This window comes from Pezoporus wallicus, unplaced genomic scaffold (assembly GCF_028554395.1).
Source record: "Pezoporus wallicus isolate ANWC-B61680 ecotype Strahan unplaced genomic scaffold, APGP_CSIRO_Pwel_v1 contig_2776, whole genome shotgun sequence".
NCBI classification, from domain to species: Eukaryota; Metazoa; Chordata; class Aves; order Psittaciformes; family Psittacidae; genus Pezoporus; species Pezoporus wallicus.
The window spans coordinates 40,103-182,856 of NW_026642992.1; the positions used below are offsets into that span (position 1 = coordinate 40,103).

At 40.5% G+C, this 142,754-nt stretch overlaps 1 protein-coding gene across 5 annotated transcripts; it reads left to right on the forward strand.

Annotated features, from left to right (window-relative positions):
* The first annotated feature begins 28,128 nt into the window (after nt 1-28,128).
* Nucleotides 28,129-93,617, forward strand: SLC28A3 (solute carrier family 28 member 3). Of its 5 annotated transcripts, XR_008970504.1 has the most exons (19): nt 28,129-28,280; nt 35,610-35,711; nt 38,755-38,837; nt 42,906-42,997; nt 44,399-44,588; nt 46,492-46,636; nt 48,285-48,398; nt 49,903-49,980; nt 55,970-56,050; nt 57,100-57,180; nt 58,026-58,151; nt 59,238-59,365; nt 60,194-60,362; nt 61,980-62,177; nt 64,769-64,850; nt 65,800-65,898; nt 67,504-67,627; nt 69,560-69,726; nt 69,887-70,194. XR_008970504.1 is itself a non-coding variant. In XM_057396491.1 (18 exons), exons 1-18 carry the CDS (start codon nt 28,224-28,226, stop codon nt 92,972-92,974), a joined length of 2,040 nt encoding a protein of 679 aa, XP_057252474.1. In that variant the 5' UTR covers nt 28,129-28,223; the 3' UTR covers nt 92,975-93,617. The 5 variants fall into 5 exon arrangements, 2 of the variants coding, with proteins under 2 accessions (XP_057252474.1, XP_057252473.1); XR_008970505.1 differs by lacking the exon at nt 35,610-35,711; XR_008970506.1 differs by lacking the exons at nt 69,560-69,726; nt 69,887-70,194 and adding an exon at nt 66,103-66,178 and having other exon boundaries at nt 67,504-67,614.
* Nucleotides 93,618-142,754: the final 49,137 nt, after the last annotated feature.

Below are 142,754 nucleotides of genomic sequence, written 5' to 3' on the forward strand. Positions count from 1 at the left end.
AAAAGTATTCATGAATACTCTGAAAGAGTGTAACAGGCAGACTGTGCAAAAAGCCACATAAATAGCAGTACACCAAATAAAAATTAATTTCCAGCTGTAAAATCCTGGCAAGTGTTTTCAGCTGGTAAAGACAGCATCTTGATGCTTCATGATATGAATAATTATATCAGGCGCAGCTAGCTCTGTAGAAAAAAATAAAAGCTTTTGTGCTTTAAAAGAGTGATACTTGAGCATCATGATAACTATTGAAACTGGTTCATTGACCCTTTCGTTATTCTCTGTGGAAGACAGAGTTGTGTGCAGTCTTAGTTTGCATAATCCTTTGTTAATGCAGTGGCTTCAATGTCTTTTTACCTAATACTGAATCAAAGACATGCGCTGTATTCTTCCAGTGATGTTGTGTGAATCTGTCCTCAGGTTTCTGAGTGGAGGGAGAGAAAATTCTCTCCCTGCTCAGGTCAGCTTCACCAGCTTCACATCGTTTTTTGGTATATACATGTGAGTTTATGCATAGTATTTATGGTTACAGTAGCACAGACTCTACTCCTGAAGTGACAGAATGAAGTCTGGCCAAGGTCTTTTTTACTTCTCTGTCATAGAAGTACCAATCAGGCCTCTTACAGGGTTCAGTTAAAAGTCCGCCCATTTATTTCTACTCTGATCATATTACCTTTCTGGGGCTCTGTCTATCAAGATGTTTTCATTATTTTGATTAACCAGCATATACATTCCTTTTGTTATCCTGCTGCATGCGACTGTGCTGTGCAGCTGCTGAAAAGGCAGAGGAATATTATTACTGTAAAACACACATATTAGGACTTATTTTTAATTATGCTGCTGGTTGTAGAACATGTTTGTAGGTACTGCTTATAGAATCTGCTTATGTAACTTTGAAGGGTTTGGTCTCCCCCAAGAAAAATACTTTTGAAGCTTTTGAAAAGGCAGCCTGAGGATAATTGTCTGGTTTTTCATTTGTAAATGAAAAATTTCTAAAACTCAAAATCTGAGGATATTTTGCACACTCAGGCTAGGCTGTGCATGCTTCTGCAAACAAGAAGCAAAGGAATAATAGTAATCAAAACAATAGAGTCAGATAATAACAAAGGAAGAGGGTTTCGGTCTTCAGTGTATTCTGTAAAGAACAAGAATGAAATTGGCTTGCTTCAGCTGTTTGGGCATACCTATTTCCATATGGTTAAAAAATGCATTGCAGAAATCTCATGATTTCTTCAAATGACTCATTTCTGCATTTACCCAAAAAAGCAATTTCCTATTCAAGTGGAAGAACTGTTGTACCACTGCTTTTGCTGGTTAGGAATAGTAACGAGCCTTGTCCCTTGGTTTCCATATGAGCGGAAAAAAAAATAAAATGAAAAAAAAAAAGTAGATTTTAATTTTTTTAAGAGCTTTATCTACTCAGTGTGAGGAAATCATAGCTCTGTAATTTTCACACTAGTGCAGCAGAAGCCCCCATCCCCTTTCTGCCTAGCTGAGTTTTAGAGGCTACTGTTACAGATTTTAAGAAAAACACAGAGAAGCTCTTCACTGAGAGCAGTCATTTAATGTACACTCATGCCACTTATAAAAAACAATATTTACTCTACGTAAGTATTAATTCTTCCTTGAGTTATACAAAAAAAGCTTTTATTTTCCAATTTCCAGATCTCAAGACCTAGAAGATGAGAATTGGAAGACACCAGGCACAAATAGTTCACTCCCTTCTCATTCACACTGGGATAATGCAGCTTTATTGACAGGCTCTCCTCACTTGCAATCTAATTCTCCTTCTTCTTACGTAAGCGTATAGCTTAGACTCCCAACTGGTACAAACCACAGTGATGTGATGGCTTAATTAAACTGCACAGACCTGCACTCTTTAAGAGATGAACTATTCTATTTTCTATTTTCTAAATGGTAAAATTGCAAGTCAGTAAAATCCATATTTGTTTTGCCATTGGCTGCACTGGAGCTATGCTTCTCCACACTTGAGAAAATGAGAGTTGGAGCTAAATCCCATCCAATTCATGAATAATTTTCTACCATGTGATATTAGATGCAAAAACAACCTCCATGTATCAGATCTTATTCTGATTTTTACAGCAAATTAATGACTCTGCAAGGGAAATTAATGTCTGTTTTCAGTACTGTTCAGTGCTTTTTTTTCACTGGTAGTTAATTTCCTCTTGGTGCTGATGTGCTGAATATATGCAGATTGCTTTATGAATTAAGGCTGTGCCAAAATGATTCTTCACTTAAAATATTAACTTTCCCTATTCTTTTTAAAATGTTTCACCACCCTACCATTTTTCTTATTGATTCAAAGGTAGTAAAAATTAAACAGAGTGTTTCTTTTATTGGTGTATGAGGTTTGGTTTCTAGTGCGGTTATTAAGGAAATGTTTTGCTAAAGACCTTGCATTATTTATCTGGAAGAATAATGAAATCATAATTAATGCACACTTGCGGTACCAGATGAACTTCAATCTGAAAAATCTTCTTACTCCTCCCTGAGATACATGGGTATTTTCAGGAGCAGGGATCTAAGTGACCAGCCCTGTTGTATTAGCAAGTTACCCTCAAGTTAGTGAAACTGGGCACCATATTGCACAAAATATATCTGCAAAGCTTATTGCCTTTCACTGACCCCCATATTTTCAGCCATTCCAGTTTGAGCCTAAGTGAGTTCACATGCTCACATGTTCACATGTTCCCACCAGATGCAATTCCAGAAGATCCTAACCTTTGAACTCCACCTTTGTCAAGCCAATCAGAGGCAATACAACATTAAGATTTACGCTTAAAAGATTCTGAAATCCAGGTATGAAACTTTTGTCAGAGCAGGAATTAAATTATTTAAGCTGAGAGCTGTCCTTGCAGAATATTAGGGAGACTGGTGAGCTTCATTTCTCGTTTGATCAACATTTAGCACCCCACCTGATCTGAAGCTTAGTTCTGTTTGAAATTAATCTTGCTGATGATGATTGCTGCTAAATCTCTTCTGAATGGAAACAGCAAGGATGCCATAGATTAAAGTTGTCTTTTGAAGAGATATTCTGATGCTGGCAAAGGGTGAAGACATCAGAATCACTTTTTATTTAATTACTTTTCAGATTAGATCTCCCCTTTTCCACTCGTTCCCTGTGATTTACAGTGCTATAGGACGGAAAGAGAGCTACAAGTCCAAGAAAGCATATGATGCTGAAATCTAAAAAGCTTTAACATCTCAGTTTCATGGGCTGGAAACGCCCATGCTGTGATATCCGCTGTCTCGTGAAGGTATAACAGGGATGTTCCTTTCTAAAAATAAAACATTTAGGACATTTTAGCCCTGATTCGCTAAAGTCCTCATTAAAGATACATCTATTTCGATGGCATAATAGTTAAGATATTGAAAGTACTTCACAAAATTAAGGCTTGATTGAGATCCACATGCCAAATGTAGAAACTTGTTCTTTCTAAAAAACAGAAAGAGATTTTTACACAGATGTTCAATACAAAACCTGTTTATAATGAAGGGAAATGATAACTGCTGGAACATCTTCTGTAAACACAGGCCCTTCTCATGTTTTTTTAAAAATTTCTAGCTTTGTAGCCCTTCTCATCTTTTTTTGTTTAATTCAATTGTCATGATACATAGTGCAAAATGTAACCAAATTTCCAACACTTTTGATATATATGAAATTATACAGTTTGACGCATTTGCTCCAGGAATTCTAAGAAGACAGCTACACCTATCCATATTTCATATTAACCTCCTAAAGAGAGAGTGTTTTGTCATGCATGATTTTGAAAGCATTCTGTTAAGCTCTTGCTTCACAGATTATAGGCTATTCATATCCTGTTAACTTTCTTAGATCAGATTAGATTGATATTATTAAATGTAATGCGGTATCTGCAAAAATACAAGTATAATTTATGTCCACCTTGTGAAGGCAGGCTTCAGATTTTTATGCAAACAGAGGCTTGGTACTCTTCTCACACAAATTCTGCATTCTGGGGGAAAGGGTCTTTGTTTTGGCACTTAGCCAAGTCCTACTAACCATTACTAATGTAAACAAGCTCAGAATTGTATTTGCTTCTGCAAGACTTCAATAAATACCAATACTCCTATTAACTTCCATGGTATCACTATCACATTTATTAAATGAATGTTAGAATGAGAATTGTAAGTTTTATTAAGATTATTTTGGATAAATATTTTAGCCTCATGTAGGCAACATATTTGTGATCACAGTTCAGAGGTGATGGTGTATAGATCAATAAGCAGTGTGACCTTAAAAAGAAATCAGAACAGAAGTAGTTCTACATGGCATTAATAAATTTCATGGAAAAATTAAATTTCATTTAATTTTATTTTCATAAATAAAAGTTATGGGGGCAGACAAAAAACATGCAGATGTCTGAAGGAATGCAACATCATCAAACTTTTATCATAGCTGAGATATGATCCAGAGGTTGAATGGTCAATTATGTACCTGCAGCTATCCACTGGGCAATTTTCCAGTCAGATACATCTATGGTCACCATTGTTGAAGCTCAGTGGTATCCAAAATTTACACTGTGATCACAGAACATAAAATGTCTACAAGAAATTTCGTAGCTCAAGGAAATGAAAACACTATCTGCCCAGGATTGTCTATGGCTTTTTCTACAGTCATATGTCATTTAAATTATCCAAGCTTGCAGATTAATAATATCATTTTCTTAATATAAAATTTATATAAACAGTTGTTTAAGGAATATTAGCGAATGGGATGGGAACCCCTAGGAAACTGCTTTCATTTCCCTCATGTAAGAACAAGAAGGGCAGGAGACAGGCCTGGGTCAGTAAGTACCAAACTAAAATGTAAGAACGAAATGCACAGGCAGTGGAACCACGATCATGTGTCTTGGGAACAATGTAGAGAGGGTGCATAGATATGTAGAGATAGGACCAGAAATATACATTTGGTGATGAATTTGGCAGTGGATGTGAAGAATATTAAGAAAGACTTCTACAGGTACATTGACCAGAAAACAAAGACTAGAGAAAAGGTACCCTCCCTGACAAGTAACACAGGAAAGCTGGTGACAACTGACATGGAGAAGGTGTGCAGAGGGTGTTCTCACCTCCCTCAGATGCTGGGGGTTTGAAGGCTACCCTCGAATGCTCTTCCCAGCATCCCTGTGAAAACCAATAACAAATGGTGTCCATCAAGGGTCCATACTGGCAGCAGTACTCTTTAATATCTTAATCGAGAGCATGGACTGTGGGATTTAGTGTACCCTTGGCAAGTTTGCAGTTGACACCAATCTGAGTGGTGCAGTTGGTTTGCTAGAGGGAAGGGATGCCATCCAGAGGAACCTTGAAAAGCTTGAAAAATGGGTTCATATGACCCTCATGGAGTTCAACAAGGCCACATACAAGGTCCTGCAGATGGGTCAGAGCAACCTCCAGTATCAGGACAGGCCAGGCAATGGAATGGATTGGAAGCAGTCATGCAGAAATAGACCTGAGGATACTGGAGGATAAAGAATCTGACACTAGCTGGCAATGTGCACTTGCAGCCCAGAAAGCAAAGCGCATTCTGGCCTGCATCAAAAGAAGCGTGGCCAGCATGGTGACAGAGTAACTTCTCTCCCTTAGTCTGCTCTTGTGAATTCTACGTAGCATACTGCATCCATTTCTGGGGTTCCCAGTACAAGACATAGACTTGTTACTGCAGGTCCAGAGAAGGGCCATGAAAATGGTCAAAGGGCTGAAATAGCACTTTCCATTCCTCTGAAGAAAGGCTGAATTGGGATTGTTCATCCTGGAGAAGAAATGTTGTAACCTCAGCGTAGGATCTGGCACTTTGCCTTGTTGAACCTCATACTATTGGCTGTGACCCATCCATCCAACCTGTCCAGATCCCTCTGTAGAGATTTCCTACCTTCATAGCAGATCAGCACTCCCACCCAACTTGGTGTCAGCTGCAAACTGACTGGGGGTGCTCTCGATCCTCTCATCCAGATCATTGAGAAGGACATTAGAGAGAACTGGCCCCAGTACTGAGCCCTGGGGAGCACCACTCGTGAGCAGCTGCCAACTGGATTTACCTCCATTCACCTCCACCCTGAGCCTGACCCTCCACGCAGGTTTTTTACCCAGCGAACCATACATCGATCCATGCCACGAGCAGCCAGTCTCTCCAGGAGAGTGCTGTGGGAAATGGTGTCAAAGGCTTTACTGAAGCCTTTCCCTTTTCCGGTAAGCGGGTCACCTTGTTGCAGGAGATCAGGTTTGTTAAGCAGGACCTAAACCCACACTGACCAGGCCTCGTTCTCTGGCTGTCCTGTACATGCCATGTGATGGCACTCAGGGCGATCCACTCCATGACCTTCTCCAGCACAGAGGTCAGACTGACAGACTTGTTGTTCTCTGGATTCTCCTTCCGGCCCTTCTTGTAGATGTACATTTGCTAACCTCTGGTCAGCTGGAATGTCCCTGTTTAGCCAGGACAGCTGAGAAATGACGGAAACTGGCTTGGTGAGCACTTCTGCCTGCTCCCTCAGTACCCTTGGGTGGATCTCATCCAGCTCCATTGATCTGTGTGTGTCTAAGTGGTACAGCAGGTGGCTGACCGTTTCCCCTTGGATTATGGGGGCTTCAATCTGCTCCCCACCCCTGTCATCCAGCTCAGAGGGCTGGATAGCCAGAGAACAATTAGTCTTACTACTAAAGAAGCAAAAAAGACAATAAGTACCTCAGCTTTTTCCTCATCCTTAGTCCTAGTCTCTCTGCATCCAATAAAGTATGGAGATTCTCTTTAACCCTCCTTTTGTTGCTAATGTATCTATAGAGACATATTTTATTGTCTTCTATGGCAGTAGCCAGATTGAGTTCTAGTTGCTCTCTGGTTCTGTTAATTTTCTCCCTGCATAATCTCATGACATCCTTGTAGGCCTCCTGAGTTGCCCACCCCTTCCTCCAAGGGTCATAAACTCCTCTTTTTCCTGAGTTCCAGCCAAAGCTCTATGTTCAGCCAGGCCAGTCTTCTTCCTCACCATCTTGTCCTTCAGCATATTGGGATGGCCTGTTCCTCTGCCTTTAAGATTTCTTTCTTGAAGAATGTCCAGCCTTCCAGGACTCCTTTGCCCTTCAGGACTGCTTCCCAAGAGACTCTGTCAATCAGGCTCCTAAACAGGACAAAATCTGCCCTCTGGAAGTCTAAGTTCTGCTGACCTTACTTATCCAAGATTTGAAAACTCTGTGATTTTGTGATCATTGTGCCCAAGACGGCCTCCTGCCATCATATCACCCACAAGTCTTTCTTTGTTCATAAACAATAGGTCCAGCAGACACCTTCCCTAGTTGGCTTCCTCACCAGCTGTGTCAGGAAGTTATCTTCCAAACAATTCAGGAACCTCCTAGACTGTTTCCTCTTCATTGTATTGTACTTCCAGCAGACATCTGGCAAGTTGAAGTCTCCCACAAGAACAAGGTCCAGTGATCGGGAGACTCGTCCCAGATACTTATATCTATTTCACGTGCTTCTTCATCCTGGTTGGGTGATCGATCATAGAATCCCATTACGATATCTGCCTTGTTGGCCTTCCCCCAGTTTCCTGCCCATAACCACACAACCCTATTGTCACCATCATTAAGCTCTAGACATTCAAAACATTCCCCAGTATACAGTGCTACCCCACCATCACTCCTTCCTTGGTTATCCCTTCTGAAGTGTTACAGCTATCCATTGAAGCACTCCAGCTCTGCAAGTCATCCCACCGGTTTCTGTGATGACAAGGAACTACATCACAGTTTTCCTGCTGCACTATGGCTTCCAGCTCCTCCTATTTCCTCTCCGTGTTGCATGCATATTGATTTCACCAGCTCTTTGTGGGGAGAAGTCCTAATTCCTATATGATCATAGGTGAAATCTGTCACATTGATTGACCTTTCTATTCAGCTATCAGTATACAGTAAAATAAAACCACTGGAAAGGGGAAAGTTAATTTAAGGTGATTTAGGATTTATTTTTCTCAAAGTCACGCTTCTATGGGTTGTTTTTGGTTTTTTTTGGGGGGGTAATGCTGCTGAGATAGTCAGCATTCCCTCAGAGACCAGAGAGCCATATGAATCCATAAACTCAGTCAGTTTCTCAGTTTGGTTAAAAGAATAGTGCTGTGGTCTCTGAGACTGCAAATGTTTTTACTTTGATATTTTATGTTTTGCTCTTCTGAGCCTTCATAAATAAGACTCTAGAAGTCCATTTGCTTCATTTGAGACATTTGAACAGAATATTGAACAAAGCATTAGCTCCTTAAAGAGAACTACTACATAATATATTTATGGATTTTAAAACTGGTATAAGCTCAGATTGTATGGATTTATGTGCTTGAAGAAAGAAAGACTTAATGGATGTAAATTATAGTAAGCATGTGAGATTCATGCCCTTGTTTATTGATGGCAATAATCTATTAATAATTGAAGTACAGTTCCATCCCTATTATTTATACATACTCTACAACATTATCCATATTTATTCTGTGATGGTTTATCAGCATCATCTGCACATTTCTGCTAACTATAATTTTACAATGTCATATTTTTAGGGTTATATTGGATTTGTCTCCAACTTTGAAATCCATGGGCAATCATAAATTCAGGAATTTATGCAGTTTGTTAGTTTTTCTTAAGAAAACAGAGCTGGTGTAGATATGAAAAGCCTAATATACACAGGAGACAAGAGCCTGTTGAAGACAAGCACAAAGTTGAGGAGCATATTTTGAGGACCTGTACAATCCAAACTGTCTTATGTTGAAGAGGCCATTAACAGCACTAAGGAAACTAACATATTAAGGCTGCTGCTATCAGCTCCTCAGCCCCTCCATAATGGGATAAGATTTCATCACACCCTCTCTTTCAGGTATTTTCTATTGACTTACTCAGGATACACACTTTCTGAAGCACTGCTATGAAACACACACCGTCCTTACAGTCTATAAAAGGACAAAAAGGCCTTCAGCTCTAGGCTTTATATTCCAGTTCACCACCACACCTCTGACTTCCATGTGTCCATGTTTATTAGTGTGAATTCTCAATCTTAAGTGACATCAAGTCAGCTCTTCAAAACAGTCCTATAGAATATGACAGAGAAGCACTAAAAAGCCTAATCTTTAAGAACAATCTGGTGTGAACATCCGTAATTACTACGTCATTTCATACTGATTCAGTTTTCAGCTATCTTACAACTTTCCTTTAGTGAGCTGCTAAATCAATTGAACATAAAAGCTGCAGAGAGAACTTTGCTCTTCACAGATGTACTATTTCCTCCCTCTCCACTTCCCAGCTGTTACCGACTGCTTGTCGGCTGGAGGTTGCCACCCTTACAGAAACAGTGTTTGTGAGTGATACTTAATTCACAAATGGTAAACCAGCTGCACTAATTTAAACAGTTCATATAATGTTTTGAATTAACTTGGTTTATTTTGCCTGATCTGGATTGGGGGTGCTCCAGAACCACTTTAACCAGCCACAACTGTGGAAGATAGACATTTCAAACCAGACAAGAAAGATACCCAGAGGGAGCAGGCAGTAGTGTCTTCAGCTGATTCTGGTGCACTCGAAAGAGAACATCTGTCCATAAAATAAAAAGCTATTTCAGAGGGAGTAATAATGGAGCTTTTCACTACTGAATTGCCAGATACTACGAATTTGATCTGAATCAGGTGTGAACACATAATCACATTTTAATCAAATTAGCTGTAGTAAGCAATCTCTGATCCATTAGAAAATTAGAGAATTATGACAAATTATGTTTGATTCAAAATAAAAATGGCCTGGAAAACCACAGACAAAATACATTAAAACCACTTTGGGCAAGGAAAGTGAATTTGTAGTCCTTTGGCGACTTTTACCATAGTAATGCAGGAGTTTTATGGTCCATATACAAGTACCCTAAATCAAATTTGTCATCTGATGGAACCACTGCTTGACAGAAACACATTATGGGATGTTTGGGGTGATTTTTTGTTTGGTTTTAATTATTTAGTATAAAAGAATCCATGCTTTATATTATTTTGAAGGGTTCAGAGATCCCTTTCTATTAGGAACAAGGGCAACTTAATAGAACAAACAGGGGAGAGGCAGTCCCTGTTTGTTGATGAAGCCATGGACAGATTACGGTCCTAATTGCAGGAAAATCTTTAACAGTCTTGCTTGTATGAAATGTTATCTTACTTCATAAGTAAACCCATTATAATTAAACACATTGAGATCACTGGAACCACAGCTGGAGTAAGAAGCATCTAGTAACAGGTTAAAAGGGCTACATTTGTACCTCAATGCAGCTATTGATTTACACAGTGTGGATATGTTTGCACATTGCTCTGATTTTTATATTCTTTTGAAATATTCTGACACACTGCCATCAAAGTCCCCCCCACCAAAGTCCAAGCCAAGAACAACTATTTCCATTGTTGATTTCTCTGTGAACTTCATTACTGATCATACATGTAAGTGTGCCAATGGATTGAACACTGATTCAAGAACCTGTTTTTGAAATTACATCTTGAAGACTAAATGTTTCAAAATTTTTATTACCAAAACCAGTAAAGTTTCTTGAAGCAGATGATTACAGGAAATACTTTGATTTCTTTTAGTATTTCTTGTCTGAACTATTTTGTTTTAACCATTATCATTAGACTAGAATATCCAGCTGAAGAATGAGCCAAAACCAAAGTGACCAAGCTGACAATTCCTGAAGTAGAATGGAATCCAAATCCAGGAACTAAAAACCTGGTCCAGTTTCAGATCAGAATTTTATCTTAACATTTGGACCAGACTCTCAACCACACTGTAGCTGTTTTAAATACCTAAGAGTAAAGAAAGTTTATAAAACTCAATTAACCAGACTAATAAGGATGCCTTTAGAAAAGAGAAGAATGTGTATAGAGAAAAGCCCTTCCTTCTAAGTTGTATGGTTGTGCTGAGTAATAGCAGAGAGGTTTTGGAGAACACAACTCTTCTCTGATGATCCAAAACAGTTTTTAATTGACAGGTGAGATAAAAGTTTCTGCTTCCTGGCTGCTGGTTTATGGTCCTCTCACTCTTTGCAAATCCTAAAGGGAAAAAAAATAAAATCACTATTATAAATTCCACAGTTGTTTTTGTGAAAAGCAGGAAAACAAAGAACCATTTCAGGACAGATATTTGCACTGCAAATATTCTAGCCTCCACTCTTCTCAGCTGTTTGGTTTTGAACAAAACAAATTATCCAAATACACAAGAAAACACTAACCCATCCCAGAAACTGAATTTTATGACTGAGTTTTGCACCTTTAGATTAAATTACTGTATCATGAGTATCTTTGAAAATCAACTCATGATCATCTTTGCACCCAATGAGATAATAAGACACTCCCTCCAAGAATTCTTTCCCACTCTAAAAAAGCAAAAGATCTTTCTGCTCCAGTAGATAACGTTACAAACTCTGGAGCACCACCTGCTGGTACCTGACTAATTCTTGAGCTACTATATTACTTGATTATTTCTCTTCTCAATTAAATTGAGCGTCTTAAATTTTCTGTGATGTAGAATTGGGGGTGAAGAGTTGGGGGAGGAGTCGATGTTTCAATAGAAAATGGAGAAGCTAACTAAGTCGAGAAAATGTGCTGCATTTCACAAAAAGATTCATAGAATTTCCAGCCACCCTCAACATATGCATTATGCAGCCATCTTTTTTTCCATACAGCTCACTCTTATAATGCACCTTTATCTCAGGATGCCTAAGATGGCTCAGAAGCTGTAACAACCCAGCTTTAAAGGCAGCCCAGGGCAACAAGGGCATGGTTACATAGACTCACTTGGGAGGACAGCAAGAAAAGATTAAAGGAGATACCAGAGAATAAATGTGGAATGGTGTTTTAATAAACTTTGCAGGTTTGTCTCACAATGGCCATTGTTATTATAGCTCCAGTATGAAGCAATAATCCACTCCCCAGAAGTGGTGCCTGGGGAGACAACAGGGGCCACTGTTACTATATTGCCCTTCCCATGTCTCCAATATTTGACCTGCCTATTGAAAACAGTTTGCTGGGAGTTTCTGTTTGAAATGACATTTCATAAAACATTTTAAAATGCAGCCTGTGAAAACTGATTAGTGCATGACCACAGTCCGACAAAACAGGCAGGTTTGTGTTCTCCCTGGGCTCTTCCAGCTAGCTCAGGGGACTGCCTAAGGTGCTGGAGCCACCATGAGATGCAGTTCATTATCCTTATAGGTAGCCGGGGCTAGAGGGATCTTCAGCTTTAAGTTTCAGGACAGGTAACCTTCACCCTGGGAGTTCAATAGCCAAGCTCAAAACTTGGATTCCCAAAGGAAATAATTTAAAAACCCACAACTGCACCCTAAATAAATTACTTTGCTCACTACTAAACAAAGGTCCTCAAATTCTTTATCCCACTGTAAATGCTGGAAAATCAATTTGCCTTTTCCAAGCACAGAGAAATTTCCATGGAAGGGAATTTCTGTTTCCAAAGTGTTCTGGTGCTGAGCAAGATTGCTTAGAGTATTGTTGTTTCCCTAAATCCTGCCATTGCTAGTCATTCCTTTGGGAAAGTAAAAGGGGCCAAAGCTCTTCTCTCTCCCTCCCCAAACACACACACACACACACACATTTTAATATCTCCTGGAGCCATAGTGATTTCAGCAAATGTTTTCAGTGGGCCCTGCAACTTCTGAATTTTTATTAGTTCAACTCCCAGCTCCCAGCAGTATTGCTCCACTTAGCATAAATTATTAATTTATTACAGAGCATTTCAGGGGGACAGAGGAATAATTCAGCTGGATAAAGACATCAGCTGCAACAAGGAGAGTGAACTGCCTGTGTAGTGAGAAGGAAAAACTGCATCTTCACAGCTTTTCAAATGAAAAGAGGTGGAAAAGTGGCTCAACTGGACATGAAAACTTCCCAACTTCATTCCTGTATAAATTACTTGGTGGTTCAGATCCACAGTTGGTAAAAACAAGTAATATTAAATCTACACTGCTTAACACCATCTGAGGACCATTCTTAGCATTTGAAGGGGACCAAGTTTTCTTAAGTGATTTTCTTTTACTTCCTAACATCATTTTTAAACAAAAATTCAGAGTTGTGAGCATCATGAGAAAAGCAATACTATAACATGATTTTATTGCACACCCAAATCTGTGAAAACCACTTCATGAGACCAAGAGATGCCCTTCTCTGAAACAAGCAGTAAAAGGAGAACCAAAATCTAAGGGGGGAGAAGGGGAGAGAGAACGTATGACCCTTAAATATTTTTCTTGTTCTAATCCTCTGCAAAAAGTTGATTGCATTAAGGAAACAAAATATCTACACAAAATAAATGTCTGGCATTTCATAGTCTTACCAGAGCATTAGAAGTATAGAATGTAGCTTTTACTATTTACACCAAGTATTTCCACAATTCATATTTCATAATAGGGTAGGATTGAAATATGTACAGCCTACAAGTTTCAGAACATAAAAGGGGTTAATTTAGATATTGGTATACATATGCCAAAGTGCTTCATGTATTCTTCTTGGCCACAATCTTTTTCTCGAGCCAGGGTGCACTTGCCAACCCCCCAAAATGGCTTCTTGCCATCTTCATACCTCTGCCATTTGTTTGCAGCATTAACAGAGGATTGCTTCAGTTATCTGTACAGGCCAGGCAGCCTCAGATATCCATTTCCAAAGGCAGCATCAGGGCCAGGTCAGCCATAAGCTGTGCAGAAGGATTTCCCTTGCACTCATCAACTTGCTGGTGCTGCAAAATACTGCTAAACAGGTGATTAGGTGAGAGCGGGTCCCTAAGTGCTTCATCCACTATTGAGACATCTGAAGCGTTGTAGGTCCTTGGAGACAATAACTATTGGAAGCTAACGCTGTCCTAACAATCCTACCTTCACTCTTAATCAATATAACCTATATCAATGTTTCCAGCTGCACTGTGATAGATTTCAAATAAATGTTCACTTAACTTTTGTCCTGAGATTGAGCAGATAGGGTCAGTGAGAGCTCCTGAGGCAGAAAGTCAGCAATAACCAGGAAAATCATAGAATCGTTTAGGCTGGAAAAGACCTTTAAGATCATTGAATCCAGCCATAAAGCAAAATTGGGCCTGACAACTGGAGCAGTAAGGCTGAAAAGCGTAAATTGTATCTGCTGTCCTTTCACTCCTCTTCCTCTTTGATTCTCTCTTTCCCTTTCCTCCCTGCCCTGCCTCCCCAGGTAGCCAAAAGTGCCCATAGCTCTCCGGAGGCTGCACTGGAAACGGCAGAGCTGATGAAGTTAAGTGGTGCAAACACCTAAGGCAGATACTGCCATCAAGTGCCCAACAGGCCCGTTTACAGTGCAGACTCTCCCATTTACAGCTGCGCACAAAGATGTGGATGTTAACACACAGTATACAACAGTCATGAATGCTCCTAAACAAGTCTTTCTGGTACAGTGTCAAACAGTTAAGAAATCTGAACGTACAGGCAAATGCAAACGTCCTCCTGGAGACAGAAGAGCTGCGTGAAGTTTCAAAAGTGTGGCCAGCATGGGAAATCATTCTCCCTACGGCCATGCTTATGTGACTGACTTGTAAGGCTTATTCCATTTTCTGGCACGCCGCAAAATTAAACATTCTCTCTTGATTCAGAACCATCTCTCCTGATTCAGCACTAAGGTATGCTGGCAAGGGCTTCAGGAGAAAGCACACTAAAATGGCCAGAATTGTTGCCCGCACCCACCAGGGCTGGCATAAACATGGGTATCTCAGTCGACCACAATGCAACATGGCCCCACACATCTGGGAAGAGCTCCCAGCCCACAGGAGACCCCCAGGGCACAGCCCACCCAAAAGCAGAGACCAGCTCCTGGGGCACATTGCTTCTTCCTGCCTGCTTACATGGGAGTTGGGACTGCTAGCTTGGCTCACTGGCATCAAACGCCTTTGCCCCCCCCCCCCCCCTTAACTTTTGAGTTTACAGGTCAATTTCAACTAAATCTAACTGAATATTGAACTAACTAAAAGTATCTGATATTTTTCAGAAATTGGAGATTTTCAGAAAAAAAAAGAGAAACCCTATGCTGTGCTTTTTTCTCATTATTATTCTTGCGAGCAAGCTGATCCATAAGAAGGATCAGAATCAGATGTCTTTTTATTATCAATAGTTATGCTTGCATTTTTCCCAATGTGTAAGTTTAAGCAGCTAATGTACAAGGTGTGCTTTGCGGTCATCAAAAACATGTCCTCTGGCCATGTTAATTGTAGCACTGTAAATGACTGTATCAGCAGTGTAAATCAAAGTTTTGAGGGAACTGAGTGCAAACCACAACCATCAGTAAGAAAAGCAGGAGCAGGAAAGCTTTCTGGACAAACAGCATTCAGAAAGACTTGAAGATACCTGGTTTTAAGCTTAGGAAGCACCAGGATATAGAAAGCTGAGAGTCAGAGAAAGAGATGAGAGCAAGGGTGAAATTAAAATATTAGGAAAACCAAAGGAATGCAGGAGGAAATTACCACAAATAAGGCTGGATATTAAAGCAGAAACATGACTGTATGGGGCATTCAAGATAAAAACATAGAATCATAGAATAGTTAGGGTTGGAAAGGACCTTAAGATCATCTAGTTCCAACCCCCCTGCCATGGGCAGGGACACCTTATGCTAAATCATATCACCATAATACTAATATTTTACATACAGAGAATAATCTAATCCACTCCTGCCTATAAAATCATCTTCTTGTTCATTGTCAGGTTTGCAAGGTAATTTGCTTCCAGTCGAATTTTTGAGCATGCTTTAAAGTACTTAAGTGTAAAGCTTTGTAAAATGAATATCACAAATCAGAGCTACCCCCGTTGGAGCTGGATAGTCAGAAACAGGTGTGTTGTGCTTAACTTACTGGTTATGCATGGCCCGGAGAGTCAGTTTCTCTCATAGAAGCTTCTACTTGAATAGTAGTTAGTAGCTCCAGAGGGTGTCAACAGTTTGTTCATGTGAGAAAAGGCCACAAAGAATGCCAAGAATGGAAAAGGAATTATCACATTCTTTCACAGTGGTGATAGGGAGATGTGACATTTTAAGTACTTTTGTTTGGTTTTTTTTTTTATTGTTTGTTTTTTTTAATATGGCTTCTCTGTTGCATTCGCATTTGCTAGTTTTCAGGCACACAAGATCTTTTAACTCATGTTCTGTTCCATAATTAACTAGAACAACTTGCTCTGCTGCGTGGTTACAATTCCTTTCTTCTTTTAAACTGTTTTTTCACTTTTTAGTCCAATCATAAATAATTCCTGTTTTCCTCCACTGCTTCTTTTAAGCAAGGTGTTAGTGATGCGTGGATTGACTCCACAAGTCGTTAAAGTTGCAAAGTAGGTATGCTTTTTATTCAGCACTGAGACCCAAGGGGATAATTCCTCAAAGTCATGCATGCCTCAGTGTTGTTTCCCTCTACATTTCTTCTCTAAAGTTATAGATATCCATAAGGTTGCACAATACTCCTATACATATTCATGTCCTATCCCTGCTTCGTATTATAATGAGTTAGAAGGTCCTTTGCGCCTGCGCAGTGCCCCCTCTGGTCACGGGCAGGGGTCTCAAGATGAAGTAACTGAGTCTTCCTCCTGTGGGTAGGGGTCTTCAAGATGAAGTAAATGAGTCTTCCTCTTCTTGAACTTTTCACCTTTTAGTCTTCACATATGGCCTTAGGGTTTGGTCGGTGTCCCAGCCATAAACCATCTGCATCTCCCCCTTCAGACGTCTTCTTTTCCTTATCAATAGCTGCTTATCAGTAGAATCAGGCCTCTGCTTTTCCTTGCCAATAGAACCAGGTGTCTGCTTTTCCTTATCAATGGTTAGTGCCTTTGTTCTGCTTAGTAGGCATGATAGGTACAGACACCACTTTTGTTTAAGCAAGCAAATTCCTCTAACCCCCTTGTACAACCCCCCTGTACAACCCCCCTGTACAACCCCCCTGTACATTGGTTAACCCTGTATCATTATTCCTCATACTAAATACCCATAATGAAATACTGATTTCTAAATATGCCCCTGTCCCTGTGATGTGTTTGGGTACTTCGTTCAGGTTTGGGAATGGAGCTGGAAGGGTTTCAGTTTGACTTTTTTTACAGTACTCTCCTTTCTCTCCTAATGCTTCAGAAGCTCTTATTTATTCCCTGGCAACCCTTATGGATCCCACAGACCTATGGAGGCCAAAATATATGGAATTTAAAGACATGGAGCCTGTAATGAGATATGCCAAAATTGGAAGGAACTATATGAGTATGGGGGATCAGAAGAGTAAGATGAACAGGAGACTTCTTTATCTAGAAGTTCTGTGCTGTATCTATCGGGAAATTACAAAAGTGTTAGATCAGTGTTAGATCAACACAGAGCAGCTAATTCTGTGACAACATTGCTGAGTGTTATCAGTCCTTGGATCTAGGTGACATAAATCAGCGAGCAGGAGCTCTGTTGTTGAAAAATCTGGGAAAAAAAACATTTGCAATATAGTGAAGTGGGATAGATGATGGCTTTATCTGTTAGAAACATAACGAAAAACTATCTTCAGGTTAGCTGTGTCAGGTTTATGATTAGGTTGTTTTGTCTAGCAATATTGTTAAGAAATCCAGAAAGTTCACTAAGCCAGCAAATATTTAGCTGAAAGGGCACTAATGAACCATCAGTACATACACCCTGCAGTACAGACAATAATAAATATGCAAGGTAGGAGCTTGGGATTTTTTGAAGAATAGTGAAATAAGATCCATCAATAGCAGACTGCAAATATAACTTTTCCACCAATAGATTAACTATGTGAACATGGCATCTGCTGGTCGAAAGAAGAATCCTTTGTGTGATTATGATACTGGTTGTCCAAATCCCCTTACATTCTGTTAAATCCTTTGCGTTGACAAACAAGCTGTAGTTTTGTGTCTCTTGGACCTTAAAGATGTGCATCTTGAATTCCTGGGGGAATGGTGAAAAGTGTTGCAGCTGTTTATACTAAACTGTGCTTCGAACACAAACTTTTTAATCATAGCCATAACTCCAGGTTTGGGTGTCTTGCAAGATGAGTTTAACCCTTTCCCAGACAAAGAAAACTTAGTGCGGGGGATAGGTGAAACTCTCCTGCTGGGGTGACACAGGGCACAAATATCTTCAGATTCCAACACAGAGCTCATTTCAAGTAGGAGAACTGGTCTGAACAACACTGCTGTGATGCTGGGACAACCTAGAAATGCCCCAGACTGTGCTGTAGGCGGAACCCTCCCTGAAAGCTATTAGGGTTATAACAGCTTTAGGTGTGTTAACAGCAGGACGTTAAGAGCGGTGTTTAGGCACTGTTGACTTCTTCATCTTCTCAGCTGTGACAAAGGCCTGAACTTCTAAATATCCATTAAAAATTCGAAAGAGCATTTTAAATGATGCCTCTCCCTCCCTAGGCAGCAGCAATTTTAAAAAAAAAAAAATGCCCTGGAGTTCAAACTGAGTGCACATGCTGCCTTTGGTTGTAGTGTAATATTTCAGAACCCAGGGAGTTATTTTCTCCTCTGAAGCATATTTTACTTCAACTTCTGCATCTGCCCAATAAACGTAAAATATGCAGATATGGAAAACATGAAAGGGTGCTTGAACATGTTTAAGTATTTCAAGGAATTGACTTCCCAGTAGTCAAAGGGGAGGGTTCTTCTTTATTTTAAAAGGGTTTGATATTCCTGTTTCTTTAATTTGCATTTGGCACTCGAGAGGGAGACGACCTTTAATAGAATCACGCTGGGTGATCCCATTGCATCAAGCAGACAGATGCTGTATCATCTCTAGGACACCTAGGGAAACAGCATGGGGGAGAGATTTATCCCAGCCACTTCAAGTTAATCGCTTATATTCAACCTCTTTTGTCATGGAATCAAAGAATCCCAAGGGTTGGAAGGGACCTCAAAAGATCATCTAGTCCAACCTCCCTGCAAGAGCAGGGTAACCTAGAGTACATCACACAGGAACTTGTCCAGGCGGGCCTTGAATATCTCCAACGTAGGAGACTCCACAACAACCCCCTGGGCACCCTGTTCCAGTGATCTGTCACTCTCACAGTAAAGAAATTTTTCCTGATGTTCACATGGAACCTCCTATGCTCCAGTTTACACCCATTGCCCCTTGTCCTATCACTGGACATCAATGAAAAAAACCTAGCTCCATCATCCTGACACTCACCCTTTACATATTTGTAAACATTGATGAGGTCACCCCTCAGTCTCCTCCAAGCTAAAGAGATCCAGCTCCCTCAGCCTCTCCTCATACGGGAGATGTTCCACTCCCTTAATCATCTTTGTAGCTCTGTGCTGGACTCTTTCAAGCAATTCCCTGTCCTTCTTGAACTGAGGGGCCCAGAACTGGACACAATAATCCAGATGCGGCCTCACCAAAGCAGAGTAGAGGGGGAGGAGAACCTCTCTTGACCTGCTAACCACACTCTTTCTAATTCACCCTAGGATGCCATTGGCCTTCTTGGCCACAAGGGCACATTGCTGGCTCATGGTCATCCTCCTATCCACCAGGCCCCCCAGGTCCCTTTCCCCTTCGCTACTGTCCAGCAGGTCAGCCCCCAACCTGTACTGGTACATGGGGTTGTTCTTCCCCAGATGCAAGACTCTACACTTGCCCTTGTTGAATTTCATCAAGTTCCTCTCCGCCCAACTCTCCAGCCTGTCCAGGTCTCGCTGAATGGCAACACAGCCCTCTGGTGTGTCAGCCACTCCTCCAGTTTAGTATCATCAGCAAACTCGCTGAGGGTACACTCAGTTCCCTCATCCAGGTCGTTGATGAAAATATTAAACAGCACTGGTCCCAGCACCGACCCCTGAGGGACTCCACTAGTCACAGACCTCCAGCTAGATTCTGCCCCATTAACCACAACTCTCTGCCTTCTTCCTTTCAACCAGTTCTTGATCCACCTCACTACCTGATCACTTCCTTAGCCCACACTTCCTTAGCTTATCTATGAGGATGCTGTGGGAGACAGTATCAAATGCCTTACTGAAATCAAGAAAAACTACATCTACCGCTCTACCATCATCCAGCCACCTAGTTACTTCCTCACAGAAGGCTATAAGGTTGGTCAAACATGACTTCCCCTTGGTAAAACCGTGTTGGCTGCTCTTAATGACCCCCTCATCCTTGATATGTCTAGAGATGGTGTCAAGAATAAGTTGTTCCATCACCTTTCCAAGGATGGAGGTAAGGCTGACCGGTCTATAATTACCCGGGTCCTCCTTCTTGCCCTTCTTATAGACTGGTGTGACATTTGCCATCCTCCAACCCTCAGGCACCTCACCTGTTTCCCACGACTTACCAAAGATGATGGAGAGTGGCTCAGCAATGACCTCCGCCAGCTCCCTCAGCACCCGCGGGTGTATTCCATCCGGACCCATCGATTTATAGATGTCCAGATTACTTAACTGATCCCTAACCCAATCCTCATCCAGCAAAGCAAACTCCTCCTTTATCCTGACTCCTTCTGGGACTATAGGAATCTGGGTCCCCCGGGGAGAGTCTGCAGGAGTAAAGACAGAGGCAAAGAAGGCATTCAGCACCTCTGCCTTCTTTGTCTTCCATATTGGGCTAATTTTGAAGTTTTGTTCTTGCTGTAATTTTATGGAATATTTATTCAAAACCACTGTACATGCTTCCTCTGTTTCAAAGTTATTAATTTCACTGAACTTGAGATATGTAATTAAAGCAGGATTGTTTAATGAAGCAAAGGGGGAATAAAAAGAAAAAAAGAAAAACAAAACCAAAGAAAAACATAAAACCAAGACAAAAATAATGGGTAAGAAATTTTACCATAAAAAGCTTATATTAGCATGGCCATTTAGCCTGATTAAGTCCAAATTCTTTCTCTGCTTCCTCTTTAAAGCACACACACACAGTTCAAGTGCTTGTATAGGCCTTGTTATCTGTACCAGACAAAAAATCTAGTTATAGTACAGATGAAAGGTACTTAGGATAACAGTCCTCTTCCTCCTATCACATTTCTTGTGTTAGTGAGGATGCTGTGAGGCTGAAGAAGTGGAAGCTTGGTGTCCTGGTCGTAGCAGTAAATTAGGGCACAATCTTTAGCTTTGCTATTTTGAAAATATAAGCCTGCTGAACTGACACTGTGTACCAGGTGATGAATAAAAAAGGAAAGATAGGGCCTTTTATTGGCAGTTCAGACAGTCTTACAGAAATTATAAGGTTAAATTTCTCACCAGTGGTCTAATTTTTTAAATACAGATAATTTGGACTTTAATTAAATTTACACTTCTATGTACGAATATTTAAGTTCACAGTGATGGTGCCAGCCAAGGGACTACAGTCAGCAGAGCTTTGTAAGTAGCAGGTTGTGGTTTTTACAGCAATGAAGCTTTGTTGCCTGTGTAATGACTTCCTCCACAGGGAACTATACAAAGCATTGATATTCACATTGTTTCTAAATTACCTTGGATCCCAATAATATCAATGAGTGATTTACCATGAAATGTAAGAAGTGCAAGCCCAGAGCTGTTTGTGATATCCTCTTCACTCCCAGGAAGTGAGGATTCCCACTGGCTGTTTTAAGTTCCTGCTTGTCAACATCCTGATGCAATTCCAAGGTCCAGAAGCACTGTTAAATGCTTCAAGGAACCAAAAACCACACAGAAGAATAAGTATATTTTTTATATGTATAGCTTTTCGCTGTAGACAGGCATCTAAATACTTTCAGGACTTTCGGTCAGATTCTTCAGATTTCTGATCCATGACTGCCCTCTTTCCAGTCCTTCTGAAATATTTTATCATAAGAAAAACATTTATTTGTGCTGCAACAGCTTAAAGATCAGTACCATACTTGAGCTTACATTGCATTGGCAGCTCAGAGCAGGACACCTCTGTTTACTTACGTAGAAGCACATCAGGAAGTAGGCAATGTTTGGATCATAACAGGAACTAACAATGATATAATAAACAGTGAAATGTTCAAAACTTGTCAGACTCTGACCTCACTTTTAAACAAGTAGAATGAATTTACTTTTACAGCAGAAGATTTTGTTTCAGAAGAAAGACTCCCTGAGCTGTACAGACATTCACGGAGTACTAGTTACAAAAATAATTCATTGTGATCTCTTGCATAGATGAGTAACGCTTACGTTGCCAATTGAATGTCTCAAACAGGGCTGTCAGTCACTGTGCAGATGCTGCAGGACTCCCATTGCAAGTGTTGTAATGGCATCTTCACTGAATCAGATGAGACTCTTCAAACTGTAGGTCCCTCTTAGTCCTATCAGCAGGACAGCTACTCCAGCAGCTGCATGATCCATTGTTATAGGCTAGTTCTAAGTACCTACAAAATATATTCTATCTATCTTAGCTGGGCACAAAGGACTATCCTACCTTACCACTACTATTCCATATGCAGGAACAGTTTCTATTTACTTTTCAAATTCTCTTATCTATGCACATTTCGGTCAACTCCTTTCTCTTCAGTAGCAACTGCCCAGAGGATCCCCTGGAATTACTCAGGGTGTTAGTTGACACATCTCAACATGCTCATAGTGCCTACCTACTGTTCTTAGGCCCGGAGGGTAAGCCCTGGAGCAACTGAGAATCCAGGACATGGAAAGATCCAGTACAATTTAGGTATCTGCTTTGAGACAAAACAAGTTAGGAATTTAATCAAGAAATGAGTCACAAATTAGCCCAATCACTCATCTGTACAGAGACAAGCTGCGGAGTTCGACGAAGCACTCCAGGTATGTGCATAACTATAACTACAGGAAGACTTGAATTTCCTTTTTATATCACAATTATAGGCTAATTTCCATGGTTCTTGCCACACCTGCCTTCACAGAAAGTACAAGTATACATTACTTACCTTTAATTCACTTTCTGCCTCAGAGGTCTAATTTTCTCTAGTGCAGTGATTGGCTACCTTGTTGACTATCTTTTCATCCCATTGAACAGAAAGGCAAAATTATTATACATTAAAAGTCAATTAATGAGCCTTCACACATACCTAGAGACGAACTGCATCCTGTGTGAAGCATATTGCAACAGTTGTCCCACCAAAATCAGTTGTGTTTACACTGTAGGCTCTATTCATGTGTCTGAGCTATGACTAGAAGTTATGTTGGAAAGATTTCTAGCATACAAAAAGTATAATTTTTCAAGCAGAATAAAAAGGGAACGGAAGGGAAGGGAAGGGAAGGGAAGGGAAGGGAAGGGAAGGGAAGGGAAGGGAAGGGAAGGGAAGGGAAGAAAAAAGAAAAGAAGGAAAGGGAAAGGGAAAGGAAAAGGGAAAGGGAAAGGGAAAGGGAAAGGGAAAGGGAAAGGGAAAGGGAAAGGGAAAGGGAAAGGGAAAAGAAAAGAGACCTCCCAAAGAAAATAAGTGATGCTAACATTTCAGCTTATTTTCACGTGACAGATTGATGCCAGTAATATTTCTATGCATAAAAGGTTAGAAAAAACAGTCTAAGTGACAGACAGCCAGTAGACGTATTTTCCTCAGTTAGATTAAGAGACTTATATCGAAATACCATCTATTGATGAAGATCTTATAGATTAATAAGAAAATTTTAGATTAATAAAATGTTAAAAGCCTCAAAAGCCTTGTAAGCTTAATTGCATTTTGTCTTTGAGCTTAGATTCACACAGAAGTTCCCACCAGCAAGTGGCAAAACCCTTTCTGAAATGTAGTCATTGAACCTAGGGAAGTTTTTTGCCCTAATTAAGTAACTTCCTTATTCAAATTCTTTGAAATAATACCTCATATTACCTTTAAGTGTATACCTTTCTTCTTTTGTTTGGGCTTTGCTTATTTGTTTTCATTCTGTATTCACATAAATGTGGAACGGAAGTACCTGTGTAGTCTTATTTTCCTTTACTTAGGCTGTATTGCATGATTAAGGTATCACATAAAATCGTTTTTCTGCTTCTTAGAAAGCCTTTTCCCTTTGGGGTGGTCTTCTTTAAACTTTCCTGAAGTGGTCTGAGAATCCACAGCTGTAGGATTCCTGCTGTTTAGCCTTACATGAGTATTTGTCTCCAGGTAAACACAATAGCCCTTATCTTTCTTCCAGAAAGTCTTTCCTTCCCTAATTTATGACATTTGTTAAACATGATGTTCTTTTACATTAACATTTCCCTCCTGTCAAGGGGCAACTTTAGGATAACTGGAAAAAATTAGAAAGTTTCATTTCTGCCACAAAAAAAACACAAGAAAGTGAATAACTTTCTCAGCAGTTACTTTGCTCAAATACTCGAACAGATTTCAGAAGTATCTCAGAGGGAGAGCTGGGAGCCAGAGTAGGAACCAGAGATTTACTGGACAAGAGACTGTGACTGGTGTGGAGCAAAGACTGAACTCATAGCAGCACCTGGGGGAGAAGGTGACAACAGCCACTTCATGACTAGGAGCAGTATATTTTTATAAGATCCATCTGGCAAGAAGTCAAAATTATTCTTAAAATGATGACATTTTTCCACCCATCATTTTTCTACGTAGCAAAAAATTTCTCCACCACACGTTATGAAAGAATGCAATGTATTCCAAACTGGCTAGGTATCATGCCTAGCATGTCAGGTTCCATGGACTGTCCATCCCTTATATCCCAACCCCATTAGAGTATCTAATTTTCTGAAAAGTTTAATAATTTTTCTTTTTTTTTCTTAACAAAAACTGAAGGTGAATGAACAGCACAGTTTGCTCAATCCTAATGTTTTATGAGGTACGGAAAAAACACATTTGTACAAAGTGTACAAAAAGACACATAATATTTCTTTAATGGCATTTATTGTCACTTTGTACAGATGTAAATGTTTTTTTAAAATGAAGGTTCAAGGTTTTGTGTCCACCTCTCATCAAACTTGACACCATTCTGATTATTTAAAGACTTTTTATTTTGGTAAGAACTTTCTACTTTCTGCTTTCCCCTACTTATGCAGGATCTGTAGCTGGAAATTTTATTTTTTTCTTTTTTTTTGGGGGGGGGTGGGGGGGAAGGTGACGGGGTGGAAAAAGTTCACCTTTGGTAAAAGTTAGTCCCAAAGTTAGATTTTCCAAGAAACCTCTGTGTTGAGGGATGATTTTTACACTCACAGAATTGTATTTCTTTCCAAGAAGACAGTTAATTTCTTCCCGTCATCCTTTATTCTCATGATACTGACTTCGAGTTTATCTTTTTATTGGTAACATAATGAATATGTTCCTAAGAACTGAACAGGCCACAGTGTAAACACCTGCAGCTTGGAGATTACAGATTTTAATGAAGAATATCCTTTTGGTCCACTTTTCTTCAAATATGGAAAGGGCCTTTTTCACTTGGAGAAGACAGAAGGATAAGGAAGACTGGCTTATAGTTAAGCTTTCTGCTTCCTTAATAAATTTCAGAGGAATAACTGAGAGCACTTCTCATGTGGAAAGGATACAATAAAATAACCGTTCTATACAAAACTTTTTTAAAAACATCTTTTTTTCTCAAATGTATTCATTTTCTAGGCTTCAGTCATATTTGTGATAAAATAACAGTGGTTCATTGTGCCAGCTGCCTGTAAAATTAGAAAGACACACAATACATCAAAATGAAACTTTCCTTAGTCCATATCAAAAAAGCAGTTTTGCATACTTACTGTGCTATTGATCTTCTTTTCCAGATTACTGTTTCATATAATAAAATGTTTTCCTTTCCTAGTTTCTGAGGTCTGCTAAACAAAACAACAATATACTTTCAACTAATTCATAATCTTCTAGCATTAAAAAAGAAAGTGAGAAGCACCCGGAAAAAGTTTATTTATGTCTTCGAACAAGAAATACTGCCTTCATGTATTATTCACACTAGAGGGAAAAAATTATATGTGAAAGTCAGTGAAAGAATTAGGCTTTTTGAGTGGTTTTCCTCTGAGAGTTTAGAGTTACTGTACAAATACTGGTACAGACTATAAAGTTTCTTATTGCTTTTTTTAGGAAGCAGTTCTGATTACTGGAAATTTTTCTCTCAAGTATTAGTAGAACTTTGGCAACACATATAGGATGAGCCTAGCACTATTAGTCTATGTTGTAAAAACACCCTAAAATTTAGAGTATGGCTCTTTAATGCCTTCTTGTAGCTGGAGAATCACATAAGAGGAAAACAGTTGTCCAGTCTTCTTATCAATTGAAATGGCAGGATGTGATATCCTTCAGAGACATAACATTTCTTGAGAGTTTATGTGCTCCTGTCAGTATTTAATCTAACCTGAAATGGAAAGGGGTTTGCTGAAAATCAAACAAGTAGGCTGTTGGCTGGTCCCTACAAAAATTATCACTAAGTAAACGTTTTGTTTAACTACATGGTCCTTTGTCCACAGGGAAATGGCATATTTAATGCTTTCTACAGTAGGTTCAGGATTTGTCTTGAATCTGTAGATGGCTTTGTTTTCAGTATCTTCTGAGATTTCTAATGTAAAATATAATTCAGAGGAAGAAACTGCACTGAAATGATTGAGTTGGTGTTATTCTGGTATTTTTTCAATGAGAAAACCATTTTTTAAAATGATCTAATAAGTTGTCAGAAGAATAGGAACAATAGCAGGAAATACTTGTGTCTTGGCATAGTCAGCAGGGTAGAACTTTCTCCCATCCATGCAAATGCAGACTACAGATTTTAACATTGAATGGGCTGATTTGAAAATCATTCACTGTCTTATTTTCTCTGCCCTCTTCACTCTGATAGTAAAAAAGCATGTCCAAAACTGGCAAGAGGAGAAAAGGAAGAAAGGAAGAGAAAAACAGCTGAGGTATGCAGTAATCAGCAGACAATTATATCAAACTTGCTAAAGAGATTTGCAGGTATTTTTGCTGGTGATTAACGTGCAGGGAGAAGCAATTACTCGCAGAAATTGCTCTACTCACAGGGCAAATACAAATGGCAACAAAGAAGCTTTCAAAACCTGGGGCATCAAAAAAGATTCTGACACTGAAAAACAGAGTATATCATTAAGAGTCATGCACTCCTTACTTTAAAAAAAGAAAAACAAACAAAAAACCAAACCCACACACAAGAAAAAAAAACACAACACCCTAGTCTCCCTTTTGAGCAAGAGTTATGAAGAGAGATCGGAGATCATATATTGCAACTGTATGATTTATAATATAATTAAGCATAGTTGGGAGGATGTATCTTCTTAATTTTCATGTAACTATTCTTTGTTTCCAAGAATATGTTCAGTCATGCTGGTTCATTCTGTCTGTATTCCTAAAACAGGGTATAATTTTTGCTTTTTATCACGGGAGGAGGCAAAACTCATGACATTTACAAACCCCATGCAGAAAGTTACAAATTAAGGCACCTAATGTGTACAAAACTCTATGTTGCTGTATTTCAGAGAAATAAAACATTCCCTAATTTTTGTTGTCCTTGAAGACAAAATTTATATTCTTTCAAATTCTGACATTAACGTCTGTGACAGTGCTACTATTTCCAGTGAACTTACACAGAACAAGCTGTAAAGACAAAAGTCCAAAAGCAATCAAAACCATGGGTAGGAGACCCAACTGACAGTTCTAAGAACATAATTTTGCCATTCTGCAAATAGCAAGCCTGGAAAGTATTAGAAAACTGTTATTTAAAAGTGAGTAATCTGAGGACAGACATCCAAATGACCCTATGCCATCAGATTTGACATGCCATCTGAAAATGTTTAACCGCTGTTTGTTATGGAGGTTTCTGAGTTGTTAATTTTCTATTGTTTTCTCTGGCTAGATGAAGTCTCTAACCACCATGAAAATAGAGCCATGATAACATCACAGAAACTGTAACTTGAGAATAGCTGTAAAAAAAAGACAAAAACTGTGCTGACCTCTCAAAGGTCTGGGTGTGGAAGATCTTCCCCCAGGCAAGTGTCGAAAGCCAAGTGTGTGTCATGTAAATGCACACATTTGCCTTTGGGATCACCCACGGATATATCGGCCTCTTGGGGCCCACAGGTGTTCTCCCTTCTTGTCTAAGGAAACAATGCAGTTTGCCACACTGGCCAAAAGGGGCTGTGCCAAGGGAGTGAGAAGGTGGAGTCCTGAGTGAGCAAGAGCAACCCGAGAGTGTTTCCAGCTAACTAGACCTCAAGTGATACTCGCCGACCTGTGGATGGATTAACAAGGTGCTGGCTGCTGTTGCCCTGTGGTGCAAGTATCTTTCAACATTTACCCAAAGCTCTTCTGCCCATACTATACACATGGAGCTGAAGGAGACCACCTGTGATCACTCAGGAGTGCACAATTTGGCCTTCCAGGTAAGCGTGGTTTCTTTTGCTTTGTAGGAAGTTGAAGGACTTACAAACAAGCAATGAACAATGTTTATTTCAGTCCCTGAAAAAAAAAAAAGATGTAGCAATTTCTGCTTCTGCCTGCAGATATTTTACAACATTCAACATGCTTTGCACTGATACCCTGCCAAAGTACAAGGCTGGAGCACAACTGACACATTCAAGTAGGCTCCTCTTACTGTTCGTCTGCTGCCTGGTATACCAGTGTCTTTGAAAAGCCTCCTCAGTAATATTTCCTAGGCTGATGTGTCTCAGAACTAGCTCATCCACCTCTCCCATCTGCTATATCAGTTCCTGCTTTTTCAGGAGGATAGGTAATTCACAGTTCTGTTGGAGACGAGGTCATCATTATGCAGCAGACATACACCTCATCAAATCAATATTAATAATATGAGAAAAATATTTACATAACCACATGTGGCATATCTTCTTTCTTCCATACATTAAATAAGTGCAATTGTCTCCTGCTTCCAAGAAGAGCACAGACAGGAGGTAAGGCGCTAACCCAGAAAGTTCTGCGTATTGTGCATATATAGTAATGTTAACAACCATTTTTGAAAAAGGTTTCAAAAATGGAAGCACCAAAAACTGTTAAGAAGTTAGTTATGTTTCTCAGTGCCCAGTATCCCTGCACTTTAATAAGAATTAAGGCAGGGAACCCATATCCAGGCTGGTTCACTGTACTTGTTGCCGAAAGTAGAACAGGTCAGAGAACCTGGCTCTGAAGAGCACTGCGGTAGCAAAGTACCCCTTCCTCTCTGCAGCTTCAGATCCCTATGCCGGCCCTTAGCTCAGCTAGCAGGAAAAGTAGCACATAGTGGGTGTGAATATCAGCCAGACACTATTCAAATAACACAGAAAGGTCTTTGTGAATGCTAAGCACGTGGAATATTGTGTAACACCAGTGACATCCAACCGCTCTGTATATTTATTCATTGGGCTATAGAGACAGAGAAGCAATAGATTGATTTGATAATCTGCCGATCAGGGAATATTTGTGGAATGTAAGGGAATTAGGGACAAGTCCCTACTCCAGTCAACAGTTAATAATTCATGCTAAGTAGGGCAGCTTCAAGAGTAGACAAACAGATAACTCTCTTAAAACATAATAGCCCAGTGGTTCGGGCATTCTCCTGGGTAATCAAAGTGCCCCCAAATGCATCTGTGCTTCAGGGATGATAGCCAAAAGCATTTCAACTTGGGTCTCCCTCAGTGCAAGTGAATGTGATAGGAGAGGGCTTCATCCTTGCTGCCTTTTCCCACAAAATTTGTGCCTAAGATAGTGAAGTCAGCTTCCAAAAGTCTCTGCCTTCAAACCCTTGAAGTAAAGAAGTCCTTCCCTAGCTGCAGAATCTCAGTACCTAAGCTGAAAATCATTTCTTTCCTCAGCAGTCTGTGGAGAACAGTGCAGTGATTCGGGTTAGTACACTGCCTTACACAGCTAGCTCACCTGGGCAATATGCAGGAAACCCAGGTGCTTCATCCTTCCCACTGCAGAAGTTTGCAAGAGCCCACATATCCTCTCCTATTTAAATAATGCAAATGTCAAATCAGGAATACTGTGCAGCAACGAAACCTGGGGCCTGAATCAGGTTTTCTGGTTAATTTTTTTCCTGGAACACCATAAAATTATTCACATTTACCCTTACACTGTCTTTCTCCGACTCAATATATAAGTTGCTCCCTAGAGAAAATAAGACACAGAAGGAAATACTTATGTGTATAGAAAAATAAATCACTTCACAGTAGGAGTCACAGAGAAGACAGCAGTCTCATTTTTTTTTTTCCCTATTTGAACGTTTCTTGCAGAAAGATTAAATGCTTTTCTTCCTCCAAAATACAGTGTCTTGTAGAATCAAGCTATGAGTATCTTCCCTAAACCACAAAATACAGAAGTGTTCTGGATTTAAGCCATTTGTAGTATCGATGTGGGATTGCACTCCATAGGTACTTTCAGATGTACCTGAGCCATTTAATGATTAACACACAAAGAGATAGAAAAAATAAGACAGGGACAAAGTAAACCCGGGGTAGGTAGTTTGTTTTATAAAGTAAATAAGTTAGGGAAACAGCTTTCAGCGTAAAAAAGCAGCTCAAGTCTAACAAATGATGGATGAAGAATCATAACGGAGATTTATAATGTCAAGAATGGGAGGCATTGTGCCTTCTGTTGTGGGGCACTCTAAAAGGGATGAAGAGGTTGAATAAAGGGTAATCTGCCTTTGACTAGCGATACAAATGATCAGAGGGGGATAACTAAGCACTTCTCAGTTTCACATTGCCTATTGATATTTAAACACACACATCCACGCAAACGGATTTTCTAGTGAAACAGGCTTTTAACTGTATCACAGAGGCTAGAATTAACAGATTGCCACACTGTTTATACAGAGGAGTTTGTCTTTTATCCCCTTAAATTATGTCACACAATGTAAGGAACCTAAACTTTTATCTTCAGACTCTCATCACTGTTCCAAAGATTGTCCGTGTTTAGTGTCTACATGCTAATGTAATACATTCTGTATCTATATGTATAATAATGTCATATGCAATGTATAGAAACACTATTGTGTCTCTTGCATTCAGTGTGGTTAACTTCTCCCTTATGGCACTAGCTGGAAGATTACTACTGTTGCCCGCAGAATTCCTGCTCAGAAAACCTGCAACAGTTAACAGGAACCCTAAAACTGAGATTGGATTTACTTAGCTTTGTATAACCATCATTTAAGAGACAAAGATTTTAACTAATCAGTTCTGATGATTCAGATCTCTGCTAATGATGACATTAAACAACAACTCACACTTACTCCTCAAGGAATGATAAGAGCTGGCTCATAAAAAGGAATGGTAGGTGGGATGAAAAAAATCCCTGATTTTTAAAAGGAACTCAGACATAAACATAAAATGGTAACAGCTAATAAATATTTATTGTTCGACGACCCCCTGTTGTCAATGTTATGATGCATTAAACAGTCAGTACTTGTTTCTGTAGAAGAGCACACCGTGCTCTTAAGAAACTGACGTGAGGAAGGATGCCTGTTAAAATTCTGCCTTTTACTCGTGCTACATAAGGACTTTGGTATTGCTACAACATACACAGCTTTTGTACTCCATTTCATTCAAACAAGCTTATAACATGTCATAAAAAATGCCGTATATTTCTGTGTTTATCTCCATTCTCCAGAACTTCCTAGATACTTTTGTCTGGTTGGTTAATTAAAGACCATAGGCAGTATTAAGAATCTACATTTCATTTCCATAATTGCTGTAATTTCTCTTGGAAACTAGGAAGGCATTGCACCGCGTAACTCTTATCAGATGCACACAGGAAAGTATGCAGTCCTTTTTTACATTTTTGAAACTTGCTTTCTAAATTCAGGGTTTTTTGGTTTTTTTTAGGTTTTGGTTTGGTTTTTTAATAATTTAACTGTAACATACTACCCCTTTTCTTACAGGAAGCAGTGAAAATTAGTTGTGCCTTTAAGCTCTTTTCTTCTCAGGTTAAGTAAACATTCCTTGTAAAAAACATTTTTAGGATTCTTGTCTTTGTCATCCTCATTGTGTTTCTGCTTGCCACCAATAGATGTTTTGAATGTCATTAACAGCGGGGCTCACGTGCACCATTTTATCTTCTCAGGAATGTGCAAATCTTTTTTTCTTTTTTATATTTTCTGTCTTTTGCTTTCTGCCTCTGATGCATTTTACTTGTTCTGAGAGCAAATGGATTTCCTTTTTTTTTTTTTTTTTTTTTTATGGCCGGCTTTTGCCGGTCTGTCATTTTAACCTGTTTATCCGGCATTTCAGGATAATATCCAACTATCCCACTCAAGACTGATAATTTAAGCTTTTAAAGAAAATACTAGTGTACTCAGAGGTAGGTGAGGCTAATTTACAACCCATTTCAAAACACCTCATGAAGATTTATCCAGCTGAATTTAAATCTGGCAGTACATGTCTTTTATCTTCTGTCTCAACAGCTCATTTACTGTAGTGTAACACATGGATAAGAGCATTCATCCCTCCAGCCCTTACACTGAATTTTATAATCTGACAGGAATTTAAGAATGCTGTGATTATTGATCAAAAATTTTTTCCATCCATATTTAAAGTGCACTTTTACTGGTTCAGAATTTTGACACTGACTAGCAAAAGTTAATACATGGGGGAAAACTTAGATGAATGGTTTTCAATTACACTGAATATTAAAAGAATAGCAAAGTTTTGAACAGTGAACCATACGGTTGCATTTCAGTTGACTGAGTGCAATCTGAAATCCAATGAAATCTAGCCTGGTAGCTTAAAACATTTGCTTTGAAGCATGTGTTTTTTCACAGAGTTCCTTAAGTACCCTGATTCTAATCTCCAAAGCTAATGTAATGACCCACTCTTAAACCATAAACAGTTTAAGGAGCTGTCTGGATGCTCTGATAGCCAAACTGTTTTCATCACTAACTGGCAGGGGTGGAAACCCCTCTACTCTAAAAGCATGCGCTGCTGTTAAAAGCGTAAGTCATAGAAGTTACACCCTTTTAGCAAGACCAATCCCTCCTTCAAAAGGCTGGGAGTACACAGGAGGGAAGATCAAAGAATGTAGTGGTGCAAAAAAACTTGGCAAATGAACTGCTCATCTAGAGGGAACTAAACAAACATTGTAAGAGCACTTCACTTTCAAGTACCCATGCCCTTGCCATGTAATCAAGTATTTTAGAAGCAGGAAATTTCAATCAGTAAAAGTGCAGAAGAGTGTGAAATCAGAAGCACAACTGTGTAACACTTTTCGTATTGCTAGCATTCAAAACAGATGGATCGATTCTGTAATACTTCAAGTGTGGCCTAATGGGAAGAGAATTTTCCCCTCCAAGCTCCTCTTATTTGGTTTTAACTTCCTGCTTCCTTATGACACTACAGACTGAGTAGGTTCAGAAGTGACATGGCATATTGCCGGATCTGGTGTGTACTCATATAAGGGCCATGCTAGCTATAGTTCCTAAGGCTTGAACTCCCATTTTCTGTTGTAGTGTTTTGTTCTACAGACATTTCCAGGAAGGTGGAAAAGGATACTGTACAAATGAAGCTTTCTGGCTTGGTGCTTTGGTAGCAATCTGCAACAGCAGGTGATAAAAACAGGCAGGTTGACATTTTGGTGTGATGTTCCTTCAGCAAACTCAGACTCTAAGCAAACAGGAAAAGGGAATAGGTGGTTTTATTTATTATTACTTAAATATTGCTATTCTTATAAGAAATTAAAAATATTTTTTCTTTTTTGTTCTTTTCTTTTTTTCCCCAAGGGATAAGGTTAAATAACATGCATTTTCGCCAAACAAAATAAAAAATAATGTATAAAGAGGAGGCTGAAGACATTGTACTTGAAGAATCAACTATGAAATATAAGAAAATTACTCAGCTTCATGGCATTTATTGGGTGCTTTAGTCAACAGTACTCTCTTACTGAAGTAAACCTGTTATCAATAATAGTTAGCCAGTTTCTACAGATTCTGGAATATACCAGAAATGTGGTATAATCAGCTGAAATCAGTGGGGTTTATGCTTGCAGAAAATAACACAAATATAACATTCTGAAGTGTGGGCTGTTTAGAGTCCTATCAATCACATCATGCTGTTACTAGATTTCTGCTACATTACTCATACATTCATATATTTTAACTAAATTTTCTAGAAATTATGTAATTATTACAGGTGAGCAGTGGGTTGGACAAAGTGACTCATAGAGGTTTCTTCCAATTTCTGTACTTCCACTGTTTGTAGACAGCAGTTGTTTCATAGGTGCTTACTGGGTTTCATGTTTGCTGAAAAAAATTCTAAGACATCTCTGCTTTTTCTTGCTCAGACTTCAAAGAGACTATCCAAGGGGCGGGTGTGTGCCAATTACAGAACTGAACCACTTCATCTTCACTATGCTCTCTTTTGAATATATCTCAATGCTACAGTTAAGCACTGCTTCTTGCGATGAATGGTTTTTTGCACTTTATGGAGAGTTCAGTAGAGGCTTTCACTGTTGACTGCAGGGACAGCTATGACAGACTCCTAATGCAGTATGGTTAGAATGCAAAGAGTAACAGAGATGCTTTTGATAAAGAAATACATTCCTCTGAAGGGAATGCAAAGACATTCTTCTCTTAGAAGGAAGGGAACTGATATGTCAGCATCTGGTTTATCAGACACAGCAGGTGTTGCTTCTTGCAACTCCTTCCTTTTTCACCAGACACACAAGATTGCAGAAACATTTTTACCGAAACCAATTTTTTGTGAAGTTTAGAGGCAGAACATCTTTAAGGAGCATATGTTACTGGGAAGTGCCCTGGTTGTTTCTACAGTCATGTTTCCATTAAAAGGCAAAATTTAATTTATGTCTAGTAGTACTGCCAATTCCTGCCTTTATTATAATTTACTATGATTAAGCTCATTTTTATATTGTTCATTTGGAAATGATCATTTTCTGAGAAGGCTAAGTGTAGATACTCATTTACCTGTTTTATTACCATGTAAGTAATGAGATACTTCATGCAATAAAACACAGTGGAATGACTGTATCATAATTGCTGCCGCAAGAAACCACTGAAATATGAAACATTTATATCAATTGTGGGTATATATTGTTTAACATTTAGTTTAAGAAGCTTTCTTACAAAACCAAAATAAGAAGCAGCCCTTCAAGGATCATTATAAAGAAATAATGTACACTTCAAAACATTAAGAAAAAGAAAACTAATAATTAATTAATAATAATAATAGTAGTAGGAATAGTGGAGTTGATTATGGATGTCTTCAACTCTGTAGGTATACCACCTACAACTAATGCAGTAAGGCTCTCTTTAAAGGCACTCCAGGAGTTTCCAAGAGCAGTAGAAGGGCATCTTTTTTAAAAAATACGTATTTACTGCGTATGCATAAGGAGCATATATAGTGGAGTAAAGGTACTAACAGGGAAGGCCCAGATAGGCCTTTCTGCCCTTGGTGGGGAGAAGGGCTAGATCTTTGCAAACTTGTTGAACCAGTGCTGAGGCAAAGCAGAGCACTGGGGATACATATGAGTTTGGGTCAAGAAAACAGCAGATTCACCGTAGCTAAGCAACACCCATGGCAGATGCAGATTTGTGTAATAGCATGAGGACTTGAACACCTGAGCTCTGTACACTGAGTTGCGGGGTCCCTGTATTAGTTAATTGAAACATAGAAGCACAGGCATCAGAGTATAAATCAGTTCTTGCTGCATATGAGAAAGGCTTTTGGTTTTTTATTTGAACCAATACATTTTCTGGTTTTGTCACACCCCAGAGCGACTGTAAAGGTGTGGATGTTACAAATATGAAAGGTCCTGGACATAATTCACAGAGAATGAAGAATTCAGGAAATAAGAAAACTGTACATATTAACCAGGTATGATTTAGGTTTTGGGGGGTTTCTTTAATAATCTTATGTAACTTTATGAACCTCACATTCAATTTCAGCAATTGGCTATGATGATACTTCCAAGATATATACTTTTAGAAAGCCTGAATTTGATTTAAATTTCATAAACTGACAGGGAAGCGAGGTCTGTTCTCAGAAATTAGGAAAAAACATGGAAAATTGACAGGATGTGGAGGATTCAGAAAAATGTTTTCTAATATCATAACTGCTTTATACAAGATAAAAAAGAGGCATCAGATATAGTGATCGGAGAGCATACCATGGATGACAAGTTGATACAGAGCATTTTTTTCCTGAGGAGTGGGAGAAAGAGAAGCTGGAAACATTGGATTTCATGACACAATCTTTCAGTCAGACAGGGCATATATTTTATTAAATACCTGTTCTTCAAAATAAGGAAAATTTCTTGACAAACACAAACTGGAGGCAACAGCTCTGATTTACAATTCACCAGACAAAAAAGAGGAGAATACAATACAGATTAATTCACAAGAAACACTTCCAGTTTGCCTTTTTCTGACTGTACATTTGTTTAAGCCACCATAGTGAGTAGCTTACTATGAAGACATGGAAGTCAGGTTAAAAATACCCACAGATATTTTACTAGTGTCATGTATTAATATTTTCAAATCCACATTCAATTTGCAACCTGATACCCTAAAAGTTCTATGAAAAACTTCTAGAATTTCCCCCATTGTAACATGTAACATGGAAACGTACCTACTTGCCAAGTTTGGTGATGGTCCTTGAAGCAGCATGTGAGAAACAGTTTTCCTGATGCTGTGGATATTCTTTTGCGTCTTCCAGTGGAGTTTTTTGATACAACCAAAGGCAGAAAAGACATGCTGCTAAAGAAATGCCTCTGTTCTCAAAACTGAAGTGATTCCAGACTTACAATGATGGAAAGGACCACTTGGACTGTTCTGGTATGCACTCCTATGGACTAGACCAGGATCCGCGATCCTCAGACAGGATGGTTAATAGATAGTACCTGTACCTTCCTCTTCAAAAGACAACAAAAAGGAAAATGTCAAAAAGAAAAAGAATAAAAGGAACTGATGGAAACTTTAAAAACAGAGAAAAGTAGTTGCAGTTGATGAAAGCTTCATGTTAGTCAAAGAATCCTGCTTCCCATTTAAAAGGTTCAGGTGAAAGTGTTCAGTCACTACTTTGTGCAGGTGTAGTAGAGATACATATACTCGCACTGACCGTTTCCCAGGCATGCTGTAACTAAGGCTTCACATGAAAGCATGGCTCTTCAACCTGGAGGGCTGGGCTTTCCTAACTTATAATGTAAGTTGAAAAATCTGTGATAAGCAGCTGCATGCAGTATACCCCAAATTTAAGCCCAGGAATAAACGATACTATCAGCACCCAATGTCACTCAGGTAAATAGCCCACCTCCTACAGCCACTGAGAAGAATGCTCCCAGTTGGCAACATCTGTATTTCTCAGGTTTGTTTTATTTCACAGTCAAGACCAAAAAGAGATAGAAATTGAGGTTAGTGAAAATGCAGCCATAAGTTACAGTGCAGTTCCACAGCTTCCACCCCCTCTCCTCCTTCAAAAACTGCAGTCAAGAGGACTTGAGACTCCTGTACGTGTCACGCTGAGCTTTCTCCTAGGGGAATGAGTAGCAGCTTCTATGTACATATTCCTCTGAAACGTTTTTATTACTCATTTTGTGTTAATTTTGCCTTTGAGCTGGTTCAGGTCTCTCACTAGGAACTAACTTAGGCCTTTCCAGGACTTTTGATGGCATCTGCAGCAGGAAAGCCAGATGGAAGCAAGGGGTCAAGGCAAGGTCCGTGGTGAGCCTTGCTTCACACAGCAGTTTGGGGAATGATGTTCGTGCAAATGATAGTGACAGAAAAAGAAAAGGAAAGCTCACCTGCAACCTGTCACCACCCCAGCTGGCTGCATACCAAGAGGCCAGCTCCCCTCCAGAGAGCAGGACAAGGCCACTAGTTTGTGGAAACGCTGTCTGCCATCACCGTGGTGCTGGTGGGACACCCAAGGGCAGGCCTGGCACGGCATTAAAATGATGAGATGGGAGCATGGCTCAAGGGCGATATGTGGTTATGCTGCTTCCTTTGAATCCAACAGTTACCTGCCCTGTGTCACCAGGCCCTCCATGGGCCCTGCCACAAGTGTGGAGGTATGTACGCATGGGATAGGCACTTTCCCTCTGTCCCTCAGGACTGGGACGGGGAAATAAATGCAAGGTGGGCATGGCATGTGCTGAGTGACTTCAGGAGCTGTGCTGTTCCTAGCTGCCCCAAGGACAGTCCTTTATCATGGTGGAGGTCAGGCTGCAGTTGTTCAAAAGGCTTAATGCAGCCAGGCTTATGTGGATTCAGGTAGTATAAAGGTGTGTTCTGATGAAAATGTCAAGTTTCTGCTACAAAGATAGCAAATGGATTCTAGCTGTCTTTAAAGGATTGTTACCTGTTACCTTTCCTCAGCAGCTTTTCTTAATAACAGATTTATTGGCTTAGATAAACTTTTAAAACACTAAGTTCCTTTCCCCTCTCAATTTAACCATCCTCCATAAATAAAATTTCCACCATATTAAAATTCTGCAAAGAGAGAAGCAACAAAAAGTGGGGGTCATCAACAGGAGGTGCTGGGCAAGCTGGCTACTTGACAGCTCTACCACCCCTACCTGCAGCTCTCACTTTCAGCATGTATGCAGTGGTAGTCTGTATGATGCTCTTTTTAGCTCTCACTAACTGATATTCCTCTCCCACCCCCCACCCCCCGCCTTTATTTTCCCTTTCAAAATGGTGTGGATGGCTTGGGAAAGTTCACAGCCACAGTCTAACCACTGGGCTTGCCTAACACTGATCACAGTGCTGGTGGCAGACAGGAGAGCTGGAGACAAGTGCTCAGTGCAGATGGGAAAGCCTTGACACTGCTTCAGCCGTCTGCCAGCAGGGATCTGGGGTTTTGTGCCTTACTCATCAAGCATGCACCCCTCTCACAGCCTTGGCACTGATCTGTTTTCCAGGAGGATGAATACATCAATATTGAGAGTGATCTGCATGAAAACAAACGTGACTCAGTAGATGATGAGCAACCACGCTTGAAAGGGTAATGTCTTTTGGATGAGTAATTTTTCTACTCACTTCACCTTGGCCTAAGGAATAAGCTGCCAGTGTTTGTGCTTCTGGAGTGACAGCTGCCATATTTCACTGCCATACCCTTGTTCTAAACACACCTTTGTACTGCCTAGCAATTGAGTAATACAGAAACGTATTTAAAATCATTACACCTTTCCATTGACGTGTGTGATGGTAGAACGATTCTTCTAAAGCCTTTCAAATTAAAGGAGCAAGATTTTTTTTCCTTTTCTACATTAATTACTCTTCTGATGTTTCCATAAAAGTCTTTTTCAAGGAGAGGTCTTAAACTTTCTGTCAGGAATTTAAAGATTCACTGTTGGCCTTTAGTTTGCATACCTATTTATCCCAGTGCAAAAAGAAAAAGAGACAAGAGGGAGAAGGGGAAAGTGAGGGGAGAGGAGAGGAGATGTAAAAAAGCTGGTTTAATGGAGCAGAATTTTTACACCATTGATTCTGGTGTCAGGTGACCTCACGTGAAAGCACACATCTACATTTTACTTGAGGATTTGTTTATTGGTGAAAACTACAAACCATGCATAAGACATTAAAAAATAAAATTTAAAATACTATTTTAATGTCTTAGTATTTTTCTGTCATATTGAATCTTCATATAAGCCTTCATAGAAATCATACTGTTCTTTTCATATTCATTCATATGACAGCACGCCATTTCAGTTTTGAACCTGTCTTTCTATGAGCAACTCATGTACTCGATATCTCAAATAGCAGTTTGTCTTACTCAGATGGGACTGCTTGGAAAGATGTCATGCCTGTACACACTTACATACAGAAGCAGCTGTAAAGATTTTAGTTATGCTTTCGATGTTTACATACAGAACTTGGACTTGTTAGTATGATCAGTTTTACTGATTATATAATGGCATGAAATACTGCTTCAAAAATCTAGCAAAAGTATTTAGAAGTAATTTAAATATTCCTTCATTTTGCCTCTCTGTTCTTTGGAGGCTTGTCATTTCTTTAGCAATTCATGAAACACTTCCTTTTTTAAAACATTTAGAGTCTTGTCCAGCAAAAAAAAAAAAAAAAAAAAGGCTGAGATTTGATAGGTCAAACATCCCAGTTTGATGAGACTCTCCAATGGCATGTATCTAGCTTTACCCCACAACTATGTTAACTGCATGGGTAAGTATTGGTACACAATTGGCTGTACAAAGCTAGTGGGGTCTCTCCCCTTCAAACATGGGCCCATAGGTGTCACTCAACAGGAGGCACCTCTGCACAGAGATGGGTTGAGTTGGTGTAGGGCTGAAGCCTGTATGCTTTTTATTCATCTTTGTTCATTTGTACTTCCATGAAGAACCGAGGGATAAATAAAGTTCGCAGAGCTTACTGTTCCCAAGGTCCCCTTGTTCTTCCATCAGCAGCAGGTACCATTCCTTCTGGCAGTGAAAGCTCCGCCGGGGCTGTAAGGTGAAGATCAATTTGCTCTATTCTGATTCCAGTCAGGCTACTGCCTGTTCTGCGCTCTCCAGTTCTGTAGCTGGTTTTCTGCTTTGTCTGGGTTTATTTTTATCTTGAGCACCTGACAGCTCTATAACTCAACAACTTTACTAAGTTATTTTTTTGTAAATTAGCTTCTAAAAGCAGGCACTAATGTGACCTAATGTCTTCCTTGTACGTCTCAAAAGGGATATTCACAAAGGGTGCTTCCAGTTTGAATGTCATCGGTTTCTTTCAACAGATAGTACAGATAGCCTGTGGTCTGAGGCATAGCCCATTTGATGTTTATACAGCCATTTGCTGTTCATAACAAGCATTCAAGGTATTGACATTCACTTACAGAGTACCTGCAGATCAGAAAAGCTTTTGAGTTGCAAAACGCAAGCAAAAATAATTTTGGTTTATACAAATATTCACATTGAAGTTCAACTTTAAATGTGCTTAAGAGATATGTTTCTCCAACTTGCTTCACTTTAACCCTATAGGATTGGCTTTTAGGAAGTACTCTTTCCTTTCAGAACAGCTGCATATTTGTGACATATATATGCCTCAACATTAAAATACCCTGATACCACCTAAATTAATAAATAACAAGGGAGAAATAGATGTTACAGCAAAGAAGAGATTACAATGAGTTGCAATATTAAAATAACAATTTTAAATCCCAGAAGACTCATAAGTAACATTAACAGTAGATAATATTTTTCCCTTTTTTCTGCTTGATGGATGAACTGTAAATTTGATAAAGGACCTCTTGGTTTATTCAAGCATCTGTCTCTCATGTCTCCTTTTCTTTTCCTATTATGGCTAATCTCTGCTGAGATTGGGTAGATAACCTCATGTTCTTACAACTAAAAAAATAAGCTATGATCTGTGAGGCAACAGGAATTTCCAGAACTAAAACTGAAATACCAGAAGAAATTAAGACTTGCCAGAAACCCTTTTACTTTTTGCACTGGTGAAGGGATATGTTCCTGCCTTACTGTTCTGAGTGCTGATATGAATTAAGTTAATACTCCTTGTTTATCTAAATTTCTTTTAACTTAATCAGTTTATATAACGTTGCCTTTATAGACCGTAGGGTGTGAGCCACCGCCTTAGAAAAGCTGAGCTATAGCTGTGATTTCTTTTTCAGCTTGCACAAATACACAAGGGTGTTTACCTAGCTACAGCTTTTGTAACTGAAATAAGTCCACATCACCAAGCATGCTTAACATTGGAAATCTATATTGAATTGAATCCCTTAGCTGCTATTTCCCAAAATTTCCCCAAACTTCATAAAATCACTCTGTGTTACCCTTAGCAAGATGAGAAAAGAGAGAAGTGAAGTTGTGTAGTAAGTGGAAGAACAGATACTAGGATAAAACATTCAAATGTAATAAATCAGTTTAGCTTCCATAAAATGATGAATCATATATGAAAAGTTTATTTAATTAACAACCAATTTTTCAAATACACAGAAAAATCTATACACACTGTAATGAGGTTTTAGATGGATATTGGTTATTTTGCATATACAAATGCAGCTTTAGGCCTTTACAACTACTACTGCTACACATTGCGGTGTTGGGCTGGCTGCATTAACAATCTTTATGGATCTAGTAATGAGCATTGAATCTTTACTTACCAGTATGCACTAACCGTATTAATAGACCTCTGAAGAGTTGTACTTCAGAGGTGAGCAGAATTGGCCTTCTAACTTTGACCAGTTAGATAGTCAGATTTTCTTTTTGACCTGTGTCCTAGTTTTGGCTGGGGTAGTTAACTTATTTTCTTCCTTGTAGCTGGTGCTGTGCTGTGTTTTGGTTGAGAAGAATTATGACACACCAGTGTTTTAGTTGTTGCTAAGCAGCCCATACCCTGACCAAGGACTTTTCAGTCTTTTGCTCTGCCAGTGAGGAGGGGCAGGAGAAGCTGGAAGGAAGCGGAGACAGGACACCTGACCCGAACTAGCTAAAGGGATATTCCATACCACACCACATCATGCTCGTTATGGAAACTAGGCACAGTTGGCTGGAAGGGGCCAACTTGGGCTCTAAGTTGCTGCTCAGGGATGGGTTGGGTATCAGTTGGTGGATGGTGGGCTTTATCCTTCTCTCTCTCACTTTAATACTACAGCTACTACCACCACCACTGCCACTACTACTACTACTACTTATTATTATCATCATCATCATTGTCTTATATAAATTATGAAATTGTTCTTATTTCAACATGTGTGTTTTACTTTTTCCAATTCTCCTCTCCGTTCCACTGGAGGTTAGGAGGGAGTGATGGAGCTGCTGTGTGCTACTTAGCTGCTGGCTGGGGTTAAACGGTGACAACATGTCCCACATCAAATCAAAGGAGTCCCCACAAAAAGCTCTGCAGATGTCAGCACAATTTTCTTTGGCACTTTGGGGTATGATTTTAAGTCTTACCAAGTGCAGCCTACTTCAACAGAGAATATTTAATCAATTTAACCTGATCTTCCAATGCAAATTACTTTTTTTTTTTTTTAAATTTTTATTTACGTCCTAAGTTTCTGTTCTGTTTTTTTTATTATTTTTGATTTTGTTTTGTTTCATTTTTCTAGACATTTAGAAAAGAAATATAATAAAGCCTGTGAATTTTGCAAGAAACATAAGACCAGAATTCACTATGCAATCTATGGAATTTTAACAACAGGTATAGTGTATTACACCTAAGGTAAAGTTTTATTTATTTACCTTTATGAGATTATAGACTGTGTCTGTCTTCTATCTTACACAAAAACTCTTGTCTTAAAGAATACAGTTGAAAGAAGATAAAAATGTATTTAGACTCAGAGAAAGTTCCAGATCACAAAACCTCCACTCATTCCCAAACTTAACAAAAGCACAGATCTTGCTACACTGCTCCTGCATCATGCTTCAACTCTGACTAGCAATTACATTTGGGATGAAAGGGTAGTTCTGTTTGCGTCTGCTTCATTACCAGCCCACTCCAGGAGGCTTGTTAAATTACAGTTCCAGGAACTTGCCCAAAACCATGCACAAATCACATTAAAAAGTCAGGCATCAACTTGGACTGAACTTAAGTCAGTAGGCTAGAAATGGAAGTTTTCTGTTCTGACCCATATCACTTGATATCCACAGCAAATGTTTGCTAGAGGAAATATGGTTTATGCCAGTATGCACTGCAAAGTCATTCAGATATTCTTCTTTGTCCCTTTCCTAATTAACCACTAGGTTGGTTTGTTTTCTTCCAATTCACCAAGCTTCTTTTTGAGATCTTCCTACTTGAGCACTGAGAACATAAAGACGTAAAATATGTCTGTGTGATACGTATCAGCATATCATAAGTGGTTAGAAAAGGGTCATTTGCATGCTGAATATCCTGCCCTCCTAGCATAAACTCATCTTGCATTGTCATAGTACAGACATATCTTGGCTCAAAAAAGTGAGTTCTACAGATATGTCATGGTTAAATCCATAAAAACCAACTTGCCTTACAAAACTCAGTAGCTCTTCTGCCTTATTTGCCCTAGACAAAATCAGATTATTATTTACAAGAACTGAATATTTCACTGGCCTGCATGTATTTGCAAGGAACCTGCAAAATGGCAAATCAATTCACAGTTACTTTATGAAGTAAACTACTTCTAAGCTTCCCAGTTACTCAAAAGGGCCATCAAATCAGGCAATTGATGAATGCTTTTAAGTGTTTCTTCTACTAGTTTTATTGGATAAACTCATCTTCCTGTGAAAGCAGGAACAAGGCCCATTGTTCACAGGTTTTACACAGGAAAAGGCAGTTTTGTAGACATGTTTGATTTTCCCAAGTGATTAACGTGTTTGATATGAATTTGTCTTGGTCAATGCATATAATCTGCTTCGACAGGTTGAAAGCCACCTTTCATATCAATGAGCATATCATAAGTAAAAACACTATGTATGAAAACAAAATTTTTCAATATTTAGGCCAAGGGTCAAAAATGCACTCAAAAGATAAAGACAGGCCTAACTTTAACCACATCCTTTACATTTGAGATTTGATTCTGTTTTTAAAAAGACCAAACTCACCAACATATTCTTGTTTCTGTGACAGCATATTTGGCAGTAGTCGTTGCAGCCTGCAGCTTGAATTTTCAGAGAGCCTTCCCACTCTTTATCATCACTGTCCTAGCCATCTCCTTCATCTGCTGGGATTTTTTAATAGCTAAGTATGGAGACAGAATTGCTGCATACTTTTCCGCTGGAGTACAAAATCTGGAGAAACAGTGTTTTTGGCTGAAATGGTAAATATTAATTATTTTCTATTTATGCAGAAAGACAAAGCATTAGTCAATTTACCCCTACAGTTTTATTTCACCTTAGACACCCATAAGCACAGGGTTATGGATCAATCATACAAATTGCAATAAGAACAAAGAATACGTACAGAATAATTTAATATTTTCCAGTTTATAGATGTCAGGTACACCTTTTAAGATTGCAATACAATACCAAGGTATCAAAAATCTTGCCAGAAAGTGTAAAAAAGAAATCTTCACATTCAGATAGGACAAGTTTTGGGTTCGAAAAGAGCATGTTCATAATAGTTCAGGTGTGTTGTAGCCTGCCTTCATTAGGCAAGCCAGAAAGTGCCTTATTGTCACTTGCTCAGAGTGACAATTTTATGAGATACATAAAAAATTTAGTTCTAACATATGCAGACTACTAAAGATCAGTGTGTGTTATGTAGGCACTACTTGTTCACATATCCACATAGCAATTTTTAATTGACCTTTAGGAATGAAACCAAGCCAGACATTTTTAGTGTCATAATAAGATCATACAGCCTTATTTGAGATGATAGACATTCATCTGGTAGACAAATGGTAAAACCTTCGAACTGGTAAATACTTACTCCAAGAATTCCTGAGCAGTTATAGGGAATATTTAAGTTATTCCTGGGAAAATGGGAAGCTAAAGGAGGCTTATAGACCAAAGTAAATGCCAAATGAATTCTCATTAAAAAGGAAGGGAAATTGGGCAGCTACCTTCTGTCTCAGCTAGGTCACCTTCTATCAGAGAGAAAGAGCTCTAAGGAGGAGTATTTTTGTGTTCAGGGAAATGTCCCAATTTTCTCATAAGATTTCAAAATGTTTGCTGCAGGAGCAGAAATTTCTAAGAAAGATGCTGTAAAGATTGTGGTCGTGCTCGGGAGCCACATTGGAGACTAGTTACACACAGACACCTGCACTAGGCAATCTGGCAGCCTCTCTGGGGGAAGTAGCAAACAGAACAGGAGAGCCCTGATGAGCAGATGGAACAAGCCAGGGGCAGTCATAATACTTGGGCTACAAATCTTAAATTGTACATATTACAGGTTAAGTGCTTAACTAGGTTATGGATTCCTCCAAGAGACAGAAAGTGTCTCAGGTGTAGAAGATGTTATTCAGCCATGCAATGGCTAACCATTTTGGGTAAAAATAAGTATCTATATACCACCGAAATCAGTAGAAGCTAAACAACTGTTAGACACAAATAACATTAGAGAACTGTGACTAAGCTTAGTTTTCTTCTCTGTAAGTGGATGGTGTATTTCTTTGCCTCTCAGGCTTCAATATGCAAGCTGAACATAGCTCTGTAACACTGGAGACCATACAAACACTGAACACAGGTGCACTCATGGCTCTTGTCACTGTTTCTGAGAAAGCTGAAATTGTTGTGCTAAGTTATTTTTCTAAACAGACTACAGCCAGTTACAAAGAAGTAAACAGTTTATAACCTGCACTCTGCAGTTTGGATCCACCATGTAAACAGCAGAGTGCAATTCATAAAAAAACACAGCCCGCCTTGCCTGGAGCTAAGATTCAATAAAGAACACGGGGAAGGTAAAGGAGGATGGAGGAGAAAGGAGGGTATCTTCTCACACTTCATTTAACAGAGATAACTCCTAGACAAGAGTAACTTGTGCTTTATTGAGTTTCCCCCACACTCTGACTTTGGAGACATGGTTGGAGGACTTTTCTTCTGGATGCCACCAATGAATGTTGCATCAGCAAAGGCAGGTTCCTGCTTGTGTAGAGTCACGCATTTCAGTTTAATACATTACTCAGAGTTAATTCATATACGGAGATACATCTATTGTGGGGAGGGGAAGGAATATCTGTTCTACTTCAGGATGCCATGCCTGATCCTTCTTCTTTTTCCTAGGGTTTTGTGTGCAGCTCTTATTATAGCTATCATCTGCTGGCTCATCTTTGACACAGCAAAACAAGGATCCCACCAGCTGATCTCCTTTGGTGGGCTTGTGTTGTATGTTCTCTTGATGTTTATCTTTTCCAAATATCCAACCAGAGTAAGTATTTAATGGTTCTTTTGGGGTTTTGTGGTTTTTTTTGGTTCAATGTCTCAAAAGCTATTTCTCTATGCTAGTACCGAGTTCAGCAAGAGTAATGGAAAACCCATGAACATCAAAATTTAGGCTTACCAAAGCCCAGTGATGTATTTAATTTCTGAGGAAATTAATTTTGCTCTGGTGTCTTGGGGAGCAGGTGTGGGGCTGTACCAGCATCTGAGTCTCACTATTCTGGGAGTCTGCTGCCTGTCCTTTGTTCCAGCCCTGATGCAAATGATTGAAACACATTTCCTCCTTGAGTATCAGTGCAAGATGAGGGAGGCCTGCTCTATGCTTTCCACTCTCAGGAGGTTCACAGCAGTCTTCAGGACATCACAAGCACTTATTTGAGGACACTGTCATCACATCAATGCAAAACACGTGGAACTGGAGACATTTCCCTCATTTATGCTGCTCTAAATCTCTCACAAGTTTGATTTCCACTGCAAAGGCAGCAGCTGAGGCCAAACTGAGGTCTTCCATTTTCTCTAACCTACTCCCATAGGCTTGTCAATGACATTTATTTTAATTTTCCAGATGACGTCCTTTCTGTACTGCTGTGATATTACAAAGGGGTTACTTTAGCCACCACAACTCCCACTTCAGATTTTACCCTTGTGTGCATGCCTAGCATACAGTGCATACTTTTATCAGTCATAAATTAATGACTAATCCATTGCCCGGGTCACCAAGTTTTACCAAAACTTTTTCAACACTCCTGCATCAGTGCTAAGGCTTTCTTAACAGAAAAAGCACCTTCAGCAGGGACTCAGTCTCCAACTGAGGTAAACTCACGTACTTCAAGTGGTTTGCGCTCTCCCATAGGTACTTATTAAACCTAATTGGCTTCTGTTATTCAAATATCATCTGAATAAATTGGAGAGTGCCATCTCAGGTCTTTGCCTTGTAAATAATAACATTCAATTTTCACAAAACAAAGATATTTTCTGAGGCAGCAAAGCAGAAATCTATAGTATAGTGAAGAGGCACTAGTCATAGGCAGGCATGGTTTTTCCAACTGCCTTTATGTCTTATAAATTGCAATATCTAACTGTGAATAGTTTGCAAGTATCAAAGATCTTTAAAGCTGAGGAACAGAAGCAGAGTTGAAATTACTCAAGCACACACAAAACAAATTGTGGAAAAATCTCCGTATTCCTACTCCAAATATGTGAAGAATCTACATGCTCAGTTACTTTCTTCTTTTTTTTGATGTTTCCATTCCAGTTTAAAGGAAGAAAATAATTTCTACTGCCTTGATGTATGTCTATTTAATCTATAAACTTTAGCATAGGAAGAACTATCCTTTTCCTACTATTTGGTTACTTGTTTTCTATGGTACTGAAATGTGCATGTCCACACTTACCAAGCCAGGCTTTGATCAGCTATCTTAGATGGAGTTATCCACTTCATAGAGCTCTCAAATCAGGAGAGCCGATTCATGCTTCAAGTCTCCTACAACCTATTTTCACAGCTGCTCCTATCCTGCAACATAGTCAAATATCCCCTTACATTGTTTTAACAAACATCTAAAATAAATTATTATATCTTTAGATGACAAGGAGTTTCTTTGGTTGGTTTTTCTGTTTTTGTTTTTCTGTCCATCTAGGTTGCTTGGAGACCAGTATTTTCAGGAATAGGAATGCAATTTATTCTTGGGCTGCTTATCCTGAGGACCAAAGTGGGGTTTGATGTATTTAACTGGCTAGGCATTCAGACCCAGGTAAGCTACAGGGCAAACAACCCCCACATTTGTATCATTTTCTGTCTTGACAATCTGACATAGCAGCCAGGCAGTTCAAGGGTCCATTTGCCCCTGGATGTTTTCCCCTCTCAAGAAAATCTGGGTTCTCAAAATGTTTAGGACTCCCTGAATTCAACATTTTAGTGTTTTTTGGTTTGGTTGGTTGGTTTGTTTTTTTTTGTCCAGTTAACACAAGAAGATGTGGGACAGGCTCATAAATAATAAATCTTAATGACCTTATCATCCTTGGCCTTATAATTAATTATACCTTGCACCCTCCAAACAAAAAACACTATTGTGCTAGGGCACTCACATAAACTCTTAGACCTGGCCCAGCTTCAAAACATCCTCGCAATAAACCTGGTATGCTGGGATTTGGCAAGGCAGAAGTACCATTGTCTTCAGAGAAGCCACACATCTTGCCCCAGGACCATTTCATAGTTCTCATGGCATATAAGAAAATTAATTCAACTACAGGTGGCAAAATCCACAGCTGCAAGCAGCAAAAGGATCTCTGGAGAGGGGGTAGGAACTGTGTGTAGGTGCCCCAGCAGGCAGTCTGCAGGCACAAAGGTTTTTTAAAAAGCTCATTACTGTAAAGTAATAAGTAAGAGAAATCCAAAATGTAGGTCAGAGTACCCACTGAAGGGCATTCAGATTTCTCACCCCAGGGATACCATTCTCACAGCTGTTCTTCACAGTGCAGATAATTAAGAGCATTCAAAATAAGACAGTGCAGAATGTACTGTCTCTGTGCGGGAGCAAAGGTACAGGTCTGACGTCTGTCTGGCTGTTAATCTGCAAGAGTGGGAGTCATCTGGGTTTTGTCACCAGGCTCTCAATTCTCTCCTTTTGTCTCTGATTTAAGCTGGTCTGGCGCCCCCTTTCGTTAGCTCCGTAGGGTTTATGGTCACTTCTGTCATAGCTCGCTACACTACGTATTATATATCCATTTTTAATTGTAAATCATTTAATTGATTAACTACATATGTTGGCTTCAGGAGCTTGAAAATGCATCATCATATCAGAATTAATAAGTTGAAGGTTTTTTTAAGACTAGCTTTTGGCTACTCCTTTCAGAACTCATTACTTCAGCCACTACATCTCCACATCTCCATTTTGAACTATATTGTTTGCTGCACTTTTTTGTATGAGAGGGAGTGTACAAATGCACCACAGTATCAGGATTTAAAAGTAAAATCTTCTTCTAGTACAGTTTATGGCCTTCATTGTGATGGGTAGTGCAGGAAAATATGCCCTTGCTGTTTATCTAAATACTCTGAAGCAGCCTGTGCTCTTGGCAGAACAGAACAGAGATACTCAGTTTAGCCAGCCACAGTCAGTAAAGCTCAGATCCATACAGAGCAGATCCCAAGCTTCTTGGACCCCAGCAGATCTCTGTAAGACAACTAGCAATATTTGCATAGTTTTTTTGGCAGGCAGCTGGAGCTTATGGCTAACTTTCTCTGTTTTCTGTCCATAGACTTTTCTGGAGTACTCTGACACAGGTGCTAAGTTTGTATTCGGTGAGAAATATATGGATCATTTCTTCGCTTTTAAGGTAAGTCAGGATTTATATATATTGTGCGTGGCAGATAGACAGCAGAAAAAGGAACAGTATGGCTGGCAAATAAATTCATTTTATCTCTTGCAATACTACTGCAGTCATCAAAGACATCAGCTAAGAGATAAACTCCACTGCGTGATATTCTGAATAGAAAGTTTGGGAACCCCACACAAAGCCCTTTTATTTACAGTCATACACTGAATTAGGCTACACTTAGTCTAATTGTGACAATATGTATTGCAAGTAGACAGAACTTTGGTGTATGTTTCTACAATGATTAGGTTAAAAGGCTCCTACTTTGTGGTGGAAAGCCAGTCTATCTTTCCCACCTCTCCATGAGAAAACATGTTATACCACTCTATGCTGTGCTATCCTAAAGCGCTGTGCAGATGACTACCTCACAGGTATTGCCCCTGTAGAAGTGGCAAGTGTACTGACACCAGATAGAAGAGGTAGAAACTGCCATGTAAAAGCAGGAAGAATTACATTACATTATTATTATATTAATAAGATCCCAGGGAGATTTCCCAACTCTCTGTTAGAACACTGTTGAAAAACTGCCCAAATACAGCTTATGTTCTCTATGCTGTCTAACCTGTGCCAGCAGCCTGTCTGCTTCTGCTCCCACATATAGCCCATAACATAATGCCTGCTTAGGCTGGCATCAAGAACATATTAAAAAAACAAAACAAAATGAAACAAAAAACTACACACACAAAAACCAGCACAACCACAAAACAAGCAAGCAAAAACCGAATCAGAAAACCACATCCAACTAAGAAATGTATAGGGACTTTACCAGAGACCTGTCTGGTATTAATCTGTCTGGTATTGCAGACACACAGCCTTGGGCTTACACTCCTTTCATCTTAATTTTTCTGGAGGTGATATTTCACACTTAGCTCTTTCAGTATTTCAGAAAGAAAGAATATTCTACTACTAAGAATAGTCAGAACATCTTAATGAGGAGAAAAGCAAGCATTTCAGCAAGAAACAAAAATTATGTTTTCATTGCAGCATTTTTGTAACTTTTGTTTCACTTTCCAGTCTCCTCTCACCTTTACTCTATTGAGCATTCAAATGACAGCTTGCTTTCATAATTACATAGTTTGGGGATGAAAACGTTTAATTCACACCCCTAGTGATATTCATGTAGCTTTCCTCAATGTCTTATGATTTTTTTCGAGATGATTTTTTAATGCCTTTGGTGATGCAAAGTACTATGCTGACTAAAGCCATAACTAGGAACCAGACAATCAAAAGTTTGCTTCTGTGCATGCACACATCCATCAGTCTTATTCTATGGGATAAGTCAGCAAAAGACATGTGGAATGTCTAGGACAGGCCAACAGGGACAAGTAGATTATAGCAAACCCATGAGTTGATTTTCAGAGCTGCACATCTTGATATAAGAATATATACGTTAAACAGAGTGGCAGATAAGTGCACAGCTCCACCAAAACATGCTTCATCTGCTCATCTTGTGGAAAGAGATTTATTGCTTCCAGTGTCTGTGAGTGACAGCCAGCCTATTCTCTCCTGAAACACTTGTAGTTTATTTTGAGATTTAGATGGTCAAAAGTGCTTTCTTGTGTCTTTCAGAAATTTTGTGAGGTTTGCATGTAGCACTGAGCTGTCAAAATCTTGCTCCAAGACATTTCAAAGTGCCCCATAGAAGAGAAGAATCTCAGTCTCAGCTTAGCTGTTGATGGAGAGTAGGCAAGTGTTAGGGTATGTCTTCACAGAAAAATGTCAGAGCCCAGTTGTATCCATACTGCATCCTTAGCAGTATGCAGGGAAAACCTCAGTTTTCTGCTAACTTGGATGAACACAGTTACCAGCACATACACATCTCTTGCATGCACCCACTGGGCATTCTCACCAGACTACAGGCCCACAACAGACCTTGAGCATAGTCTTGGAAGCACTAATTAGTCATAAATACATGCATTTGTATGCTTAAACTGGGTTAGTTTAAATGCGATTTCTGTATATGCAGATGCAGGGTTGCGGAGTTCTGAAAAAAGAACACTTGTCCATATAAAAAAGTGCACCCAAGTATTTAAGTAGATGGAAAAAGCCTCTTAGAACTAAGTCATCTATCCTGTTGATTGCAAAAGGCAAGGTCTGCTTCCAGCAAGCAGGATATTAGACTTCTGTTATATCAGTATCTTTCTGTGCCAGGAAGAGTATGACTCCCTGAGAAAGGCTTTGTTTTGAAGGTCAGGCTGCAGGAGCGTCTGAAGCCAGGATGTTCCTTAAACGTCAATAGCAACTTCTTTAAAGGAATGTTAGGAAAAAGCTGAACATCAAGCCACAAATGGGAGCGGAGTTGTGAGCAGCCAACAGCTTCAGCTCTCTCCCTGCATGTAACATAGGAAGTAACCATGGAAGTAGTTCTTTAGTAAGGTCAAACCATATTGCAGTATAGGTAAGAAGTATGAGATATGCCAGTTTATTCAAAATAGCAATTAAAGAATTTATTTTCTTAAAGATCGCTTTGTGGGAATCATGAACTGCAACACCGGTAGGCCACATAAGTATAATTCTAAAGAGCACTTTGATACGAGTTCTCCATTGAAATGTGGGATTTTTCCACATGCTCATTAAATTATTCATCAGTTAAAGCTAAAACTTGACTATTTAAAGGTATGTAGTAGATATCAGGAACTATATATATTGGAGGCTAAACTTCCACACAAGTTTGTCCACAAAGAGAATCCTATTGGTTTAATCATGCAGGTATAATTACAATGTGGGACACACCCACTTCTGTATGGAAATACCCTAACCCTTTTTGAGGAGTAGGCTTTTGCTACAGCTGAGGTTCATCTGACTTCTCTCTCGTATTTCCTTTTGTGGTCCTCTCCCCACTTTTCTCTGGGTTGACAGCTGTCATTACAGCCTGTAATGGTGTGTGTATATCCAAATAAAACTGATGAATTTCTTAACAGCAGAAGCCAGTTGGAGACAATCTCTTTGTCATCCCTGTTCAGAGTAACTGCATCTTTGCAGCAGACTTTTGCACTCAGAGAATAAGAGCACTCCAGCAGAAAGAAGAAACTGGCAGTCCATGAGACAGAAGAATGAGTTTTAAGAGCTTTTCTTTCCTTAAAGCAATTTCTTGTAATCAGTGCATGCTTTCGGAAAAGAAAAAGAAAAACCAAAGGGGACTTTTGACCTATTATTTACAAGTATATCTCACATTTAGCCAACAAAAGAAACGCTGCCAATTAAGGCTGGTGTTGCACCATGCCCTCTCCCTGCTGTACACAATGCGTTTGACAGCCCTAAACTTACAGAAAAAAGGTTGTTCTCAAGACAGCTTAAGATCATCCTTGTGCACCCTTTATTCCCAGCAGCCTTTCCCCCATGTACTTCACCCAAATCCCTAGCCCTCCAGACTCCTCCTCAGATACAAAGGTTTGCATGGTCTATTTGCTTCCTCAACAGCCTATACTTTGTACCTGGAGCTCTAGTAAGGCTGGGCTCTTTTCATCGGCCCCAGGCCTGCTGCTAGCTGGGGTCCCTTCACCCTTTAGATGCTTTACCAGGTGCCAGACCCTGGAGCACCATCTGAGCTTTCCTCTTGCTCTCCCATGTCCCTGCACAGCTCTTAACCATAGAGGTGTTGCCTGGACATGCATGCCCTGCTACCCAAGCCCTAACACCCTCAGAGGGAGCCCTCTGTTACTGACCCTGTGCCACCTAGTCCCCTGGTTCTGGCATGGCAAAGAAGGGGAAGGAGTGGATTGGGAGTGGGAGAAGATGCTCCTACATCAGTTTTACCACTCTTGTCTCGTCCACAAAATGCAACCCCACATAAGCCTAGCAGAAAGGTGAAAGTCCTCCTGGGGCTCATGGAGAGAAGATGGCCACTCCATGTAGACAGGGGACAGAAGGAGTTTTCTTGTAGCTGTTTTCTCCTCTCTCCCAAGATTCAAAACCACTGACTTAACATTTCAGTGTATTAACACTATGGGAAGCCTTTGTGTGAAAGTGGGGTTGTTTGAATAAAGTGGTTTTTACTTTAAAAAAAAAGTTTTATAAGAAGTGGTTGTTTGTTTTTTTTTTTCCCTCTCCCTCAGATGAACTAGCTGTTTCATGTTAAGTGCTTTTCATTGTGTTTATCTCTGCAGACCATACAATTGAAAACTGGCTGCAATGTGACATCTTGCAAGTCCTTTTTATGTTCTGCTTATTTTAGAGTAATAATTTGGCAGTGCTTTCTGTGCGGTTTTGTTACGCCTTTCATAAAAGCTAGCCTGGACATGACAACTCATTACCGTTACTTACCTCTTAAATGGTTTCTACGCCCTTCTGATGAAGACATAATATAATAGGTACCACATTAAGTCACTGGGGATTTAGGTAGGAGTGCTTAGTTATAAAATAGTCCCCAGCTTCTTTATGCAATCAATGCACAAAAGATCACAACTGAAAAGCAAATCCCCTGTTTTGTAAAGACTAATACTTCATTCAGAAATGCCTGGAACTGCAAAAAATGGAAAAGCAATTTTTAAAGTTATCAAAGGTATTTTCATGTCTAAAAACGTTTAGGAACAAGGAGGGGAAATGGCAGGAGAGAAAAGGCAGGGAAGAAGGTGAACTGAACTAAACTACAGCTTTCTGAACCAAATTTTCTTCTGTCACTGCATGGCAAACTACCCCTAGAGGATCACTGAAAGGATCACAAAATCAAAATAAAGAAATACTAACTTTTTGTTGTTATTAGCTAGGTGTAACTTGTTGAAGAGCACAACAATATCTGTGAATTGCACCTTCTCCTTTCAGTGAAAGGTTCTGGTCATCTAAACTGAGTTTCCAAACGTTTATCAAAATTGCTGAAAGTATTAACTTTCCTCTAGAAAGGCATAACTTCTATTTACCAAAAAGGTCAAAACTACAAAGTGTTTTGGTTATTTTTTCATTCTGTTCCTTACTTTTATTTATAACGAATTATGCCCTCAGCTGAACACACATAAAAGCTTCCTAGTGTTAGCAGTACCGTTTTAACTGCAACAAATCTGTCTGCCTAATTGTGAGCCTTTGGGAGATTTTTTTTTTTTTTGTATGTAACTCTCAGCATGTTAACTGCTGAGATCCTGTGCATTTAACATGCTTGAGAACCAAGTGATGTTAGTTTTATTCAGTATGAAAAAACAACACATTTAATAATCCACCAGACAATGAGTTAGCCATTCATGCAATTCTTTTAAATTACATGTTTAAGGAAAGTATTTTTCTTTCAGTCTCCTGAAAAAGACATATTCAGTTCCTATATTTAGTAGCTATACACCTGTGAATTTGTTTTTAAGCAGATTCTGTGTCTGTGTACAGTTAAAAAGCTCTTGTATACTCCTCATTGGCATTATAATTAATGTCACGAGTAGAATAAAAGGGGATTTGTCTATAGTGTACTATTAAAGGGCAGCTACAGAGTATGGGCTTTCTAAGGAAGCTGCCCTCAATTCTGTGAAACTAAGTCATCTACAATCCCGATCAAAAACTCTTCAACTTCTGTTTATGTAGGAGTCTAAACTATTTTTTAAACACGGACACAGAGAAGCTGAGCTCTGAATTCTACACCACAGTCCCATTGTATATATTTCTGCTCCTGGTTTTCAGAGTCTACAGATGTACATATCCATGCCTTCATAGATGCCATTGCCCAGTAAATATTTGAACTGTCTTAAACACAGCTTCAAATAAATGTATATCATGCTAAAACAGTTTCAAAATTATTGCAGTCCTGCTAGAAAACTGTAGATACATGAAAGAAATAGTTAATTCTGGCACAAACATAAACAATGAGCTAGAAGGTTAAAAAATTGACAGTATGAGTATAAACTTCATGATGAGTTTTCAACATCCTTAAGTGTATCTTCAAAAACATGACCCCTTTTTTTTCAAAACTTAAATGGTCTACAGAATCAAGGAAAACCTCTCTAGAAGTGTTAATGATTTTGTGTCTCCAAATCAGGTACTGCCTATTGTGGTTTTCTTCAGCACAGTGATGTCTATGCTTTACCACATTGGATTCATGCAGTGGCTTGTTGGAAAGGTATGAATTTTTGCCAGTAGGTACTCATTTGACTAGTATAGTACACTTTTTGAACACATGCAGACGAGCTGTAGCAGCATCAAGCTGCTCAGGGGTGACATATGAAAAGTGATTGTTTATTTTTAACCCAGAAATAGTTCTAAATATTATCACTGCAAATTCCTAATTGGCATCACATAGCACACTTTCCTGTCCCCATCCTGGTTGTATTGCTAACATCACAGTAATTGTTAGATTTGTCTGGCTAGCTTTAGCATTCCTCAGACACCATACTTGCTTAAATCTGTCTTTCTGCCTACCCCTTTCACAGCTCACAAAGTACAAGATGGAGGTTACATCACAGACATTAGATTTCTGCTTTCTACTAAGCATTGAAGTAGTAGTTGCATATACCTTCCTGTCACAGATCCTTAGGCTACGATCAGAGGCCAGTTTCTCACCTCAAGATCTAAGTGTTTGTTTCTGTCAGGTCTTCTGTCCACCATCAGTGTCGCTAAGTTCACAGAAAGTCCACTTCCTGCCCTGTCCACCCAATAAACTTACTATATGAGGGAAAAGATCTTCCCACATGGTGGTAGTTAAACCTTATTTGAAGATATTCCTTAAGAGTCCTTTGTCATCCTCATTCACAAGATTGTTATAAACACCACAAATCTTACCTATCTGAAATAACATGCTAAAATTTCTATGAGGCATTTTTAGCTTTTTTTTTTAGCATTTTTAGCTTTAATGTAAATTTCACATTTTTTCCCTTCTTATGATCCAAGTCCCTTTGGACAGGTGACACATCAAAATATCTGCTTTGATTGATTTAGTTTAACTATTTAGTGCCCAGGAGGAGCCTAAGGTACTCTCAATTCTGTTCAATTATTCTTGGCTTATTTCCAAATATTACTATTAAATTAACATGCCGCATCTTGAAGCTGAAATTATTAACTCATGAAATATTGTAAGGTGTCTCAGAATGCTTACATTAATTAATTCAAGAAGTGCACGGAATAGGCAGACCAATGTTGTTTGTTTCTTTTTTTCTTTTTTAACCATTTTAGGTTGGTTGGATAATGCAGATTTTCATGGGGACAACTCCTGTTGAGTCTCTGGTAGCTGCGGGTAACATATTCGTGGGACAGGTGAGTTGGAGCATAGAAAAACATGCTAGCACAGGGTAACTAAAAATTGTGGAATACTGCTGTTCTGTATGTACCTGTGTATAAAAAAAACATAATTTCATATTAAGTCAGGACGCCAATAAAGCAGGACTGGTGGCTGATTTCTAGAATTTGAGAATATTCATATGTCGTCAGCAATGCGCAGCTGGGTAGGTTTCAGGAACCATATGTTTTCCCAACAGAAAGTCAAGCGAAAATGTAGGTCACAAAATGTGTGACAGAATCTAGTAGTCCTTTTTAATAGGAAATCCTTTAAACCTGCACTACAGTAGTGGCTGTCCCAGGCTTCTAAACAATGTGGAAAGATCAATATGCAGCATCCAAGCCCAACAGCAACCTTAACATATCAGTTGTTTAGCAGTGGTGCATCACTGCACCTGCTTCAAGATTTAAACTAGTACCTCTGTATGACACTGCCTCCAGGATGTGCTCACACACATGGCAGAGAGGCTGGGAGCTTTAAGCTGCCTGTAGTGGATGCTATATCTATTTCATCTAATGCACAGCCTTGCCTCTGGCTGTACCTAATTCAGACAGAATTAATTGGATTCGGATTTCTTGCCAATTTCATTGGGCTGTCAGGGGAGACAGCAAACCAGAAAGAATTCTCTTCAGACAAGATGGATGTTAGTACAATTTTCTATCTCGGTGTAAAAACCAAAATCAAACCCCACTTATTAAAGCACTCATTAGCACTAAGATTAATTAGTCAAAGACACCTAAGAAAGTGTGATGCCCTGTTGATAAAACAACCTCTGAGGTCTTAAGAGGAAGTTCTTAACTTGGTAGTTGTTTTTTGACTCCAGACAGAGTCGCCTCTCCTGGTACGGCCCTACTTACCATACATCACCAAATCTGAACTCCATGCAGTCATGACAGCAGGATTCTCAACTATTGCTGGAAGTGTCTTAGGAGCATACATTTCTTTTGGGGTAAGATGGGGAAAGAAAACTGGAAAATATGTGTTGTCTGAAATCCTGTAAGTACAGAAGTCCAGCTAAAATGCTTTGCAAGTATACCTGAGTCATTCCCATATCTTTTTTTTTTTTTAATGAAGGAATGAACCTGAGAAATCCCATGTCTTCTGACAGTAAAATGGATACCAAGATCTGATGCTGAAGATACTAAGTAGCAGAAACATCTACTTGTAATACAGAGAGAATTCCTGCATAGCTGCAAGGAAATGACTGATTTGCATATTTTCCTATAGTCTACATGAAGTGACATGTGGAATATACTTACTAACTGAACAACTCTCCCACTTCTGTTGCAGTGGTACAGACAAAATCCTGCAGGAACTATTGCTAGCCATATGAGCCTAAAGGGTTAACTTGTGACTGAGGTTCTAGTGAAGCTTTACAAACAAAGGTAGTAAATGGCTTGTCTGCTAAGGGGCTGGCAACACAAAGCCAGAAGACTGATTAATGATCAGAGTCACTAGGGGATGGTTAATAAATATATTAGTTCCACATCTGAATAACATACAGTGGGGAGGCAGAGGCAAGATGTGAGTATTGGCCAAAAAGGCCAATTCAAGAGAAAAGGAGAGACAGAAATACTGCAGAAGTTAGCAAAGAAGTTGTTTTGTGTAGAAATTTGTGGAATAAGGAGTGAAAGGAGAATAGAATTTATGTTAGAGCATGTAAATTTTTTTTTAAACACAACTTTAAAGAACAAAATCAATTTTGTCTCACTGCATATCATACAGGGGGTCTTAAGGAAGGCTGACTCTTGCTTACTACATCTAACTGCACTCAATGGACCCAGGTTTTTTTTTGTTTTGCCTTCAGGCTTGCCACTAGTCAGAAGTGAAATAGTTTCCCTCTTGGAAAATTAGTCCATACTTTTCACTACCTAGATTTTTCCTGAGTCAAGTTGGTTTTCTCCTGTATTGCTCATTCTCTTCCGTCTGAGCAATGTGAACTTTTTAATGACCCCCTGTAGAAAAATCATCCAAGTGTCTAAAAATTTCAATCTCTTTCTTCCATGTGCATATTTTCTGTCAACTGGAATTTTAGGTTTCTGCCTCCCACCTACTGACTGCTTCCGTCATGTCAGCACCAGCATCATTAGCCACTTCCAAATTATTCTGGCCTGAAACTGAAAAGCCTACAGTAACTCTGAGTGGGCTGCGGGTGGCAAAAGGGTAAGCTGATCTAAGCTCTAGTTAATAGCTATACTCATGCACAGATGAGATTTGGAAAAATAACTCCTTGCACATAAGCTTTAGAGGTAGCACACAGTAGATTTGCAAGCAATAAATCAATGGCACACCAATATACCCCAAATTAGTAGTTTGTGAATTCAGGTGCAGCATGTCCCAGTACAAAGTATGGAGATTATCACTACTCACTGGGACAGGCACAGAGGTGCCCAGGACCTCGGCCAGACAGTAAACTCTCCAAAGAAAGAGGAAAATGCCTACCTGAGGTGAGCCACCAAGAGGTTTTCTCATATGCCTTGTTGCTGTCTGTCCTTTGTGACAAATCTATAAATGCAAACAGACAAAGGCAAGAGTGGAGCAAGCATTTCAGCAATGACAGCAGTGAACTTGTTGCCCATCTGTAGGGAGACTCACTTGTGTTGAGAACAGGCAAAGCAAAAAATCTTGCAAGAAGCTGTTCCTGAACAGCCCAGGCATCTGTGCAAGGGTTGCCTGGAAGAAGAGCAGTGCCCACTCCCTTGTCCCAGTGGGGGACAGGCAATCACAGTACTGTGACCTGATCCAGATCTTGCCCAACCCCAAATGTGCCAGAATTCATCCTCAGGGCACCAAAAACATACACCCTCACTGGCTCTTAAAAGGATCAAGAGCAAGAACTTACTCCACATCATCACTATTTCTCTTGTGAGTGAACAGACAGCTTCAGTAGTAGATCTCAAATTAAGTCAATGTAACTTTTCAGTCTATGATTTGGTTTTGAATTAAAAATTGTTCACACTCTTTTTTTCTTTTTTTTTTTCATCAATAAAGTGAATCAAAGAACCTACTGGAAGCAGCCAGTCAAGGTGCTTCTACATCCATTCTGCTGGTAGCAAACATCGCTGTGAATCTGATCTCCTTCCTTGCCCTGCTAGCTTTCCTTGACTCAGCCCTGTCTTGGGTGGGCAGTCTTTTTGACTATCCACAGCTGAACTTTGAGGTATGATGATCTGGTCTTTCAAGTCCTTCATGCAGCTTATATATATGTATAATTTGCCTTTCTCAAATTAAGTGCCCATATGGTTAGTTGGGGTTTTTTTTGTTTGGTTGGTTGGTCGGTTGTTGGGGTTTTTGTTGTTGTGTTTTAATATGGTCTAAGCCCATATATTTTTGTGTGCATGTTTCTGAAAACTGTTTTTACAGCCAAAGGAAAAATGTTGCCATGTAAATATTTCTAAATCCATTAGTCCATGTATAGTTTCCCTCTGTGGTTCTTGCTAACTAACAGAGTATATTTACAGATCTGTATGCTAATACCCACCTCCTCTGACTTGGCAGTGCAGCAGATGCCAAGTCAGTTACACAATTCCCAGGCCTTTAACATTCAGCTAAACTTTAGAGTGGCTTTAGCTTCAGAGCCCCATCAAGCCTTTAATGCTCACTAGCTTCAGTTAGTGAGGCAAGGAAGGACTTATCTGAACCCACACTTAATGTCACTTATTTCTCAACACAATTATATTGTAAAACTGCACCCAGATAACTCAGCTGAGCAAACAGGTTTTAAACAGGACTTCTTTTGTTTACATAGGTCCACATATAATTTTTGATCCATACAACAATCTTGGTTCAACAGTTTGGGACTTCTTGTTCTGCAAGCTTCTAATAACAGTCCTTTGTGAAACATGGATATAACATTGCAATAAAGGTGCTGTAGAAATGAATAGATACTCAGAGCAGACATGGCTTCAGCAATATTAAGATGTTACCTTGCACAGCTTCCACAGATTATCCCACTGTGCAGACACCCACTGCAGAGGGGGTATGTATACGTCAAGTATGTATACCTCAGCCACACTCATTCAAGGGCTGGTGTTTTAATAACTGCTGATGGAGTAAGATTTGGACAGATAGATAAACCATAAGGACCTGAGACCCATAGACATACTGCATTCAGCCATCCGTTCCTTTTGAGAGACCCTAACGTGTAGTCTTTTGTGGACACAGAAACCAGGAGTAGTAACTGCTTAAACATCTCAGTTATGTTCACTAAGGACAATGTGACTAAACCCTTTCACACCCAGAGTTGTTTTCTCTCATATAAAAATAAACCATATTGCATAAAACTTATAATGTGAGGGAAAAAAGTACAGTTTTAATTGTGTCAGCTTTTATGCGTAGACAACTCTTGTTTACACCAGTTGGAGTCCAATAACCTGGTAATTAGGCGTGTTCATTAACATACTTGATTTAATCAGCAGAAGAACTAGACTTCTCGATCTGTTATCAGTTCTTTTGACTTGCCCTTCCTCCTTTGCTTCAAACACTACACTCAATCTGAAGTTACTGTTGGGGAAAAAGGTACTGAAATTTTTGGTTTGCTTTAGGTGTAAAATTAGGGACATATCAAATTACTTTCTAGATTTTGGGTTAGTCTTTTAGAAAGTACTCAAGCATAGCTCACTATTGAAAACCTTCAGTCTCCCAAATGTGTTGGCAGTAAGAACTCAAGGCCAAGTTTCCTTTGCTCAAAGAAAACCATCTTTATTTAAGGTTTAGGGAACTTATCACATACCTTTGTTCTTTGAACTTTTGACCTGTTTTCTCATATATTTTGCAGAACATTTGTGCCTATGTCTTCATGCCGTTGTCTTTCATGATGGGGGTAGACTGGGAAGACAGTTTTACTGTCGGTGGACTACTAGGTTACAAAACTTTCTTCAATGAGTTCGTGGCTTATGAGCGCCTCTCACAACTGATTCACAACCGAGAAAAGGGTGGAAGCATGTACATTAATGGTGTGAAACAGTACATGACTGTAAGTAATATTTTTTATTGTCCAGATTTATGGGATCTAATAGTTTTCTTCTGGAACTCAACATATTTTTTAATATGGGCATAAAGCAATAATGGTTGTATATTACTCTAAAGCGTGTCTTTCAGTGACATAGTTCAGTTGTGAAAATGCAGCATTGCTTTGTGAGGTTCCATAACTGTCAGCACACTAGCTATTTCAAACAAACATAGCAGAAGAAAGGCATAGTTTTGAGGGACATGTAATGTCCCATAAGACACTGTGCTTACGATGAACTCTGTCTTCAAGGTGAGTGTCTTTTTACTGCACTCTTAGCTAGCACTTCCCTATGAGATACTCTCCCAGGAAAATCCTGGGCAAACTGGAGGATCCTCCTGCCTGCAGAGGTTAAGCCAGGAATTAAACTTCAAGCCAAGAGAGAAATCCAGCAAGCTTTAGGTGATAGCCTTGAACATATTACTGGTACACATCTGCTAGAGGTTATTATCCCCTGTGCAGGGGTCATAGATTAAAGATATGTATTACATGTCATACACCTCCCTTGCCACAATGAGTCCAACCCATTTGTTTCAACTGTCAAATGAAAGTTAGTTTGCATATGGATTTCCAGCTAAAGCCTGGGCCTACTGTCATTCACACATCCACCCAGATCCACCCAAAAGTATGCATAATCCCTGAAGAAGTAACCTGGAGAACGGCAACACAAAGGGCATCCTAGGTGTGTGCACAGAGGCAAAGAGCATGCAGTGATCAAGGGTGACTTTTGTTGCCATAACTGTTTTTCTGTCCAGCATGAACCTGTGCTGAATTTTGACTCCTTCCAAGCACAGGCAATGTAAAACCTGATATTCGTCTTTTTTGCAGCTGCACTGGCTTTTCTTCCTCAAATCAAGATGAATTGCCATTGTTGATGACCTCTGATTAGGAAGCATCCTTTTGTACAGCTTTTAATTGTCAGTTAAACTGGTGTGATGCTGTGGATACCTGCCTTCCACACAAAACCAAAAACATGTTCCTGACCATGTTTGCCTGAGCATCCATTACCCTTCCTGGGAATCCTGGAAATAGGATCCTGGGCTAGATAGATAGAGTTTTGATATACCCTGCTGTAGTCATGCTATGTTCTACAGCTGGAATATGGGTCTGAACTCCTGAATGAGTGAATAGGGGTGGTTTTTAATCTGGAAGTCAGCCTTAAGATGCAGATCCCATCAACTGTATTTCATTTTCTTTTTCTTTTTTTTTTTCTTATAGAACTTCTACATTCACTTCTAATAACTATGAAGAGCTGTATTAAATTCCATGATAAAAAACTATGAAATATAAAAATAACTTTGATTCATAACATAAGGAAAAATTGCCCAGTAACAATTTTAATTGCGGCACAATTCAGCTGAGATTACGCTTGTTTTCCTTTTTTAATTTCTCTTCGGCTTCAGAACTCTCTAATACATCCAGTCACTTTCAGAGAGAGCAAACAAGTGGCCTTCAGACCTCACTCACCTGAGTCACTAATAATAAGGCTTCCTGTTTTCAGACCTAGGAAAGTTCAAATGAAAGCCGGAAAATCACAGCACATAAAGGCTTTTCTAGGAAAAGTGGATAGAGTGGGCACTTGAAAAGCGTTTTCCTGCATATGTGCAGACTGATTGAAAATATCGACAAATTGGTCTTCATAAAACGGGAATGGAAACAAAAGCTTCTAACAAACAAGAAACCTGCTAGAACACTCACTCAGGCATCTTCAGCTTGTCTAAATCACAGTAACTAGGAGCTGAAAGCTGTCAAGGGGGGATAAAAATCCATTTGCTGAGATAGATTTTCTCCTTTCCCAAAATGTTAGAACCACATTCTTCTGAAGGTTTTCAAGATTTTTCAGCCCAATTTCACTCAAAGTGATTTTGTGTCCCAAGAGGGGTCCCTCCATGGGAGGAAATGCCAAACCAGTCTGAAGTCCAGACTGAGCCGGTGTTGCCCAAAGGGAGGAAGATGTCTGAAGTGAGGGAGGAAATAAGCTGCTAATGGGGATTCCAAAATCATAATGACCCTCTGCTGTTATCACATCAAAGGTCCCACTCTCCATAAGACCCTTTCCCTCTTCTGTGCACAGGGTGGAGCACACACACACAGCAGCTTTGCACAGGGAGCCAAGCCTCTGCTTGTTCAAGGACAAAAAAGTCAGGGATAAATGCCTAAACTTGAGGCTTCAGCAGTGCTATAGAGGCAGTCCAGCTATAGACAATAAGCTGAGTTAAAGTTTTCTGACTCATGCCTTCAGAAAACAGAAGATAAATTGCCACTAGTAAGTAGAATTATTTTTTGTCTTTAATTATTAGTACTCAATTCAACAAGGCACAGCAAATTACATGAAAAATAAAACCATCACATGGTTTAAGAATCCTCACAAAGGCAGTGGGTACTTCTCAGCAAGAGTATGAGCCTAGCCTGTTGAAAGTCACATGCTGGGGCGACAACCAAGCAAAACAGAGTGATTTCAGCACTCAGAGCCCTGAGCCACAATGCCATGTTTTCTGATCTCTAAATCAGCATGAGCTGCCTCAAACCACTCAACAGGGTATGTGTTTGTTTTCCAGGTTCGCTCTGAAGTCATTGCCACCTATGCTCTTTGTGGGTTTGCCAACTTCGGCTCTCTGGGACTGGTAATAGGAGGCCTGAGTAAGAATACATCTTGCAGACAATTTATTTAGCAAGCACCTCCTAAAGAAAATAACCAAAGGAACAGGCTGTAATTAAAGCCTAGCAGCATTAAGGGCTGAGCAGGTGCTTTCCTAAGACCCAACACCCAACAGTGCATGGAAGGGCTCCAAAGGGGTGCAGGCTTTGGTGTGGATGTACTAAGAGAGAGGCTGAGCGCAAGGGGAGGGGACCAAGCCCTGCAGACAGGCCTCCTTGTCCAGCCCTCAAACCATGATCTGAGCTACTACAGCTCTTGGGCTTCAAGAGAATCAAACCGTCTCTGCAGCTTGCTGGTCTGAAAGAAGTTGGCTCTTTTCTGTAAAAGTGTCACATATATGCAGTAGTCTTAAAGGGAAAAAAAATACAAACAAAAACAAAAAACCAAAAAACCAAAATCCAAACAACCAACAAAAAATAAAACAAAAAAACAAAACAAAACAAAAAAAAAAAACCAAACAACAACAAAAAGAAAAACAAAACAAAAAGAACAAGAACTTTTCAGATCTTGAGGGAAAAAGAGAAGTTTCCCTCACTAGGCAGCCAGAATCTCTAGCAGGCACCTTTACCTGGGAGCCTAGTGGGCTCTGCAGTGCCAGCAGTGGGCCAGCAGAGGAGCAGGACCAAGCACAGCGCCAGACCCCAGTACGCTGCCTGGGGTTTACTTCTGAAAGCCACCACTGGCCAGCAAAACCACTCAAAATGCAGAAGCAAACTGCAGTCCATTTTATACACAAGCCACCTTCTAAACAGAAAGAGCCAGCAGTAGGCCTTCAAATGGCCAGCTAAAACTGTCTTTTTTCCCCTTCTTGTTTCTCCTGATTCAAACTGCAGGGTGGGGATTTCCTCTTGTGGTGGAATAGACAGCAAGTTCCTCTTCTTTATATCTGCATGTACATATGTTTGACACACACTTTCATTTTCTTCCTAGCAAGCATTGCTCCCTCCAAAAAAAAGGAAATCGCTGGTGGTGCTTTCAGAGCCATGATTGCGGGTACTGTCGCCTGTTTCATGACAGCCTGCGTTGCAGGTATTATCCAGGTTTGGTGTCTCTTACAGTCGGTGACCACAGGGTGGCAGTGCGTAACACGAGAAACAGCTCCTGACATACAAACGCTAGTACTTGCGAGTTTGGCAGGATTAAAAGTTAGTGCGCAATGGAGGGTTCAGGAGTTATTTCATTTCTTCCGTTATGTCTTATCTATTTTTCTTTTTTTTTTCCTTTTTTTGTTAGTCTGTGTGTAACACACGCCTCGTGGGAAAAGCAAGTTACAGATGAGTTACACACTACTGGCTTCAGAAATGCAGAAGTAATTACGGAGCAGAAATAGAGAAGTGGAATGAACGGAGGTGTAAGGATAGTGAGGAGGAAGCTGAAAGGACTTTTGCCTTAATATTGAATTGATATTTTGGGCTGATACTATTCAGACAGAGCACTAAGATTAATGAAATTGCCCTAAGGTGGGACTCAGCAACAGATCCTTATTTTCAAAGTCCCACCTTCAAGCTGAATAAAGAGTCACAATGCAACAGCCATTTTAGGGAGGAAAGTAGAAAGAACATGATATTAATGATTTGAAAGATTAAATAATTGACCAGATATTATTCAGCAGGTAATAAAAAAAAATTACCCCCATATTTAACCGCACCTTTCCCAGCTTTCTTTTCGAGCAAGTGATACGCAGAATTATATAATGAAGCTTAAAGCACTCATATTCCTAGAGCAATGAAAGGTGTTGGTGCTTTAAGTTGCTGAAAATGGCATGTTTGCTTCTACCATGGATTCCCTATCCCTTTGTGTTCATTGCAGCAAGAGAAACATACACATTTTAAGTATAAGCACACACTATTTTCTGCAGGCTATAGAACTAGTACACTAGTGCTTTTCCTTACACCCAGAACAAGATAAAATAGCCAAGCAATTTCTACTACCCGGTTAAGATAAGAACATGTTAAAAATGTGTCCACATTCCACAGCGCTATGTGAAGAAGGAGCTGTCTCTTTCATATTCATTACTGCAATGAATGCAAATATTACTGTTTATAGGAAATTTTGAAGGACATCTAGCCAAACAAAGATAAGTAATCTATAATTATAACACATCTAAAAGAAAAGAAAAGGTTTTGAATTTACTTGCATTGCTACAAATGCAGCACATCTCCACTTTAGTTACTGAAAGCACTCTGGCCCAGCAGTGAGAAAGCCATTAGCATTCTCTGGCTCACAGAGTGAGTGGGAATAGGATGTGCTTAAGGTTTTCTTCTTCAAAATACAGTAACATTTTAGACTACTGTGTTTTTCTGCTGACTTTAATGTTACTAAAAAGGTATGGTAATGGTTTTCTCACTGCTGAACCCAGGACACTGGGCCAGAGCGCTTTCAGTAACTAAAGTAGAGTTATGCTGCATTTGTAGCAATGCAAGTGATCACTCCTTAATCCAGTTCTGTGAAATCATACAGATTTAAAAAATGCCTCACAGTGAGGGTTTTAATCTTGCATTTACACAGAACCATCTCAGAGGCTGATTTCAAATCAGCCAGAACGTTTCATCTGACCATGCCCCAGTGCCTGACATCCCCAAGTTTTACCTTCCTCTTCATTACTCATTCAGAAAATTGTTACTTACTTCACAGGAATGCTGATTGTCCCTGCTCTGGAAGTTCCTTGCCACATCTTATTAGGAAGTGCCTTCAATTCCACAGATTTCCCTGCCAACAGCACAGAGCTAGTCGAATGCTGCCAGCAACTCTTCACCAGGTATTGAGGAAGTCTTTTATCTTTCTGTCAGTGTAATTTAAAAGCTCACATATTCACTAAAAGTTTGATTTTATTTTTTGTATCTGGCTTTTTTTCTTAGGCACCTGCTTTCCATGAACTTGCATCTTTTAATGCTGCTGAATAGTTTCCTTTTCCTGGGCATTTCTCTGTTACATGCCAAACATATATGGAACCAACAGAGAACTCAAAACATCTTTGTCCAAAACTGAGCTTCCTGAACTGCTAGAAATAGATTACTATGTAAAGATTCAGTGGTTTATCTCAGGCTCATCTGAAATACTAACAGAAAAAAAAACCAAAAAACAACAAAAAACCCCACCATCAAATATTTGAATAACTCTAGCTGGGGAAAAAAAAAACAACAAACAAACAAACAAAAAACCCAAACAATAAAAAAAACACAAAAACAAAAAACCAAACAAACAAACAAAAAAAACCCCCACAAAACATAACAAACCAAAAAACAAGGCCAGGAGCTTTTCTTTCTACTGTCTGTGAATTTGGCTGAAGATATTATTGATCATGTATGTGCCTGTTTACATTTAAACTAGAAAGATCCTCTGAGGTAAATTGTATTTGATATTTACCTATCTTGAGTAGAGAAGAAAGAAACAGACATATATAACACTATCTCACAAAAAGGAAAGGTATTTTGTATTTAAGTTATGCCAAGAACCTTTCAAATTTCTTGTAATGTGATGCTTATTTTTTCTATTTTCATGACTAATTGTTTTAGGAATAAATACTCTATTTCAACTTTTTTTCCCATGCTATTGAAAATAGAACTTCATCTTCCCCTTCACATTTCTTTTAGCAAAGGCAGTGCTCTAAGACTGAGCATTTGTCTACTACAAAACATACAATATAAATGTAATAGTGATGCTGTTGTAATCTAACCTGCAAGAATCCTCTTGACAAAATCCTCAAATGGGGAATTTTCTTCAGTATTGATTGCACTGGATCTGCCTTCACAACCCCTCAGTTAACTAAACAGGGATTTTGTGTGGTAGAATAAAGATTTTTTTTACATCTTCTTAACATCAAGACTTGTGGCAACTTAAAATTTCTGTGCCATTTAACTTCTCATGTTGCAGATCAAAATTCCAATTCTAACTTCAGGTGATTTTTTTTTTTCCCTGTATTCTTTTAATACATGTATTTATTCTCTCTGTGCCTTGTCTTAAAAAGTAGCTTTGAATATGGGCATATACACTATGTATGGTGCCCTTCCTTTTATAGTAACATTTTTAGATTTCAACTATTAACAAAAATGTAATTAAAAAAAAATCATTCATATTGGTATCAAGATCACCAGCTTCTGCCTACTTATCAGCACTTGCATATTGCTGCAAGGAATTTCTATTTTTGCAACCTGATGTTCCAAATAATATTTTTTTAACATTGAACCAATGTAAAAAACTTTTTTGCACAGTAAAAATAATCTGTGATATTAGGTACATTCTTTCATATTTCTTCATCACTCCAACTTTTATTCATCACACTAAATTTAACTCTACCAGGTTGCTACAAAGACAAGAATTTGCTTTATTTTGACTAGAATCAGTTTTGAGCAAATGCTCAAAAACCTTGAATAGTGAATTGAAAACCTCAATTGTTTCAGTTATCTAGGAAGATGTACTCAAGGCCTTTATGCAGAAAACCAGATATCACCCCTATAAAAAGGGAGAACATTTAGTCATGGGACATGGCTCATGTTTGGGAAGTCTTATCTTTTGTTTCATTTCTCATGAAAATTTTAACACTTTTGAAGCTGCTTTGGGGAAAGCGTGCATGTGCATATGTGTGTGCATACGTGTATATTATGTAAATACATACATACAGAGAGAGAGAGGAAGATTCCCATAAGAGAAAAGGAGTATATCTGATTTCTGCTTCCATCTTCTTCCCCAGTGTAAATCAATCTCAGGAGATCTTCCATGGAGGAAAACATAGCATTAGCTCCTGGAAAGGATGTTGCCAGATACTGGATCAAGCTGCTCTTCATTGCACTTGGATTAAGCCTTAATTTTTTGGGGGCAGGTGGATCATAAATAAAAGCTGTGTTCCTTGGTAGAAAGGTAATAAAAATTCCCTTTTCTGCAAGTGTGAATCCAACCCCCAACATTTATTTCCCATTTCTTACCAGCCCAATTCCTCTGACTTGCTTTGAGTTACTCATAAATCAAATTGAAATAACTGAAAGGCACCTCTTGCCACAAATCTCTTTTCCCATTACAGATCAAAAGAAAAACACATTTTTGAGCCTGATTCTCCTGATTTCATTTTACCCTGAAACCGATGAATCTGTAGAATTAAACTGCTGTAGATAAGAAGGAAAACTGACCCAGAAGATATGACAGCCACTTAGAGAAAGCTGTGAACTAGAGATATTTATAATTGCCATCCGTTCCTAGTAGTATTTCTGCTCTTTTTGATACTAAAGAAGTGCTTTTATTGCACAAAGATAAATGACCCTGTTCTCAGAAACTTTTGCACATTTCCTCTGGTAACTGTGGCTACATGTGAACTGAGCTGTTAATGTGGCGCACCTCACCACTTGGTCACTGGCACATCCACAGGGGACTAGCATCTGTGTGCCCCAGTCACCCTCCTTCTGCCCAAAGAGATATCCAGGCCACATCTTGATCCAGGAGATTGGTCCTTGCTCAGAGGTTACTCACATGAATGGAAATGTCCAAACTCAAAGGAGAGTTTCCTGTATAGATTCTTCTCAAACTTTGCTGTTAACAACTGTTGTTGAGCAGCATAGTCAGCAACCAGGAACTTGGAGCACTATTCCTATCAGAAACAAGAAGAGCTGTGCTACAAATCAAATGTGGGAAAAGTGAAGTCACAATCTGACTGCTCCCTCTAAAAGCAGTATTAATGAATCTTCAGGACCTCTAGAAGATCTTCTTGAAATAGAAATGCAGTATGTTTTTTAGCGTCAGACCTTTCATGGACTGAAAAGTTCTTTGCAGATGGTTTTGCAAAAGGTATATATATATTCCTATCTTAATACCAAAGACTTAGGAAAAAAAAAAAAGCTAGGAGCTGAAGCACAGGAATATCAGGAAGTCCTGACATACTCTTGAAATCAAACTTGTGCAGATGTGAAATTGTGATAAAACAATAGCTAACTTTTTAATCTTCTATTAATTATTGCAGAATCTGTTCAGGGAAATGCAGATTAATGAATTTAGCTGCCAGTACAGCTATTTTCAGGAGGCATTTATTTGACTTAATCGTAAAAAAGATGCTAGTTGCCTGTAAAACTCAAGTTTATTAACTTAAACCTCTGAAGATTTTTAAATGCCAGTAGTATTACTACTTGTGACTTTCATCACAGGTTAGATGTTAGATGTTTTTCTTTGGCCCCATCCACCTAGATTGAGGAGACTGCATGTCAAACTCAATTTTCACTGTTTTTAAAGAGTGTTGCTAATCCTGATAATGGCAGCTATATATGCTCAAACGTTTTATGCAAACCTCTCCTAAAGAAACTGCATGGGTTTTGTCCGCAATTTTTAGCCAGCATCCTGATTATAGCAGGGTTTAGCTGAACAAATAGGCTTAGAGTCTGAAATAGAGGAAAACACTCTTTCAAGGAAAATTAGTCAGAAACATTAACTCTCACTGTCAAACAGAACACATCCCACATCCTCCATTTATAAGTCATCATTGGCACTAGTGTGCTGCTCCCTAGCATACCCTAGTTAATATTAGCCTTTTGAAGTGGCTGCTTTTCCCATCCCCACAATTATAAGCTCATCAAAAGGGCTACTCCAGCTAGTAAAGATAACTATGCATGAACTTTTAGCTTGAGGCAGCAGCTTTCTTCCCAAAAAAGAGATGTTCTGTGTTTCCTTTCTTTTTTAGGACTCCTTTATAGCATGATTACATGGGTGGCAATTTTAGCAGAGGATATGTGACGTTCTACCTACACCTTTTCAAAGCGATTGCCCACCTGACCTGCCAATGGCTTAATCAAAAGATTATATATATCAGATATTGCATCCTAAATGCAGCAAAAAAAAAGCAGTGAAAGCAGGAAGGGATCACAAACACATGCCAGCATGCTTTCAAGTGACTATTTCCCCTCTATGCTTGTGATGATGCTAGGAGTTCAGCATAGAGGTCTTTGTGTTTCCCTTGACACAAAAAGAGAAGTATGAATTTCACCTGCTCAGGGTTGGCCTGCCAGCTTGGACCCTGAACTGTCGACATCCAGGAACACACACTTCCAACAGCATGATGGCTACTGACAGCAAACCTGCAACACAGGGAAGAAACATTTGATTTAATCAAATAATTGCTGGCACTTGTGGTGGGTTGACACTGGCTGGATGCCAGGTGCCCCCCAAATCTGCTCTGTCACTCCTCTCCTCAGCAGGACAGGGGAAAGATAATATAATGAGAGACCTGTGTGTCGAGGTAAGGACAAGGAGAGATCACCCACCAATTACCATCATGGGCAAAGCAGACTTGACGTGGGGAAAATCAGTTCAATTTATTACCCATCAAATCAGAGTAGAATAATGAGAACTACAACCCAAATCTTAAAACACCTTCCTCCCACCCCTTTCTTCCTGGGCTTAACTTTACACCGGACTTTTCTGTCTCCTCCTCTCCAGTGGTGCAAGGGAATGTGGAATAGGGGTTGTGGTCAGTCCATGACACGGTGTCTCTGCTGCCCCTTCCTCCTCAGGAGAGAACTCACACTCTTCCCCTGCTTCAGTTTAGGGTCCCTCCACGGGAGGGAGTCCTCAACAGACATAGTCCTTTCTGTAGGCTGCAACTCTTCACAAACTGCTCCAGTGTGTGTCACTTGAGGAGCACAGTGCTCCACTGTGGGTCCCCTGCCACGAGCCTGCTCCAACACAGGCTTCCTACAGGTTCACAGCCTCTTCCAGGCATCCCCCTGTTCCAGCATGGGGTCCTCCATGGGTTGCTTGGGCACAGCCTGCCTCACCATGGTCTGCACCACAGGCTGCAGGGGGATATCTGCTCCTGTGCCTGAAACACCTCCTGCCCTCCTTCTGCACTGCCCCTGGTGTCTGCAGGGCTGCTTCGCTTACATATTTCCACTTCTCTCTCTGGCTGCAATTGCAGTTTGCACACACATACACCTCCCACACTCCCCCTGCTTAAATATGTTATCCCAGAGGCACTAGCACCATGGTATCAGCTTCGGTCGGTGGTAGGTCCATCTCAGAACCAGCTGGCGTAGGCTCAGTTGGACACAGGGGTAGCTTCTGGCATCTTCTCACAGAACCTACCCTTGTAGCTCCCTGCTACCAAAACTTTCCATACAAACCCAATACACAGTCTATACTTCTACAGATTCAAAGACCTATGTGAACATTTTGGAAATAATGGATTAATTAGGCACTGGAATGGGTTGCCCAGGGAAGTTGTGAATGCTCCATCCCTGGCAGCGTTCAAGGCCAGGTTGGACAGAGCCTTGGGTGACATGGTTCAGCGTGAGGTGTCCCTACCCATGGCAGGGGGGGTTGGAACTAGGTGATCTTAAGGTCCTTTCCAACACTAACTATTCTATGATTCTATGATGAAACAATGGATGAAGCCTACATATAAGTATCCCTCTTTCAGAGGTCTTGCAAAAAAAAGAGGGAGCTTAACCTGCTTTTTGGTTACTGGCATGTCAGTGAACAACAGGTTTTAACCAATACAGATGACAAGTTAATGAAACACAGGTGGTGTGACTCAACTAAGCAATGAATGTCAGCATGTATCTAACAGCTTTGTGGGGCTTTTTACTGTAGCATTCACAAGGTGTTAGTTAGTCGCTAAAGATCACTGGTAATAATTCCAGGAAATGTTTTAAACAGTTCAGTGTACAACAGTTCCAGGAAACATACTGAGTAGAATTTATCATGCTCAGGGCATATATAATCAGAAAAAAAAACCAAAACACCTTGTCCTTAATGTAAAACATGTTCTCCTAGGCCCCAAGATAGAACAGCACTAAAATTTGTTAAAGAGGCAAGGCTGTTAGGTTAAAGGAATATTTCAATATTAATTGTCTCAGAGAAATTGGAAAAAACAAACACACTTTTTGGAACTTTTTTCCTAAAACTGTTTTCTCAAACTCTTTTTCCAGTTCTCACACCACACCTTTGTGAACAATTGAGTATTTGACTGTATGTTGTGTTTTACTCTGCCAGGCAGTTAAACACCACACATCCACTTGCTCACTCCTGGCCCTGCAGTGGGATGAAAGAGAGAATCAGAAAGGGAAAAAAAAAACAACCTAAAAATTATAAGTTGAAATATAGGCAGTTTAATAGGATGGAAAAGGAAAACACAACAACAATATTAACATTAATAATATTAATAATAACATCAATAATAATAATAGGAGAATTAGAATATGCAAACAATTGCTGCACAATCCAATTGCTTACCACCCACTGATCAATGCCCAAGCATTTCCTGAGCAGCAGCAATCATCCAGGTTTACACCTGCTTTCTATACTGAGCACAACATTACACGGTATGGAATATCCAGCTGTCTTGGCTGCATCTTCTTCCAGCATCCTGTGCTCCCAGCCTACTCACTGGTGGGGTGGTGTAAGGAGATGAGAAGACCCTGATTTAGGAGAAGCACGACTTAACAACAACTAAACATCAGGCTGTTACAATGTTATTCTTATCCTAAATGCACATCACTGCACCAGCTACTGGGAAGAAGCTGAACTCTATCCCAGCTGAAACTAGGACAACACTGTCAAAAATGCAAGTCATATACAGCAAGTTATGTTCTCCAAACCAGGTATCATCTCTTTATCACCAAAGACATGAATAGAGAGAGGCTAAAGATGCAGAATATGCATACCAATTCTCTTCCTTTGCAGACTGAAACAGTTTCCACTATACAGTGGTCAGACTGCTTCCCACTATGCTGTGCCACATATCCATGGGTCCCAATTCTTGTGAGTCTTTGGATCACTAGCAGACCTTCAAGAGGACTGTAGCTTTACTTTAGTAACTTAAGCATGTTGCTCAGCAGTGGTGCTTAGCTAGGAGGGTGACTCCCAACCTCAGCCACACCAGCTAAGAGGTGAAGAAGAATTTGCGCCTAGGGCATTGGTGCAGGACAAGGGAACCTGTCTGCTCAGGGAGCACAGATCTCTGCTTGTCAGCTGGTGACACAGGCTGACATGCCCTGGGGGCAGCTGTTGTGAGGCCCTGAGCTTCAAGTCTGAGCACAGTTCACTAACATGGTACCATCCCTCTCTGAAAGCAGGCCCATGGTATAAGTAGGCCGGCTGCTATACTAAGCTGTTATCAAACTCAAAAACAAGTGGCAGGCTACAAAACTTCCACGTTTGAGAGGCTGAACCAAATTCTCCTCTTATCTACACCAATCTAAAGTTTGGGGATCTTCACTGAAGCTGGAGTTACCATACACTTACACCAGTGTAAATCAGATGTGACTTTGTTTCATTGTGTTTGATTGCAATTTCTAGCTGGTTTTAAAGTCCATCAGTCCATAGCAGCCAAAGGAAGTACTTCAACTAATACAATACTGTAAAATGATCAGTGCAACTGTACACGTTTCTATTTTGCCCCTGTGGAGCTCCAAATCTGGAACTTGGGAATACTGAGAAAAACAGACTGGTGCAAAGCCCAAAACTACTTCATGATGGTTCTTATAAAGAAAAAAAACATAATCAAAGAATATTCTTGTTGCTATGGCATTCTGCAGCATAGGATTTGCTATAGCAACCAGTGCATTACCTCAAAAGGCATTGATCAGAATGCATGGGTTGCCATGGTTGCCATAGTGAAAACAGGATTTTCTTTTTGCTCTATTAATTGATGCCTTCGATGTCAGGTGGCTAGAAATGTCCAAGAGACGGGGGACACCCTACACCACGTTGCTGCACATTCCATGGTGACAAGTATAGATGGCTGTTCAGGGCCACATTTTTGTACATGAAATGTGAAAACTTAGAGTTTTTACATGCAAAATCTTGAATGTTGCCAGGATTAAATATGTGTAACAATATTATGTTTTCCATATGCTGGGGAAGTGTTCCTACCTCAGCGGCAGTCACATTGCAACATTCGGAGTCCCCATGGTAGGGAGAATAGCCCCACATGTCAGACAATAAACCTGGATTTGTGTCTAGTTGTGAGTTTTGCCACAGCCCCCATGTGTAGCTGGGAAGTCTCTCAGCTCTGTGATGTCTCTGTTCCAGTCTACAACATGAAGTAGTATCCTAGGGGTGTTGTTAGCAGTTGCAGTACAACAAAAGTTGTTAGACAGCAGATATGAGAGAGCAGGACTTTTACAGTTGTGGGATTATACACCCAGGAGCTTCCTCCAGATGATTCTACACTGAAAAGCAGTGAGGAATTAGGCACTACATGCCTAGTTTCCACCAGAGGGTTTTACAGATGGAATGAAACAGATACAATTCTACCAATCTGGCACTTCTGAACTAACAGCTCTGGTTTGAAGGAAGAAAGAAGACTGTGAATAGGTTCATACCAGTGTTACTTCCTGATGCTAAAGAAATGGCATTGCACTGTTGTAGCGCATGAACTCAAATAACAGCAGGGACACAAAAAATTGGTGCCCATACCAGATAACTGCTGTTACGTTGCACCCTCCCAGGTACCTTCTCTAGCTGGTTTATTATCATTATGACCCCAAATATTCTAAGTACCCTTAAGTGCTGACTGACCTCCTACAAAACTGTCATTCGACTCTAGTTGGCTATTTGGCCATATTACACTGATTATTACACACAGAAAGACTCCAAAATCTGTTTATCGTGACTCAGTTAGGAGTTGTAGGTACTTCCACAAGAAGCCACTGAAAAATAACCTTTATCAATTTTCAGTTCACACATACTATGCAAAAGACATCCAGCCTTCACAGTTTGTTTTTTTTTTTTTTAATAAGCATGCCCTGGCATTTAAATAAAGAAATTTGTCCTTGCAGTCACACACTATTCTTGTAAACAGTTCAGACAAGTCAACTGAGATACCCTCTGTACCACATATTTACCTTGCGTGGTTGCAGTATGTGGATTAACCTGAAACCACATAGGAAAACTTGCAGAACTCCCTCAGTACTATCAGTTCTCTCCTTATGCTACCTTGACCCCCATAATAAAACCACAGCAGAACCCAGGCTGAGATTTCAGGTCAGCTTCCATTTACCAGGTAAAGGTGTTATTTTCAAGCCTCTTGCTTCCCTCTTTTCATCCTTTTTTCTTTCTCCATTCCATGACTTTACAGTAGTACAGTTCACATCTTGCTTTCTGTATTGCTGCTTTTACTCTTGATCACCTTTGTTTTGATTTCACACATCACCACAGGAGGGCTGGAATTTTTTCCTTTCTCGGATCACTAGGTGGCAGAACACAATCAGTAAAAGTTCTTCCCAGGAAAACACGCAGAGATGAAAGTATGGAGCCTTTTTTATTTGTATATATATGTCCTGCTTGGGGGTTTTGTTGCTCAGGATTTCAGGTGAAATACTTTTATACATTTTCGGGTAATATAAAAGTATGACATGCTTTGGCCAAGGTGATTTGCCTTCAAAGGGCACTTCGGGCACTTTGAATAGCTCTGCATTTTGGACTGTTACACAGATACCACCAAAATTCATATTTTCCTAAAATGCTGCCTGCTGATACCCCCAGATTTCTTATTATCATTGCAGATTGTGGTGACAGGTGTTACTGCCCATTTGTGGTAACTTTAGTGAAAGTAGTAGAATGAATTATGGAATAAATAAAGGCTTAGATACTGCAAAAACTTGCAACAGATGGTGATGTGCAGCCTGCTATAATATCCCAGTTCTATTTAGCTGCAGGTAATATGGGCCTATGGGCTTCTAAAACTCACACATAGCCCAGAATAGCAGTACCGGTAACAGTATCAAGGTCCATTTTACTGAAATCTCCACCACTGGCTAAGCATGTTCTCTGCCTTCAGGCTTGTTGAACACAAGGCTTTTCACACGCAGATATAGTTTTCCTTAATTGCCTTATAGAGGTAAGAGGGAGCAGGAAGAATCAGCTCACTATGGTAAAGAGGGTTAAGAAAAGAAGTATTAAGGGTGACATAAATGATTTGTAGCAGCCCTAGAAAACAGTACCCTTGGAAAGGAGAGGGAAATGTATTGTGGAGAAAGCAATGACAAGACACCCTCGTCCGTTGTGACTCAAGGAAGTGGCTTGTTTCTTGAGTATCAGTTGTTGCAGTGTCTTTCAGACACTTTATTGCCAGAGGAAAAGGAAGCATGAAGAGCCTCTTTTGCCTACCAGAGATACCAGAACAACTGCTCAAGAGCTCACATACTTACTGCTAAATATGGCAAAGTAATCCTCTTCAGTAACCTGCTTAGAGTGAGTTGGAAGAGCTTGTACAGAACTTTAAAAGCTTTTTAAAAGCAACTAGATAGATATAGTGTTCTCAAATCCTAAGTAAGGAGAGTCTGTCCATTACTTTCACTCCAACTAAGAAGTATTTCATCAAGACAGCAGAGCACTTGCTATCTATTCTGGGCTGTTCATCTCTCAGATCTGTATTAACAGGAACATTCAAGAAAGGCACACACAAAGGCAAGGGGCTGTGAGCACCCATACTTCAGAAACCTGAACTGGAGCCATTCACAGAACACTCAAAAAAACCACTCCTGAAGGGCTCAAAGCCAGAGGCAGTGTGCTGTTGAGACAGGCCCAGGTAAATTTGGTTTTCTTACATCAGTTTTCCATCATATTTCCTAATGTCAATCTAGGAAGGCTGTTGTGTATGCTTATTGCTGGAGTTAACTAAAGCTCTTGTGGGAGGTAGGGAGGTGGAGGGTGGTTTTGCTCTTACCAGCTTTGATAAGACTCTCTTTTCTAGAACATTGCTCATAAAAGCAATGTTCTAGAAAAATTTTCACTTGGACACAAAAGGGAGAATATTGTCCAAAGACACTTTCAGCTAGTTCCAAAACATACATTTCTGTCCTGCAGACCTTAACTTGGCTGTTTATAATGAAGAATTTGTCAAATAATGGCCAAAAGGAAAAGATAAGAGTGTTGGTCTAGTTCACTGTAGAGTTGTCTCTATATCCTTTTTCTGTCCAGGGAAATGCAAGACTTTAAATAATGGTAACTTTCCATTCCATGAAGTTCCATCAAAATATTCATGTCAACTGGAAGGACTTTCTTCTCCATGTATAATTCAATAACTAATAACTCATATTCCATGCATATTTCAATAACTAGAAAAACTAGTAATTCCTTTTCTAATCATTGCTATTCCAATCTGTAGAGATGGTGTCCTTTGCAGTCCTTTGATAATGCAGCAGTGCCTAAAATTATACAGAAATTGTTCCTGTATTAGAAGTCACCATTACCCCCTTCCTGCTGTTGAAACAGTCCCTAAAATAGCAATGGGAAGGTACTTTCAGCTGCAGGGAAGGTTCTTTCAGCTGCAGCTAGATTTATTTCTCCTCTGACACAAGACCTTTGGTCTGTGCAAAAATCTCCCAAAATCCCACAGCACAGATATCAGGCAGAAGTGGCTTCTGTGCTGTATGCAGGTTCTCTTGCATATGCTTAGTTATGTGGCAAAAAAAAATATTTTGTATTTGACTCCCAGTAAAACTATATGGGCTGGTGGCAGACAGTGAAATGGATTCCTTTCATGCTTTATACTTTCTCAGGTAGAGCTGCAGTAGTTACTTCTTCAGAAACCCAGCCACATAATCGCTCATTAGCCATCAAAGAGAGAAGTATCCTGATTTCTGAGAACATTTGACTGAGAGTATTTTATTTCGCAGCACTAGCAGTCAAGAAAAACAGTTTCCTGATACACCTGAATCCAATTAAGAAAGTTCCAGTTGAACAAGTCCTGGTAGTGTTGGCCTAAGCAGATGAGAATGATCATTCTTCCCCTTTTGGTTTATTTTGAGAAGGGTCATTAAGAAAACTAGTTTTCAAAAGATGAAAAGTCTTCCATTTTCAGATGATCTCTGCAAATACAGGCATTTCAGAGAGACAAGGCTGAATCATGAGGTCTTGGTAGAGACATCTCAGGAGCTATTCTGGTGGCATTGTGAACTGTTACTGTTCTTTCTATAAAAATTATCTCATTTAAGATTCTTGGAAGAGCCTTTCATACTCATATGCCCCAGAATAAACTGTTGCAAGATGCATTCTTCCTGGCTGTGGCAAAGTAAGTCTATGTTGACGATATCTGTATTGTTTGATGGCACCATTTCTAGCAAAACATATTCTAAAACATAGTAGATGTAATTCTGAGTGTAATACTTCCACAGGCACTTATCTCCACTTTTGGAGATTGCATTGTGCAAACAGACAGAGAAAGCATCAGAAAGCTTTTGATCCAATTTGTATGGAATAAACAGCAAATGCATGTGTAGAGATCAAGGTAACAAGAGACAGTTGCATAGAATAGTAATCACAGCAGTGTTATCAAAAATAAATTAAATGCAGTACAAATTAAGCAGCCTTTAATGATACAATATAGAGCACAATACAAATACAACCAGGCCCCTTCTCTGAAGCAAGAATATGAATGTGTTGCACTTTTATTCTATTTGTATAGTGTAGTCCTCAACTGCTGATAAAACAATACACTGCGATCAGATAATCTCTTCCTTTCACTGCTGTGCCCTACATTTAATGGTCCATGGCTAGGTCTGCGCTGGTCAGCTCTATCGCTGGCCATGGATAAGAGCCAAAGTTCTCATTTGTTATCACATGGGCTTGTGCAGCTTTGTTTCCACCATAGACAAACAACTGCCTCTCAAGGTGTTGGTGCTTGAGTTTTATATACATTTATTTTCTAAAGAGACCATGTGTTGTTCTAGCATCAGTGAGATTATTTGGGGAGAGCTTTTTTTTAAACCAGTGTTAGGACCAGCCCCTTCACCACAAGTCTAGATAGACCAGGACTGAAAATGTATGTGTCTGTATCTGCTGCTGGTAGCACCTGTAGTGCTGAAAAGGGGCAACAAAGACAGACTTTTCATGTAAAGTATTTGTAAAAGGAGAGAACATGTTTGGGTTTTTTCTTTGCTTAGTTTGTGAATAGTCAGCTTGCTAACATTCAAACGTGAAAGAATATACTGATTTTGCAATATCTTATTCAGGTCTCTGCTCTACATTGGGTCTAAGGACTAGCCCATGAGGTGAGTGATGGGTCAATCTCCACCATAAACAAATGTAGGCGATGTCATTAGAGCTCTTCTGGCATCAGTGGCAGAAGTTATAGAGTGACCGTTGCTGGAACACTCCTGCACACAAGCACATAGGATGAAGTCTGTCATAATGAAGTGGCATACTGGGTTTACATGGCAAGGTTTTGGTAGCAGGGGGCTCTCTGAAGAGACAAGGACTGACCCCACGCCAGACATATCTGGTTCCAGCCAGCTCTAAAGCAGCAGACCCATCACAGGGCACAGCTGAGCCCATCTACAATGCTGGTGGCACCTCTGTGGCAACATATTTAAGAAAGGGTAAGAAACAGGGCGTGTCAGTTGTGAGAATGAGGAATGAGAAAAACATGAAAGAAACAGCCCTGCAGACACTGAGACTGGTGGAGAAAGGGGAGGAGGATGTGGTTTAGATGCCAGACCAGAGATTCCCCTGCAGCCTGTGGAGAAGACTGTGGTAGACCTGTTTTTTCCACTGCAGCCCATGGAGGACCACACCATAATAGCTATACAACCTGCAGCAGTGCTACAAGTGGACATGCCTTGAAGGCAGCTGCAGCCCATGGAGAGCCCATGCAGGAGTAGGATTCTGGAAGGATCTGCAGCCTGTGGAGGACACACAGTGGAGCAATCTGTCCCTGGTGTGCTGTACCCCCTACAAAGGACCCACACTGGAGCAGTTTTTGAATGGTTGCAAAGTAACTTTAGAGCTGCAGCTCTAATCTTTTCTAGAGGCAAAGTCGGCACAATATCATACCCCAGGCTGCTAAAGGAGCAGTATGAGCTGAAAAGGAAAATTTCTACATCTCTTTGTTGTAGAAAACCCTCACTTGCATCTGCCTTTACTTTATAACAAGCAATTACCTGCTTTACTGCTTAAACATAACTAGGGCATGGCTCCCTAACTTGTTAAAGTACGGAATGTAGGTCTTGTACTCTAACTGTGCCTTAACATAACCATACATGAAGCTCCCATATTACATATATGAACTATTTCCATAGGTTGTCAATGTGCAGCAGATGGGAAAGGTTCAGGCAATGAAAATGATCTGGATGCTCCAGCAGATTGGACACAAAAAAGAAAACAGTCAACAAATTCCAAATGCTGTGTATTGAAAGAGTTACGAACACCATAAATGACACCAATGGAAATATTACTGGCCTATCGCCTTATGCTAATCCTCTGTCTAGTTAGAAATACAAAACAACCCTATTGTTTAACAAAAAATTAGCTACATGAACCAGTCTGAGCCTTCTAGTTAATGTAATCATAATCTATGTTATTTTTCTCATTCTCCTTATACGAACCGTTAGATCAAGGATTTTCATTATTTTTCATTTCAGCTTACTTCAATTACGATGCGTTCTAGAGTAGCTAAAATCTCTTGTGAAATTCTGGATAAGGAGGAGAACACCTGCAGATGCAGTCTTTGTTTCCATTCCTGTACCTGTTTCTACAGAGCTCATCAGCGTCAGCACCTGGGCTCCTCTGTGCTTCCACCCTCATGAGGGCTGGGTGCACCAACAATAGAGGTGACCGAGCCTGGAGCTGCCATGCTGCTATGGAAAGTGCCAGAGGAGCTGGGTTTTGAGGACAGTTTTTCAAGCATATCACACTTACAGTTTTCACATGCACAGTTTTCACACCAAGCTCTTTGCATCCTGGCACATGCGGCCAAGGTGGTCAGAGAGGTCAGACTCCAGAGTCTTGTACATCTTAAGAATTTGCTTCTTCTGTGATGTGGAAATGGGATCTCAGACCCTTCAAAACTGACTATGTACAGACTATGTCCTCTGGGAAGCCTTTCAGAACATCCTCTCTATAGTGCTTAGGCTGTGAGCTGTGATGGGCTGTGCTGTCAGTCAAGGGTTTTTATCAAATGGGGAACATCCCCTGGAGCAAAAAATCCTTGTGACTATTTTCTGCCTCTCATCCTTCAGGAGTAGAGGATCTCCAAAGCAGCACTGCCTGCTCCTCTGGATTTCAGGTCTAGGCAAGGACAAGGTAGGAAATCACCAAATTTCTGATGGTAATGTAGAGCTTCCCTGTGTTACAGAGTTTATTATTATTAGATAATCTCTGGAGACAACTGCTGCAAGTGAGAAAAAGCAGTGAAAACTCCAGACTGAAGGATCCTAACCACTGACACCTCATATGTATGCTTTTAAGCTGTTTCTAGTCATTTACTACAGAGAAAAAATCTCCCCCATGTGTTTGCACTGTGACACCGTAATGATCCATATGGCATCAGTGACATCCTGACATATGTTGTAGCATATGTTGTGAAAATGTAGGAGCCACACTAAGACCCTAATGAGTAAGAGGTAGGAAAGATGTGGAAGAATGTGCATCTCCAGGCATGACAGATGCCTTCTCCTACTTGAGCATTCTGCATTTCTGGCAGATGTTTCCTAAGTCTGTGCCATCTTTTTGAGATTTTCAAACATCTTTTCTGCCTTTCCCCTGCTCTGATTCTTTTGTGAAGAAGTTTGCCAAGGGGGTTACCGTGGCTCCCCACAGCATGGGTTGGTGGGCTTGTTCTTCTTGCCAGCACCTGAGGGATGGGGATTCTTCTCTTCCTCCCTCTGATACTTTTCCATGCTCTTCACTGTGCTTCCCTGTGTTTCCCTGTCCCTCTTTTTCGAGACTGGAGTGTGTTGCTCTCTCCCAGGTGGTTGCTTTCCCTTTCAGGGACAGAAAGGAGAGATAGGAGTGCAGCAAGGAGGGAGGCAGTGTAGGCTAAGGAGCAGCAGTACGCATGGTGTTGGGTGGGATGGAGTGAGGGCTTTGTCCTCATATATAGAGTGCCAAAATTCAAAGCTGTCTTTGTAAAACACTTCCCACAAGCTGAGGACTGTCATACTGCAAAAAGGATTTTCAGTACTGTGTCTTCTGGGTGAATGCAGAGGTACCTACAACTTCTTATCAGCCCACAGGTAGAAGTTGAAAACACTTCAGAAAGCCAGGAAAGTGGAGCTGAAATACAAAATAAAAACCAGTAGGAAATGAAAACCTTTGTGTGCTGCCAGCACAATTTCCGTGTGACTATTATTTCTTGAAACAGGCTTTTCAGACACACTTCTGTGTGGGCTGAGACTGAATTCTCTTTTTTGTTGATGTTTTGTGTTTCGAATTCCTAACAGTAAGAAATAAACATATGTCACACATCTAGCACATAACAGGTCCATTGTTCATTGACAAATTCAGTTTAGAGGTATATTTTTTCATGAGGCAAAAAGAAACAAAATTTGCATTTAAAAATTAGCTTTTAGGCAATATTTTAATAATAGACAAGTCCAGAAAATGTACAATTCACATCAAAGTTGAAAATTTGACTGCTCCATCTATCATTGTGAGTATCTCGTAGATGTATATAATTAATTTTGTTGCCTGAATATTTTCCCCAGCCCTTGTGCTGTCTGTATTCCGAAACACTCTTTTTTACATGAAAGACAGAGAGATGACTGGGAATGTTTTTCGGACATGGAGTTCATTTTTCCTCTGTCAGCTTTTTATGCTTATTTTCTTTTGTGTTCCACAACATCTTTTCATGCACAGAATCATAGAATCATAGAATAGCTAGGGTTGGAAAGGACCTTAAGATCATCTAGTTCCAGCCCCCCTGCCATGGGCAGGGACACCTTGCGCTAAATCATATCACTCAAGGCCTCGTCCAACCTGGCCTTGAACACTGCCAGGGATGGAGCATTCACAACCTCCCTGGGAAACCTATTCCAGTGCTTCACCACCCTAACAGGAAAGAATTTCCTTCTTATATCCAACCTAAACTTCTCCTGTTTAAGTTTTAACCCGTTACCCCTTGTCCTATCACTACAGTCCCTAATGAAGAGTCCCTCCCCAGCATCCCTATAGGCCCCCTTCAGATACTGGAAGGCTGCTATGAGGTCTCCACGCAGCCTTCTCTTCTCCAGGCTGAACAGACCCAACTTTCTCAGCCTGTCTTCATACGGGAGGTGCTCCAGTCCCCTGATCATCCTCGTGGCCCTCCTCTGGACTTGTTCCAACAGTTCCATGTCCTTTTGATGTTGAGGACACCAGAACTGCACACAATACTCCAGGTGAGGTCTCACAAGAGCAGAGTAGAGGGGCAGGATCACCTCCTTTGACCTGCTGGTCACGCTCCTTTTGATGCAGCCCAGGATACGGTTGGCTTTCCGGGCTGCAAGCGCACACTTAAGCCGGCTCATGTTCATTTTCTCATCAACCAACACCCCAAGTCCTTCTCCGCAGGGCTGCACTCAATCTCTTCTCTGCCCAACCTGTAGCTGTGCCTGGGATTGCTCCGACCCAGGTGTAGGACCTTGCACTTGGCATGGTTAAACTTCATGAGATTGGCATCAGCCCACCTCACAAGTGTGTCAAGGTCCCTCTGGATGGCATTCCTTCCCTCCAGGGTATCAACCGAACCACACAGCTTGGTGTCATCGGCAAACTTGCTGAGGGCGCACTCAATCCCACTGTCCATGTCAACGACAAAGATGTTGAACAAGACGGGTCCCAACACCAATCCCTGAGGGACGCCACTCATTACAGGTCTCCAGCTGGACATTGAGCCATTGAACACAACTCTTTGTGTGCAGCCATCCAGCCAGTTCTTTATCCACCAAGTGGTCCACCTGTCAAATTGATGTCTCTCCAATTTAGAGACAAGGATGTCGTGTGGGACAGTGTCGAACGCTTTACACAAGTCCAGGTAGATGACGTCAGCTGCTCTACCCCTGTCCATCAGTTCTGTAGCCCCATCATAGAAGGCCACCAAATTGGTCAGGCAGGATTTCCCCTTAGTGAAGCCATGCTGGCTGTCACCAAGCACCTTGTTGTTTTTCATGTGCCTTAGCATGACTTCCAGGAGAATCTGCTCCAAGATTTTGCCAGGCACAGTGGTGAGACTGACTGGTCTGTAATTCCCTGGGTGATCCCTTTTCCCCTTCTTGAAAATGGGGGTTATATTTCCCTTTTTCCAGTCATCAGGAACTTCACCTGACTGCCATGATTTCTCAAATATGATGGCCAGTGGCTTCGCAACTTCCTTTGCCAGCTCCTTCAGGACCTGCGGATGGATCTCATCAGGACCCACGGACTTGTGCACCTTCAGGTTCCTAAGATGGTCTCAAAGCAGATCCTCTCCTACAGGGGCAAAGAAGTCATTCAGAACCTCAGCCTTCTCCAAATCCTGTGCAGCCAGTTCTCCTGAGAGCTTCCTGACGGGGCCTACATTCTCCCTAGTCTGTCTTTTATTTGCTATGTACCTGTAGAATCCCTTCCTGTTATCTTTAATACCTCTAGCTAAGTTTAATTCCAACTGGGCCTTAGCTTTTCTAACCTGGTCCCTAGCTCTGTACTCTTCCCATGCCGCCTGTCCTTGCTTCCACTTATTATAAGCCTCTTTTTTCCTTTGAATTTTCCGGAGGCGCTCCTTATCCATCCAAGGAGGTCTGGCCCTCCTGCTGCACTTCCTTCTGGTTGGGATGCAACACTCCTGGGCTTGTAGCAGCTGACCCTTGAATATCAACCAACAGTCTTGGGTGCCTCTGCCCTCTAGGGCTGTATCCCATGGAACCTTACTAAGCAGGTTCCTGAAGAGGCCAAAGTCTGCTCTTTTGCAGTCCAGGGCAGTGAGCTTGCTGCATGCTCTTCTCACTGTCCTGAGGATCTCAAATTCTAGCATCTCATGATTATTGCAACCAAGGCTGCCCTGGAGAGTCACATTTCCAACAAGCCCTTCCCTGTTGGTGAGCACGAGATCAAGCATGGCACCTCTCCTTGTCGGCTCCTCTGTTACTTGCAGAAGGAAGTTGTCTTCCACACAATCGAGAAACCTCCTGGATTGCTTGTGTCGGACCGTACCGTCCTTCCAACAGATGTCAGGGTGGTTGAAGTCCCCCATGAGAGCAAGGGCCTGTGAGCGTGAGGTTTTTCCTATCTGTCTATGGAGTGCTTCATCCGCAGGTTCTCCTTGATCAGGCGGTCTGTAACAGATCCCCACAGTAATGTCTCCCATAGCTATATTCCCTTTAACCCTGTCCCACAAACTCTCTGTGGACTGCTCACCTGTCCCCAGACAGAGTTCCATACTCTCCAGCCTATCCCTAACACAAAGGGCAACTCCCCCTCCCCGCCTGCCAGGCCTGTCTTTTCTAGAAAGCCTGTAACCTTCCATTCCAAAACTCCAGTCATAGGAGCCATCCCACCATGTTTCTGTGATGCCTGTTATATCATACCCCCATAGACGTGCCCACATCTCTAATTCCTCTTGTTTGTTCCCCATGCTACGGGCATTTGTATAGAGGCATCTGAGCCGAGCTCCAACTGAAGCCGGGTCATTGGCTGGAGCGGCTGGGATATCTCTACATTGCTCTGAGCATTTATTATAGGTTCTGGCAACTGACTGGGTGTGTTGGGATGGAATGATGCTCCCCTCCCCCAACATGTCTAGTTTAAAGCCTCCTTGACCAGTCTGGCAAGCCTCCTACCAAAACTGCTCTTTCCCTTCTTTATCAGACCAGCTCCACCAGCCCCCACTAGACCTGGCCTACAAGCTTGGGTCCCATGTTCAAGACACTGAACCCCTGACTATGGCACTACCCTTTTAACCATTTATTAACCTGCCTAATCCTCCTAGCCTTTTTAAGGTCCTCCCCTGTAGCCTGGAGAAATGATGAAAAGACTATCTGAGCTCCAGAGCCCCTAACCACCTCTCCCAGGGCTCTGTAGTCCTTCTTTATGTTCCCCAGGCTGCTACTATCTATATCCCTAACACCCACATGTATCTCCAGAAGTGGGTAATAGTCCATGGGACTTACTAGAGCAGGCAGCCTCTCTGCCACATCCCTGATTCGTGCCCTGGTAGGCAGCACACCTCCCTTGAGACAGGGTCAGGCCGACAGACGAGTGCTTCTGTCTCTTTCAGTGTAGAGTCCCCTACTACTACGACCTGCCGCTTTTTCCTGGCAGCACCAGTAGAGATCTTCTTTAGCAGTGCATCAGCCGGCTGTTTCTGGCTCGAGTGCGTTTCCTCATTAGCCCCCTGCAGGACAGCAAAGCGGTTCTGCGTGGGGACAGGGGATTTAGGGGGAAGCCCCTTGCTTTTGGTTGTCCTTTTCCTTCTTTTTTTTTTTTTTTGTGGGTTTTTGTTTTTTTTTTTTTTTGTCACTAATTCCCAGCTTCCCAGGTTAACGGCCTCCTTCTTTCCTCCATGAGGTAGAGGTGAAGCTCGAGGCCCCTGCACAGTTTGGGCCTGGAGCAAGCAGCCCTGCTTCCTCTCAGCTTCCCTGACATCTCGCAGCCTATTAACAGCATCCCGCAGCTCAGCCCCTGCTGCAGGAGCACCTCCACCAGGGAGCACCGAGTGCGGCCCTGCCCATTGTGCACCCTCCCCTCACCAGACCAGTGCAGGCACTCTCTACACCCCGAGCTCTGCACTGCAGCCTCCCCTCTCACCGGCTCTGTCTGGGTGCCTACGCTGGCCACCGCCGGGGCAGCCAGAGCAGAGCTCCCGGACCGGGCCCTGCTCATACGCCGAGTGCTCCCCACCCCGCCCGCCTGCCCGCGCAAACTGCCTCGACCCGCTCTGTTCGCCGCTCTCCCTGGGGCAGGTTTTTACCCAGTCAGGGTTGGTGCCGCTGCTCCAGGCTCTGCCCCCTGTGAGTCCCTGCTCTCGTCAGCTGAGCTGCCGGCTCCCGGGCAGGTCCTGTCGAGGACTTGAGGCTCCCTCGGTGGCTCTCGTCGCTCCGAGTTGAGGCTCCTGGACGCTGATCTCCCCCCCGCTCCGGTGTTGAAGGCGTCCTCTCTCGAGCTACTCACCTCAGCAATTGACCATGCAGCTAAACGTCACCTTAGAAAAACTTACGACTAGTTTGCATCCATAGGCCAGTCATTCTGGGAGTGACCTCACTCTGTGCTTCCTGTTATTGCATTGTCAGCTTTCCATGCTTGGGTTTTCAAAGCATCAGAGAATTAATGAACACAACCTTTGAGAACAGATGATAGAATATTAAGTGCAGTCACATTAAATCAAATAGGTTTCCTGCAGTAATTCTTGAACCAAAAGAGACTGAACACACCCATCACTAGAAATCCCTCAGCTCCGATATGACAACTACATAGTCATTCCAACTTTGCCTACACTTTCACAGAGACACACTTGCTCTATTGTCACCTGGTCTCCAGCTGATTAAAAACTCATCTGCATGCTCTTCACACTCAGAGAATAATGGGAAATTTCTCTACTTTAGAAACTCCTGCCACTTTCTCAAACTTTTTTTACCTATTGCCTCCTTTCCCCTCTTCCTTGGTTTCAAGCTGTTTTTGTTCCACTCATGTCCTATTGGCTCAGCTGTGTGATGTTTCTATGGTTCCCTGGTTTTAAAATAACTTTTCTAAGCTCATCAGCAGCACTGCTTTCTATTTTCTAGTCCTTTGTCACAAAACTATTTGGCCATTCAGCTTTTGGGACTAACTAGCCACATTTATCCCTTGGTTCTGGGCTTTCCTCAGCTTGCCACTCTTTTCTAGTCTCAAACTCAGAACACCTTTGAATAAGAAGCACCTGTAAATATATAATTAAATGCCCATAAATCTCACAATTTATCTGCCCCTCTGCTGATAAAGGGGGGCCCAGACCATGATGAGCATTAGGGAGTTTTCTAGTCAGTGATTCACAGCAACGTAGATCCTGTTTCAAAAGCAAGCAGAGTCAGAGGAAGTCGTACTGATTTTGGAGAGCTTTTGGGTTAGATGGTACATGAGCTGTGATGTGCTGTTATAAGATGATGAAGATGATCTGTATACATAAAACATGTATTAAGTCACCTGACATTTTATAACTCTGCAAGCACATGAATGGGAAAAGTGTAATGTACACAATTTCTCAAGATGTTAATATCAGGCAAAACTGGGAAGAACAGATATACATGTAGCAGATACAGTGTAGGCTTAGACATTTGACACAGTCTTTCCGAAGTCATTCTGAAGTGAGATGTAAAATACAAGCAGAAAATAAGCTTTTATATGGGACTGAACAACTAATATATTCTGTTGATTGGTCTACACCTAAATTAATGTATAAAGACTTTGGTTTTCCTATTTTTCCCTGGACAAACTTAGAGAATGACATCAATATCTGAAGCACAAATGTTTCCAGGCTTAAGTCAAGAGCCCTCCCTTTTAGGTTTTTTAAATGCAATTTTTCAGAGGCTGAAACTGTAGCAGTTCCAAGTAAAGTTCCAACTGTAGCAAAAGCATATTGAGGAGTTCATGACATGGTAACCACAAGAGTGACTCTCAAGTGGCTTGGCACACTATGAAGTCCTTCAGACAGTATGCATGTTGCTACCCTTGTTGGCAGTACAGTTCATGGAGTGGAAGCTTTTGTCATACTCTAAGAAGAAATACTTGCCCCTCTTTCCTCTAATATGAGCTGTAGATCTAATTCCCACAAGCCAATTTAGTTATGTTACTGTAGTTTGCATTTGCCATTTCTGCTTATATTTTTAATTCTGTTTGCCAAGGAACCTGGCCTATCTGCTCTCATTTAGAAGAGGATCAGAAAACTATCGTAATATCCATGGTGCTTTTCACTGTATTAAAAACATACAAACTGAATGTTCCTTCCAGAACTATTGGTAAAAAGAAGGTTAATAATATTGATACAAAGAATTTCAGGCGTCAGAGCTCTGAAATGCAGTAGTGTCCATTTTACAGGTTGACCTCATTGCAATGGCCACATTTAGTAGGCATTTGCAAGGTTTTCTTCAGAATCACAAGCATTATACGAGTCTTCTGCAAGCTCTGGGTTAAGCTGCTACCTATCAGACAGTCTCAAATATTTAGAAAAATAGCAAACAGCTATGGGTAATATTAAAAGAAAAACAGTATGAGAAGTTTGTGAAACATACAAATACTTGCCACTTGGACACCTTAATTTTGCTGTTCTTGTGATAACTGATGGGGGAGGTTGGGGGAGAAATGACAACAACTGGGATGAGTGCTATTCAGCTTTATATCTTACCAAGAGGGAAGAATACGGGAGGTTTTAGGGAGAAGGGAAACCCATGTGAGTGGCAGCATAAGGAAAGGAGTAAAGTTAGAATCAGAGAATGGGGAAAGAAATACAAACGGAAGACAGAGGTGGGGAGTCAAGAAAGAGAGAACAGTAAGAGTGAGAAACAGAGAAATTAAGGGGATGAAAATAAGCAGGGAGTGGGAATAAAGAAAGAGGTAACTAGAAGAAACAAAGTGGTTGGAGTGAGAAAAAGGTTGGAGAATGAGTAAGAGCATTAAGTTGATAGGACGATGAAGTGTCAATAATAATCAGAGAAGAAACTATAAAATAATTAAAAATGCCAGGAAAACAAATGCAAACTCCAATTACCTTTTCTTTTTTTTTTTTTTTTTTTACTATGCATTAATCCCCCTGCTGTGATCACAGTTCCCTGTGAGGAAAAAAAAATGACAAAAGCATCAGACCAGATGGTCCACATTACGAAAACCTTGGGCCAGCTCTGGCTTACACAAAGTGGGAGGAAAATCTTCCATCTCTTGCTATGACCAGCTCACAGGTCCTGTTCTCAGTCTTTGTGAGAAGGCCAGAAAGGGCTGCTTGCCTCAGGGTGCTGGGGAGATCTTTCTGGATGGGTAATTAGGAAATACAGTGAAAGGATTCAATCTGGATACCCTGCCCTTCAGTCAGGGGTGAGTTTGGCTCAGATCAGTTAAAGCATTTCTTTGGCATACTTCAATAATCTGCTAAAACTGCTCCCGTAACCACATTGTATTTTGTACACTAGTGAAAAAAAATGGATCTTGCATTTTGAACAGGCTATTTTGATAATTCTGAAAATTTTCCAAACATTTTTCAAGATTGGGATTTCCTTGAAATGAATGCTTTCCTAGCAACAATTTTTGTTTTGAGAAATCAGCATTTTATGGAAGAAAAAGGGTTCTTTGACTAATTCCTGGCTCTCTGTTTTGAAGGAACAATATTTCCTTTAAAAATCTAATGTTATTTCCAACATGATTTGTTGATATAAATGTAGAAGCCTATTATCACTGTTTAAAAGCTAAGGCATTGTAATTAAATTATTTTTGTACTTCATGAGCAATGAACTTTCCTACTTTCTATGATTAATACAAGAAAGCCATAAATAAGTTTATTAATAATCAAATAATCTCTATGAACAAAGATTACCTAATTGTGATTTTCAGTAATGGGAAATTTAAGATTTAGGCTCTTTGGAAATGCCTTTGCAGATAGGTGAATGATTCTGGATATGTGCAGTCTCAACCAGAATTGCCCCAAACATCTTGGCTCATCACCACTTTCAAAGACCATGCTGATAGTTGCACAGAAAATGGACCTCTGAGGTTCTTTAAAAACTTTATAGAATTTATATGGGAAGCCGTCCAAGCCAGATGTTTTTCCATTATTTAGTGAATTAATGGTATCCTCAAGTAATGCTTTTTCTAAGATGTCCCTTTCTGTATGAAGGCATGTGGAGCATTTGAAGGCTGTTAAGGAGTCCATTAATTTCTTTTATGTACATCAGAATAGTAATTTTCTGAGAATAGATCATCACAGACCTGTTTACAGGCTTTATCATTTTGTTTGCTTAAAGTTATTTCCTTTAACTTGAATGTAAATAGAACTTAGTTGATTATCACCACTTCATTTTCTAAGTATATATTCCAGATATTTTTCCATGCCTATTCTCCATTTTCCAGTGTTTTCTTAAATGCTAATGTACAACATACTCTGCATTGGGACTGGAGATCATTTTTGTCTGTAAAAGCTGTAAAATGGAAAATTCACAATAATGTGCCCTGAAGTTTGATTTTTGACAGATCAGAATTTGGGCTGGGTCAATAACAGTTGACACTTTCATAACAACTTATATTTCAGGAACTAAAAGCACTTAAAAAAAAAAAAAATTACCAGAGCCTGAAAAAGCCCTGTAAAGTTTAAGTAATCCTCTGGTGTGCTATTTTTCCTACTTGCAGGGCTACACAAACAGAATACTTTGGCACAGGAAGTACCACTGACAGCTCCTCTGACTTTGGCTGCAGTACTAATGGCAGCAGAAGATGCTGAAATGATTGTCCATAGTCCCTGTACAGCATCTAAGAAGGGAACTGAAGATATTCGTTGATGGGACTTACAGGGAGAGGAGATTGCCAGGATTAGATGCAGGAGCTCAGGGTTTTGTATCAGTAGAGTAAGGGAAAGCAGTTGTAGGAAAAAAGCCTGACATTTGTTAGAATGACTTTATTAATACAAAATCCTTTAATTAAACCTTCCTCATTATGTCTGTAGTGTACCAACACAATATCTATGCTGTTTTCTGATGCCCAGCCTCTTTCAGTTATTTTCTTTAGCTGAAACTTCAAGTTATTTGATAACTATGGCAAATGAAAGGAAGGAAATGGCCTTGTGAATGGGAGTGATTATGTCTTGAAACAGGTATACTGGTGACAGCTTAGTTCCTTTGCTTTTCTTTTGAACATTCATGTTTGCTAAGCTGAAGTGGTGATTAAGTTCAGGAAATTCACACTTTTCCACCCAAAATTTTTGGTTGACCCTAATACAAACCATCCATCAACTTCTGTAGCAGAGGTTTCTTGAGCAGTAATTTCTGCCCCCCTTATGCTGCGCTCATTTCTTCCTGGTGAGCTTACTTGTTTTTAGCACTCACCTGCTCCTGCAGAGAAGCTGCAGAATGCCTGTCAAACAGATCAAAGAGCATATCTACCATTGTTTCCTGAGGGCCCATTGTTTATGCACTCATTCACTTTCTGCTCTTTCACATACTACTCTAAAAGGCCTACATTGTTCATGCTGCATTATGAGAACTCTAAGACTGATAGCTTGTCCTTTGTGTATGTGTCCATTTGTCAAACAAGGGGAGCATTCTGGCTGATGCATAAACATTTTTAAGCAATCATGTTTCAGGGGCAGTTCTATATGATAAACTAGCAAACTGAGGTGGGAATGAGAAATACAGGGATTATTAAACAAACAGCATTTCCCTTTCCAAAGAGCAAGTTGACCTTTTAAAATACTCCACTGCTCAGGAAAATTCCAGCTTTTGATAAATTTTGTCCAGTGAAATCCATTTAAAAAGAAGTTGGGCAAGCCTCTCTGGATTTTGTGGTTGTCTATTCCAAATGGCCAACTGCCAGCAGTTTTGCTGAGAGTGGGAGCCATCTGATATTCCAGCATAGAGAAAGACAGTGAAAGCAAGACACAGGGAATCAGAGAACCGAATGGAATTCAGAGCACAGCCTGTATTTTATGTGCAGTTTGAGAGACAGCACAAGTTCTACTAAAACACGATTTGGCTGGTAACCAGCTGTTGTTCAATAGGCTCTTTTTAAGCTCTAAACATGTAAAAGATGTGCTTATTATTTACAACTTGTTAAATATGGGCTTGAACAGCTCCAGTCTGAGTCAAACATTCCTTCAATATAGGAGTAAAAGAGAAAGACCTTACAGATGTTTCTAATGAGGGACTACAACATCCTGGAATACTTCCTGCTGTGTGTTAGCCCTGTGTTTGCACTTTTCCCAGTGTCAGACTTAAACACAATGTGCTACAAATGCTTTGCATTTATTGACCTAGAGGCACTTTCCAAGTTGACTGCTCTTTGCCTGAATAGTAGCAAAACTTCCCATCAGATGGTATCCCTGGACATATGTTTACTATAATGTGTAACTGGGCATTTACTACACAATTTACATAAATCTTCTTCCTGTTCAGCAGCTAAAAGCTTGCCCAGACTCAAGCTGTGGCTAGTTTGCTATCTAGGCTAGGTGCTAAATCCTGAAACAGATTTTGGGCTCAGCTTCTTAAGCCGTCCATTCTGTAGTGAGAGTGCAGCTGATGTCTGCTAGCTTTAGATATGTAGGTGTCCAGTGCCTCCCATTTCATACCCAAGGAAGAAACATGTTCTTTTATGAATCAGCGTGGAAGAATCACAGAACCTCAGGGTTTATTAAGGCGTCAGGACACATCTGTCTCTACTTCTGGGTAACAAACACCAGCTGTCAATGTGCCAGCAAGGGAACATTGGTAGGCTGACCTGCATAGACAAACTGAAGTAGAAAAAAAATCTGGCTTGTCTTTGCAGTGAGGACACTCCACTCAACATTAAAGTCTAGAGTTCCCAAGCCTGTTGTCAGGTTAGGACACCCCCCCCCCCCCATTTCTGTGTAACAGCAGAGAGCTCTCAGTCCTTCCCATTGTCAGAGAAAACAGCAGGAGTCGAGTACCTTGACTTCCCTGTAGTCAGAACTTGAAAATTATTTCAATTAAAATCATTAAAGTCTTTGAAAACAACATGACATGCTTGTGCAGTCATATGACAAGTATTTATGAACAAAACTTGACAATTTCCGGATAATTACAGAAAAAAGGAGGATTTAAATACAATCACTCAATGAAAGTAGCATCAGTTTAAAGTTTAAATTTCTTATAACTTATGCTGTTAGTAGTGCACTCAGCTCAGTAATAATAGAGAAATTTCAGCCCTTTAATAGTATATTTTAATGTATTTCAATGAATAATACGATGTGAGTTAACCTGGGTAGGCAGCTCACTCACTTTCCCCCTTCACCCCTGGTGGGACAGGAGAAGAGTAAAGAAAGAGTAAAAGCAAAAAACCTTGTGGGTCCAGATAAAAATTGTTCAATATGTAAAGGAGGAGTGGAAGAAGAAAGAAAGAAAATGAAGCAAAACAAGTGATGCAAGAGCTATCACTAGCCACCTCCCATGGGTTGACTGATGCTCAGCCAGTTCCCAGACAAAACGTGGCAAACCTCCCTAAGTTCCCTTCTGTCTGTTTCGTTGCTGAGTATGATGTCATATGATGTGGAATATTTCTTCCGTTAGTTCAGCTCATCTGTTTGGTTGTGTTCCCCTACCGATCACTTGCCCACCCCCAGCCTCCTCACTGGGATGGCAGAGGAAAAAACAGAGGTTTGGATGCTGTGCAAGCACTGCTCCACAGTAGCTAAAATGCTGGTATGCTGTCAGCATTGTTTTGGCTACATACGTAAAACACAGCACCCTACGAACTGCTATGAGAAAATTAACTCCATCCCAACCAGACTCAGTATTGTTGGTTTTGTTGATGGTCTCCACCATGTATTTCCTTGACTGGATTTCCATAGCTGGAGCCACAGCCCATATTTGAAAGGCAGATACCACCACCCTTGCCATGACTAGAGGAACAGGTAGCAGTATAACCCTGGTACAAGATCTGTTTCAGTACCTACAAGACCAAGCCCTTGCATAGTAAAATGAATGCCCTGCTTGCTTAGGGTTGCTAACAGTACCACAGAGGGTGAGCAGTAAGAATGCACCAGATGAAACTCAGCCAGTCCTTCTCAGCTCAAAAACTGTGAAATGTGCTTTCTGATGATAAAAGGTTCCTCCAGATTCAGAAAGCACCATGTCATTCCTTGGAGGAGGTAGACTCTGACTTAAGGCAGGCTTTGCCTAACAGTCCCTAAATAGGCTCTGGGCTGTAAATACATATACTTTCTTTTTAACCTCGTGTCTTTTTTGAGTTGTTCGGGAGCTGCCTATGTCAGCACAGTTTGTTAGTGTCACTTCTACACCTGTTTTCCAAGCAAGACAAAACTCAGAGAAGAACACAGTTGCTGGCTGAAGGCTGTGCACAGCTGTCAGTGGAAGTCCATGCTAAAATGTGGTAATGCTTTCCCATAGGGGGTGAGTATGGTAGCAAGAAAGGGCCATGGTGACAAGGATTCTTGAGGTGCTGTGTAAAGGCATTCAAGGATGGAAATTTCTGTGTCAAGGCAGTAACCTGCATCTTCACTGTAAGGTTTATCTAATTTTGCTTTCTTTTATTTTATTTTTATAGAAAATTTTTGTGGTGGGGAAAAAATCTGGGGAGTTTTTGAAATGAAGTCTGAAATGACACATAATAAAATGGCACTAATAATAAAACCTGTCCAGAAAAGTTCTAGAAATGGGTGCTGAGGTAATGAATAATGATAGTAACAATAATTACTGTTCAAGAACTTTTGACTATATAAATCTTAAACAATAATCTGATTTTATGTCTGTGTGGGTTACCAGGACATAAATCTTTAAGAGGCTGGCATAATTTTCTATTTGAATTATTTTATTTATGTACATATGTTGTGCTAAAAGAAGTAGAGGTCAACAAAGGGAAGAAAAAATTAGATTCACTTAAGTAACTCCTGGGCTTCAATTATTTTATTTGACTGCCAGGCAGGTGCTTGTAGGTACTTCTGGGTTCCGTTTCTCTTCTTAATAAGAGCACAAACATGTTAAAGGCAGAAAGGAGAGGATAATTTCAATGTTTCTGTTAATTTAAAAGCTAACTATGGATGACAGGGGAAAGTTTGATTTCCCCAGTATGTATTAATGAACACAAATCACTCAAGATCAGACTATTAAATGCCACATAAAGTGCCCATACTTCATACTTTCGAACATCACTGGTTGTTAGTAAGATACAAAGCATGTTTTCTGAAAGCAAGTATTAGGGTAATAAAGATGTTAAATTTTTCAAAACAAATTACAGACATTAACCATGTCAAGTGTACAAGTGGTTTCAGGTGTAGGAAATTACAATGGGGTCTGGGGCTTTAAAACGGTAGAGGTACTTAGCCACAAAACTTCCATTAATTTCAAAGATACCAACTGGCCAGGTGCCTTGGTTAACTTTAGGAAAATGTTGTCTTTTTAAAATCAAAGCATAATACTAATGAATATTTGGTCTCGGATTAGTTTTTCTTGCAGATGTTTCAAGTCAGCAAGAAGAGACATTAGTGCCTAACATTCTGTTCAACTACTTTGCTTCTCCCCAGTTGCCTTTTCCTATTTATTCTAATAAACATAATACTCATAATAGCTTTTTAGGCATTATTATGTTCCTAAGAATCAAAGCGAGGCCTGTGTGAGTTTACTTAGCAAGACCCTTTTTATCTGAGAACACATATGCATGCCACTTAATTGTGAAACACAACTACTGAAGAAAAGATGCAGCAAACAAACAAATAATGGGCTGAAATGGTCTATAAACTCTGCTTAGTCCAAATTAGTAACAATAGTGTGTTGTGGTTTTGTCTTCAATTGCATATATTAACAGCTACACATGCGAAACAAATTCTCTTTGTAGAGACTGAATTATGTAAATGTAATTTATAGCATTAATTTGAACTTGTAAATTTAATCCATTCAAACATGAAAAGGTTTTCGTGCACTGAATAGTTCTAGGGTGGTTTAATATGCTTAAAATAAATATTGAGCAGCTGACAGAAAAACATGCCCTCCGTATCACAAAAGCTGCTTCATAACAGTATTTTAAGTGCCTAATTAATATTTACTACCCAGGGACTAAACTTCTAAGTAAATTTTCTTTCTGAAACATTCATTGTGCAATCTATACAGGTGGCAATTATTGATGGGAATAGATTGCAAACAGGCAAGGCAAAAGCACGTTGTAAATGCTGCTCCAATAAAAAATGCTAGCTATGAAGTTGCTATGAACTGCTAATAGCAGTTGATACAAGAGAGATATCAAGTTTCAGGTCTTTGGCATATGAAGTGCATTTTCTACCAGCTCCCAGGTTTCCTGAAAGTAAAGATAGTATAACTTCCAAAAAACCATTTTGTTTGAAAGTATTTATGTTGTAATACACCACCCAATGCTTGTTCACTGAAAGTGAAATGCAGCAAGGCTCAGCCCCAAAGACAACAGTGAAGTTGCTGCATTGTAGATGCTGGGCTACCCTGTACTTGTCTCTTTCTTCAACCATTCGCTATTTCAGCTTTTGAGCTGATCAGTATCTCAGAACATGTTAAGCTTTACCTGATGAAACTATCTGATTTTTCCTTCTTGTTCTAAAATTCAAAAAAGATATCTGACTTTGTGAAATTAGGTAAATCTCCCAAATGAAAATGTTTGCAATTTTTCCCTCTGTAAACAGGGGAGAGAAAAGAAAGAAAGAAAAATGTCTCTGTGAGTCTTCTGTGCCTTTTCTCTCTGAAGTGCATCTGCATGTGTCTGTCTCAGCAAGTATAACACCCTCTTTTACAATCAGTTGTCTTGCCTTGCTTCTGTCTCAGTGAGTATAACATGCTCTTTCGCAATCAGTTGTCTTGCCTTGCTTCAGCAAAATCCTTCTTGTCCTCAATAATGGGATAGTTTCCATTTAGACTACCAACAAAATCTTGTGTTGTTTTTCTGAGCACTACCTATATTAAAAACTGAGGTTTCCAACTTCATCTTCATGCAAAGCTAATAACTAAATAACATTGAACTTTACTGTGTGTCCAGCTAACTGGATGCAAGTCTGAGGAAATCAAATATTCTACCCATGAGATCCAGGCTTGATGGAATTCAACAAAGCTGCTAGTGGGAGTACTGCTGAAACCTATTGAGAGTTTTTTTAAGATTGAACATGGTGGGTCTGCTCATGAAGAAAATTAATTGATATTAAATAAGGGTTCTGCCATGATCACTGAAAAAAAACTGCTAAGAGAGAGGGTGTTGTGGTGCTGCAGAGGTAGAAGGTCTGTTAGGTGTCTGACCACTGGGCATTAATGTATACTGATGGCAGAGCTTGAAGAGGGTGAAGCAATGCTTTGGAAACTCCTGACCCAAAGGAGCAGTGTCCAGAGACAGTGGCAGCAGCATCAGTTTGTCTCTATTTACTTACATGTTACATATTTCAAACCAGGCTATATGAAGGGACTGTGGCGTACATTAACAAAAGACAAGATTGTTCCCACACTGTCACGGTATTGACTAGCAGCCTTCTGGTCAATCACTATCAAGTGAAGAAGAATTTTTCCTGCAGAAGGGTCATTATTTTAGGCTCTTTAGAAAAGACAGGCCTGGCAGATGGGGAGGGGAGTTGTTATTTATGTTAGGGATAATCCGGAGCATGGAATTTTGTCTGGGGACAGGTGAGCAGTCAATAGAGAGTTTGTGGGTCAGGGCTAAAGGGAGAATGGTAACAGGAGACATTACCGTGGAGATCTGTTACAGACCACCTGATCAAGAGGAGTCTGTGGATAAAGCACTCTACAGACAGGTAGGAACAGCCTCACACTCTCAGGTCCCTGTTCTCATGGGGGAATTTGACCACAGTGGGATCTGCTGGAGGGATGGTACGGCCCAGCACAGGCAATCCAGGAGGTTCCTCAGTTCTGTGGAAGAAAACTTCCTTCTGCAAGTAATAGAGGAGCAGACAAGGAGAGGTGCCATGCATGACCTCGTGCTCACCAACAGGGAAGGGCTCGTTGGAAATGTGACTCTCTAGGGCAGCCTTGGATGCAGCGATCATGAGATGGTCGAGTTTGAGATCCTCAGGACAGTGAGAAGAGCGTGCAGCAAGCTCACTGCCCTGGACTGCAAAAGAGCAGATTTTGGCCTCTTCAGGAACCTGCTTAGGAAGGTTCCATGGGATACAGCCCTAGAGGGCAGAGGCGCCCAAGACTGTCGGTTGATATTCAAGGATCGCCTGCTACAAGCTCAGGAGTGTTGCATCCCAACCAGAGGGAAGTGCAGCAGGAGGGCCAGGAGACCTCCTTGGATGGATAAGGAGCTCCTGAGGAAACTGAGAAGGCAAAAAGAGGCTTATAAAAGGTGGAAGCAAGGACAGGCGGCCTGTGAAGAATACATGGGTGTTGTCCGAGAAGCTGGGGACCAGGTTAGGAAAGCTAAGGCCCAGTTAGAAGTAAACTTGGCTAAGGATGTGAAAGATAACAGGAAGGGATTCTACATATGAACAAAAGACAGACTAGGGAGAATGTAGGCCCCGTCAGGAAGCTCTCAGGAGAACTGGCTGCACAGGATTTGGAGAAGGCTGAGGTTCTGAATGACTTCTTTGCCTCGGTCTTCACTGGCAAAGGCTCTGACCACACCACCCAAGTCTTGGAAGGCAGATGCAGGGACTGTGAGAATGAAGACCTTGGGCCCACTGTAGGAGAGGATCTGCTTTGAGACCATCTTAAGAACCTGAAGGTGCAAAAGTCCATGGGACCTGACGAAATCCATCTGTGGGTCCTGAAGGAGCTGGCGAATGAAGTTGCTAAGCCACTCTCCATCATATTTGAAAAATCATGGCAGTCAGGTGAAGTTCCTGATGACTGGAAAAAGGGAAATATAACCCCCATTTTCAAGAAGGAGAAAATGGATGACCCAGGGAATTACAGACCAGTCAGTCTCACCTCTGTGCCTGGCAAAATCTTGGAGCAGATTCTCCTGAAAGTCATGCTATGGCACATGAAAATCAACAAGGTGCTTGGTGACAGCCAGCATGGCTTCACTAAGGGGAAATCCTGCCTGACCAATTTGGTGGCCTTCTATGATGGGGCTACAGAACTGATGGAAAAGGGCAGAGCAGTTGACGCTATCTACCTGGAATTGTGCAAAGCAGTTGATGCTGTCCCACATGACATCCTTGTCTCTAAATTGAAGAGACATCAATTTGATAGGTGGACCACTTGGTGGACAAAGAACTGGCTGGATGGCTGCACACAAAGACTTGTGTTCAATGGCTCAATGTCCAGCTGGAGACTGGTAACAAGTGGCGTCCCTCAGGGATCGGTGTGGGGACCAGTCTTGTTCAACATCTTTGTCGCTGACATGGACAGTGGGATTGAGTGCGCCCTCAGCAAGTTTGCCGATGGCACCAAGCTGTGTGGTTCGGTTGATACCCTGGAGGGAAGGAATGCCATCCAGAGGGACCTTCACACGCTTGTGAGGTGGGCTGATGCCAACCTCATGAAGTTTAACCATGACAAGTGCAAGGTCCTGCACCTGGGTCGGAGCAATCCCAGGCACAGCTACAGGTTGGGCAGAGAAGAGATTCAGAGCAGCCCTGCGGAGAAGGACTTGGGGTGTTGGTTGATGAGAAAATGAACATGAGCTGGCTTCTGTGTGCACTCACAGCCCGGAAAGCCAACTGTATCCTGGGCTGCATCAAAAGGAGCGTGACCAGCAGGTCAAAGGAGGTGATCCTGCCCCTCTACTCTGCTCTCGTGAGACCTCACCTGGAGTATTGTGCGCAGTTCTGGTGTCCTCAACATCACAAGGACATGGAACTGTTGGAACAAGTCCAGAGGAGGGCCACGAGGATGATCAGGGGACTGGAGCACCTCCTGTATGAAGACAGGCTGAGAAAGTTGGGTCTGTTCAGCCTGGAGAAGAGAAGGCTGCGTGGAGACCTCATAGCAGCCTTCCAGTATCTGAAGGGGGCCTATAGGGATGCTGGGGAGGGACTCTTCATTAGGGACTGTAGTGACATGACAAGGGGGAATAGGTTAAAACTTAAACAGGGGAAGTCTAGATTGGATATAAGGAAGAAATTATTTACTTAGGGTGGTGAGGCACTGGAATGTGTTGCCCAAGGAATCTGTTAATGTTCCATCCCTGGTGGTGTTCAAGTCCAGGTTGGAGAGAGCCTTGGGTGACACGGTTTAGTGTGAGGTGTCTCTGCCCATGGCAGGGGGTTTGGAACTAGATGATCTTAAGGTCCCTCCAAACCCTTACTATTTTATGATTCTATGATTCTATATATTTATGTAAATATCTAAGTAGTTACCTATATACAATATATTCAGCCAAATGTGAATTAATTTATATTTCACATACAAAGAAAGGCAGGTGCCCGTGAAGAGTTAATCTGAAGTTACAATCATTCATAGATTCTTAATTTCTCTTCTTTATAAAGAATGACAACAATTACCTGCAGCTGATCGTAGTGTGCTAGTGCCACATTAGCATGATTTGCCTGTGCTTATGCCAGAAGGCACAAAGTTGCTTTTTCCATATAACAATTTTTAAAGATAGAGTCATAGAACACCAGGTTGGAAGGGCCCTCAAGGATCATCTGGACCGGTCTTTCTTGGCAAAAGCATGGTATAGATGGCCCAGCACCCTGTCCCTGTCCAAATCTTGAAGGTGTCCAACTCTGGGTGTCGTGGTTTAAACCCAGTCAGGTAATTCGTTCGCTCACTTCCCCCCCTTTCTTGCCCTCCCCCTGCTCTCGGAGGGACGGAGAGGAGAATCAAAAGAATGCAACTCCCACGGGTTGAGATAAGAACAGTTTAGTAACTAAGGTATAACACAAATCACTACTGCTACCACCAATAATAATAATGACAAAGGAAATAACAAGGGAAGAGAATACAACACCTCAACACCAGCCGACCGATAACTCGCCCCCCTCAGCCCGACCAAGCACCGACCGATATCTCCAACCCTGCAGACCCCCAGCCCTTCCGGCTCACTCCCAGTTACATCCTGGGCATGACGTGCTATGGTATGGAATAGCTCTTTGGTCAGTTTGGGTCAGGTGTCCTGTCTCTGCTTCCTCCCAGCTTCCCCTCCTCCCTGGCAGAGCATGAGGCTCACAAAGTCCTTGGCCAAACCAAAACATCATTGTTATCAGCTCTGTTCCCGAGCCGAAAGTCAAAACACTGCACTGCACCAGCTACCAAGGAGAAGAAACATGACTGCTACTGCTGAACCCAGGACACTGGGGAATCCACTACGTCCCTGGGGAGATTATTTCAGTGGCTGATTGTTCTCTACTGTGAAAAATTTTCCTTTTGTGTCCAGTCAGAATCTCCCCAGGAGTAACTTGTACCTGTTACACCTCTTCTTTTCCATGCGACTCCTTGTAAAAAGGGAGTCTTAATTTTCTTTGTAACTACCCTACGGTGGAACATGGTGGTAAGGTCTCCCCTGAATATTCTTTTCTTAAGGCTGAACCAGCCCAGCTCTCTCAGTCTTTCCTCATAGGACAGGCTTCCCAGTCCTCAGCATTAGGCCCAATATCAATATCAACTCCTGGGGAGCCCCACATTATTCACTTTTTTGTAAACATTTAAGTTAAATAAGTTAACTGTAATGACAAACTGCCTTACTGCTGTTTAGCTTCTAATACCTACAAATCCAGTCCTGGAAGTTCTGTAATTTGTGAGGGGGAAAAAAAAAGGAAGCTATTCCTCATGGTTCACTGCAATTTTTAAGGCCTACTAAATTACTCTTCTGCTAAAATTCAAGCAAAATCTTATGATTTCCCAAATAATATTAAGAGTTTGTACAAGAGTTATAACAGCTTTTAAAAGTGTCTTTAAGTGCTCCAGTAGCTAATTAATTCAGAAATAATTTTGGAATAAGGACCTGTACTATGCTCCTGCATTTTTTTCTGAATCACTGTTGGCCATTTTTTAAGTGGGATTTGTACAACCTTGTTGTATACTCAATATTTAGGAAAGTTTTGATTATTCTAAGAGCATTTTCAAAGAATTAGACTTTATAAGATTAATATATCTAAAGATTTTTTTTCAACTACTGCTATAATATGATGGTTGTATACTTCCTCTGTGTAGTCTGTAGAAGGACTGTAGCATGAGAACAGTGCAGTGGCAACCAAGTGCATTGAAACACAACATGTCAAATGTTGCCAGCTGGCTCTTGCAAAAGTTTCTGGAATATACATTTCCCCACGTCTTTCCCTGCTGGGACCTCTAAGCCATTTTTTCACTAACAGGGGTGTATGGGATAGCTCAGCAACATTTGACAGTCTGTTTCCTCTCCAAAGAGCCTATGAAGATTTTTGGCTGGTAATTGAGAAGACTGATTCTTCCTTGCGACTTTTTCAAACAAACATGGGAACAACAAAGTGACCTTAAAGATGCTTGGAACCTGTCTTTTTAAGATAATTAATAGACATGAAGAGATGTGATTCTGCTACGAAAATGATCCAGGGTAACTTAACAGCCACCACAGAAGGCATCACATGGAGAGAAAGCTGGAGCATTAGCTGTCCTTAGGGACTGGCACATGAACCTGTTGGATCATTTCTTTTGGTGTGAGGCACAGGAGGTCAGAAATCACACAAGTCTGTGGCAAGCAGAAATCATCATCATCAGGAGCTCCTGGTGGCAGAAGAACAAGATGCAATGGTGGATACTGAAGAGCAGGAGCTTGCCTCCTAGCTGCAACTTGTCATGGGAGAAGGGACACCTGAAGGTAGGACCGAGGATGAAGACCAGCTCAAGCACAGGGACTAACTGGACACTGAAAGTCTGAGGGCCCACACTATGTCCCAGAGAGAGGGGCATGCTCACAGAAGTCTATGAAGGGAGAAAGAAGGGGTTTCCATTACATTTATATTATAAAACTTAACAATATTTTTCAAGAAAAAAACATTCTTCACAAAATGCGAGTCCTAAGAATTACAAGATGTACTCCAGAAAACCTCTGATGCAGCAGTTCTGCCACAGACCTCATATTTCTTGGCAAAAGCCTGGCAGGAAATCTACTATTATCCCAGTGAACAATCCTAATCCACTCATCTGTGGCATGAGTGACCTAATAAATTTGCTGTGCCTGGCAGTGAGTGGCATAATGCCACTTTAATGTGTATGTTTCTGTGAAGCTGCTCAAAAATGAGGCCATGCAGCACCTTCCTAGACCAGCTCTGTGTAACTTGTTCTTCCTCTCAGCCCTACTCTCCAAAAGGATCCTTAAGCCTCTTTAGCTATAGAGACCAGCTGGCATCCATGCCTATCTTCACTTGCAGGATATGCCTACAATTTCTCTGTGAATCATCTTATACATAGAGACTGTTTGGTCTGTCTGTACAATGCAGCAGGAATATAGCTCATCTTCTAAAAAAACAAGAAAACCAACCAAACCTTCAGAAACTCAAAGCTGTAACACAGTATTGCAGCACTGTATTATAGCAGACAATTTTAACATTGACTATTCCCGATTATTTTTTATATAACGAATTGCTCTGGAAGGTGAATATTACATTCACTTTTTTCTTTAAGTAAGGCCTTTAAATGTAGGGATTGTAATTTAACTACAACACTCTCACTTTATTAAATTGTTCCTAGAACATAATAGGCATTCCATTTCACGAATGCTTACAAATTCAGGCACAAGATACCCAACTAGATCAGTTATCATTCATTAAGTTAGCAAAAATATATGTTACTTCTAAGAGAGATGAACATCTGAAAGTCAACACAGCAGACTTCCAGCATGAGCAATAATTAGAAAAAAAAATTGAGTTCTATCTGAAATAAAAAAGCCTCATGCTTATTGCTGGAAACATTTAGCAGCTTTATCTTTGTTAACTGCAACAGCAACACAACCCTTTTTTCGGCTCCATGTTGTGTCTTTGTGTTTCAGCGTCAAACACTGTTGTGGTATAGCTTTGGACTAAAATATTAAGAATGATTCTGTCATATCAATAATTATTTGCACATTAGGGAAGGCTTGATGATATGAAGAAAGACAGGATCTACAATGCAGCTAATTTTATTATTATTCTGTAACTTTAAAGTTGCATTGAAATGCAGATTCACTAACTCTGGCAATTATCTCGACCTGTTACCAGATAAATTATTCACCTCCTAAATAAGTATGCCTTAAATATCTTCTTTAAAGAATAAGTAGAATCAAAGTCAGATCATCTAAATCCTCCTCCATCCCAAAACTTAAAACAGCTATTTTTTGTTTTGTTTAAAGCTCTGAGTTCTGAGAGAGATCTGCCTGGGAAGACAAAATATGCAACTGCTTTTCTGTATCACTATCGGAAGACCTTTCACAGAGTAAACTATTTTATTTGTAGTAGTGTCCTGGGTTCAGCAGTAGCAGTCATATTTCTCCTCCTTGGTAGCTGGTGCAGTGCAGTGTTTTGACTTTCAGCTCGGGAACAGAGCTGATAGAGATGTTTTGGTTTGGCCAAGGACTTTGTGAGCCTCATGCTCTGCCAGGGAGGAGGGGAAGCTGGGAGGAAGCAGAGACAGGACACCTGACCCAAACTGACCAAAGAGCTATTCCATACCACAGCACGTCATGCCCAGGATGTAACTGGGAGTTAGCCAGAAGGGCTGGGAGACTGCAGGGTTGGAGGAGGTATCGGTCGGAGCTTGGTCGGGCCTGGGGGGCGAGTTATGGTCAGTGGGTGGTGAGGTGTTGTATTCTGTTCCCTTGTTATTTCCTTTATCATTATTATCACTGGTGGTAGCAGTAGTGATTTGTGTTATACCTTAGTTACTAAACTGTTCTTATCTCAACCCGTGGGAGTTGCATTCTTTTGATTCTCCTCTCCGTCCCTCCGAGAGCAGGGGGAGGGCAAGAAAGGGGGGGAAGTGAGCAAACGAATTACCTGACTGGGTTTAAACCACGACAAGTAGATGTAGGGTTCTTGAAACATGCCAGACTGACACATTTCAGGGCCACACAGAACACAGAAAAACAGCCTGTAACACGGACGTGCAAGTGTATCTTTGCAGGGAATGTTTATGCTTGTGTTGCTAGCTCTGCTGGCTCTTGCATCGCTCCTGACCAGACAGAAGCCTCTTGCACAGGAGCCAGTTGACTCACAGCACATCTAACCTGGGTGGGCACTGCATGCCCAGCATACCCCTGAGGCTGTATCGTGTCGTGCCTCACATCTCCCCCAGACATGGTATGCACCCATACACAGTTCCAGAGGAGCCTATCAGCAGCTTCCACTTGGCACCAAGGCTGCGCAGCCTTGCACTTGTCTAAAAGTAAGACAAGAAGTCTTTTGAATATCCTTCAAAAACAGAGTTGTTTTCTTGTAAGAAATTTAGACATGACCTTGGATATCTGAAATGGGAAGTTTATGCATGTGGATATGATCTGCTCTGTGCAGCATAACTCTGGAAAACTTGTTTGGGCTCTGTTCAATGCTACTGGGGTAACCAGCACCTGAGAGGACATAAGATGTTACTCGCTACCTATATTCCTCTTCTTATTCTGTCATATTAAAGCAGTTATCTTGTTCAGTCATTTGCTGTTGGGTCTTCCTCACTGAGATTCAGGGAGATCCCTGCACCGGGGATGCTCTCACACCACCTCCTACCTCGGTAACTTAGCTTAGCCAGCAACCACTCTGGAGATGGTGACTAGTACTTCTAAAAGGGGTACTTGTTTCTAGAAGGAAATAAAACTGCCTCAGTCTTTCTCACTAGATAGCCACCTACAGCTTGTGCTAGACAGAATTCAACACATTGACATGGAGGTGAACCATTCTGCATCCCATCACCAAGTGCTAATTTATCCACTTTTTCCACACAAACATTTGCAAGTTTAACACACTTCCTTGCTCACAGAGTTCCCAGATGTGCCATATCTTCACTCTATCTAGGAAAAGAGAATAAAAAAGGCCCAGGCACAAATGTTTGATTTTTCTGCAGGCAGTGGTATTTGGGGGCATCTTTAACTCAATAAACCTGTACCCTTTCAAATGTATGCAGTAACAGATCTTCATGCTTAGTAGCATGCTAAAATGCTGAATACTGTTAATTTGTTAAGAGAGCATGGCCACTAAAAAAAAGGACCTGAAATCTCTTACAACTGACCTCAGACTTTTTGTTGCAACATCATTTGTACACACATGAAAGGGCGGGAATGGATAGTAGTCATAAGGCTAAGTACTAGGCTCTCCAGTCCTGTGGTGGTGTCCCTAATGCAGGTCCCAGGGATCCAGCAAAGGTCTCTAAAAAGAGGATCTGGTCTGCAAACAAGTGCTCCTGTTGCACACAGGGGTGAATCACCAATGACCATAACTCACTCTTGCTTCTTCTCAGCACTGGCCTTAGTGCAGGTTTTGTTGAAAGGGGTATACAGCTTTAACAGTCACAGAATCTTGCTACAGCTGAGGCTGACAGGCACTCGTAGGACTGTCCAGACCCAGCTCCTGCTCAAAGTGTCACCTACAGCAGGTTGCTCAAGACTTCTGCCCAGTCAGGCTTTGAATGTTTCCGGGGATGCAAATGCTACAACCTTCCTCAGCAACCTGTTCCAGTGTTGACCACCCTTACAGTAAAAGAAAGCATCTTCTTTTGCTTAAATGGAATTCTCCGTGTTTAAATTAGCGCACACTGTCCTTTTTGGGCACCACTGAGAAGATTACGGCTTCATCTTCTTTGCTGCCTCCCCCCAGCAATGAATTAGTCATTTTTGTTTAGAAGGCCATCAGGTTAGTCAGGCGTGGTTTCCCCTTCACAAATCCATACTGACTCTCCCAATCTCCTTCTTGTCCTTCATACACATAGAAATTATTTCCAGGATTAGTTTCTCCAACACCTTTCCAAGGACTAAGGGGAGGCTGACTGTCCTGTCGTCCCCTAGTATAGATGTTAGGGTTTGGTTTTTTTTTTAATAAAGAAAAGAAAAGAAAATGGGCATGATATTGGAACACCAGCACAATTACTACCCATATCTTCATTAAAATAATAATGGCTTCAAATTGTAGTTAGGAAATGTATTACAAAAGGAGAATCCTTCATTTTTCTGTAAATGTCAGGAGAAAAATCTGCAGTGAAGGAAAAGAATGACCAGGGTATTTTGCGCACAAAATTGATTAAAAATGATGTTAGGAAAGGTGGATGTCTCCCCTAGACACTGGAAAGAAAATGACTTGTCTGTGGCCTAAGTTATCAAGCCAGATTTTCAGAAGAATCAAGCAAGATTTTCAGAAGTACTAAGGACACTGAAAACCTCCTTCATTCGTTGTTGCCACTGTTCATTGGGAATCTAGAAATGTATCTCTCCCCATTCCAAATCTTTGTATCATCTAGCCTATCCTAGAATTGTGCTGGCAAGGAATCCTATCTGGTACACATGGAAAAGTGTCTATAAGCAGTCATTTGCGTAACTGGGGCCCAGGAATGCTGCAGTCTTCACAGTTCTTAGCTTAACATTTTACACTTTAAAAATTAAAGATTGAGAGATTAAACTTTAAAAGTTTATAGATTATTCTGACCTTTGTAAAGTCACCATGTACTAGTAAAATACGTCCATAAATAAATACATAAATAACATTTTTCCTTCATGATGCGGTATCACATAAAAGGACAAGAAATTGAAAGGTAGGTGAACTTTTATATCACTCTTAAGATAACTGAATTTAGATGTTAGCCAGGACACTGTGACATTGAAAAAACAGAATCAAGGGAAAATACTATGCAGAGGTTTCAATTTAAACCAATATTTACTGATATAACTCCATTTTTTCACACAGCTTTAAGTATCAATTTACATTTTAATATACAGGCCCTAAGTACAAGCTGTCACTTTGAATTGATACTATTGCCTTTGAAAGTGTTATCCTTGACTACCTGAAGAACAACAAATTCTTAAAAAAAAAAAGACTACATTTCACACTAAAAAGCTCATTATTTAGCAGTTAAATAGCATCAGACCCTAACCTCTGCACTTCCATGAACTCAGAAATACCACAGCAAAATCTGCTGTTGCATGAGGTTGTTACTCATCCTGACCACCTACTTTCAAAATTCTTTGCCAAATCTCTTTATGGTCAGTTTTCATCCCTGAAATAAGAGTTAGGAAACATCACTTCCTTAAATGGTTTTCATAATAAAAGTGGGGAAAAGAGTGTTTGACATTTCATATCTTGATTTTCTCATACCTGGGACTTCTTAAACCCAGGCCATCTTTTCTTAGTTCCTTAAAAGAAAGAAAGGGAGAGAGATTGAATTACTCTCCAGTCATACATATTTGAAGTCATTGACCACACTAAGTAGATTATTTTAATAGCAGGACTGAAAATCCATCAACTTAGAGTTTTGCGGCACTCATAAAAACTGTTTGTCATAATGGCAATATCTTTCCCAAATGATTTATTTGTAGTATTTGATCCTACTGCCAGGCAGGAACATAGCTATGTTTCCTTTGTCAGCAAGGTATAGCTCTAAAAAACTTTGGAAAATAAATAAATGTGTATTTACTCATTTGTGACTAACCTCTGCATATACGACAACAAGATAGATCTTTGGAAAACAAAGCAACCACAAAACCCCGAAAACTTTGGAAAAGGAAAAAATGCCTACCTACTAATATTTTACTAACCCCTGTATATAGCACAGCCAGATAGATCCATATATAGTGCTTGCATATCACCTTTAATAAACTGCTATCTACAAGGTTCCTGCTCCTATGATGAGGACAGAAAGATGATGACAGAGCTACAATCTACTATTCTGCTCAGCAAAAGAAACTTCTCTGCTCATCGAAGTCAGTATTATTTTTTCATGAACTGCAGTGACAGCAGTATTTTCCCAGCAAATAAAAATGCTGCAAATCAAGGAAGAAATCTAATCGTGGAAGAGAACCAAAGATGCAATGTCTGACGATTAAATCTTCAATTACTTAATCTGCTATACAATATAACCATATAGGGCTTTCTCTGCCCTTTCCAGTAAGGTACTTTAATAAAAATAGCCTCCCCTAAACAAATAGAGCTAAGATGTACTCCAAAGGTAACTGGATTAATTAGTGAAAGAGAATGTAGTACAACACGAGGCAGTGCTCTTTGCATCTTAACAGTGATTTGAAATTGTCTGGTTCACCTGGACATGTGTATTTCTAAAGTCATTGGCAAAAGAACATGGATTAAATGTAATGCTATAACAAACAGGGGGCTGCTGTGGATGGGTCTATAGTATAACAACAGATGGCACAGGTTAAATCTACTTATTAGCAGCCACTTGGCAGGGAGACTGAAAAAGAGAGAGAAAAGAGATAAACAGATGCCAGGTGTAACATGGCACTTGATATAATAGCTCGCCAGCTTAAAACTAAAATTGATTTAATTTTACTGTCTCACTCACTCAAATTTCCCTTATCCTTCTACTAGAAAATTTAAAAATCTACTGTTTCTGACTGGGAATTTAAAAAAATCTGCATGCCACTCACTGTAGGATATTGCAGGACAGCTGATTTTCCACTGCTGAAAACTAAGAACTTTATTATTACTATGGTGTAAAATGATGGATCAGAAGTAATGTATAGTCATCAAACAGTGATGAAGAGCTAGTTTGTCATGGAAAAGACGGGTAGCTTAACTGCATCAAGTGCTTTCACACTGAACTTCTTAACCTCTTTGTTTATTGCACTACTGCACTGTAGTTCTTTAAGAATTAGGATGCCAGTTTTCACAGACATTACTTTTGTTTTCTTTGTGAAGTTTCTGAAGGGATTAAAAAAATATTTTAAGTGTTTTAACTTTGCTTTCAGCCTCAAAAACCTAGTGGGCAATATGGCAATGCATTTTTTTAAGAGGACAAGGCTGCTAACTCTGCTGCTAATAACATGGTCATCATCTCTTTTTTTTTTTTACCCTCTTCTTTCAAAGGTTTGGATTTCATGGGAAACAGCCTAGCTTGGTCACCATTAAATCAATCTCACCTCATATCCTTTCACAAGTGTGAAATTAATTCTGAGTGACACTGATTATAGAGACTTTATCCTGGCCTTGGTCAAACCTAATTACTATTTCATGTGGTGTCGCCCTCTATTATTGTTCCCAGGTAATGTGGCCTTCTCTTTGCTCAGCAGCCTTTACAGTCAGCTCCTTGTTAATGAATAGTAAGAGATGAAAAAACCTACAAAGAGTCTCAAATGACCTCTATTGCATTGTAAAAAGATATGTGGATTGATAAGTACACTAGGATGTGTTATTATCCATTATTCAGTTCTACAATTAGTGAACACCTGGCATGGAATAGGTAAGGGGGCTGTTTGCCTGCCTTTAATATTAATATCGATTTCCAACAGGCATCAGAAAGCATGCCAATTTCACCTTTTGGAGGAGACAAAAATGTGAAGCAAAAATAATTTTGCCTAATATTAAGAGATAAAGATTTAAATATTAACTTTAAGGGTTATGGATTATATGCCTTTTCTTAATAGTATCATGTATATGAGGCTTCCTTATGGAGTTGAAATGAGACTAAGAAGGATTGTGAAAGGTCAGTCTATTTCAAGTCTACACAATAGCAAGGAAATCAGTCAAGCTGGTCTAACACTGCAGTTGGGAGTAGCCCGAGCAAGAACATTTTGTTTTGTCTAGCTGATATTATTCAGTAGAGCTGAATAGAGTTGATTGTCAAATATTGTTTAAAAAAGGCCCTCCACTGAAAATCAGAGATACGTGATTGGTAATGTTTCTTTCACCTTTGTTATTTTTTTGTTGTTTCTGTGTCTTTGGACTTCAGATTTAACATTTTCCATTTTAATGTGTAAGGTACAAACTTCAAGAAACATATGGACACATCAGGCTTGTCAATCAACAGTGTCTATAGAAAAGAAATGTTGAATGAAATTAATAGGAATAGGATATTTGTTTAAAACAAACTTTTGAACTTCCAGAAATTCACAGCTGAGACTGCAAGTAAAAAAAAAATGGCATAGGTGAAAATATTTATTTTAACTTTGACTAGCCTTCATGCAATAAAGGATGACTTATGCACAAAGTTGTGTATTATTTTTCTTTAATGTGTGTGGAGGTGTGTTTTTCTCCACATTGATTTAATTTCTTGATGGTTTATACTAAAACCAATGTGACCTTCAGATACCGAGTGGTTTATTTCTCAAAAGCGTTCATCTTTTGATCGATATATACGTAAAGTAACACAGAATGTTTTTCCAGTGGGAATGGGCAGAGAAGGAAATAAAAAGAAGGGCTTATTAAAGAATTATGAGGAAGAAAAAAGAAAGACATGTTAAGGAATATGTTATAAACACAGGAGAAAACTCACTCATTTATAGTGCCAGTCCACATAAAGCCCAAACTGTCGGATGTATTAGTCGTTGGGGAATAGTTAAACAGAAAACACTAAGCCACAAAATGTCTTCTGAAATGAAGTTCTGGACCTCAGGACCCGCAGATGGATCCTGTCAGGTCCCATGGACTTGTACACTTTCAGGCTCCTTAGATGGTCTCAAACCTAATCATTCTCACACTCCCTGTCTTTGCTTTCTGCAACCTGAGCAGTATGACTGGAGCTCTTGCTGGTGAAGACTGAGGAAAAAAAGTCCTTGAGTACCTGAACCGTCTCCATAACCAGGTCTCCCATTTTCTTTTGGAGAGGGACAGCATTTTGCCTTGTCTTCTGTTTACCAGCATACCTACAGAAGCTTTTCTTGTTGACCTTGAGGTCCCTCACCAGATTCAATTCTATCAAGGTTGCTCCTCACCTGATCCCTGGCTGCTCAGACAATTTCTCTATATTCTTCCCATGCTACCCATCCTTGCTCCCACCCTCTGTAGGCTTCTTTATCGTGTTTGAGTGTGTTCAAGAGCTCTTCGTTCACCCGTGCAGGCCTCCTGGTATTTTTGCCTGGCTTCCTCTTTTTTGGGATGCATTGCTCCTGAGCCTGGTAGAGGTGATGCTTGCATATTAACCGTCTCACTAGAGCTCCTGCAAAAATTGCATTAATGTAGTACATTGAAGAACATTCCATTTTTTTTGCTGTTTGAGGGCAATAAGAAATATAATAGTCCATATTTTAAAGCAGTTGCAGAATTCACTTTGACATACCAGTCACTCTTAAAAACTTGTTAACCTTAGCTTGGCTACTACTTCATTAAGAAGTATATGCATTCCTTGCTTGCTAAACACCATGTCAATGTTTGACAAAGAGCTTTTAATCTTCCAGTGTTATCTAATTGGATAGAAGTTCTGTGTTAAGATAACATCACATTCCATAACTTAAAAAAATATTTGTTCAGCTAATAAGGCTTTATATGCTCTCTAGCTAATTATATTTGTCATTAATTCAAGGGCAGTTTTCTACCTCCCTTTTATTGCTGAATGTAGGGAACCTCAAGAGATAAGAACTGAGAGAAAAATGTAGTAACTTTGAGTTAGTGAAAAGCCATCAGTATTGGAGGCTATGCATCAGCCTTTAAATCAGTGTAGGTGCATGTAGAGTCAACTGAGAGTTTACTGAGGTATACAGATTGCTTAAGAAGGCAAGAATAGGACTAAAACAGACTAGCCTAGATTAGGCTATTTCTCTTGAAAAAGGCTTACAACAATCATCTAGTCAAACTGCATAACAAGGCTGAATCTGCCAACAAGAAGGGAACAGCAAGTTACACACTATTGGTTTTATTTTAAAAAATGCGGAGAAGGGTGCGAGCTAGACTTGTACCTCTAGGTAACTAGAAATCATAAATTACTTGACTTCTGCAAAATACAATTCCCCGAGTTTACTGAATGTTTTTATGTGGGAGATTCAGGCCAGGCAAATAGGATTTGAATTCTTACTGGTTCTACTGATCACAGTCTGATCAATGGTGAGTTTAATGGGTCCTAGGAAAAGATGGTTCTTGGCAATAAAGCTTACAGGTTGCCTGGCTATTCTTCTAAGGGGAGGGAGGGAGTGTAGGGCGGAAAGCCAGCCAAGTAACTGGCACCACATGGTCCCAAGTCTGCTGGGTAATGACCATTGCCTACTTCCACTGAAGCAAGTTAAGGATACTCCACTCATTTAAGAAGGTGATTAAACCTCTAAATTATATGTGGTTCATACTACTATTAATCTGTCCTCTAGCAGACAGACTAGATTCATAAAACTGGTATAACTACATGATAGTACATCTGTCTGGCAGAGCTCGTGGCTTTTATAACAAAGTACGAGTTTAGTTGTACAGAGGTTACAGTGCAACAAATAAGGCATGTCTGACTTTCAGTGATGTCTTTTTGACCTGATATTAGCATAGACAGAAGAATAACATTTTAGAACTATGCTAGAGAAAGGCCCAAAGCTTAGATGAGGAAACTGAAAAGTAGAGTATCATCAAATCAGTTACAAACCTGGAAACAGAACAGAGGCCTTTCCGTTCCCAGTCTCAACCCTTATGCGCTTACTCAGGCTACAAGACTCTGAAACAAAAAGTATTTGATGTCTATAGGAGCATCCTTGGCTTGCCTACATTAGTTGGTCAAAACCCAGAGAGATAAATGGAGCTTAACTACCTCTACTTCAAGCGACAAAAGTTGTCAAATGCTACTTACAACCTAAAGATGAAGATGTGGTAATCACTAAGGTAGTTACTTGGCATACTTTGATGTATGCCAAGTATGTATGCTAAAGGTCTGACACCTTTAGCAGTAGAAAATTCATACATACAGTTTGGAAAGGCCCTGAGACTTCCAAATCATTGTCGTAAGTCCCACCAGTGCCTTTTTGTACCTAAGGAATATTTCAGTCATGGTAAAAAATTATAGCCAGTGATATAGGAAGAGATTAGACTGCATAGACCAGCCACTGTGGAAGGTAACAGAGACAGTGTACAGGTGTCCTGGGTTCGGCAGTAGCAGTCATTTTTTCTCCTTCTTGGTAGCTAGTGTAGTGCAGTGTTTTGACTTTCAGCTCAGGAACAGAGCTGATAGCAAGGATGTTTTGGTTTGGCCAAGGACTTTGTGAGCCTCATGCTCTGCCAGGGAGGAGGGGAAGCCGGGAGGAAGCAGAGACAGGACACCTGACCCAAACTGACCAAAGAGGTATTCCATACCACAGCACGTCATGCCCAGGATGTAACTGGGAGTTAGCCGGAAGGGCTGGGGGACTGCAGGGTTGGAGGAGGTATCGGTCGGAGCTTGGTCGGGCTTGGGGGGCGAGTTGTCGGTCAGCTGGTGCTGAGGTGTTGTATTCTCTTTCCTTGTTATTTCCTTTATCATTGTTATCATTGGTGGTAGCAGTAGTGATCTGTGTTATACCTTAGTTACTAAACTGTTCTTATCTCAACCCGTGGGAGTTGCATTCTTTTCAATTCTCCTCTCCATCCCTCCGAGAGCAGGGGGAGGGCAAGAAAGGGGGGAAAGTGAGCGAACGAGTTACCTGACTGGGTTTAAACCACGACAACAGGAAGCAAAGCGTACAATTGCTGAGGTGAGTAGCTCGAGAGAGGACGCCTTCAACACCGGAGCGGGGGGGAGATCAGCGTCCAGGAGCCTCAACTCAGAGCGACGAGAGCCACCGAGGGAGCCTCAAGTCCTCGACAGGACCTGCCCGGGAGCCGGCAGCTCAGCTGACGAGAGCAGGGACTCACAGGGGGCAGAGCCTGGAGCAGCGGCACCAACCCTGACTGGGTAAAAACCTGCCCCAGGGAGAGCGGCGAACAGAGCGGGTCGAGGCAGTTTGCGCGGGCAGGCGGGCGGGGTGGGGAGCACTCGGCGTATGAGCAGGGCCCGGTCCGGGAGCTCTGCTCTGGCTGCCCCGGCGGTGGCCAGCGTAGGCACCCAGACAGAGCCGATGAGAGGGGAGGCTGCAGTGCAGAGCTCGGGGTGTAGAGAGTGCCTGCACTGGTCTGGTGAGGGGAGGGTGCACAATGGGCAGGGCCGCACTCGGTGCTCCCTGGTGGAGGTGCTCCTGCAGCAGGGGCTGAGCTGCGGGATGCTGTTAATAGGCTGCGAGATGTCAGGGAAGCTGAGAGGAAGCAGGGCTGCTTGCTCCAGGCCCAAACTGTGCAGGGGCCTCGAGCTTCACCTCTACCTCATGGAGGAAAGAAGGAGGCCGTTAACCTGGGAAGCTGGGATTTAGTGACAAAAAAACAACAAAAAAAGAAGGAAAAGGACAACCAAAACAAGGGGCTTCCCCCTAAATCCCCTGTCCCCACGCAGAACCGCTTTGCTGTCCTGCAGGGGGCTAATGAGGAAACGCACTCGAGCCAGAAACAGCCGGCTGATGCACTGCTAAAGAAGATCTCTACTGGTGCTGCCAGGAAAAAGCGGCAGGTCGTAGTAGTAGGGGACTCTACACTGAAAGGGACAGAAGCACTCGTCTGTCGGCCAGACCCCATCTCAAGGGAGGTGTGCTGCCTACCAGGGCACGAATCAGGGATGTGGCAGAGAGGCTGCCTGCTCTAGTAAGTCCCATGGACTATTACCCACTTCTGGTGATACATGTGTGTGTTAGGGATATAGATAGTAGCAGCCTGGGGAACATAAAGAAGGACTACAGAGCCCTGGGAGAGGTGGTTAGGGGCTCTGGAGCTCATATAGTCTTTTCGTCAATTCTCCAGGATACAGGGGAGGACCTGTTGTGGTCAATGGCTCAATGTCCAGCTGGAGACTAGTAACGAGTGGCGTCCCTCAGGGATTGGTATTGGGACTGGTCTTGTTCAACATCTTTGTCACTGACATGGACAGTGGGATTGAGTGCACCCTCAGCAAGTTTGCTGATGACACCAAGCTGTGTGGTTCGGTTGATACCCTGGAGGGAAGGAATGCCATCCAGAGGGACCTTGACACGCTTGTGAGGTGGGCTGATGCCAACCTCATGAAGTTTAACCATGCCAAGTGCAAGGTCCTACACCTGGGTTGGAGCAATCCCAGGCACAGCTACAGGTTGGGCAGAGAAAAGATTCAGAGCAGCCCTGCAGAGAAGGACTTGGGGATGCTGGTTGATGATAAAATGAACATGAGCCGGCAGCGTGCGCTTGCAGCCCAGAAAGCCAACTGTATCCTGGGCTGCATCAAAAGGAGCGTGACCAGCAGGTCAAAGGAGGTGATCCTGCCCCTCTGCTCTGCTCTCATGAGACCTCACCTGGAGTATTGTGTGCAGTCCTGGTGTCCTCAACATAAAAAGGACATGGAACTGTTAGAACAAGTCCAGAAGGGCCACGAGGATGATCAGGGGACTGGAGCACCTCCCATATGAAGACAGGCTGAGGAACTTGGGTCTGTTCAGCCTGGAGAAGCAGCCTTCCAGTATCTGAAGGGGGCCTATAGGGATGCTGGGGAGGGACTCTTCATTAGAGACTGTAGTGATAGGACAAGGGGTAACGGGTTAAAACTTAAACAGGGGAAGTTTAGATTGGATGTAAGGAGGAAATTCTTTCCTGTTAGGGTGGTGAGGCACTGGAATAGGCTGTCCAGGGAGGTTGTGAATGCTCCTGGCAGTGTTCAAGACCAGGTTGGACGAAGCCTTGGGTGATATGATTTAGCGTAAGGTGTCCCTACCCACAGCAGGGGGTTTGGAACTAGATGATCTTAAGGTCCTTTCCAACCCTAACTATTCTATGATTCTACAGGAAACAAAATTACTTCTTCTACTTTCTTATTTCGAATGTTATACACCATGAAACAATTATGAAATACCTCATTAAAATGTTTGCTGTAACTAGCTGATTGCTAGATCAACTTGGAAAATAATCTTTATCTTGCATATAATGTTATGATTCATCTGTTTGCAATTACTTCTTTTGTTTCAGTGTTTCCATAGCAATTCTTGTCTTTCAAGTACCAAATAAATTGTATAAAGGTACATCTTTTCTTGATTATGTAAACAGCATGCTCCTATAGAAGGAAATACTTTACTATTATGTGCATTAACACTTCATCTGTTGCAGCTACACTCTCCCTTTTCAATAGAAGTATACCATTAAAGTCTCATTTTTAAATTCTTCTCTTTCATGACTTCAAAAGACTGTCTCTTCACAATAACTCTCAAAACATTTGCTCCTCAGAAAGTGCATAGTAATCAAATTATAAATGTTAGCATCTTTCCTTTTTCATAACTCTTCTAGGATCCTTGTGCAAGCCAAGCACTTAACAACAAAAGATGCATATGCAGAATCCCAGTCTAGTATCTCTCTGTAAATTGAATTACTTTCAGGCATCTGAGCAACCCCTAAAACAAAAGCAAATGCCTTAGAAGATGTAAATCTTGCAAATAGTTTGGCATTTTCTTGCATATAAAAGTGATGTCTTGTCACAACTGAAAATAAATATAAAGTGAAAAGGAGAATGATATTGCACAAAGTGATGTCACTGGTTCTTTTGGAATGTGGGTTTGTGGGTTGCCAGTGTTTTGGGTTTTCAAGATTGAAGGATAACTGAGGTTAGAATGGACCAAGGTCTAACCTCCTGCTCAAAGCAGGGCTGGCTTTGACATCGTGTAAGACTGCTCACGGCTGTGTCCAGGATAACCTTCAAGGCTAGAGACAGCTCAGTCCTTTCAGGCCCTTGCTCCATTGCGCTGCTCTCCTCACACAGAAATATTTTATATGAAATATATATTTATTTTTATATATTTATTTATATATATATATTTATATGAAATATATATTTTATAGAAATATAATATCCAGCCCGAACCTCCATTTTTTCAATTTATGCTGGTTGAGTTTGTCCCTCAACTTCTTGCCATAGACCACTGTGAAGAGCCTGGCTCTGTTTTCTCAGTGATCTCCCCATAGATACTGGAGAACTGCTGTTAGGTGCCCCCACAACCATTCTTCTTTCAGGCTGAACTAATATCAGCCCTGCAACCTTTTGTCAAAGGCAATCACATTGATCAAGCATATCATAGAGTCATAGAATGGTTTCAGCTGGAAGGGACCTTAAAATCATCTAAGTCCAATCCCCTGCCATGGGGGTTATATATCCTTTCAAAATCCATGCTGAATGTTGACTGCTTCCTCCTTCCCCTTCAGCTGCTAAGGAATGGGCTGTTAGAAGTATCTGTGACTTTTCCATGGACCAAACTGAGGTTAATCACCTTGCAGTTCCCTGAACTGACTTTTGGCCTTTTTTGAATACGGGCATATGTTTGCAGCATTTATGTTTTTTCCTTTGTCAGAAAACTTTCACTGTCTCTGTGACCTTTCAAAGGCAATAGAGAGCAGCTTTTCAAAGAATTTGGACAACTCTCTCAGCCCCGTGGGTGCAGTTCATTGGGTCCCAGGGACTTCTGTGGGTTGATGTCTTGCAAGCAATTCCTGACTCAACCCTCACTCCCAGCTGGTAGCCCCTCTCCTCCCTGTGTCCTGTAACTAAGCACAGAGGTCTGGCAAACCTTTCTGGTGAAACAGAAGGCCACAGGTACTTCAGCCTTACCTGTTTTCATTGTCACTAAATCATGCCCATGCAATCTGTCAGCAGCAGTATCATATTCTCTTTGTTCATTATTTTACTGCCAATGTCGTGGTAGAAGCTCTTCCTAGTGTCCTTGACATCCCTTGTAAGTCTCAGCTCTAGTTGAAATTTGGCTTTTCTGATAATATTCCAACTGCACAAATAACTTTTCTTAAATTCTTCCTTTGTATACATACACTCCTTTCCTCTCCTCTATGCTGCATTTCTGAAACCAGCTGTGCCATGAGCTCCTCATTTATCCAAGCTGATCTCTCAAGACATTTATTTGATATCCTGAGTTTAGGGATGGTCTGATCTTGTGCTTCTGGATAAGCCAAAATCAGTTTTCATTAACTCCAGGATCTGTGCTCTACTGCTCTCCTTTGTCACTCCTCTTGGGATCCTGAAAACTGCTATTTCACATTCACTGTTCCTGAGACTGCCATTGGTTACCATGTGCCCAGCCAGTGCCTCCTTGTTAGTGAACAGCAGATACAGCCGCACATTGCTTCTGCTTTGCCTACACAGTACTTGTATCAGGGACTTACCCCGATACTCACCAGAAATACTGCTTGTGTCCTGCTAAACTGTCCTTCTGAGACGTCTCATAGGTCTATGACACAGAGACCTCCTCAAACAGTTTAAAGGTTTCCCCCATGTCATCACCCAGACTGGCTGGTTTGTAGTTGTCCCACTTTACCAGTTGGTCTTTCCTCAACCCTGGCCCACAAGGTCTCCCCCACCTGCCACCTGTCCCACACATCTGACTGCTTTGCATGGAGACCATCCACTCCTCCTTCCATGTGCGTGTCTCCTGAAGAGCTTGTGTCTGTCAGCACAGCACTCCAGCCATGTGAGCTGTCCCATCTCCTCATCACAATCCCACCAGTGTCCCACCTGTGTGACCGCACATGGTGCACTAGTCCCTCCAGGTTGTCTCTCAGGCTGTGTGCCTATGTGCTTAAACACTTGAGATGCCTGTCCCTTAGCTCCACTTTACCACTTTGAGGTTCCTCTTGTTCCCTGTCCAATATTTCCTCACTTAATCATCACCCCTTTTGCCACCACTTCTTGTTTAAAACTCTCCTCAACAGTTTGGCCAGTGTGTTGATAAAGATGCTCTTGCCCTGTTTTGCTACATGGATCCCACCTCTTCCTAGGACACCTCAACCTACAAAGTGGCTCCTGTGGAGATAAAAGCCAAATTCCTGTCCATGACACCTGCTATGCTAAGATGCATTGATTGGGGTTGATCTACAGAATTCATCAGCTATCCTTCAAGCCCTTCTGAAACTTTTCAGGCCCTTCCTCAGATTTGAAGGACATTACTACATCTTTTGAGACTCATGCTAAATAGGGATGTAGATTTAATTTGGCTGCCACCACATTTATCTGCAAGAAAGTGTGGGTTTCCGTACATACAACCATGAAGCTATATAGGCATGTATATCTTTATATAAATACAGATGTGCACATTTTTCCATTTGTTCCAGCAAAACCAGGAGAGTTCTGGAAGTGAATTGTTTTATTGATAGTTCAAAGCAGAGCAGAGTGAGTGAGCAGCTGCGTGGTTCTGAGTTACCGGCTGGGCTTAAATCATGACAGAGGGAATTTCTGCTGCTCACATATTGGTAAAGAAAAGCACAGCAAGACCTTGAAGGATCAATAACTTTAATCAGAACATGAATTCTTTGTCACAGACCTGCCAGAAAGCTCGGCTGCCTGACCACCAGCTGAATTAGTTATCTTCTCTTGTGCACAGAACTAGCTCATAGGAAATTCCAGACCTTTGTCAGAAAAGTATGTTGACTTGATTATTTGGAGAACCTTTTTCCTAAGGGTAGTTTCACTAGTATACTTCTCCTCTTCTCTGCATGAGAGAGACTGGAAAACATGATCCTTTCTGGTTCCAGACTTTCAGGGACTCCTAGGAAGATGTGGATCTGACAAGCACTCCTACACTTCTGCCTTTGAGACCAATGCAGAATACTGGAAGAGAATGGCTGTTGTTCAACTGCCAGCCCCCACAGACTTGAGTCTCCAGCCAAGTCCTAATTAGTTTTGAGGTCTGGGAAGCAGACGAAGAATCACAGACACAGATTCTTTGTCTGCCGTCACTTCTGAGTAGAAGTTATGTGCGATGTAGCTTGGTTTCAGGCACAGTACATTGAAGTGCATGGAAAGGAGCTGTTGATTTTCTTTAAGGTGATATTAACCTAGGGCTGTAGCTGAGGACCCTAAGAAGCAAAATGTTACCCTTCACAGAAGTTGATGGTCACATGTCAACAAACAGGTAAATAATTCAGTTCCATAAATCTCCTGTTTTTTCCTGGAACAGATGTAAAAATGTGCACGTCTGTGTTTATACAAAGATGTACCCACCTATATAGCTTCATGGTTTTATGTACAGAAATGCATGCTTTCATGCTGATAAATGTGGTGGCAGCTAAGCTAAATCTATATCCCTATTTAACATGAGTCTCAAAAGATGCAGTAATATCCTTCAAAGCTCCCATAATTGCTGGTTCTAAGTCCTATTTTCTTCTATCTACCTGCTTGCTTCTTTAAGCTAGCTTATAATAAGCAGGTCAAATATAATGTAGACCTGCAGTCTTTCACCCTGGCACAGATATTAAATAATTTCCTGCTGTCAAACTAGTAGTCTGCTGTGGAAACTATCTCCTGACTTCCAGTCCTTTCACATGAAGACAATGATTCTATCAAGTTATGGGAAGTAATGACTACCATTAAACCAATCCAAAATATTACTGTCCACAAAAACAGAAGTCACACTGTAGGTCTCAGAGGAGACAGAAGCTAAAAAAAAACCCTGTAATTAGTAAATGACTTGCTATCTGTCAACAAGGCAAGTTCAAAAGAATGTATTTTATTTTACAAAAAAACAAGCTACTTCAACATTATTGTCATCAAGTGATGCCTCATTTATTTATTAAATAAGAGACCACTATTACTTCTGAAATATGGACTAATTATTCTAAAAGCATTAATCAATTTGTTAAGAACTCTTCAGTAATAATGTAGTCTCTTTGTTGCTACCATGGTAAGATTTACCTAATATATCCATAATCTGCTTACTGATACAAATACCATCTCCTTTGAGTTAATTTCAGGAAAACGTTTTAGGCATGCTCTAGGCTGAAAAGAATGATAAATAATTTTTAGACTGAAAGTTGAAGTGGATTGATTAGGAGCAATTTTGTATGTTTTACACAATAAAAACATGAGCTACATGGTTCACGGAGCCAATCTGCAGAGCAACCTCTTCTCTCTAATTGCTGCTAGACTAATGTAGAAGCACGCTCCTAGAAAGCAGAGAAATCCATTTACCCAATCATATCATTTAAGTAGTGAATGCAAGTAGTGGATTTTTCCATTACCTTGCTACATTCCACCTGTGACCCTTGTTTTAAGAGTGCAATGCTCTTTTATACAATTTTGTAACCATAATAAAGGTCCACTTCAAAATTTTTCAAAGTAGACTAAGGACATTTAAAAAAAAAAAAAACGTAATTAGAGACATAACCAATCTCACTAATTCTTGGTAATGTATTATAAAGCCAAATCATTTGATAAAAGGTAAAAAAAATCTCATCTTCAGGAGTAGAAAAGAACATTTCCTCTTTTCTTTTGGCATAAGAATCTAGTGGCTATTCTATTCTGTCTACTTTGTGGTTGTCCCAGCTACTGTAGAATTTAATTTAAGAATCGCTTGTTTGGGTTTGGTTTTCTTTTTTTAAAGAAATTGACAGCATCCTATTTTAATCAAGACAGGATATTTATTTTTAGTACTGCTCATACAAAAATAGATAATATATTGTTGCTGGAAAGAAAAAGCATATTATTTGCTCCACTCATTATGGCAAGTTGAGTAAACAGAATAATTATGTTCCAGGTGTCTCCTCTGAGGAACATTTCTATTAATTGCTGGAACTGTATTAAAAACAATCGTCTTAGTAAAACCAAGTCTGGGAGCGAAGTTCTGTGCACGCTTTTAAGTTTATTTAATTAAGACCATATTTTAAAAGCTATTATCATAAATCCCTAGAAAAAAATATAAAAATATTTTCAGAAAGTATTCTTCATTATTTAAGAATAAAACAAATGACATTATTGATGTTGTAAGGTTATAGAGAGTTTCCTGATGGACTGAAATATTCTTATACAGTGATCTTTGGATGAAATGTATTAATAAGTGAGAGGTGTTGTGACACTGTTACCACAAAATATTTTCTATGATATAACAAGATATTTAAAGGAATAACTCAAGAATAACTGTTCCAATTGCACATTACACACAGAGAGGCCCCCAGATCTGAAAAACTGTTACAGCTTTTGCTTTATGGTGCAACAGAGCTGTTCAAAGAAAACAGAAGAACTGGAAATGACAGTTAATTATTTTTTTAATGACAGCAGTGCTACTTGTAGCACATTAATACAGCTAACAACATTCTCATTCCTTAATGCTCTGGTTTACAACATAATTAAAGAAACTTCCCATTTCCTGAAATCTACAACTGCAGTAACTCAAAGCATATGTTAAATATCTGCTACTTGTCTAAATACTGATTTGAACATAGAATCATAGAATAGTTAGGGTTGGAAAGGGCCTTAAGATCATCTAGTTCCAACCCCCCTGCCGTGGGCAGGGACACCTCACACTAAACCATATCACCCAAGGCCTCATCTAACCTGGTCTTGAACACTGCCAGTGACGGAGCATTCACAACCTCTCTGGGCAACCTATTCCAGTGCCTCACCACCCTAACAGGAAAGAATTTATTATAGATACATATTATAGATACCATAACAGCAGGGCTAGGATGGACACATTTGTGTTACAGTGTATTTCAGTACATTATACCTGGGGTTTTAAAACAGTCCTCACAATGACCTGGCTGGGACACTTGGGAAAAAGAAAAGAGTTAGTAAATAATTCTTTTATAAAGGCATATATTGACAAATACATTGCACTGATATAGACAGGGCATAATGCTTTTAAAATAATTATCATCTTGAAAAGGGTCAGCAGTCATACTCAGCCCATTTGTGTACACTGGTAATCCCACTACAGATGTGGTAGAAAATGATCTTAGTAACTCGAACTTCAAAAGAATATGATTCATCCAAACCATACACAGCTTGTGACCTATTCCAGGAAAACCAAGGAGCAAGTGAAAAATGGGCTATGATGTCCTATTTGAACAGCAGGAACTGGATTACCAAAAGCTGCTATAGCAACATCTACAAGTTACCTGTCAGCACACTTGCAAGTTCAGCTCCATGATGTAATAGCAAAGCGGCATCTGGACAAGATGGCCATAATTTTCTGCCTGTGAATTCCTTCTAAAAGCCCTTCTCTTCTGCTCTTCTCTGAGACCCTCCCTAGAAAACATTTGATATTGAGTAGGGAAAGTTGTGTCCTAAAATACCTCCCCCCCCCCCCTTTTTTTGTATTTAACTCTGTTGTAGCAGCATTATTTCACTGTCTTTGTTAGACTTAAAACTGCTTTACATCAGTAAAACTGGGTAGGGAAGCATGGAAGCATATTACCATTTATTGCTATCCTAAATTTGAAACTACCAAGAACCCCAGTTTATGTCAGAGATACCAGCTATATGTGAAGTATGATTGCTCAGTGATGGGAGTTGTGCCAGCAGAAGTGCCAAGCATAACTAGGACTCCATTGGCAAAACTGGGTTGATGATTCTAAGTGGTAGCTGCAGAAAGTATACAGCAGTGGATAAGCAAAGACGGCAAATTTGTAGTTGGCAGTCCACATCTGTTAGGAGAAAACCAAGCCTTTTAGGTAAACCCACTTTTCCAGGTATAATTGCATCTACCCCTGAGATAGATTTAGGAATATCTCAAGTGTTGGTACTTTTTAAACAGAAAAACACTCTGTATTTTAGTCCTCAAAAAAAATCACAGGTACTTCTAATTTTACAGTCATAGGAAAGTAGCAATGCATTTCTGTTATGGAATCAGAGAATCATAGAATAGTTAGTGTTGGAAAGGACCTTAAAATCATCAAGTTCCAAGCCCCCCTGCCATGGGCAGGGACAACTCACACTAGATCACGTCAGCCAGGGCTCTGTCCAAGCTGGCCTTGAACACTGCCAGGGATGGAGCATTCACAACTTCCTTGGGCAGCCCATTCCAGTGCCCTACCACGCTTACAGTAGCTCCAAACCACATAACCATGTTGAAGGCTTTCCCAGCTGATCTGCTTTAATCTGTTCCTAAAGGCTTGCGGCCATGGAGCCCACCACAAACAGAGGTTCATAATGGGTTTATTTGAGGGCTCTGCAGGTGGTACCTTTAGAATATTTCCCCCCTTGTCTAATCTGAAGCTTTATTGCAGTAATTTAAGCCTATTACTTCTTGTTGTACTGCAGGCAGAGAGAACAGATTAATTTATTTTGGTGTACTAATCTGACGTAAAAATCTTACATGTATTTAAAGACCAGTATGTTTCCACATTCCTTCCTCAAATCTTATTTCAGGTAAACAACCTAATTTCTTTCAACCTGTCCTCACCACACGTTTTCTTTACTGATGATAATTCTTGCTGTTTGTCTGGATTTTCCTATTTGGCTCACCTCTTTCCCAAAGTGCAGTTCTGCACGATTTAGCAGTGCTGACCAGAGAATTACTTCATGTGCCATACTTGTTTTGGCTGGGATACAATTAATTTTCTTCATAGCTCCTCACATGGTACTATGTTTTGGATTTGTGACCAAACCAGTGTAGATAATACAGGGAAGTTTTAGTTATTGCTGAGCAGTCACTGAGCAGCATCATTCTTCTTTGTTTCTCATGCTGCCCCACCAGCATGCAGGCTGGTGTGCACAAGAGTTTTGGGAGGGGATACAGCTGGGACAGATGACCCCAGCTGACCAGGGGATATCCACACCACAAGGTATAGTGCTCAGCAATAAAAGTTGGGGGAAAAAGAGAGGAAGGGGGGGACATATGGTGTTATGACATCTGTCCTCCCAAGTAACCATCACACATGCTGTTGCCTTGCTGTCCTGGATATGGCTGAACACCTGCCAGCCAACTGGAAGCAGTGAATGAATCCCTTATTTTGCTCTGCTTACACACAGTTTTTGCTTTACCTACAAAGATGATATCTCAGCTGCATCTTCTACCCTTCAATTCTCTCCCTCCTCCCACTGGTGGGAAGAGAGCCAGTGGCTGTGTGGGGCTCAGCTGCCCACCAGAGTTAGCCTAATACATAAGCACACTACATCTGTCATTTTCACAGTCACAAGAAGCTGAGGCTTACCCGCTTTGTGCTCCACCACACCCCCTAACTTCCTTCCTGAAGAGCTGCTGACTAACCAGTTAATGCCTATACTTGATTTGAGCAGTCTATTGCTCCTTCTTACGTGTAATACCTTGTTCTGCTGACTAAATTTCATTGTTGGTTGTTTTTTTGCCAACGTTGTTTTGAACCATACTTAAAACATTCAAGTGTCATTCTAGAGTCCTATCCTAGGCTAAACTCAGAAAATTTTAGCAGAAATGATTAAGTAATTTATGAGAATGACAAAAAAAAACCATGCTATTTGGCAGTGACTCAAAGGCTATTTAAGAAATACTAGCACGTATGATCCCATCTCTCTTACTTCTATGCTTAGAGGCACTATATAGCCAACCTGGCTGCCTGTCCCTTTCTGCCATACCATTAAGACTCTTTTTTTAACAGCTCTGGAAGTTTCCCAACTTTCAGCTTCTGCCCATCCACCAGCATCTTACAGTTCATGCTCATACCCTTTCCTATATCCAAGTTTCTCATTTTAGCTGTCCTGCCCTTTGGCCTCTACATGTAACCAAATACCAAATTTCTTTTTTCTCTATCTGACCGTTGCCGCCCTGACACGTATCTCCCAAGCGTTCACTTCCTGTCCTTCTGCCCAGTTACTCAGAAACTCATGACTGTCCTCTGCCCCTGTACAACTCTTTGCAAAAACATAATTTGCTGCATTCTTTGTGTTTTTGCTTCCTCTATCCTCTACCTTTTTCTTACTCTCTTCTGAAAACTTAATCCTCTCTGCTGCATTTGCCCCTTTGTCTCTCACAGACTTTGATGTCTTCAGGGCAGGAAACACTCCTCTCCTCTTAGCTGCTGTGCTAAAGTGTCAGAGTGCCACTGGCAGCCAGCTATTGCAATTATTGGGAAAGTCCTCGTCCGTCCTTTCAGATCTGAGAGGCAGCAGCCAACGTGCAGTATAGTTGGACCAGAAAGCCTCTGAAGGGAGGAGTGTGTGAAATGGTTACCACCAGAAGCCCTACTTTCAACAGAATATCTACAAAACTAGGGGATATAGTAGAATAAAATGGCAGTGCCATGTCGGTTCCAGCTGTTGTTTCGTTAACTGAAATCATATAAAAACTAGACCTCTACATTTTGGACGAAAGTGAGTGTGGAGAAAAGTTCAAGAATATGCATTCCCAGGTTCAAATATCAGGAATTAAACAAACAAAAAAAGTAGTAATTTTGAGATGCAAAATAGAAAAATTTGTTATGCCAGTCTCATGCTTCTTGGAGTAGGAATCTACTCCCACTATTGTTTATTCATTGTCTTCTTATTCATCACTCAAACACCTGGAACAAGGAGGGAACATGATGGAAAAGTGCTGCATTCTGATAATCCCCATCCTGTGAATTCAGCAGCCTTGGCTGTCTTCAGGATTGTAAACGAAAAAATTGACAACCCCCCAGCTTTTTGACCAAATAATTTATTTTATTTGATTTCCTGTCTCTAAAAGGGCAGACTTTGGAGGCAGCAATAAGTTACCTGGGGTACTCAGACCCCTGAGCTGGAAGACAGGGATGGGGAGCAGATTGAAGCCCCCATAATCCAAGGGGAAACGGTCAGCCACCTGCTGTATCACTTAGACACACACAGATCAATGGAGCTGGATGAGATCCACCCAAGGGTACTGAGGGAGCAGGCAGAAGTGCTCACCAAGCCAGTTTCCGTCATTTCTCAGCTGTCCTGGCTAAACAGGGACATTCCAGCTGACCAGAGGTTAGCAAATGTACATCTACAAGAAGGGCCGGAAGGAGAATCCAGGGAACAACAAGTCTGTCAGTCTGACCTCTGTGCTGGAGAAGGTCATGGAGTGGATCGCCCTGAGTGCCATCACATGGCATGTACAGGACAGCCAGAGAACGAGGCCTGGTCAGTGTGGGTTTATGGAAGGCAGGTCCTGCTTAACAAACCTGATCTCCTGCAACAAGGTGACCCGCTTACCGGAAAAGGGAAAGGCTTCAGTAAAGCCTTTGACACCATTTCCCACAGCACTCTCCTGGAGAGACTGGCTGCTCATGGCATGGATCGATGTATGGTTCGCTGGGTAAAAAACCTGCGTGGAGGGTCAGGCTCAGGGTGGAGGTGAATGGAGGTAAATCCAGTTGGCAGCTGCTCACGAGTGGTGCTCCCCAGGGCTCAGTACTGGGGCCAGTTCTCTCTAATGTCTTTCTCAATGATCTGGATGAGAGGATCGAGAGCACCCCCAGTCAGTTTGCAGCTGACACCAAGTTGGGTGGGAGTGCTGATCTGCTATGAAGGTAGGAAATCTCTACAGAGGGATCTGGACAGGTTGGATCAATGGGCAAAGGCCAATTGCATTCAACAAGGCAAAGTGCCAGGTCCTGCACCTGGGCCACAACAGCCCCATATAATGCTGCAGGCTGGGAGAAGAGTGGCTGGAAAACTGCTTGGTGGAAAAGTACCTGGGGTGCTGATCGATGGCCGCTGAACATAAGCCAGCTTGTGCCCAGGCAGCCAAGAAGGCCAGTAGCATCCTGGCCTGTATCAGCAATAGTGTGGCCAGCAGGGCCAGGGCAGTGATCATCCCCCTGTAACAGCCACTGGTAAGGCTGCACCTTGAATCCTGTTTCTCTAACCTATTTCTCTAACCTAATAAAGATTTTCCTTAGAATGGCTTTACCTACCTCACTGAAGTAAACTGTTCTCAAAAAGATCTTTCAGAAGAATACTATCATTGCTACAAATTCTAAACAATTATTAATTCACATTATGATGATTAATCTAATGCTACTTACAAATGTTCAATTAGTGTTTTAATTTAGTTGGGGTTTATGCTTAGACTGATTAACTTCTGTTGAGGCTTTTGGTGGCTGTTGTGACTCCTGGAGGTTGTTTTTACAGTTTGGGAAATACTACTGATATGGGAATTATAGCATTAACTGTACCTCCATTAGTGACTGTAAGCATATCAGATTTTTTAAAACAGGTTATCCTAAGTAAAGCCTGTGTTGTAACAGAAGGAGACAGCAATGGCAGTAAAGTAGGAATACATCTTATATTGAGAAAATATTTGTTCTTTGAATGTAACTTTTGCAGTTCCTGAATCAGAGATGGTACAAGAAACATATTTTTTGCCAACATTTTATATTCACCAAACCTTATGGTATAAGTCTAGTCCAATTACTGCATTTTCTTGATTGCCACCAAGGACTACTAAGTGCAAAGGTACAACCTCTAGCTGAGGGAGTCTATAAACCTGAGACTGCTGAAAGAATCAGAGAGGTAGCACTATATGCTTGCAATGCTACCCTCGATACTCAGTACTAGACATTTTCAGGGATGAAATAGTGAATTACGTGGGTTGTTGATGTCAACCTTTACAAGTTTCCTGCATTTTTTATTTATAGAAAAAAAATCATTAAAAAATTTGTGTAGTTGCCACCATTTTCCAACATAAGTTAAAAATCTGAATTCTTGTGTACAAGTTTGTTTTGTTTACGAATGGTTTTCTACACACTGGAGGTGTAGAAAATCATATTTTTTGTTTATCATATCACTTATATTTTTAGTAATGTATTCTGAGAATTCATTAGGACAAATGGGTGGAAAATTCTTATTTAAAGTAGAATAGTTAAGCAACTTTAAAAGGTAATTAGAACTCTTTGCTGCATTTCATTATGAGGTTATTTCATAATTACTTAGCAGGTCCTAGGTATATACTAATGCAGAAGTGACAGTACATGATACTGCTAAATTATATCTGCACAGCTGGAGAAGACACTTAGAAAAATAGGGAACAGATAAATGCATCATTTAAAAAACATCAAGGGAAAACTCAGCACTGCACATCTCCCTCTGCCTCTGCCCTTCACAGTTGTAAATAATACTACAAAATTCAGCAAGGTTTCTAACGACTTAAGGAGCTGACCAAATAGAACCAGTTGATTATTTACCTATGCAACTTACAGGAATTGGGATACTAGTACCTAGAAGAAAGCTATGGACAAACTGCTGCAATTGGCCCTGTACTCACTGCATTGAATTCAGTGCAATGAGTCAACAGGATGGGGTAGAACTGGGTTCAAAATACACTGAGGCATACTGACACACTACTTTTTTGGTTTGTTTGGTTTTTTTTCTCTCTGAGGGCAAAACCCGCAGCAATTAAACCTACAATACCTTTTGCTTCAGTAATATCTGCATGGCATACCCTCCCAAATTCTGCCATGAAAATGAAGTTTCCATCATCATTCAAGACTGTTTAAATGTTACTACCTTTCTTACACAGATATTTGTGTGTACTCATTGACAGAAGTATATATTTTAACACTTCCTGAGAAAAGAAATCAAAGTTCAATGGAATACTTATGAGAAAATACTGATTTGCTGTGCTTTCCTTTCTCTTCTGACTACGAAAATTCCAGCAGGAAATACAGCGTAGATACTAAAGCACCTCAGATTAAGCTATTTCTCCCAATTATTTTTTGCACCTTCACTGGTATCTTTAACCAGTATGAATATGTACGGCTTTCATTTTTAGCTTCTCCTGAAGTTGTTAGGTTTTCTGCAATCACTTACTCTTTTTCAACCTTCTGGACAGATTTGGACTTCCTTTTTTTCCCCCTCCTCCCCTGTTTATTATTTATTCTCCTAACAAAGCCATTGTTTGATTCATAGAAGAAAACAGAGGATACAGTAAGCTTTTTCTCATCATAATATTCAGAGTTCAACCTCTTAGGTTCCTTCCGTTCTGTTCTTTACTTAGCCTCTATATTTCCACCCTATTTTCCTCCTGCTGTTTCTGAAGGATGCCTGTTGCTACCCATGAGTAGAACAGTGGCTGTGGCTTCACAGGCTTTAAACCAGGACACATACCTCTCCATAACCCTCCCCCTGCTTCTTTCCACCCCTGTACTATTTCTTCCTTTGTACCTCAGGGAACTAATCCAAGCTAAAATCCAACCCAGCAACTAAAGAAAATATTTTAACTCAGCAGCATTATGGTGATGCTTTTAACTCAGCACAAAGATGATGGCATGCAAGCATGAAAATAGGCAGAAAAAGTCTAATAGCTTCTTTTAGTGGTCAAAATAGTTCATATAGATCTAAAGCAAATGCAGAACTACCATATTAAATGATCAGGTGTTCTTTTTTTTTTTTTTCCATCAGTCAAATTCTACCTAAATCTTAAGGTACAATACAGACACTATTTCATTAATTGAGGTTATTACACAGCTTCTGCAAGCCAGCACTAGTTATACCAGTTTAGGCATCATTATACCAATAACTCAATGTCCAATGACTGTCAGTCTGTGTCAGTTGTATTACAAGTAATGTAGCTGCACCGAACCTGTCTCCCATAAAACCCACACAAATTCACTTTCTGTGCCTGGGAGGCATCAGGTTACTCCAGACACCCAAATGACTTGCAGGCTTCTGTAGAACAAACATGAAAGTTTTTGATTCCAACAGCATGCTAGATGAAACAGTACTGTCAAAAAAACCCAACAGCCCTTCCCAAAACAAACAAATAAAAAAAACAAACAAATAAAACCAACAAAAAAAAACCAACCACATAGCAGCCTAAATTTTGACACAGAAGATTTCTAAGTACTATGGTAAACATTAAGTAGGACTTCTTGTAGATGAGCTCTGCTATGAAAGGGGCCAATAATCTTGCTACTGATTGCTCTGTGCACACCACTGCACAACATCAAACACATCATATGTGCAAAGAACATTGCCTAGAACATCAACCTTAGTTTAAATATACTTTTCCACAGAAACCAAATTAAAAGCAGCAAATTATGCTTGTGTTTTTTTAATGTTGTTTTATTTAATATTTTGCCTTTTTTTCTCTACTTCAGTAAGGAAACACCTTGCTAAAATACACTTCCTTTAAGAAACCTGACTTTCTCATCAACCACCCCTTCCTTTTCCGCTAACAAATTCTCCCTAACAATCCCTTACACTCCTAAAATAAAGTCAGAAATGCAGAGACACAATTTCCCAATATCAGACTATGTTTACTGCCATCACAGAATATCTTTAGTTTTAAATCCTTGGTATAATACAGTATGAACAAACAGAATGTGTTTCTTCAGAAGATCTCAAGTGGTAAATTACACTGAAGACATAATATTAGATTTTTAGATTCAAAACTATTCATTTCACAAAATAATGAGCCTTCATAAATAATGTTTAACTGTGGATCCAAAGCATATGAAAATATTAATATTTTTTATTATCAGACATTTTCATATATCTGCAGCTGAAAAGTTTTTTTAAAGAAAGCTTCCCTTTACAAAGAGGTGGCAACATAGGCTGTATTTAATTCCTATCTACAAGACAGTGGGTTTGCAAGAGCTCCATCAGTATCTAGTACACTGTTGAAGCATGTCATATTCTGTGTCACAAGAATAAGTTACTATTAGAATAATATATTAAAAATTGATAAATAGCCATGCTGCATTTTGCACATTTGCTTCTGTCTACCCAGACTTATTAACTCTACTCATAAGTGGATAAATAGTACTTAGCTGTAAGTATGCACAATTATTTCACTTTTTCAATATTTGCAGATGGACCCAGGGCCTAATTTACCAGTTAATAGAAAGGCCGCTACAAAGATATCACTAGATCAAACTAATTCCCAGTTCTGTTTTTTGAATAGCAGAAATGGAAGAATGATCACTAAATCAGGAGTTTTAAACACAACTGGGAAAAGAACAGTCACCTAACTGGTATTACCTGACAAAAGAAAACCAGACTTTTTTTCTTTTTTTGTCCCATGATTAGTTACCTACCATAGAATCACAGAATAGTTAGGGTTGAAAAGGACCATAAGAGCATCTAGTTCCAACCCCCCCGTCATGGGCAGGAACGCCTCATACTAAACCGTGTCACCCAAGGCTCTGTCTAACCTGGCACTGAACACTGCCAGGGATGGAGCATTTACCACTTCTTTGGGCAACCTGTTCCAGTGCTCCACCACCCTCACAGTAAAGAACTTCTTCCTTATATCTAACCTGAACTTCCCCTGTTTAAGTTTGAATGCATTCCCCCTTGTTCTATCACTACAGTCCCTAATGAAGAGTCCCTCCCCAGCATCCCTATAGGGCCCCTTCAGATACTGGAAGGCTGCTATGAGGTCTCTACACAGCCTTCTCTTCTCCAGGCTGAACAGGCCCTGTCACCAATACTAGAGAGTAGATGGAGTATTTTTCTGGAGATAGAGAATTATGTCACACTCTTCTCTCTCATTTACATTAAAAAGATATAACCTGTGTTTTACAACATCAGTATTAGCAAATAAGAAGGTCATAAATAAAAGCTAATCTAGTTATTAAAAACATCATGCAGTATCAACCCCATGTCCTTTCGTGAACACAGTCTATAGGTCAGACATCTGCTTTTCTCCTATTTTGGCTCTGCCAGACTGTCAAACCTTATGACATTATAGTATTTAACAGCTGGTGCCTGTCAGCTTTGTATCTGACCATTTGTGCAGAAAAAAAAAAAAAAAAAGGTGTAACTTGTTCCAGTATTCTTGCATACCTTAACACATATTTTAAAGTGGTATAACATTTTTTTTTTGTATAGGCCCTTGCTGCATATATGCTTGGCAGCATAGTCTCTTGGCAGCTCAAGGCTATTTTTCATCAGTATTTGCATATGAACAACCAATCTGTAAGTAAAATGTTCCAGGCAATACATGTGTTTTCACAAAAACATATCTATTGAATTATTACTTGAATGTTTAATATTACAAGTGGATCCTTATTTACACTTTCTACTTAATGGCATTTTCTAGTTCAGAGAAACTGTAAGAGGGCAATTACACTAATAGCTGGTATTGGGGAGTAAATTACCTAAGCATATGCTTAGGTAGCCAGCAGTGCTGGGGCTGCTGAGTCTGGCTTTCTTTACAATAAATGCTAGATTTCGATAATGTTTGCCCATATTTTATATATAGTATGCATTTGTTAAGTCATGACTGTATTGCTATTGTAAATATCACAAGAAATTGTCTTAAACACAGAAAAGTCACTTGTGAATATTTAGCTTGTTATTACATTTATTTCCTAAATGCTGTTAGAAGACTAAAGTATTTTCCTCCTGATTATTGTAAATCACACTTTTTTCCATCACAGATTCTTTGAACGTATGCATATTTTCACCTTAGCATTTTAATTTATTTTTTTTAAATCCAGAAGAATGCTTTGTGAAGGTTGTGATTCTGCCGGTACTGTGAGATCAGACCATCATCTGCTGCAGTTAATGCTACCATTACTCATACTTGTCCTGTAATCATCAATATCATTAAGCAAAGCTTTTGACCCTTTAGGCAGAAATAATAATCTACCTTTTTTCTTTTTCCCTTACAGCAAAGGCTCTTCTCATCCAAGCACAAAATTAAAACTACCAAGGATGCAAACACAAAGAAGTTAACTGTCAGGGTGGTCTGTACCAGCCAAGTTAAGAGTATATGCTCTTCATACACTCTGCTCAAGGAATTAAGTGTTTCTAAAAAAGCTAAATTGCTGGGGAGGAAAACACTCATTTAGCTAGTTATTACTAGCTAAAGTAATTGCTATTACTAGCAATAACTACTGTATGACTCCCAGCTTCCACCTTCATCTACAGATTAAGCATCTACAGAGATAAAAATTAGATGCCACTTGGATTGAAATTCTTTCTGCTCTTTGAGTAGCCATAAAATTGAGGCAAATTTATTTTTTGCTTCAATCACCTTGTGAGAGCTGCCTCAGGAAACGGAAATACCCTTGACCTGAAAGGCCTTTAACCTGCGACTCTTACAAATACCTCAGTTCATCCAACTCAGTTCACATCTCTCATTCATGAGGTATTGCCAATACAGATGGTGTTCAGGATGCCTGCATTTTGCCCTTTTTCATATTACCGGAACTTAGCTGAAATCAATGACATTTTTGTCCTTAACAATAGTGTAAAAGATTGATATTCATCTGCCACAAAACAACAGGCTGTATATTGCCAATACTTTCTAAGTAGTATTGTCCAGTCAAACAACTTACACTCTTCCACCATCACAGTGCCAATATAGTAAAAGGCACAAGCATTTTAAAGACAGCTTTAACTGTGACTTGTATTACAATATGAAACCTAGGATACAGTCCTTCCTAAATAACTTGCAGCTCACACAGGCAATATATATATACCAAGAGAAGCATGTGATCCACGACAACAGGAAAATCTGTGCAGGAGCTGCCCCTCATAAATAAAAAAGACCTAAAGATGCAAATGTTGAGGGCAGTCCTAACTGCAGCAATCTTGACACTGTGATGCGTCAAAGGCTTAGAGAAGTGAGCAAGTTATCTCTAAGCTTTAGATCTGCTTGGACCCAATAGGAGACTACCCATGTAGGCAGAAAGGCCCAGGGCAGGGGGCTGCTTTTCAGGATAACCTCTTTTGAAGCACACAAACGTCAGACAGTGCAGAAGACCAAGCTGATGCAGCAGGATGCCAGCACGGATGGGCGCACAACTCCTGACTGAACTCAGATGTGAAAATGAAAGCACATGGAGGTAATTTCAGGAAGAACACAGGGACATTGGTCAAGCACATAGGGATGAGATGGCAACAAAGAGGGCTTCTGAAGTGCAACAGAAGCAGTAGGAATACTGAGGAAAGTGGGACCTACTGGTTTGTTAGAGAAGGGGCCTACTGACAAAGGACATGGGAAAGACTGAATCATGCATTTTCACTGGTTAGTGACAGCATTGTGGTCTCCCATTTCCCTGAGCCTGCTAACAGGATCTGCAGAAAAGTAGTACAACCCACAGAAGGGGAGAGAACTGGGAGCGCAGCAACCAGAAGACCAGAAAACCATTACATACCAATGCCTCAGTGACACACACACAATACAGCTAAGCAAAGCAGGTGCAAGCCTATGCTGTGCACACCAAGCCTGGCCTTCAGGCTGTGTCAAGCTGCACTAACGCCTAGGCATCAAGACAACCTCAGGCATTGCATGGTGCCAGAGAAGCCAGCGGACAGCTTCTGTTTGGTACCAGAAATTATGCCACCTGCATGGCCTTGCCTTTATTCAGAAGTGTTAGCTCTAATAACTACCATTTTTCACAGTACTTTAGAGAATTCAAGTGTCTTTTCTTACTTAGGTCATATTTACTGTAGTATTTTACCCTGCAGACACATACAACTCTCCATGATACCAGACAGGGTGTTGTTGGGGGCCCATGCTCATGTCACTCCAAGGCAGAATACTGCAGAAGTCGCAGAAGTCAGGAGGTTCCTGATGACTGGCAAAAGGTAAATGTCATACCCATCCTCAGGGAGAAGGATCCTGAGTGACCTGAGCCAAAGAAGTTAGAATAGATCCTCCGCAAATCCCTATGTAGGCACACGAAGGAGATGGTCACTGGAAAGAGCCAGCATGGGTCTACCAATGGTAAGTCATGTCTGTCCAATCTGATTCCCTCTAGGAAGAGGTTTCTGATTGAGCAGATAAGGGGCAAATAGGGGGAGAAGCTACCAGACATGGCAGGGAGGGGCAGGAAGAAGAAGAAACTATTCAGAGAACCAGTACTGCATGGGCTGGACACATAAACTGACAAGCTCCTTATGTTCCACAAAAGCAAATTCAAAGTCCTTCATCTTAGCAGAAATAACCTCATATGACAGAAGGGGTTGGGAACAAACTGATCAGAGAGCTTTACAGAGCAAGACCTGTATGACCTGGTGGGTAGACTGAACCTAAGTCAGCAGTGTAACCTTGCAGTGGCAATGACCAGCCACACAGGGGGCTCTACCAGAGCACCAAGCTGGCCAAAGAAAGAGTTGCCTTCTGCTTTCAGCACTTACGAGACTACATGTGTACTGTGTCCTATTTAGACTTTCTTAGCATACAGAAGCCACTGACAGTGAATCAGTTTACCAGCAGATGGCTGCCAAGGTGGTCAGGGAGCTGGAGCATGTGCCAAACCCTAGAAAGATTGAGAGAACTGGGCTTGTTCAGGCTTAAAGAAGGCAAAGAATAAGAAGCAGAACAAATTCTGACAGCAAGATACTATAATTTACCCTGTTAGAAATCCCAGTGTAAATAATAAAAAAAAAATCCTTGGGGAAAAAAAAATTTAGAAGTGACATACTGGTACAAAAGTATGCTGCACATACATTGAGTGTCCTGGGTTCAGCTGTTAAAGAGTTACTTGCCTCCTTCCTAGTAGCTGGCGCAGTGCTGTTTCAGATTTAGCTTGAGAACAATGCTGATAACACACCAACGTTTTAGGCGTTGCTCATTAATGGCTACCCCAAAGAAAGACTTTCCAGTCTCTCATGGTCTGCCAGTGAGAGGGGGGCACAAGAAGCCAGGAGGAAGCAGACAGGACACCTGACCCAAACGAGCTAAAAGCGTATTCCATACCACAGCATGTAATGCCCAGTATATAAACTGGGGGGAGTCACCCAGAAGGGACTGATCACTGCTCAGCTTGGGCTGGGCATCAGACAGTGCGCGGTGAGCAAGTGTACTGTGCATCACTTGTGTTTATTCGGTTTTTTTTCCTCCTTCCCTGTTTAGGTTTATATTTTCTCCCCTTGTTATTTCCCTTATTACTAGTAGTTGTAGGAGCTTTATATTGTACTTTAGTTATTGGACTGTTCTTATCTCAACCCGTGGGGTTTACATTCTTTCAATTCTTCTCATCCCAGGAGGAGGTGAGTAAAAGGCTTAAACCACGACTGAGAAGCTGATTTGTAGCATCTCATCTATTTCTTCTGTTGAATTAAAAAGAACTGCAATGTCAGGCTGGTCTTAACTTCTCATTTGCTGTCATTACTGTTGACATTGTTCCTCCTAGGACCAAAATGCAGAGAACTGGAACTGAAATGAGAAACACTAATTATGTTTGAAAGTCCCTTTTGCTCCTTCCTCCCAATATTTACATTTGCTTGCCACCCAGATAACCCAGAGCTATTATACTATATTCTGTAAAGCATTCTTCCCTCCCTGTAACAAAAGGTTAATACCTTATAATTCTAAACAGAAATGCTTGATATTATTACAGCAAGACACTGAGAAATAGGCTTTGTATTTAGAACCAAATGTTATGTTTACTATTCCATCTAATCACATTCCATACTCACCTGTGAAAATTTCTCCTACCAATATGACCTGAAATATGTAATTCTTTCAGTGTGAAGTCACAGTACTGGAGCAGTACAGCATGCCCTTTAAGAAATCCCTGAACATTCCTGATACTTAAAATTACATCATCTCAACTAGCTGTTGCTTCTTTAGGACACTGCCTTCATTCAACAACAAAGCTGCTGGGTTATAATGACATGCTTTGTTGTGGCCAACCTAGTATGCAGTAGGATTAGGCTAGTCCTCAGGCTGCTCTTGCCAGCCTAGTTTATTTGGAAACCTGCCACATTCTTCATTCTAGCCACTGCCCTGTTCTCCAGTTTGAGTGTGAATACCTTTAAAAGTAGGGCTCAGTGAAGTTTCTGAGAACTTTCTTTTTTCTGCTACCTCACCTTAGTGACAAAGCTTTTAACTGGGACATTCTGATCAGCTACCTGGCACTGCCATAGCAAATTTACTGCTTTCATTTCCTTTAATAACTCTAAGAAAGGCAGGAAGAGCAAATCTATTGCTTTCATTTTCTTTAATAACTCTAAGAAAGGCAGGAAGAGCAAACTTTCATCATTAACATAATATCCAAGTCATTATGTGAGAACATTGCAGGTTTCATACATTCAAATTATTTGGAAGTTTCCACTGTGATGAGAATGAGGGGGGAAAAAAACCAAACCAAACCAAACCAAACCAACAGAACAACCCAAACCAGTTTTTCTCATTAATATGAAAATATTCCTTAATACAGGTTCTGAAACTGCACAGGGACAGATAGATACACTCCAGGTGCACAAGCCTACTTAGCAGCTGAAACATTAAGAAGAGTCTGTAGAATAGCAGAGATGACAGAACGATCAGGAACTGCTTTCTGCTAGGTTATATGTTACTCATGAGGAGCTGCCATGAAAAATCCCCTGTAAGAGCTGGTACAGGAATTCTGTTGCACTCCCTAGCAGAAGTGTGCCTGTACCTCTGCACTAGATTATCACAATGGTCAGTTGGGGTTACAACCTGCTCTCTGAATTCAGCCTGCAAGAACGCTGGTTAGTTGAAAGGCTATGACATACACTGCTACTTGGCATGTTGAGGCAGCACACACACACAATACATACAGCACAAAAGTGTTAAGACTGGTAACAGGGAAGTTGATTCCAAGAGCCTTAGTGGATAAGGCATGAACCACTGACTGGTACACACAGCCACCTAGGCTATTTTCTGTTAGGCATACTGGTCTTAACTAAACATCCTTTCTCAAAGTCACTTTATTTCATTCCTTGTCTGAAAAAAAACATGCCATCATTTTCAGTAATTCTAAAAGCTTAAACACAGATCTAGAATTATTACACATCAGAAAATCATACTGAAATAAATGCAGAGCAGTCAAGCTCTAAATAGCTAGCAGCACTGAGATCTACCTTCTTGCTCGCGCTGGAGTACAGGTACACGAGTAGCCAGCCTGCCAAGAACATCCTGGTAATGAAGACACAGGCAACAGGCAGAGGGGGAGAGAACGAAAAGTCAGATAAATAACAGTGCCTTTAAGATGCTAGGGGCAAAAAGAATGGAAGACACATTAACATTTTAGCAGAGATAATTAAGCCTTAACATAAATGCAGAAAAAGAGGGGCAGGTGTAACTTCATCAACTGAAACAAAGACAACACTTAAAATTTGACTTTGTACTTTGAATGACATTCCTCTTGTTTTGCACAAATAGAATAAAATATGTGGATTATTCATTTGCTTGGACTTTAATGACTCCTATCCTTTTACATGGAAAGACCAAAACTTCAAAGGAAGTTTCCTTAACTCATCATAAAAGAAATGTTTCCATAAAACTCCAATAAGGTTTACAGTCAGCTGTATTAACTTTTACAGGGATTACGAGATGAAGCTTCATCAGTTTCCTATTAGCAAGCAATTCTTTGTGAAACTATAACTAAACATCCATTGATACAGGTTCCACACACAGAAAAGCTTTTGCTCTTACAGTTCTAAATGATGCCCAGTTCCCAACAGACTTAGAAAATAAACCAAGATATAACTTACAGGGTTATGGTTTGCTCAGGTTCTCTGCAGAGTGGAGAAGGCAAGGACAGGACAGGGAGGAAAGGGACATGCATTTCTAAAATTTATGCCTTGAGCCTGAAAAAGCTCAAGGTTCCCCTCCTCCACCTTCTTCCATTTTCCCCTTACTTAGCAAATTACCTCTAGTGACTCCTTAGGTCACTTGCAGTCTCAAAGGGTGCTTCTCAACTGGGGACAGGGCAGCAAGGCAATACTGACAATCTCTCACAGCAATTCCCAATGGCCTAACAGACATTGCTCAGAGAAAGAAAAGGCTCTGAAAAAAAGACAGTGATTGTCCAATAGAAAAATCCCTTTCCTGGGTACCAATTTTAGAGTCTTTGCAAACACTGCACACTTTTGTCTATGGTCCTCTGCCCCTGCCAGAATTTTAATTCTTCTCATTTCAAAGGGGAAAATAAAAACTCAAACAAACAAGTAAACAGAACAAAAAAGGGAAAAGGATGGGAGGAAGGAACAACAACAGAAACAAACAAGCAATCAAACCATTTCTGATACTTTACACACTCAACAAGGTTTATACTTTTCTTTTACAGTAACTAAGAAGTTTCCACCAAAATCTAAATGAAAACTGCAATGTATTTGTTCAAAAGTAGAAATAAATAT

What these genes read in the sequence shown, in the direction of transcription:
- SLC28A3 (XM_057396490.1), top strand. Translation starts at nt 28,224, where the DNA reads ATGGAGCTGAAGGAGACCACCTGTGATCACTCAGGAGTGCACAATTTG. An exon ending in GAGCAACCACGCTTGAAAGG is followed by an intron (nt 38,838 to 42,905) that starts GTAATGTCTTTT and finishes TCATTTTTCTAG; the next exon opens with ACATTTAGAAAAGAAATATA. An exon ending in CTATGGAATTTTAACAACAG is followed by an intron (nt 42,998 to 44,398) that starts GTATAGTGTATT and finishes TTTCTGTGACAG; the next exon opens with CATATTTGGCAGTAGTCGTT.